The sequence below is a fragment of the Prionailurus viverrinus genome, chromosome A3 (assembly GCF_022837055.1).
Source record: "Prionailurus viverrinus isolate Anna chromosome A3, UM_Priviv_1.0, whole genome shotgun sequence".
Classification (NCBI taxonomy): domain Eukaryota; kingdom Metazoa; phylum Chordata; class Mammalia; order Carnivora; family Felidae; genus Prionailurus; species Prionailurus viverrinus.
In genome coordinates, this window is record NC_062563.1 from 82,637,688 (window position 1) to 82,753,436 (window position 115,749).

Genomic DNA, 115,749 nt, shown 5'->3' on the forward strand with positions numbered 1-115,749 from the left:
ACAGGAAGAGAAACAAAAGGAAGGGAGGGAGGGAGGAAGAAGATAACACGGTATGTAGAATAAAATCCTATTTTTATAAAAATGCATGAAGGACACATTTCAAGAGGTAGTAGTGGGATTACGTGAGAATCTCATTTCTTCCTTATGCTGCTCAGTACTTCCCAGTTTTTCTGCAAGAAACAAGTTCGTTCAGTCTTTCAACAAATGTTTATTGAGTAACTCAGTATCAAGGGCAGTGCTAAGTTGAAACTCACAGACAAGATCCCTGTCCGCCAGAATTTTTTGGTGTAATGCTACTTGTGCAATTTAAAAAAAAATTATTATTATTGTTATCATTATCATTATTTTAGAGAGAGAGAGAGAGCCCAAGCAGGGAGAGAGGGAGAGAGAAAATCTTAAGCAGGCTCTACACTCAGCATGGAGCCCGACACAGGGCTTGATCCCATGATCCTGGGTACACGACCTGAGCCAAAATCAAGAGAAAGATGTTCAACCAACTGAGCCACCCAGGTGCCCCTTAAATTATTTTTTAATCAGACTATTCAGAACTACAATACTAATGGTAGTAATCATACTATTTAGTTATTTTTCAGGCTAGAGTCCAGGAGGTAAGTTTATATCAAAGGCTGTCAAATAGTTCTAGTCTTCAAACCAGCTTAGGAGCGCTAAAAACCCATGGTTCTCCCGGCTCTTCCTTTCACACCCCACTCCTGCTTGCCATGGCAAAATCAGGCAAAATCTTTAGAAGGGTGGTAGGGAAAACCAGATATGCTTTTAAGGAAGGCTATCCTTTTGCTAAATATCCAAAGACAGCTAGTGATTTATGTGGGAAGCAGCCAGATACCTGTGGCAAGGAATAGAGCAGCTGCAGGGGAGCAAGGCTGGCTGTGGCAGAAGTCCTGCTCAAGGGTCTGGCTGGCTTTCAGAAATTCATTAACGTCTCCTTGCCACACTTTGTGGGGACAGTGGGCACAAGAACGTCTGCACCGCCTATGTCACTCCCTGCATGAAAACATCTATGGGGGAGTCAGCTCAGCTCACACTGACCCTCTGAACAAACTGGTTTCTTGCAGAAAAACTGGGAAGTACTGAGCAGCATAAGAAATGAGATTCTCGGGGCGCCTGGGTGGCTTGGTTGGTTAAGCGTCCGACTTCAGCTCAGGTCATGATCTCACGGTCCGTGAGTTCGAGCCCCGCGTCGGGCTCTGTGCTGACAGCTCAGAGCCTGGAGCCTGTTTCAGATTTTGTGTCTCTCCCTCTCTCTGCCCCTCCCCTGTTCATTCTCTGTCTCTCTCTGTCTCAAAAATAAATAAATGTTAAAAAAAAAAATTTTAAAGAAATGAGATTCTCACGTAATCCCACTACAACCTCTTGAAATGTGTCCTTCATGCATTTTTATAAAAATAGGATTTTATTCTACATACCGTGTTGTCTGGCCAGGATGGGCCTCAGCAGCACGTCTGTACCCTGTGGCCACTGCTAACTGGACCAGGAGTGGAAACCAGCCTCATGCAGTATCAGTCAGACTTCCCTTCCTGGGATCTTAGAATGGGTACCAAGAACCCCAGGTTCAGTCTGGGCTGGTTTTTTGAGAGGGAGAAATAAAAACCTCAGCTTCTGAGTTTGGCCATCTTTGACAGAGGAAGCTGGGTTACAGAACAACACGCAGCTTGCTGAGAGGCAGAGTGGAGAGACGGTCCTGATGGACTTCCAGTTCCAGAACCCTGACCTGACCTGACCGGAGGCTGGCCTGAGGCCTATCTTCAAATCTGTGGAAATGCCCCTACAGTTTGATCATAAATTCCCCCAATTTTGACGAAACTAGCTTAAATGGTCTCTGTTTCTGGAAACTGACGGGTTCTAACCAATAACCTTGCTCACAAAGCTTCTGTGAGAATCAAATAGACTCATTTTATATGAAAGATTTGAAAACTCCTTTAGAGGGGCGCCTGGGTGGTTCAGTCAGTTAAGCATCATCAGACTTCAGCTCAGTTTGTAGGTTCACGAACCACCTTGGGCTCTATATGCTGACAGCTCAGAGCCTGGAGCCTGCTTCGGATTCTGTGTCTCCTTCTCTCTCTGCCCCTCCCCCTGCTAACACTGTGTGTGTGTGTCTCTCTCTCTCGCTCTCAAAAATAAATAAACATAAAAAATTTTTTTAAAAATGAAAACTCCTTTAGAAAGGCCATCCCCTGACTTTGCAAAGTTAAGGTGGGATCTCAGCCTCTGACTGGTTTTTTAATCTGAAAATTCAAACAATTATGCTGATTCCGACCCCACCCCCACCCCACATTCAAAAGTATATGTTGTATCCAATTCCTGGGCTTTCTGGGGGGTCTGTGGCACAGAGTAACATGATCCTTAGATTCTGTATTGGTTACAATAAGTAACCTGGCTGCTGTAACAGACAAACCCCCCAGTTCTCAGCCAGCTAGCAAAATAAAAAGTTAATGGCTACTTCATGTCAAAGTCTGCTGGTGTTGGCAGGGAAGCTGTGTTCCATGCCGCCATCTGAGAACCCAAGTTCCGTTAACCCCGGGCCTGCAATTTCTGGGGCCTCAGGGTCCTCTACCTGCTCCTGCTGTACCAGCCAGCAGGTAGAGGAAGAGCCAGTGAGAACACCAGAAACACCAGGCCAGAAAGGGGCATAACTTATCTCTGCCTATTTTTTGCTGTTCAGCGTTCGGTCCCACAGTCCCACCTGACTCTGAGGGAGGCCAGAAAAACACAAGCTAACACATGTCTGTACAAAAATGGGGCTCGGTGAATGCATACCTGTCCTTGACTCCATTTTCCAGCCCTATTTCCCCCACTTTTGTTTCTAGCTGTCTCTGGCCTGTCGTCATGTAACCATCATTGTTGGCAAACAATGAATGGCCTGTGGACCATATCCAATCCATGGCTGTTTTTGTAAATAAAGTGTTGTTGGAACACGGCCATACCTGTTTGTTTACTTACTGTCTCTGGCCACTTTCATGCTCTAATGGCAGAGTTGTATCGTTTTGACACAGAACCAGGTAGCTCACAAAGCCTAAACTATTTGCAATCTGGACCTTTACAGAAAAAAATTGACAACATGTGCAAAAATGCATCGGCTTTCCAAATTCCAAGAGTGTGTTGATCTCTCTCAACTGCGCCGTTTCTCCTATTTCTTTCCCCTTGGGGATCAGCACGGTACACTGGGCAAACCACAGAATGGGACCACCTCTAGGGAAGATCTCCAATGTGCTGGAGAAGGACTGGGATGCTTGTTCGCTTTCAGGGCTCATTGGGGTGTTGTGGTTGTCTTGTAACATGGGTGAAGTTTCTCGTGTTTTTTAGACTTAAGGAAATTCTTTCTGAATTTAATTCCTTTCTCGTATGCACCCTCCAAAAGAAGTTCTCCTGTCACCTGGAAGTTTTGTATATATTCTCAACTAATCGAACAAAAAGTAAACAATCTGAGTGCAATCAACTCAAGGACAAAAAATGGGTAACAGGAAGGGGCGCCTGGGTGGCTCAGTCGGTTGAACATCTGACTTTGGCTCAGGTCATGGTCTCATGGCCCGTGAGTTGGAGCCCCGTACCCGGCTCTGTGCTGACAGCTCAGTGCGTGGAGCCTGCTTCGGATTCTGTGTCTCCCTCTCTCTCTCTGCCCCTCCCCAACTTGTGCGCTCTCTCTCAAAAATAAACATTTTTTAAAAATTAAAAAATAAAATAAAATGGGTTACGGGAAGGGCAAAAAGTGGGTAGAGATCACAGACTGCAACACCAATCTTCTAATTGTTGTTCGAAAAAGACCAACTGTAGAATACGATGCATTGTGTAATTGCGCTGTCTTTGTAAACTCAGAGATTATATGTCACTGCAATCATTTTTAGTTAACAATGACTATATGTTGCTTCGTTGTCCTATATATATATATATATATATATATATATATATATATATATAATGTTATTAAACTGTGCTGTATGATCAAGGCTTCCTGGATCCTTTATTTAATAAAGATTTGGAGACTTCAAAAGAAGTTGCATCCTGCTCAAATGGATGGCCTCTTCTCGCCCGGGGTTCCTGTGACTCACAGCAGCACCATCCCACTCCCAGGGGCTTTGCCAAGCCCTTCTGCGGTGTTTCTAAGGACCTAGGTTTGATTTCAAAAAGCACCGACACCTCCCTGCCTCTCCCAGCACTCAGAAAATAAGTTTCCAACCTCCTGGCTTGCTGGCTTTGGCCAGAGCCCAAGCCCCGTTCCCTTCTTTGCAGGAATGCCGGAAGGGAGGCTGGGCCCTCTGGCGGAGGCACTGTCCTCTCATCCTCTGGAGTTGCTGGTGGGGAGGTGGTGTGGACCCTGCCCTCCCAAGCTGGGTGGGGTTGGGGCTGGAAGATTTAAAGATTTAAAGGCCCCACCTGAAAGAGCTGCTATAGTCTGCAAAGTATCTAAGGACCTTTGGCTTTCTGCTTTCTAGGGCTTTTTCACTAATCTCCCCTTTTGTGGATCATCCAGGCCATCTCAATGGCCTGAAATCTGCCCCACCTCCTGCTGACATCTCCCCTTCCTTCGCCTCCTAAAAGGTCCTGCTAGAATGTAAGCTCCATGAACACAGGGCCCTTCATGGATGGATCCTAGAACAGCCCGGTACACATTAGGTGCTCAATAAATATTTGTTGAATGAATGGCTCTTAGATAGACATTTACTCATAGGACACTTGGGATGACTCTGTGTCTACTTCCTAGCGTTTCTTTAGATCTATGCCTTTTTTATTTTTTTAGACAGAAAAAGATTTTATTTAGGCCAACTTTACACACAGTGAGATGTCAGGTCTTTGGTGCACAATTTGGTGAGGTTTGAAAAATATATTCCCTATGCAACCAAAACTCCAATCAAGAATTGTAACATTTCCATCACCCCCGAAAAGAAATAATGCTCTTTATTAGCCAACAATGAGTCCTCACTTTACATATTCCCTGTTAGAGTTCTTATTTCACTCTACCCTTTATATAGGGACTCCTGTCTGCCTTTACCTACCAAAGTATAAGCTCAGTGAGGCTGGGGACACCATGACTTGTCATGCCCTCTCCAGAGCCAAGCAAACAAATGAATGTGTTGAAGTGCACTCCTGGATAATCAGGAGATAAAACTCACATCAACAATGCACTGAAGTGCGTACGACCTATTTCTGGGTGCAATGCTGGGTAGAGAGGCACAGAGCGCAGATCCTGGCAGAGGAGGAGGAGAAGCTTCCTACAGGTGAAGAAAGAACAGAACAGGGTGCAAGAAGTGCCACCCAACGGGACACAGAAACCGCACAATTTTGCCTAAAGTTAGATCCACTATTCTTAGAAGCAAAAGGATTCTCTTCCCAATCATTCAGTGAAAGATGAGCGTGGTTCATCTCCACACCAAAAGTTACACCAAAGGTTTGCGGCTTACTAGTGCTTTGCACCCGATACATGATTTTTGAATAGAATTTATTGAATACCTGTCTTACTCTCATGATATAGCTGCACCTAGCCTGCCAATAACGAGGGCCCTGCAGGAAATGGGCTAAGGTCTGGAACGAGCCAATAATGGCATCATGGTGAAGAACACAAACTCTGGAGCCAAGGTCATGGAATTCAAATTCCGGGACCACTACTAGGTTTGTAATTCTGTACGTGTTATTCAGCCTCTCTGTCCATCAGCGTCCTCATTTGTAGAGCAGGTGACAAGGAGAGCAAGCTTCTTGTGAGGATTAATGAGAACAAACACATAAAGAGCTTAGCACAAGCCTGGCATATACAGAGTGCTCAGGAAGGGTGCTCATTATTAACAATTCTCAGAGACCGTTGGAGCTTTCCAGAACAACCTCAGCTGCAGGAAGTAGGCAAAAAAGTAGCTAATCCATTCCAGGGCCAGCTACAGCATGGGAAGGGTGTGAACTCAGCAGGTCAGAGTCCCGACAGAGAGGGAGCCTTGGAGAATCTGATAGGAGGGAGCAGAACAGCCCAAGGAGCAGGGAAACAAAGCTTGAATTCAGGGGCCGTGGGGATTGAGGACCAGGCACAGAAAAATCCTTAACAAGGAGGCTAGAAATTGAAAATGAGTGGCTTGTCCCAGGCAGAAATGGGAAGTCAGTTCAGCCTTCAAACCTCATATGTCCAATTCCTTCCTCCACTTTTTTTTTTTTTAATTTGGCTACGAGTACACACCAGGTATGTGCTTAATATTGGCATGAGCACAAATACACCACACGTTCATCATGAAGAAACAGTTACAGCAATTAACACAGAATATTGAAAATACAAATGGAGGAAAAGGAATTCGCGGTGCATTTCTGCGGTAGCAGCCTCTGCTGAACAGTGATTCCCGGCTCTATGAACTGGATACGCAACACAATTGCAAGTCTGTCAGTGAGAGCCACAGTCTGGAAACCCCAGCCGAGAGAGAGCTTCGCTGCATCTCTAGGTCAGAGCAATGCAGGGAGGTGGGAGGAGCTGTTTCCAAGTAATTTTTTCCTTTTCCCGGTCACTCTCCCAACATCACAATTATTACTTATCCGTCTCTGTAGTCCCTATTAGGAGCACCCCCTCCAGGGAAAAAGCAGTTGACTTTTCAAAAATGTAGTCCTTGAAAGGTTTAGACCTATGACTGTCCCCCTCTGTGGTGTTCTAAAAATGCTTCCCTTGGCAGTTCAGCCATGACTCATACAGCACAGAAAAGCATTTCAGAGGAATTATTTTTCTCTGCCTCTGAAACCAGGCTTATGGTCTAGTTGCTGTCGTGGGTTTCTCTTGCTCGGCTGCTGGGGCTTCCTGGTGCCGTCTCAGTGATGGAATCAGAGTTATGTCTGCAAACAGGACCGCTCCACTCTATCACCTGTCTCCATTTGGTGTGGAAGGAGAAGCCAAGGCTGAGGTTTCCCACTTCGTGGTGTGGAGACCCGGGACATCCTCTCCGGGCCCTGAAATTCCTGGTTCACCTTTCCTGCCAGGGTGGGCCTGTGTCCCCAGTAAACAAGGGCTGTCAGAGGCCCCTGTGGGAGCAGGTGGCACTGTGCCCTCCCTGGCATGCTCAGGCTTTGATTTAACACCGAAACAATTTGACTTGGAGAGGGAAGATGGGATTCCCTCCCAGGGGAATGTGTTCACCTGGCAACAAGGCTGATTAGAAATTTACCTGTCGGCACAGAAAGAAAAGGACAGAGTAATTCTGTGAAAGCTGTCCAATTAAACTGGTCAGCCCTCTCGGAGCGAAGGCCGGATGTTGGAGTCAGCCCCGAGCCCCATCAGCAGGAACACGTGGACCTGTCACTCGATAAGAACAATTCCATGCAGGGGCGCCTGGGTGGCTCAGTCAGTTAAGCGTCCGACTTTGGCTCAGGTCATGATCTCACTGTTCGTGAGTTCGAGCCCCGCACTGGGCTCTGTGCTGACAGCTCAGAGCCTGGAGCCTGCTTCAGCTTCTGTGCCTCCCTCTCTCTCTGCCCCTTCCCTGCTCATTCTCTGTCTCTCTCTGTCTCAAAAATAAATAAACATTTAAAAAAAAGTTCCATGCATGCCAGGAGGCAGCGTGCTGCGTGGGGTGAACATGCTTTGCTCGTGTCCCAGCACTGCCGTTTACCCCCATAAGTGATCTGGAGTAAGTCCTGTTGGGTCTCCAGTCTTCAATTCTCTCATCTGTAGAAGAGAACTAACAACATCAATAACAGGGCTTGGGGGGAATGACTAAATCAGATCAAGCATGGAAAAGGCCTGACAAGTGCTTGACACATAGTAGGCCGTCATTATCGCTAGTTTCTTAACATATTTATCTTCCCTGTTCCTCTCCCTTTCCTGCTGGCTCTTATAAAAGCGTGGAGAATGGGAAAATAAGAAGAGGCCTGAAGAAAAAAAGGATACTCCGGGCAGGGAGGAAGACAGAACTGGAAGGGAAAGTCTCAGAAGGAAAGCTTAGGGCATTCAGAAACTGGAACAATGATGGTATTTCGTAGGTTCATTTCCCTGCTCACATATTTATCACTCCTGGCAGATGATATCTTAGCTATCTTTGGGTTCCTGAAGCCTAGATCGATGCCAAACACACAGTAGGAGCTCAACAAATCCAAATGGAGTGATAGACACAATGAGCCTCTCAAGAAGAGGGACAAACAGGCTGATTGGTTCACGGCCACACCTTCTGGTTTCACCGCCTCATTGGGCATGAAGGGTTTTTGTCAGGCGAAACTCTGATGCGTGTTTGTAAAAGTGCCTCTCAAATGAAACCACCAATTGCTCAAGTTAAAAGTCACAATTCCGTACAACTAGGAGGCCAGCCCATCGGTAACCAGTGTGGAGCCCAGTGTTAACGGGTGCGGTGCTGCTGGTTTGGAAGCGGACCAAAGAGACAGTGAGGAAACACGACGGTTGCCCGGATGCATAAACACAGAACCAGCGTCCCATCGCCTCATCCCTGAGACACTCCAGTCACAGCATCGGTGACACCCACGAGTGGTTACTTGTCAGCTCTTGTCAAGCGCAGCAACAAAGGCTAACTACCCCCAAAATGCAGATATTCAGGACAAAAACACAGTAATAGTAGTTTTTATCAAAAAGCTAAATACTGTGTGTGTGTGTGTGTGTATAATATTTTTCTAAGGTGAGTATAAGACAAGGGTCTGTGTTAAAAAAGCAAACATTTGTCTATTTTTTTTTTTAGTTTATTTTGAGAGAGAGCATACATGTGCTCTTGTGCACATGGGGGAGGAGCAGGTAGAGAGAGCGACAGAGAATCCCAAGCAGGCTCTGCACTGACAGTGTGCAGATCCCACTGGGCTCGATCCCACGAACCCATGAGATCACGCCCTGAGCTGAAATCAAGAGTCAGGCACTCAACTGACCGAGCCACCCAGGTGTCCCCATTTCCCTACTTGTGAGACCATATTCTTTTCTCCAACTAGAGGCTGGAGAGGGCTAGGGGGGAAATTTTGTTCGAAGTACCCACCCAACTGCATACAGAAAGGCCCTCTGGACGACAGTCTGCTATGCTACATGGGTTTGACCAGGTGACGCCTTATTTCTCACTAGTGCAAATCTTAGAAGTAGTACAAAGTGCTTTCGGAATCTAAGGAGAGTAGGGGAGGAAATGAGAAGCATGTCTGGCTGGGGTGCCATAAATAATGGAGTAAAAGATATTTATTACAATTTTTATTCCCTTTCATTAATGGGAACTTAACTTTAGGACACGGTAGGGCTTACAGGATTGCAGTGGGTAGTCTCCTGTCCCACAACAGGAGTACAGTAAAAGTCTCTTACCCCCAATTCCTCTTCCCCATCTGTTTCTATTCGTTCACTCATTCATTTGTTCATGCCCTGCCTGGTTCCTGAAAGCTATGCCACCTCATCCTCTGTAGGCACTGGGGAGCGAACAATGGTCTTTAAACAAGGGAACTCCATCATCAAATATGGCTTTTAGATCATCTGGAATCCATGTCGAGAATGGAATTAGAGAAGACAAACGCTAGTAGCCACCCACATGAGTCCTTACTGGTGGCTGTGGAGGGGAGAGGATAGAGATTATTTAAGAGGTAGAATAATCAGGATTTCTTTGCTGGATCAATGTGGGTGGGTAGCAGAGAGAGAGAACTAGACAGTTTGTTTAAATGACTTTGTGAATGACGACAGCACTAAAGCAGTTTGACCACACAGGTGGAGGACCAGCTTTGGAGAAGGGGTGATGAAAAGCTCAAGGAACCGCTTTAGTGAAAAGTGCCACAAAATGACGTCTCCCTTACTGGTATAGGAGACAGATAATGTTGTTAATGAGGGTCAGGCATTGTTCCAGTGGTCTGTTGTGGGTTGATCTCCATCTGCCTCACTGGAGCTACTCTGTCCTACCTCTGCAGGCTTGTCTTACATACTGATTGTGTCCCACGGAGTGATCACTATGGTCACCAGAGGAACTCTGAGGGAGTGTGGGAATGGAAGGGTAGTACAAGCCTAGGGCTGCCCTCACAGACCCAGCCAGAAATCCTCTCCTACTGAGTGGGCCCCACGTGGTACCACAGGCAAGTGTTTGGAGACTGGACAGAAATCTGCCTGTAGTACAAGAACAAGTACAGGAGGGTAGATAATGTGACTGTTGTGATTTTTCTCAAGCCCTCCCTTGAGTCTCCACCCAAATAGGACCTCCGAGCCTGAGGGATGGACAGGAGAGAGGAGTCTTTTCAAATTAGTCTAGTTTTCTCTCTTTTGCCCCAAACACCTTCTTTCCACCTCAGAACCTTGATTGCTCCTTCCACGTCCCCAGAATGCCTTCTGTTTCCACACTGGGCAAGTCTACTGGCCAGCAGCTTCCTGAGCGGGATTGTTATCTGTGCAAGCGGCCTACCTCTGGATTTGATAGGCTATTTGTTTGCAGTGTGAACAGAATACTGTCGTTCAGCTTGGGAGTTCTTTGTGGATTGCTTATCTATTCTCACCTGGTTTTAAATAAAGGTTTGAGGCATCTTGCAATAGATTTTTTTTTTCCCCAAATAAGAACAGAAGGACTGGGGGGATACCTTGCATGGGGCTAAGAGCTTAGGGAGCAAATGTAGAGGTTCCCCCTGCTGGCTAGTTTTGCTCCTGCAGCCCTCTGCCTGGACGCGTTAGCCTTGGTGAAGTCCTGTGTCTCTCCTCACAGGGGAGAAGGAGTCACCCAGCGACAGAAGACACTCTCGCTTTCACAAACAGCGGTTGGTGTCCCTGGTAGACGGACCATGTTTAAAACTCATCCCATCCCTTTCTGCCCGTCTCTTTCACTGGCTCTTGCACAAATATTCAGGGTCTTAATTTGTTCGTTTCTGGAACATTTATTAGGCCCTGACGCTGAGCCAGTGCTTTGTTAGCAGCCCTCTTTTGTACTAAAACCCTAGCCAGCCCACGTTGAGAACACTCAGACTGAAGGGGGTCCCCAGCCAAGGGCCCAGATAGATAGCATCTGTCTGGGACTTTTAGGAAATAGGAGTATTTTATCAACAGTTAACTTGGAGGTTATCCGGGTCCTTCCTGTAGGCTGAGGCAGAACCAGGCTGCCCCCTACAGGTGGGAGGGAAAGGCAAGCGTCCTCAAGGCTGAAACCCTGGGAGGATGGGGGAGGGGGGGGGGGTGCTGTGCCTCGCCCGGTTGATCTTCATCTCAGAGGGTTTCCTGCTCTGGGTGGCCGGGGGGGGGGGGGGGGGGGGGGGGGGGGGGGGGGCGGGGGGGGGCAGGGGGGTGTCTAGAGCAGTGCTTCTCAACTTGCGACCCCCAGCCTAGCGCCAGCAGCAGCATCTGGGACCTTGTTAGAAATGTAAATTCTGAGGCCCCACTCCAGTCTTACTGAAAGGCAACTCAGGGGCTGGGGCCAGCAGTCCGTCCAGGGGATTCTGATGAACTCCCAAATTCGAGGACCACTGGCATGGCCACCTCTAGGAGCCCTGCTTGGTAGCTTGGCTTCATGAGACTTGGCCCTGTCTGCCTCCCATCAGCCTCAGAACCACATTTCAGAGGTACCTACAACTATCCTTCCCTTAAGAAATAGGAACAGTGAGGTTGCAAGGACGTGTAGTTTGCCTGAGGCCATCGTGTACAGGGAATCTTCCCCCATGCCTCCCAAATTACAGGAGAGGAAAAGGGAGACCAGTAAAAGTGACCATCCGGGGTTCCCCAGACCTAACTGCTCTGGTTTTCAGGGCTGCACACAGTACACAGCCTCTCACGGCGGTCTACCTCTCCCAGGCCTTGCTGGGTGTCTGGGAGCCCTGGGCCCAAGCACAGGCTATGTGGCACCCCACCGTATCCACCTCTCCTCTCCTCTGGGGTGATGTTGCAGCCAGCTTTCTCCTCTCTGATCACACTGGTCCTGCCTGCCGCTCGCTCCAAGACAAACACAAGGGCCCAGCTGTGAAAAAATCACACCAGGACTTGGTCTCGTTTTTATCAATCTCCAGCAGCTAAAACTACTTGTCAGTCATCATTGGAAGTCACTAGAAAGCCAGTGTGGGGGAAATAGGTTCTGCTTGCATAAATGGGTTAAAAAAAAACTTCGGGCAGAAAGCCGCCGCCATGGGGCAAAAGCGCCCGAGGTTAAGTAGCGAGATATTGTAATAGGATCACAAGTAACTTGTTATATCACCTGCAGGAAATTACTTTCCATCTGATGCCAATAGCACAAGCTCCACTTGCCCCTGCCCCCCCCCACACACACTTTGCTTACACACACAAGTTAATAATTACCGTCTGAGTGTTTTCTCCACGTTCACGTGTGTAAGATCTTGTTTTCTTCACGTTCACCACGTGGGTAATATCTTGTGAGCTCAATAAATACGGAGACGAGAGCCCTGTTCGCTTTCCTTGTCTCCTCCAGGATGTTAGTCTCCCACGTATCTACTTCTGCTGTCCGCTCTCTTGCTGTCTAAGCGACACCTCCAGACTCCTAGTTTGCGGCAAGACGGGAAACGGCGTCTATATGGCATGGATGTCTGTCTTTTCAAATAAGTGCTAGGGTCTTTTTGGCAGGCTGGCATGAGGAGAATGCTTTGGCCCCCTCTCCCTAAAGATTCACAAGTGTTGATTTTCTAGAAGGGGGGGGGGGAGAAAGAGGAAATAGCATCTTTACTAGCATTAGTATCTTTGTTAGTATCATCAGAAGCATTGGATCATGGTTGTGCTTTTAAGACACAGCTCTTGGGGTGCCTGGATGGCTCAATCGGTTGAGCGTCCAATTGTGGCTCGAGTCTCCAGCTCACGGTTTGCAAGTCTGAGCCCTGCGTCGGGCTCTGTGCCAAAAGCACAGAGCCTGGAGCCTGCTTTTGATTCTGTGTCTCCCTCTCTTTCTGTTCTCCTGCTGGTGCTCTGTCTCTCAAAATAAGTCTTAAAAATTTTTTTGAAAGACTGCTTTCTCTCAAAGAGCGGAAAAAATCAGCCCCCTTTTCTAAGCACTGTCTGCATCGTGCTACGCTCAGTCACAGCCGGCCTTTACCTCTCCACCTGTTACAGCCTTTGCAACAGGTCCCGTGTTCCTTTATGCAGAACACAGACACGCTGCTGTCTCTTGCCCAGTGGGCAAGGTAGGGAGCAGAGGGGACTTTATACAAAAGGAAAGCTATTTTTCACCAAGTGTGGAGGAGTCGTTTTCCTGGGAAAACAGGAGGCTCTAATCAAATGGTGTAGCTTGAAGTCTCAGGGAAGCACTGGGAAAATCAGTAACAGGGACAGTCCTTTTTTTCCCCACTTGCAGTCATCTTGGGAGGTGGGCTTTGCACAAAACCTTGTTCCATTCAGAGGCGTTTAAGCAGGTAGGGGTAGTCTGGTTGGACTTTAGGACTGGAATGAACAGAGGGAGAAGACCTTGCAGCTGGTGTAGGAGGGGGAACTCCGGGTATAAAAGCCTTGCTCGTCTCGTTCTCTTTCTCTCTCTCTCGCTCACACACACGCACACTTACCGCTGATTCGGTTTTGTTTTCTGGATAGCCCACCTCGTTCCAAGAAAATGGCCAGTCCTTAAATTTAAACTCAAGAGCACTTCCTAAGTGGAAAGCTGATGTTTCCAGAAGAATGACTCATTCCCTGACCTAAATGAAAGTTTAATCTTCCTGAGGATACTATATATTCTGGAAGTGGGCAGTGTTTGGGGAATGGATGGGAGGTTAGCTGGGGGGGGGGGGGGTGGTTATTAAGGATTGTGACCCACTCTCTCTGCTCTGTGTCCCAGGGATACAGCAGGGACGCTAGACCTAGGTCTGGGGAAATACCCAGTTCACACAGAGAGCGTAGTGGTTAAAAGAAATCAGGTGGCCTGGGTTTGAACCCAAGTTCTGCCGCTTGTAGGTTGTGACTTGGGACCGCTACTTTATGTGTCTGTCTTCTCACCTGTAAATTGAAAAGTATTCCACAAGTATTTCTTTATATGCTAGGTGCTGTTCCAGGGGTTTGGGAGACCGAAGTAAAAAAAAAAAAATCCTACCTTGTGGAGCTTATGTTCTAGTAGGGGAGGCAGACAGAAAACACTAGTATGTAAGTCATACATGTATGTTAGAAGAAGGTTCTATGGGAACAAAAGTACAAGGAAAAGGGAGGGGTAGCTGTGAGGTGAGGGAGGTGAGGCACAGGTGCAGGTAGTCACAATCAGCCGCATGGAAAGGTAATTGGGCAAAGACTGGGAGATGAGGGAGAACTGGGAGTTGTTTGGGAAAAGTATGTTCTAGACCAAAGAGTAGTTGCCTCCTACGAAACTTACGTAAGTCCCTGGCACTTTAACATTCTATGAACATTTTCATGCCCAAATATGGTCCAGAACCTCCCAGACACAAAGGGGGTACCATGGTGGGCAGAGAAAATGAGCATATTTGCAGTGTCCTGGGGGACCCCTCCAAATGTTTTGTTCTGGCTAAGACTTCAGGACCTTCGTCCAACCCTGGGATGAGAGGAAGAATCCTTACTAAATGACTAAGCCTGAATTCCCCACCAGCCCTGCCAAATGAGAACTCAGGGGGCAGACTCTATGATGACTGAAAGAAAATAAAGTAATAGCTTTCTAACCGGAGTTGATAAAGTCAGATTCCTGCCCATCCTGGAGAAAAAAAATGGAAGGAGGCAGGAAGGGAAGAGTCGTCTAAGTCCACGATAGGGTCCTAGGATGGAAGACCTGAAATCTTTTATTTGTTTAGCAAATGAATAGGACTTTAAGGAGGCATGGGACACAAGTAGGGGAGGCGAAAGTGGGTCCAAAAGAAGAAAATGCCAACAAGGATCATGTTGAAAGACCTATCTGGTGATTCCCAGAAGTGGTGTACAAGTGGCTTTGCCAGCAGGGTGGATAGATAGCCTGAGTCAGAGGGGGGCTGATGTGACAGAGTGACGTGTGGCTCTGAGGAAGCAAATTCACCTCTGGTCAAAACTGTTTGGGCTCCATAGATTGAGGGCTTAGTTGTGCTAGAATGCTGAAATCCTGGAAAAAGCTATAGGGCTTATCTAACGTAGGTAACCTGCTTTTTTTTTTTTTTTTTATAAGTGAAGGAACGGAGACTCAAACACCAAACAACTTGCCCAAAGTCTCATTCAACTTGTTAGGACTGTGACTCACAGGGACAGAAACCCAACTCAAACCAAACGAATAAGCAAAAGGGCACTGACTGGCTTCGCAAAACTGAAGACCAGGACTGGTCCACATACCAGGTTCTAGACCAGTTTAGGAATGAACAAACCCAAGATTTACAAGAGATGAGATGAAACGTGGACTGTCACGGTATTCTGTGAAGACCGAGGCAGGCATGGGGCTCCCTGGAACTTACAAGACTTTTCTCCAAATGCATTGTGGTCTATTTCCTGGAACCAAATTAACCACTACTCTGAAGGAAGCCGAGAACTCTTAGCAACTCCAAAATGGCACATTTTTCCAGGACTGCTCAATGAGGCTCTAAAACAAGCTGCAAACTGGCCTTGAATCAAATCAAATTTGAGTCTGCTGGGTCTGACTCACACAGGTGGGATGTTTGTTTTTAAATCGTTTAAACAAATTTTGAGCACTGTTTGTCAGGCACTATTCCAGGCACTTGACTTACAAAACCTAACAAGACAATTTCTGCCCTAGTTTGTCATGGTAGGAAATGGGCAGGCCGATCAGGTTTAAATTCTTTAGAAGGTGATAAATAGCATGGGGGAGGGGAAAAACAGGGAAAGGGGAGAGAGCACAGTTGGTGGGGAGAGAGTGTTGCAGTTTTAAAGAGGGTGGTCAGGAAAGGCTTGGCTGAGAAGCAGAGAGAGGACCCTGTGTTGCAGGTGTCTAAGAGGAAGGGCATTCCAGGCAGAAGGGACCAGCAAGTGCCAAAACCTTGAGGCAGAGGCATTCCTATGATTAGAAAATAGCAAGGATGTCTGGTCTTCGGTTTCAACTTCATTTTGTTTTGAATCCATGTGAGCTGTCAACATTTAAAAAATGGGAGATTTCACATTAACACCCCGATTTCCAGCTTTTCTTGGGGGGGGGGGGGAATCTTAAAACCCAACAATGCCGGCCCCAAATTATTTTGTGAAAGAACAAGCTAGATCTGAGCCTTGCTTTTCTCCTATAATGGGACAGGGGCCTCCAATCCAACATAGTTCTCCTCCCACTCATCGATAGCTACTTTCTTCACTTTAATTGCCTGCTAGTCAAGCTCCTGCAGGCATTTAGGCCTTGTAGTCAGCATATTAGACCAGGCTAAGCTATAGTCCTAAGTAAACCCTGACAGCTCAGTGGTTCAACTTAACAGATTTATTTCTTCACACAAAATCCAACAATGGTGGGATAATTCTTGTAGGCTTCTGTCCTTCGTGCAGTGACTCCAGGATCCAGATCACTTCATCTTATGGGTCCACCATTTCAACTTGGCTTTGGTCACCATGGACAGGAAAGAGTGTGGAAGGACTCACCTGCCCTTAAACACTTCACATTGGAAATACGCATCACCCCTCACACCTTATTGGCTAGGACTAGTCGCATGGCCTTGCCTAACTGCGGGAAAGCTGGGAAGTATAGTCTTTAGAATCTAGGGAACGAGAAAGAACTGGATAGAGGCAAAAAGTATTGGTCTCTTCCCTACTCCTGTTTAGAAACTCTGCATATAGTCCCAGCCACGGCCACCTGGTTACATCTACATGTGAGGTCATTGAGAATTTTCCAGAGAGCTGAGTTAGCCAGCCAGATGGCTGATTTATCTAAGCAATCTTTGGCAAATTCTACATGACACAGGTGAAATGCATGAGCTCTGGAATCACACAGCCTCTGTAAATTACGGCTCGATCATTTCTAACAGTGCGACTTTGGCCAAGTTTTTTAACCTCCCTAAACCTACTTCTCTTTAACTTGCAGGTAGTAAGAGTACCTGCCAAATATGGTTGATGAGAAGATTAAAAGATCCTACTCTTCAAAGCACCTTATATAGATGTTAAGTATCCAAGTCTTCAATAAATGCTACCTAGTATTGAGATTTTTAACTTTATATTAATTCGAGACTGATAAGTTACAAAAGTAGTACAAAAAATTTCCAGTTTTTTCAAGTCCCAAATGTTATCACACTTCTCAGCCTCTACACGTGTGTGATTTCTTTCTGAACTGAGGGTAAATTACAAATAGGATACCCCTATACCTCTATTGTGTATTTTCTGAAAAGGCCATTTTCTTAAATGTAGTATAATTGCCAAAATCAAATTGTCATTGAAACAATGTGATCTACAAACCTTATCCAGATTTTTCCGGGTGCCCTACTGATGTCCTCCTGGTCCAGGGTTAGACTCTGAACCATATGTAGTGTTTCCTTGTCATGTTTCTTTAATCCCTTTCAATTTGAAACTGTTCTTTCATTACCTTGATATATTTTAAAAATACGGGCTGCTGCTTTTGCACAGTATTCCTCAGTTTGGGTTTGTCTTCTGTTTCTTCGTGATTAGATTGAGGTTATGCATTTTTGTCAGTAATATTCCAGAAACCATGTAGTAGCCTTTTCAGTGCTTCATGTTAAGCACATGATGCCTTTTTGTCCCATTAATGATGGTGTCCCCTTTGATCCCTTGGATAAAACGGTATCTGCCAGGTTTTTCCATTGTATACTTACCAAATTTACCTTTTCAGTAAGCATTTTATTGGGAGATACTTTGAGATTGTATAAACATCCTGTTTCTCCTCCTTTTTGCCCATTAATTTTAGCTTTCCTTGATGAATCTTGCTTAAAGCAATTATTACTGTGATGGTGGCCAAATGGTAACTTTCTAATGCCATCATTCCTATGTTTTCTCACTAGTTACTACATATCGATGCATCTTGAGCCTCTCAAAAGAATGGGCTCTCTGGTATGAGACTAGGAGTGCTGCCATTAAATTAAACCTCATAAACAGTGAAAGAATGCGGCAACATCAATGGACTCGTGGAATGAGCACTATTGTTCCTATAGGAACTTATAACTTGCAACACGAATGAATGTGGCCACAGCCTTCCAAACTGGTGAATCAGGGCAGGGGTGACCTGGTGCATGTTTGCCCATCTTTCAAATTATCCAAAATAAACTGCACTTCCTAGGACCAAATATACTCTTGGTCACATCATAGCAGGAGGGAGTTTCATCAGGCTTTCAGAGAGCATGGGAATGAGAGAGATCAAGGGTTGGACATATTGAGAGAAGAGGAATACATCTGAAGGGGAACCTTGAGGTGTTGGGACTTTTACAGCTCCTGCAACAGATGAGCCAGTGAGAGAGAGACCAGAGAGGGAGGAATAACATGGTGTTATGGAAACCATGGCAAAAATCTGAAGGAAGAGAAAGCAAGAAAGGATATCTTGCACTCCTGAGTATAGTCTTGATTTGGAGTAACTTGTGTGCTTTATAGAACTTGGGTTGAACATCTTCAATATGCCAGACTCCATAAAGGGGAACCCCCCCCGTGGGCCCTGGGGTGTCTGTCCAACTCCTTTCCCTAAAAGAGAAGTCACACAGCCATTCCTCTGCCCAAGCAACGCTGTGCTCCAGTGCACAAGAATGTCCAGGGCCTGCAGTCCTGGCTCTGACAATAGAGCCTGGGGAGGCTACTCTGCCCCCTCCAGCTTCCACAAGAAAGGAACCAAGCCCAAGGTCGTGGTGTGTCTGGCTCTGCTGTACCTCGTTAACGGCTGCTTGCGAAAAAACTGCACTTCCCTTCTGGGATCTCCTTTACCTTCTTCTTCCTCTCCAACCTCCACTGTCCCCTTTTCCTAAGCATAGCCCACAGTCAGTATCAAGGATTACAGAAATCAGCAGCATGAGGTCATTGGATATGGTGTTTAAGCAGTGCATTGATGATTTGTTTGAGAGGCCAGTATTAATAAAAACTATGATAGTTCCAGGGGTTGCCTGAGTGGCTCAGTCGGTTAAGCATCCAACTTGGGCTCAGGTCATGATCTCACAGTTCGTCAGTTTGAGCCCCACGTCGGGCTCTGTGCTGACACCTCAGAGCCTGGAGCCTGCTTTGGATTCTGTCGTCTCCTCTCTCTGCCCTTCCCATGCTCATGCTCTGTCTTGCTCTGTCAATAATAAACGTTAAAAATTTAACTATGATAGTTCCAGATAAATGGGCCATAGCCTACATTTTCCAGAAAGACCGGGAAAAGCATAGTTGTGGTATAGGTTCTTGCAGTCAAGACATCAGGGCATGCTTTCAAGAAGCTAGAGGAGAACAAGAACTTGAAGATACCAGAAAGAAGATAATGGGGATGGAAGTAGAGAATCCCTGGTAAAAGAACCCCAGGAACTAATAGGATGTGGCTTCTCTAGAAATAGAATGAAGGCGGGGGGAAGCAAAGGATGATGATGCAGACAAAATGGAGGGAGTAGAGAGAAGAGCTGAGGCCTTGACCTTCTCAGTGAATCAGGTGTAGAGGTCACCTGTGGGAATGGGGGAACATCCAAAGTTCTTTAAGAAGAGTGAAATGAATCTGGAACAGCTGCCTCAAAGACTTTAATAGAAGGTTAGGAATAAAAAGGCTGCTCTGACAACAAAATGACCTCTGATTCTGAAAAATAAACATGCCGGGATAATGCATTGGGTACAGATTGATTTTCTCCAGGAAAGTCTTTACAGGTCTCTGCTGATTGTAGTGTTTGCTGGATCATCTATCTGAGTGTCTAAGTCTGATAGGAATCTTTGGCAGACTAATGGCTGGAATAACTATTAGCATGCACTTCTCAATACTTAAAGAAATGAAATTTTCCACTCACAGTAAGCTGTTAAAATCCTAATTATCCCCTTGGAGTCTGGCCCTCTTGATTTCAGAAACTAGCTCCTTTACAAAGGAAGGAAATCACACACACACACAAGTACCCATTCATACACACCATGAATAAAATCAATCTTCATTTCCTCATCCAGTAAGATACTCTAAGTCACTCCTTGACACATTGACTTTCTGGTAATCTCGTCATTGATCATTCCAAACACAGTAAGCTTTCTACTCACTCCAGTTAACAGCAGCAGCTGGTTTTTGTTGGAAGATGCGTTTATGTCAACCACGGAGAACATTTACTCCTCACTGCGCCCCATACCACACAGTGGTCAATTATGAACGAAAGGCCAGTTTCTTTCCTCCTGAGCTTTTGTGGAGACACTGAGAAAATCCTTTCCTGGGGAAATGAAGGCTGAAAGCCCTGGAAGGGAAGGAGACCGTTCTCCAGAGAGGGGTAGGCAAAGGTTGGCGGAGAAAAAGATGTAAGGGGCTAATGCCAGAAGCAAAGTACTAAGTGTTGTGACAGCACCTTCCTCCAAGCCCTAAAGGGGTTCTTTGTGGGTTCTAGCTGTGAGCAAAAGGCAGCTTGCCCCAAGTGGTGAGGAGAGTTGTCCTCATTTTGTCCTAAGAAGAAAACGCTGAGTGGCGCAGCCTTGGAAGCACCAGATCAAACAGAAGCCCCAAGAACAGCGTGGAGGTCTGAGGAGGTTTAGGAAGTAGAGCCATGCTTCAACCAAAAGGTGATCAACAATAGATGGAAAGAGTAGGGTTCTCCTGTGCAGTTATGCCTGCATAGAAAATTAAGAGTTAAAAAAATAGCATTAAAAGACTCAAATATAGTCGTCAAAATAGAAAACTGGCAGTATTTTGTTATTTGGGGGCTTGTGTTATAGATTGCGGTTAGAGGTGTAGTTTAGCATATACAGATCACATATTACATATTGGTAGAATAGTTACCTTGATCTCTGCAAAATATGCTCTATAAGAAATGACCATCTCCCCAAAATAAGTGATGACTGAAAATGTTCTGTGGGCGGGGTGCAGGGGAGTAACTGTAAAGTCAAATGCTTTAGAAAAGTCAAGCTTGGGGCCAAGTTGTATTTACCTTTAGAAGTTATGCTAGAAAATGCTGCAAATGTGCATTATAAATCTACCAATAGTCAAAAAGAGAAGCAACCAACAGGGCTATGAGAATGGGGGACACCATGGGAACATAGTTATGGACAGTAAAAGTACAAATAATGTGAAGTTAGATGGATAGAATGGGGCTACCCCTGGAGATAAAAGTAAACAAGTTGAAACACAACCAGACAGTTGATATATTGACACAGTTGGCTGTTCTTCCACAGTTGGCTATTCTTTAATTGTGCTGTTTATCTCCTAAGAACACTTGAGTGGTTGCAAAGCAAACTTCTGAGTTAAGATCTGAAGTCTCAACTCAAGTACAATCCATTAACAGCCTCCGATTGCTGTAACTCCTTGGTGCAGGATTTAAAACCCTCCACAAATTGGGCTCAGCCTGCCTTCCCAAAATAAGGCCTAGAAAAGACAGTTGTCAGAGCATTAGATTGAGGAAAGATGAGTTAACATTGGGCTAACACCATGTTGGTAATTGATGGAATTCACTGGTCACCTAAAAAGGAATGGGATGCTGGGAAGAACATGACCTGGCCATCGGTCCAGGCATTGCCCCCTCTCCTCTGCTTATCCTTTCTACTTCCTCCACTCCACACCCCCATTTCCAAGGCATCCAGTTGCATTCTGGAGGTGACTTTGGACTTGCTGTAGTTACTGTCATACCCAAAACCAGTCTTGCAGCCCTTTGACATGCTCCAAACTTCTTTCCTTCCACTTTATACCCCACTCCCCAGATTAAGAAATCATGACTTTATTTGTCACTGCAAAATATAGTAGAGAATTAGGTTTTTGTGGAATTTTAAATACATATTTGGCCACATCATGGAGTACTATGCAGCTATAAAAACTGTATGAACTAATGGGGAAATGTCCACAATGTTAAAAAAAAAAAAAAAAAAATTCCCAAACTACATCCAGAGTAAGAGGATTCCATCTTTGTAGAATAAATGAAACAAAACTAAATAGATGTCTTGAGATCCCAAGGGTATGACTGAGGAACAGCTAACAGGTGATCTGCTTGGCTAAGGCCCACAACTCTCGCCTTGCTGGGTTGGGTTGAATGTGCACACCCTGAGTACATCTAGAAGCGAAGGTGCTAGAAAACCAAAGCCAGTTCTGCAAGGAGGCTAGGAGGAGGCAGGTTTTGGAGAAGGATGGGCAGGAGAAAAGAGAGGGTGAGAGCACTCCCAAAGAACTACTTTGCAGATGTCCTGGCTGCTACTCTGTAAGTCCTGTGGGGTTGTGGTGTGATAGCTACTTTCCAGAGCCAGTTGCTCAGATCCCAAAATTTTTTTTAAAGCACACTAGGGAAGCAACAAAACTCCTTGAGTTTTAGGTTTATAAATCGTCAGAAGAACTTTTATTTTTAAACTGCTGCAGAGGGAAGATAACGGAATTGGTATTTGCTGCCCCAAACACCAGAAATCACACTGTATGTTCTTAAGGAAAAGTCAGAGAAAGGTGAGAAAGGAAAAGAAACACTTTGAATTTAATGGAATTTCATGTATATATCGCCATGTGACTAATACTAAGGTAATTTGTGACCCATCGTTCCCTATAATTTACTACCTTCCATGACTGTATGAGCCTTTATCACAAGCCTTTCTGTCCATATAGATGTAATAGGTTTGTATTTGACATGGATAAGGCTCTGTAGAAAAACCATTTGACAGCAAGGGTGATTTTATCCCTTTATAATCAACAGAGAAAGCTGTAGTTTGATGGATATCAGTGCACAAATCCATGCTAACTTGAGACCCTCCTCGTTACCCTAGTAGCCAGCTAACAAAGGCTTTTTGTGTAGTTCATTAGGTCCTCATTTTAGCTTCCTCATCAGCCATGAACAGGGCATTTTCAACACAACATGGAATAAACAAAATATTCTAGATCCAAGTAACTTGTTGCCTAGATTCCATTGAATAAAACTGATTCTCCTAAGGGAAAATATACTTCTGGTTTTTTGTTTCAAATTAAATTCTAATGTTCATTTTAGAGACAGAGCACGAGTAGAGGAGGAGCAGAGAGGGAGGGAGAGAGAATCTGAAGCAGGCTCCAGGTTCCAAGCTGTCAGCACAGAGCCGGACTCGGGGCTGGAACTCAAGGATTGCGAGATCATGACCTGAGCTGAAGTCAGATGCTCAACTGACTGAGTCACCCAGATGTCCCTTGTTTCAAACTTAAATACAGTCACGGGTGTTAACTAGACTTATTGTGACATTTTACAAATATCAAATCATTACACTGTATACCTGAAACTAATATGTGATTGTGTGTCAATTACACCTCCATTAAAAGGAAATTCTTGGAGAAAATGCTTGGGATTTTGATTAGGATTATGTTGAATCTATAGGTTAAATTGGAGGAAACTGCCACCTTAATGTCAAGTTTTCTACTGCATGAACATTATATATTTCCATTCACTTATGTCTTTGTTAAAGTTTCTCTGATTTATTGACAGAATAAATGTCTTACAGATCTTTATCAAGTTTGATTCCCAAATATTTTGTTTTTGAATGCTATTGTAAGTGGTATTTTAAAGTTCATTTTTTCAATTGTTCATAGCATATACAAAGTTTATTTTTGTATACTAACCTTGTAACATGCAACGTTCTTAAGTTCACTTTTCAGTGTATTTTTTTTCCCATAGACTTCGAGTTTTCAGTGTAGGGATGCCTGGGTGGCTCGGTTGGTTAAGCATCTGACTTTGGCTCAGGTCATGATCTCATGGTTCGTAAGTTCGAGCCCCAGGTGGTCAAGCTCTGTGCTGATAGCTCTGATTCTGTGTCTCCCTTCTGCCCCTCCCCTGCTTGTAGTCTCTCATTCTGTGTCTCTTTCCTCAAAAATAGGTAAACATTAAAAATTTCAAGTTTTCAATGTAAACAATCATATCTGTAGTAAAGGGAGTCTTGAGAAATACCCCACCAGAAAGTGGTTGCCCTACATGCCAAAAGACTTATAATTTGCATAACTGCAGATCTAGATTCCTGATCTGTGAAGCTGGCAGCAGTGAGCTTCAACATTTTCCCAGGTTGGGTGTTACAAGAGATGGATAACTTGGATTCTGTCAGCAGGAGCTGATCAGTGCTCCAGTATTCAGGATGGGCACGTTTCTGTAGAAGACTTAACGCTCTGATGAATTCAAGACCTATGTGCTCATTCAGTAAACATCTGAGCATCATGTGCCTAATACTGATGGAAGGATAAAAGCACCACGGTGAGCTCCTAAAAGCTCCCAAGGCTTGGGAAACACCAACACCATTTCCTTAGTGTATGTTACTTTACAGATTCTTATACCTGAGTACAACCCAAGATTCAACCCTGTTTCATCCCAGTCCAGGAAGTGCTTTGAAAACAAGGAAGGAGAAGGGTCTTGGGACACCTGGAACAGTGATGCATTCGAACCCATGCTCAGGAGTCCCCAGGAGTCCATCTTAAACTCCATACAGCTGATACAGTGGGAAGAGATCAGTTCTATCTCCTAGTCAGTAGGGATACAACACTCAGGGAATAACCACATCAGTGACAACTAACAGTTGCTGGTACTTTGTCCCAAGCCCTGTGTTCAGTACCTTATTTATAGCACCTTATTTAGACCTCCTATGGGTCCATGAGGCAGAAACTATTTTTATTGAAGCATAAAACATACAGAAAAGTGCACAAAAGATGTAAAATCTTTGCATGTACCCGATACCAGGTTGCAAACTGCCAGGGGACAAGGAGTATCTTGCTCATGTTTATGTCTTCACAGCAGCACCTGGGACAGAGCCTTAACATATTGTTATGAGGTTAAATCTAATAGCCAAAAGTAAATGTCCCTTGTCTTAATTGTTCTCAACTTCAGGTGCATGTCACTGTCACCTGTGGAACTTTCAAAGATACGGTTGCCCATGCCCCAAGCCTGGTGATCTTGATGCAGTGAGAAAATACTGATTCCATAGCTGGATTTGGGGCCGTACAAATATTTTCATTAACCTTTAACCCTATGCTGTTCTCAAAGAGAAGTCATGAGAACTTTTGCCATGGCTTCACTAAATGATATGGCTAAAAGCTTCATGATGTGTACCTGTCATCTCTTTACTTCTAAGATGATTTTTTTTTACACAACTCTTCCTTCAAATGCTTAAAGTACTCTAGGGAATATCACTAAAAGGATTCTTTTGACCTACACTTTCAACATTTTTACATCAAAAATGAATAAAAGTAATCATTGGAATAACGATGAAAATGTCTCTGGCAGTGCATTAAAGGGAAATAGTTACTAGGTTAAGAAGGAATCCATTAATATTATGGATATCGGTAGTATCCAAAGAATTTACAGTGGTATTTTATAAAAGCAATACTCTAAAATTTGCTCTATTTTTCTTGTCAGGAGAACCTTGTCAATGTTCTATTATGACAAGAATGTGAATGGTAAACACACACACACACACACACACACACACACACACACACACACACCTAGAAATAACTATGGATGTCCAGAGTTATAAACATACTAAATTTCAAACCATCAATTTCATTCGTTCAATTACTCATTCGTCCAACAAATGTTAGATAAACACCATATTAGGCACTAGAGATAGAGGTAAACAGTTTTTTTTTCCTTAGAGTTATGAGTTTAGTGGGGGAGACAGTTTAGGAAATTGGAAGTTTCAGGGCACCTGGGGGTGGCTCAGTTGGTTAAGTGTCCGACGTTGGCTTGGGTTATGATCTCATGGTTCCTGGATTCGAGCCCCATATCAGGCTCTGTGCTGACAGCTCAGAGCCTGGAGCCTGCTTTGGATTCTGTCTCCCTCTCTCTCTGCCCCTCCCCCACTCATGCTCTCTCAAAATAGATGTTCAAAATTTTTTGAAAAGGAATTGGCAGTTACTATGGATGTGATAAGAGCAATACTATAGATACATGTGAGGCACTGCAGGGACTTAGCAGAAACAAATTTGAGGGGGCAGGGAGTACAGAGAAGATGTCAGTGAAGCTTTCCAGGAGGAGTAATTCTTATGGTTTGAATTTTTTTTTTTTTTTGGACAGAGACAGAGCATGAATGGGGGAGGGGCAGAGAGAGAGGGAGACACAGAATCGGAAACAGGCTGCAGGCTCCGAGCCATCAGCCCAGAGCCTGACGCGGGGCTCGAACTCCCGGACCGCGAGATCGTGACCTGGCTGAAGTCAGACGCTTAACCGACTGCGCCACCCAGGCGCCCCTTGAATTTTATCTTAAGGAACAAATAGAAGCCAAACAGTTTAAGGCAGTATCAGAGTTCCCACTCACCAGCAACAGAAATTGATATTGGCTGATAAAGTGAAAATTTATTAAAATGTTACATAGCTCACAGAATTTTCTCTAGGACTCGAGAACCAGGCTTAGAGTCCAAACAGTCAGAAGCATCTCCCAAAATCCTGCCAGAGATCTGGTCCAGTGAGGATGCTGCTGGAACCGGTATTGTCAGTGCCACTGTCCCTGGACATTAAACAACAACAAGCCCCAACAGCTCAGTCTTGCTAGAATTGCTACCATCACCATCAGAAAAATTTCTCTGGTTCTTCTAATTACCTCCTCAAAGTCTGGGGAGGGGCCTCTGTTCAGAAAAGCCTGGGTGGCATGTGTGGCACCCAGCAGCAAAGGAAGTGGAGAAAATCTCCTGTTTTCATTGCCCACTCCAGAACTTAGTGGCTTAAAACATCAACGGCCATTATTAGATCTCCAGATTGTGTGGAATGACTGGGATCAGCTGATTAGTTCTTGTGCTCTAAGTGCTACCTGCTGGGTCTAAAAATCATGGGAAGGCTGCTCTGCCTGGAATGTCCAAGATGGGTCACATCCATGGCTGGCTGTTGGCTGAGAGCGCAGTCAGAGCAGGTCACTCCTACACGTAAGTTGGGCTTCCCTCAGCATACTTCACTCAGGGAAGTTGAACATTTTACACGGGATCTCTCTTCCAGGAGGGGCACACCAAGCAGCAAAGTCAGAACCTTCAGATCTCTTAGTACTCAGCCTGAAAAGTTACACAGCCCCACTTCCACCCATGTTGTTGGTCAAATTAAGCCACAGGCTAGCACACACTGAAGACGAGAGAGAAACTCCATCTCAAAATTGCAGCATGGTAAGAATCTGCAGCTGTCTTTAATTCCCTACACTGACCCTCTCAGCCTTTATACTAGGCGGAGGGGGTTGTCTCCCACCGAGACTCACAAGTTGGTGATTTTCCCATGCATAGGAGAGGGGTTCCAATACTGAGCTCTTAAAAAAAAAAAACAAAACAAAACAAAAAAGCAATTATCCACTGTAAGAAGCAGGGAGAAGGGCATTTCAAGCAGAAGGAAACAGTATTAGAAAGTCACGGAGGGCTTCAGCTACTACTGCCGCTTAAATAGTGCACTACTCTTGATAATAGAATTCCCGCTGTTCTCTTGCTAACACTGTATTAGAACTCCTTGCTGAGCAGAGCTGTAATTCTACTGAATTTGTACATATTAGAGGATTTAAACTAATTACAATTGATTTGGAAGTTTCAGTCCTTGGTTTTTTTTCCTCCTTTCCACATCTTTAAAGCCCTTCACAAGATCACTGTGCGATTTGCTCCAGAATCAGAAATGTGTATTTGACAATGATTGCCTAGGGAATGCAGTACTTTAGGAAAAATAAAAATCCAGACCTCCTCTTTTTGAGAGAGTGCACACATGCACACAGGAGGGGCAGAGAGGTAGAATCCCAAGTAGGCTGGGAGCTGTCAGCACAGAGCCTGATGCAGGGCTCAAACTCAGGAACCCGAGAGATTATGACCTGAACTGAAATCAAGAGTTGGACAGTTAATCGACTGAGCCACCCAGGCGCCCTGCCTCGGGTATTTTTTTAATAGTCTCTTCTTTTGCTTCTCATTATGAAATACTCAATAGCAGATAAGTTAAAACACACACACACACACACACACACACACTCACCACCTAGTTTCAACTTAATGATTTCTAGCATTTTGTCATACTTTATGTGCATGAGTTTTTTTCTGAACCATTTAAAAAAAAAAAAATTACACATCACATTTCGGGCATCCCCAGAAAGTAAGGATGTTCTCCTACATATCCGTAATTCCAGCACTATATCTAAAAAAGTTCAAGAACATTTAATGCCAGGACACAGATTTTCTCAAGTATCCCAAAAAGGCTTTTATGAATGGTTTATTCAAATGATTCTATTGAAAACCACAAATTGCATTTGGTTATTTCTCCTATGTCCCTTTTAACCTAGATTATCCCTTTTGAAGAGAAGTTATTTGTAGAATAATCCACATGAGGGATTGGTGCCATTGTTTCTTAGTAGCCCTGTTTAACTCGTTCCTCCAGTATTTCCTGTGAACTGGAAGGTAGTTTTAAAGGTTTAATAAGATTCAGATTAAATATATTTGGCAGGAATACTGTGTACTTCCATCTCCATACTTCTGTGATCCGTTAATTTCACACTGCATCACATCAGGGGGCTCACTGTGTCCAATTGCCTTTGTCTTTCGGTTTGGGGAGGGAGGAACAAAGATAATGTACACAGTTTGGGTGAGACAGAATAGTCTAAGGATTAAAAAAGGGCCAAAGGTGTGGAGAGAAGGGATAGCCGGCCCCCTGGGGATGCTGTCTACTTCTTAGCCCTTAGCTTTGGCTGACTCAGTTACCTGAGAAGAGAGAGGCTCATCATGATGGCACTAATGAAGGAAGGCAAACATCCTGCATGGAGTCTGAGAACAAGTCCTCTACCTCACGGAAGAGTAAGGTCCTAGCATAGCCCCTGTTCAAGTCTCTCTCGTCCTGTTCTGGGAGATGTCTGGCCTGATTTCCTCTTCGCAAAAGCACCACAGCAACGTTTACTTCATGGGGTCTACAGAGCTGTAAGAATTTAGGGTGCAGGGGCGCCTGGGTGGCTCTGTTGAGTGTCTGACTCTTGATTTAGGCTCAGGCCCCATCAGGCTCTGAGCTGACCGCTGCAAGCCTGTTTGGGATTCTCTTTCCCTCTCCGCCCCTCCCCCATGCATGCACATATGCATGCATGTACGCTCTCTCTCAAAATAAATGAATAAAACTTAAAAGTAGGAAGTTCTCCAGAAAACCAGTGGGGCAGTGTGGCCCCTGGAGTGATCTTAAGTTTGGGGAAACAGTGGCAGACAACTGAGAGACCCTACATGCTCTACAAGGACTGTGTGAGAATCAGAGATAATATACTTAAAATAAAAATACTTCGGGTGCTCGCTTCGGCAGCACATATACTAAAATAAAAATACTTCAGAAAGTTGTACAAATCTAAAATATTAGCATTAGTGCAATACGTCAGGAACTCTCTAGGATGCTGTTCACAATTCATGGTTTTAAACAACTGATTCTGGAAAAGCTGTTTTTTAACCATGAAAAAATGAATACAAAACATGTCAGAATTACGACAAATATCCATGTACCCTCTATTTAGAATTAATGTAAATGGATTGATCAAAACATCTAGCTGTACATCCTAAATATAATTTCTATTTGTCATTTATCTCAAAGCTGGGAAAGAGAAAATGTAAATGGCTTGCCACATTTGCTTCAGATTTTCTTATATATAACACATTGCAATTACATATAAGTCCACTTTAGTGTTTTCTGACCCATATTAGAGCCCCTAATAGAATTTTGCATATGTCATGCCAGTCCATATTTTTATACTTTAGGATATACATTTTTTATAATAAAGTATTGGTTTTAAAAACTCACATTATAAAATTCATATTTTACCCATTCTTAAACTTCATTCACTTGTTTTTATAATCTAACCATGATACCTATAGCTCTAATTTAAGTGCTGAAAAGTAATACATATATGAATATATCACTATCCACTAAAAAGTATAACTTAGTCTCAAAGTGTTTAATGGATTATAAAATGAAATCCTAGGAAAATGTGTAGATGAAAAGAACCTTGGAAATCCATCTGGTACAGGGTATCTTAAGCTGCAATTCATAGACCCTCTTCCATGAAGGAGCTCTAAGAAATTTGAAATTTGGGATGAGCATTTTCTGCAGAAAGCACCAAAGACTTGTCATATCCTCAAAAAGACACATGTGCTACTTAAGAGTTAAGAACCTGTGGTCTAGTTTCACTCTCATTTGACAGATAAGACTGAAGTCCAGAGAGATTAAGTAATTTATATAAAATCATAATGATAATAGACCCTGTTCACAGACCCAGATCTATGTTATTACTTTTCCAGAACATCACATTGCTGGGGTTTTATTTCTTACACAATTATCAGTTAAGGTCCTTTCAACCACATTGCTGGGGTTTTGTGTTTGATTTCTTATACAATTATACAGTTAAGGTCCTTTCAACTTTTAGTCCACAAAGTATAATTCAGTCTTTTTTCTTTTAATATCTGTTGGTAAGGAGGGTAAAATTGATACATTTCTGTATTAGTGGTGGCATTGTGAATTGGTATAGTCTTTTGGAAAACAATATAAGATGACAAAGTGCCAATAAAATATTGGGCCAAAAGACTATTAATCATTTTTATATTGGGGGAAAAAAATCCTAAAATTGGACAAAGCCACATGCACACAATGTTCATCAGAGTATTTGTAACAGTGGAAAATACTAATAGGATAATGGACAATTCAGTGCGTCCACTCTGTTGAATACTATGTAGATGATTAAACTTTCTATAAAATGTGAAACGATAGAAAATGCTTACAACATATTAAGTGGAAATGGGGATACAAAATTGATTTACATTATTACAACTTTGTAAAAAAAAAAAAATCTGCACAGGAAGAAAAACTAGAAGACACATGATGGTCACTTATTTGATGAAAAGTCTTAGGTAATGAATTAATGGTCATAGTGTTTTTGTTTGATTCAAATGCACTGAATTTTCTCCCAAATGCAATGCGTTTTAATAGTTTCCTACAGATTCATCAACTTAACATTCAGAATCAGACTGTCCTTTGGTACATTTTCACAGGCTTTGGAGTACTGTCTTCAGAATCCTGTGTGAGACTACAAGTTGGTTGATTGCACTCACAAGTCAGCTGACCAAGTAGCTACTCAATTTCCATATTCAAAGTTGGACACTGATTTCTAAATTGTACTTAAGTGAACAGAACTGGCTTCTGCGTTTACCTGACAAACATAATCACTTTGTAATCATATGTTATGTATGGAGCAGGGAGATATTTTTCCCAAGCAGTGTTTTCTTTTTAACGTTTTGATGTTTAAATTGAAATGAATTTAAACATTTTATTAGCGTAGGGTCTGCTTTAGGATTTTGTCATATGCTCTTCTTATTCCAATATTCGTTTAGTAGAGCTATCAAACTAAAATGTGTTCATCTAAAATCAAATTCCAATCTCTACACACACACACACACACACACACACACACACACACACACATATATATTTTTCTTTCTTGGTCAATAAACATTTATAGTGACCTATACATACATTTTTTTTCAAGCTTGCACGCAAGCTACACCAGCAGGGGGCGAAATACAATAGGAATTTGACAAGCCATATAGATTTTTCTTTAGTGACTGAGCAATAACAAAAAAATCCAGTACCACCACAAAACAATTGGTACTCCAATTTAAAGTGATGCAGTCTCCGTATTTTTTTACGGCAATTGAGCTGTAAAAAGACAAATGCGGGTCTATTTTAGCGCTTCAAGTTAATTTGTCTAGAATATTGCAGAGGCGGGATAAACCGTGATGAACTGCTTTTGTCCTTATCTTCCCCCCGATTTGTATAATTTCTCCACTCAAGGGGGTGGACACTTCTCTGTGGCTGAGGGAGTGTTTTCCATCCTGTTTCTTTGCGTAGCTGCTGAGCTTTACTGTTTTTGGACTATTTTAAATTACTCAAATTACCGGTGCAGGTTTGGCAAAAGTGAGTAGAATGGGCATTCAGCAGGGCTCATCATTTGCAGGGTAGCTTCCCCGGGATCATCATCTCGAACGATAACAATAATCCTTGAAGCCACAGTGGTCGGTGTTCTAAGAGAGATTTATGATGAGAGGAAAAGGTTATAAAAATGCAAATAATCAACTGCTCAACACTGATGATAGAAAAAGAATCCATTATGACCCCTGCTAGAGAAATGCATAAATTGATTTTATTTCTTTTGCTTCATTGGATATTCTCCCGCAGCAGGTATGAAAAATTACCACCGTCTCCATCTGTTACCAAAATTCCCACTTTTTTTGTTATTGGTCTCAAAGCCGATTTGTCAGTCTTCAGCGGGTGCTTTCCCTGTTTCCATCCTGTTAAGGTTGATTTTTATATACAACAATCTCTTTGTTGTTAACTACCAGCTTCCTCTTGTCAGTTTAAATTAAAAAGAGGAAGGGACTTAGACTGAATGAAAAAGTCGTTTTCCGGGGCGAAAAGGGCAAGCTGATAAAGGGCTCTCCGAATAGGCTTTTGGTAGAGAAGATAATGGTTCTGTATTGCAGTTTTTAGAGAGCAAGAGACCTAACTCGGTCCTGACTGAACGTTACAGTTAACCGGCTGAGGAGCACCTGTCCCTCGCCGGGAGCGCTTTTTCAGAGGGAGGCGGAACGCAGGAGGACGTCTTTCCCCGCGACAGCTCGACGACTCGCAAGGAAGTTAAAGGAAAAGGGCAGCTTGCCCTCACCCAAAATGGCGGCTGGCGCTTAGCGTGACCGCGCCTGCGCAGGGGTAAGCGTTCTGTGACACTAATTCCCCTGGAGTGTCCTCCCCCCCTTCCCCCTACCTCCCTGCACCCAACAGCGCCCGGCCCCGACCTAGCCACCTGCGCCCGGAAGTGACGTGTCGGCAGCAGCGGTTCCCCGCTGCATGATGGGAGAGTGTGTGGAGTGGGCGGGGGGTCTCGGCGGAGGAGGAGGTGGAGGCGGCGGCGGCGGCGGAAGAGGGCGGAGGGTAATGGGATGGGGGTCCCGCGACAGCGCTGAAACTCCGGGTGGGCGTCCATGGCGCTGCTTCGCTGACGGGGCTGTGAGCAGTCTGCCTTCCGCTCTCACCAGCTCCGTGTCGGACTAGCCGGTCCTTCCCCGGGGAGCCAGTTCCTCCCCCGGGGAGCCAGTTCCTCCCCGGGCCCCTGAGCCATGCCCATCGCGGCCGCCCCGAACGAGCCAGGTAAGCGCCACCGCTTCGCTTCTCCAGCCGTGCGGGGGAAGCAGGGTGCGGGGACCTGGCCCGGCCCACCGGCCGGACCCTTGCCCGGGCCGGGAGCACCTGTCTGCCGCGGGGCCGGGAACTGCGGGTTACGGGGACGGTGCCGGCTCTGCGGGCCTGCGGGCTCCGGACTTGGGCTTTGCCCTCTTCCGCGGCGGGTGCGGGGACGGCGGCGGCGGCGGCGGCGGCGGCGGGGCCCAAAGCTCAAGGATCCCTCCCCGCCAACCCGGGCACCGGCCGGGGAAGTGTGAGCTGTTCCCACCTCTCCGGCCGCTGCCGGGTCGCTCTGCGCCTCCGCTTCCACCTGCCCACAGCTCCGGCCGGCCGCTCCCTCTCTGGAGCTGTCGAGAAGTTTGGGGCTTTGCTGGGGCTTCCTCTTTTTCCCTCCCCCTTCCTCGTGACAGGTGTAAACACTGCCTGCTTCTCCCAGGCCCGAGGCCGGCTGCGACCGGAGTGTGGCTGCTTCCGAAGGTCTCTGAAGCAAGCGGATTTTGAATCCTCCAACTGGCAGAGGAAAGCCCCAAAGCCCATGAATCCTTTCCTGAAAGGATCTTTTTTGCTCCTTTCTTGCACTGCTCAAATAATCTGCGTTTCCTCCCCAGATCGCGTTCGCAAAGTTAGACCATTATTCTTTAAACTCCCGATTTGGCAGGTGCAGTGTCTTGCTTGGGCAGAGGACAAGACTATAGGGTGAACGGTAGTAGGGTCTTTTCTCCATTAGGAAGTTACTGAGCATGGCTAGATTTTTCTTACTGGTTAATGCGAGTTATAGCTTTGTTTCTCACTGAAGCTTCTGGGGTTGAGGAAAGGACTCATACTTGTAAATATTTTAGTGGGGGTATGAGAAGGGGGACAAATAAAAGCACTGGTTCCGTTTCAAAGTTCTCACTAGGAGAAAAGTAAAACTTTTGAACTTTAGTCTTTCCTCTTCACTAGCTTCCACGGAGTATTTCTCCCACTCCAAATTGGGTTTTTGATTTCGGGTTTTGTTTTTTTTTTTTTTTTTTTCTTTGGGGATAGGAGGGGGAGACGTTTCATCCTTAATGTTTACATTTAATTGTTACTCTCAGTGAACCTTTTAAACATTGAAATATATGCCAAACTAGGGGAAACAAATATGTCAACACTGTTCCGTTGATATAATTTGCACAGTTTATCTACATTTTATATGCTTTGCCAGCTTAATTGTTGACTTTTGTAGTAGTCATTTTTAACTTCGCAGAAGTATGTGTTTATGCAGAGTATTTGTGGTCTTGTAAATTTTGTGCATGAAGATGTTGCACATGGATTAAAAGATCTTGTATAAAACCTTTAGCCCAGTAAATGATACCTAGTAAATGCTCATTAGACCGAATTCCACTATATACTAATTAGATATATCTACACTTGATCAATTAATATATTTCACAACCTTTAGAAAGCTCTTGTAAGAAATTAACTAGAATTCACATAAGATGTGGGGCATTTGTTTTTGTTTTCTGATTTTGACCTAGAGATTATTATAAAAATAACCCTATATCAAATGTGTCCATAATTGGATACAGTGTCCTTAATTGCATGGATAAATTTTGCAGAATCCAGCTGTCCTTATGAAAATTTTGTCATCTAGATAAATCCTATCATAAAGTATCATTTAAATTTTTAACTTATTTTACTTATAATTAAAAGTTCAGAAAGCAAGTGAAATTTGAGTACCAAATGTTTTTTGTGTGAAATCTAAAGTGCTTCCATTAAGAGTCTAAAGTCTTGGAATAGCATCTCATTGAGGAATTACCCCTTCTCTCCTGACCCTGTCCCCCAAAACTCATAAAAGGAGGCCATTAAGTAGGTATTTTTAAACCGTCATAAATTAAATGTTTATACTGTTAATGTTATCTACAATTTGTAAGTTAAAAAATAAGGACTTTTTTTCTTAGTAGTTAGGCTAGTGAACCTTTCCAGCCTGAGCTTCATAAGTATTTATAGTTTTTACACAATTCGTAAAAATACCTGGCATTACATGGGTGATTATTTATATATATATACATATATATATATATAAATAATCAATTTGATAGTGTTTTCACAGAGTGTGTCTATAATACAATCACAGGTCATTTTGCAACTTTATATAACTGCTAACTCTGATATACACTATTTGCTATGAGTGAGATACTTGTCTTAGTGATTTATATAGAATATATTAACTCATTTGATCCTCCTAACAACCCTACAAACTCAGGTGGTATTATCTCCATTTTTCAGAGAAGAAACAGGCACAAATGTTAAGCAGCTTACCTAAGGTCAGACAGCTGGTAACCGAGCCAGGCTATGATAGTTTTGCTTATCATACTCCTATAGTCTTAATATAGTTTTTAAAATATGTAAAAGTATACAACATATTTTTTGGGAATCATGAGATCTATAACAAAAGTATAAACATCGGAATGATAAATACCAAATGAGAATTAAAGTTACCTCTGAAGAACTGAAGAGGGATAAAGGATCTAGGAAGGGCCTGTGGTTTTTCAACCGTAGCTTTACTGTCTTTAAAATAAATCTGAAGCAGATTTGGTAAAAGATTTAACACAGCTAGGTAATGGGTACTTGATCATTATATTTTTTTCTAAACTATGCTTGAAATTATAAAAGGTCAGGTTTTTCATTTTAAAAGTATCACTCTTCCAGCATTGTATATTTAAAACGAAGGTAGGGAATTAGGTTGAATGTTACTTTGTTTTGACTTCCTTTTAAAATATAAGGAAGTTCTAACTTGAAAATATTTAAGTCAAGAAATTGTTCCCCTCCCGAGTTTCTTCTGCAGTAACCTCCCTTGCCTGGGCTCTCCTCTTTTTGCTGCCAACCAGCTGCACAGCCCTGTATCACACTCCTAGTTTTATTGCTGACCTTACCCTGGGGTGGGGGCTCATAGGTCTGGATTAGACCCCTTCCCTAGGAAAAGGAAAAAGTCAGAAACGATACACTGGGGAGGAAGCAGAGGTGGGGAGCCATTGCTCATTAGTTCGGGAGAAATGAAAAAAGGAACATAGGTTTATAGTCTTTCTTCTTCAACACCACCATCCTTATTTCAAATAATACTTCAATAAACCTTGCAGAGATAAATTGCTAATAAATTAAAGCTCAGCTGTGTGCTCAAAACTTATAAGCACTGTTTTGGTGAATAGTTCCCAGGGGAAAATAAACTGGTAAACTAGAATACAGTGTAGGTTCCACTTATGTAAATACTTAAAATATGCCATAAACCATTTCAACTAAATACCTAACACCATGATATTCTCTTCATTTCATTCTTATGGCAACATGTGAAGCCCTGTTCTAGGTGCTAAGGATACTAAAATCAACTAAGAAAAACAACCCTCATTGAACTTCATTTGTGTGTGTGTATACACACGTTTGTGTAGATGTAGGGGGATAAAAAAAAAAAAATGGCAGATAAGTATCCTAGAGAAAAACGTCCATTTGGAGGGATACGGGAGTTCAGACTTTTTGACTTAGAGCTAGGAGGGAGAGGTTGTTGGAGCTTGCTGTTCTATATAGGATAGGGTCAGAGAAAGCTTAAGACCTGAAGGAGGTGAGGAGAATAAGGGGAAGAGTGGTAGAAGCAGAAGTATGCCTGGAATATTCAAAGAATTGCAAGGGGAATAGTATATGTGATCAGAGAGTTAGAGGGTGAGAGAGCAGTGTTGCAGGGCTTTGTAGAAATTCTAATGACTTTGGCTTTTTACTGTGTGAGATGGGAAGCCACTGCAGGGCTTATGAGTAGAGATGTGACATAATCTATGTTTTAAAAGGATCTGGCTGGGGTTGGGGGGGAGGATCTGGCTGGCTGCTGTACAGAAAATAGACTATAGGAGTTCAGGAGTGGAAGCAGGAAGATTCCATTAGGAGGTGGTTACAGTGATACAGTCAGTCTCTGGAATTGGAACCTATAGTAATTTCACCATTGCTAAATTCAAAAATACTTCTAGAGATACTCCCTTCTGAAAATTCAAGGCCCTCCACAGCCTACTTTTCCAGCATACTGCCTACTTCCTTCATATATCCTACATTCTAACCAAACTCTATTATATGACTTCCTGTTCTTTGATACTTGCCCCATACTTTATTTTTAGTGCCCACTGTTACTTGGATCGGATCAGTTAAAACCCTTTCATTTCAAATTCTGTCTCCATGAAGCTTTTTCTTGTTTTCACCATTCTTTCTTCCTCTTCCTAATCAGGTAAGATCTTTTCTTAGATTCCTCATAACTACATTTTACTTTGCTGTTTATATTCTGGCTTGCATTTTGTTTCTTATGTTCCCCCTAATTAAGTGTAATTTTCTTTACGATTGCGACTCCTTTTACTCACTTCTACCCCTTATAGAATCTAGCACAGTTTTGTATGTCGTAAATGCTCAGTAAGTAGTGGGTATGTATCTATTTAATTTTTTAAAGTAGTCATTTGTTACAGGGGCATTGTAGAAAATTGGCAAGCAAAAAAAAAAAAAAACCACTCCTACTACTCAGAAATCCCCACTGTTAACAATTTAATGCATATCTTTCCACCTATTTTTTACATATATAAACATGCACTTTATACCAAAACAGAGTCTTATTGCACAGACTACTTTGTAGGTTGTTTTGCATTAATTAAACTTCCCTTACCATTTCAGAAAATTTTCATCTAAGCTACTATATGAGGCTATATTCAAATTCTTCTCCAGGTGGCTCAATGTCCCTTTACAGCTGATTTGCCCAAATCAGCATCCACTCCATATTATATTTTTCTGGTTATTAAAGTTATGAAAGGAAAATGTTTATTATAGAATATTTGGAAACTGTAGAAAAGTGTAAAGAAAACTGGTATGCCCCTCGATGGCAGGGACCCATCTGTTATTAATGCCTGGCACAGAGCAGCACTCAGTAAACATGTTAAAAGGAATAATATGTATTAAAATATTAGTCATCACACAAAGAGATAACTAAACATTTTGGATTACATTCATTTTTTTCCCCCCTGTGAGTTCGAGTGTCCTACACACATGTATGTATGAATCCTATTGTATCTTGGTGAACAGGTTTGTAATCTTGGACTTTGTTTTGGGTTATTTCCATAGGATTGAGTCCTAGAAGTGTAGTTACTAAATCAAAGGGAAACCAATTGCTTTTCAAGAGGTTGTAATAAAATCAGTCCTTCAAGCAGTGGCTGAGAGTACCTGTCTTCCTTTAATCTCCTCAAATGATCAGTAAATATGCAGTTTTAAAGTGTTTACCTAGATTTTTATTTTGGATTTAGGCTTTCAGCAGTATGGAATATTTGCATAATTTAAACATTTTTTGAAGGGTTTAAATGGGAGATGTGTCCTTGTTTGATATGAGATTAAAATTGCTTAATAATGTGCTCTTAAAATAACTGATTCTGTTAGCTATTTAAGTGAAAGAAATACAATATTCTGGAACTATGTTCAGTATAGTAACCACTGGCCACATGTGGCACTTTTAATAAAACTAGTCCAAAGTAGATGTACTCTAAGTGTAAAAAAAAAAAAAAAAAAAAAATCTCAACTAATGTTAAGATACATAGTTTAGACTGAATACATGTTAAAATAATATTTTGGGCACTTTGGGTTAAGCAAAGTATATTATAATTAATTTCATATGCTTTTTTTAATAGGCTACTGGAAAAATAATTATGTGGCTCGTACTATATTTTAGTTGGACAGTGCTGCTCAGGAGCATGACACTGACTTATTTTTATCTATGGAAAAGAACTATAAGATTAACTTCACTATTCTGGAAAGCAGCAAATGGGTTTTTAAAAATCATACATTTCAGGTTGTCAGTGTGTTTTTCATGGGGTACAGTTTGCACAGTCATCTTTAAAATTGTGTTTTATTACAAACTATACTGCAGTTCTTATGTTCTGAAAGAAATACATGTAGGAGGACTTGGGGAAAGGTGTTAGATGAGGGATCAATGCCTCAGGTAAATTTTCTAAGAATTGAAGGATGTGTGGAAATGTTTTAGGTGATGGTACCACAGGTGCAAAGGCCCTGTGGCATAAAAGAATGTTATTTGCCTTTCGAAACTGAAAGAAGGCCTGGTGTGGAGCATTAGAAACGATAGGGGAAGGGAGGAGAAGGTGGTGACTGGAAAGATGGGAATGGCTTATATAGACTTTATTAAAGAATTTTTTTTTTTTAATCTTTATCACAGGGTGCTTGGGTGGCTCAGAAGGTTAAACAACTCACTCTTGATTTTGCCCAGGTCATGATACAGTTTATGAGTTCGAGCCTTGTTTCAGACTCCATGCTGGGGGTGCAGAGCCTGCTTGGAATTCTCTCCCCCACCCTCCCCCTACTCAGGCTCTCATGCGCATGCTTGTGCTCTTTCCCAAAATAAATATACTTTTTAAAGTTTATTTATTTGAGAGACCTAAGCAGTCTCCAAGCTGCCAGCGCAGCCCAATGTGGGGCTTGAACCCATGAAACTGTGAGATCATAACCTGAGCTGAAACTGAGAGTCTGATACTTAACCTACTGAGCCACCCAGGCACTCCAAAATAAATAATATATACTTTTAAAAAATCTTTATCACAAGTAGGAGATCCATGTGATCAGATTGACTTTTAAAGAGATTTCTTGGGTTGGGCATGATTGAATACCGGTCAGGGAGAGACCATTTAAATGATGATGGCAGCTTTTAGACCAGAACCAGAAGGGTGTCTGGGGAGCTGAAAGGAGGTACAGATAGATATTCTAGAATTGAGGGATTTATGAGATAAAGGTCCTCCTTTAGAAGGTAGAGGAGGGTGAGGAGCTTTGTCAAGGGTGGCTCTTACGTTTCCTACTTAGGGGATGGCCCCTCCACCCACTTAGTTACTAAGTTACAGAGCCCTGGAAGAGGACCAGGTTTGAGAAAGACAAGCTTGAGTTCTCTTGTTAAGCTTAGTTTGAGTTGAGGAATTCAAGAGGAGAGAACTTGTAGAGAGTTGGCCTGGCTGGTCTGGAGCTCAAGTTTGAGGGCTGGGCTGTAGGAATAAAGTAGGAGTCCTAGGATATGGAAATTAAAGCCTTAGGTGGATGAGATTGCTTGAGGAGGAGTTGAATAAGAAAAGAGCCTAGATGAAACCTGAAAGGACTTATACTACTAATTTGAATGTTTCATACTTACGAGAAAATTTCAGTTTGAGGCCTACTTGTAAAAGTGAAAGTAAGGAGTAAATTGGATTAAATAAGTTGAATATTTGTTTGACATGTGTGTAATCGAGCACATAATCTAACAATGCTTATTTGATTACTTTGAAACATACCTTTTCCTGTAGCAGAAAACAAACTGGGCTTCCCTGACTATTGAAGAGCCTGAAAACAATTATGAATAAATACTGGTATTTTTGTTACCTTAATAGATCTAAGGAAAAATTATGTACTTCTCTCCATAAATACAGAAAAGGCATTTGGAAACTCCTTTTTAAAAATTTTTTAACAAAGCAACTTAATTGGATAATTCTGTAATACGACAAAATGTATGTAACCTCAAACCAAAGATCAGTATCTTAATTTAGGGGGAATACTAATGCCTGCTATCACCACTACTATTGGATTTGGTATTAGAGGTATTAAGCAAGCACAGTCAATAAGGAAAAACAGAGACCTAAGAATTGGAAAGGAAATGGTCGGTCAGATGCTCCGGTTTGCCTATGATGTGATGATTTACAAGTAGCAAGAGCTTCCAATTTCCTAAATAGAAAATAGGATAGAAGTGGAGACCCCATTTTACATGAGAAGCAAAAACATGAGAAGTAAATACCTGACAAGTTTAACAACATGTGAAAATCCTATGTTGCTAACATTGAATTTTTATGTTAAATTTAACAATTGCATGTTTAGGTAATAGAGGACATCATTCCCAATTCACATCTTATTCTTTCAATACTAACTTTAAATGATACTTTTTTTTTTTAATGTTTGTTTTTGAGAGAACACAAGTGGGAGGGGGACAGAGGATCTGAAGCAGGCTCTGCGCTGACAGGCTGACAGCACAGTGAGCCCATTGTGGGACTCAAACTCCTGAACCTTGAGGTAGGTTATGACCTGAGCTGAAGGCAGTCGCTCATAGAACTGGGAGCCACCCAGGTGCCCCTAAATGATACTTTTCAAAGCAAGACTTCTAGGAATAAGATCTTTAATATTTGCATATATCTTAACGAGATCAGTTGTTTAAAGAGGCAAAATGAAGAATTGTTTGGATGCAGAAATGTTGACCTCAAGAATTTGTAGGTAAAACAAACACTTCTGCTACAGTGACACTCAAAATCTGAAGCGTTCATTTCTTAAGGCCTTTGTTTTTAGTAGCCATTTATAGAGTAATAAACCTACATTAAGTTAACTTTTTATGCCAAATATTTTTAATGGCATATTTATTTCTTAAAAATCATACCAAGAGTTTCAAGTATCAAATTCAAATCTTCTATTAGGAGCCCAAATGAATGAATATTCATTAATTTTTGCCTGTGGTTATCATTTCTTTCATATTTCAGACTCCTTCCTCTATATCCTAATGAGCCAGCAGGTGCTAGGTTTCTGTCTCCTTAGGGTTCAGAAGTTTACTTGAAACAAGTGCCAAGTGTTACACCTAACTAAAAGGTACAGATTTTAATCAGATTGCCAGTGACCTTGGTTTCTGGAAGTAGAGAAAAGGTTATTGTTGCTGTTTACATATTAATTTCTTAACATTCAACTGCAACTGAAACTGATTATTCAGACAGGATTTTATTTTTTCCAAGAATTCTGTAACATTTATGTTATATGTTAATATCTGTTTCGAGGATTATTGCAGTAACTTAAATTTGATCCTTTAAGGAAATTTTCCAAGTGTCATTTTTAAGTGTTGAAAATTTTATGTTGAAAACGTTTTTTTGTTTAACTCTGTTTTTTAAATCTTGAGGGTGACATTTCTTTGTGATACTCTCAGGGAAATGTGTATGGCAGAACTTTAAGAAATGTTTGTACACTCAAACCATTGTAAGTTAGGGAAGGCTTTTTATAAGAAAAAGTACAAATTTCATTGCTTTACCTGTATCAGTTCAGTGAAGTTTGCAGACATTTATATCACCCCAAAAGTTATAAAGTCCGGCAACATTCTTATCCTTTGGTAATTTAATTCACTGGTTCTCAACCTTTGCTAACAATCAGCATCGTTTTTGAAACTTTTAAAAATACAGGTCTTTAGATCCACCTGTTCTATTAAAGAAAGGAAAACTTAACACAAAGCTAAGATTGAGAAACATTGGTTAATAGGCTGCTAGAGGAGAAAAACATGGGGAAAATTTTTTGATTTACTTTGTTGAATGTAATAAAAGAGATAGATATAAAGAGGGATTAATTGATTCAGAAAGGCAGCCTAACCTAATGAAAACACTGGCTTTAATGTTAGAGTCCTACTTTCCATACTTTGAAACCTTGAGCAGATTATTTGACCTCTCTGAGCCTGTTTTCTCCTGTGTAAAATGGAAGGCTGAGGTTAAATTAGATAGTGTATGAATAGCACCTCTCATAAGTACCTGTGACATCATAACTTGATAAGTATTGATGATCTCACTTCACAGGAAACTTCATGCCTGAATGGGTTTTGAAGGTGTAGTAAATGAGTTCTCTAAACAGGTAAGAATAGGAAATTAGAAGAAATGACTTGTGACATAGTGCCAGTGGAGGAACCAGGGGGGTAGTTCTGTCTAGATGGAGTAAAGAGATAGTATCTTAGCCATGGATAAGATAGGAATATCAAGTGGACTGTAGTAATCTTGGCCAAAAATAAGGAGAACCTGAAATGAGACCCCATAGGTCACGGGATGTTAAAACAAATATATTGAAGATTTAATTTGTGGGAGGGGGAATGGCAAAGTAGGGAGCAGTCAGGGCTATCACTCAGATTTCTGGACTTAGAATTCAGAACGTTGTATAGGAACAAGTAGTTTCTGTTCAAGTACAGGTTGATTTCAGTTTTGGAATTGGGGAATATGAGATATCTTTGGGACAGTCAAATAAAGATATTCAGAAAGGTATTTGGGTACATAGATCCAGAGGTTGCGCAGCCTATAGATAGGGGTTTCAGCATTATGAACATATATTAAAAAAAATTGGATGAGATCTCTCTCTGGGATAAGGAAATATGGGAAACACTGAAATTTAAGAGGCAAGCAGAAGGCAGATCTGTTGGAGGAGAAAAGGGTATCATAGGCAAGAGGGAAATCCAGAGAAAATGCCTTTCAGAAACTTTTTTCACTTAAAAATGTGTTTTAGACACCTTTTCCTATTAGTAATGTAGCCTTATCTTTTTTTTATGGCTATACTTTTTATTTACCCTATTCCTCATTGATAAATATTTAAGTTATTTTCAGTTGCTTCTTAAAACAATGCAGGAATTAACATTTGTATGGAATGATCTTTGTGTACTTACATGAATGCTTCTGTAGGATACATTCTCGTGGATGAAATTTAGTCCAAAAAATGTGCATTAAAATTTGTGGTGTATTGTAGAGTTGCCTGGAGTAGAAACCAACATGTACTCTGACCAATAGTATCTTTAATTTTATCCTTAAAGTGGCTTGCTTCCTAGATTGAGGGTATTATGAATTTGAAAAATAGTATTTTTTTTATTTAATGCAAAATTCTGCGAATAGGAAAGGAACACTTTCATTTTATCAAATTATGTGGTTCATTCAAATAATGTAAAATGGGTTATTTCTATCAAACTCATCAGAGGAGAATTGATGTCTTAAATATGCAGAATAGAAATACTGCAGAAGTTTTAAGTCACCTAATGCTTACATGTTCCAATGATAAAAAAAAAAAAAATTCAGATTTCAAATTTTTTTTTATTACTTGACATCGTTCATAACGTCTGTATGGAAGGACTTAGTTTTTCCTAACCCCAGTGGTACTAATAGTATTTAGGGGAAATTGTTGGTTTTGGTCATTCTCTCTAAACTCTTCAGTGTCCGTTTTGGGTGTTTTGGGGTTTTTTTGTTTTTACTTAAAGTTATGACCTATTTCTGGCTTATAAATTTAGGTTTGTAAAATCAAGTTAGGGAATCATGACCAGCTTTTATGATAAAATGGAATAGAACTAAAAATATCAAGAGTACCCAGAGAGTAAGGGGGAAGTACTGTTTGGTGAAGTTTTTTTTGTTTTTTTTTTTTTCCCTTAATGTGTATGTGTTGGGTCATCATGCAAAATGTATTGCTTTTGTGGGTTATGTGAGGGAAAGTTTAAAATTCTGCTTTATAGGACAGGCTTATTCTCAAATCATTTCTAACCAAAATAATAAATGTTACCTTTTTTAAATTTTTACCCTTTAGCCTTTCTACCTTTAATGAGAAAGTAAACTTTAAACCAAGAAACAACACCATTAAAAGGTCAACTACCTAGAATTTGTTTGCTATGGGAATTCCTTCCATAGTTTCCATGAAGGTTATCAGTACAGGTAGACCTACTTGTGGCATTACCTGTGTATATTACACACATGTACGCTCTTGAGCACTGTTTTGGAATGTGTTTATATTTGGTTTTTCACATATATAAAGCTTCTGTTTTACAATAATTCCCCCCAAGAATGTCATTATGTTATCTGTGGATGATTATTTTTAACCCTGGTTCGTTGTCTGGTTTCCTTCTGTTGCCTCACACATTTCTAGGCTATCTTCTCAATTGATAGGTGGTCAGAGGAAAATTTAAAGGAACAAATAGCACTTAGCAAAGACAATTTGTAAGGTAAATGTGCTGTTACATAGGTCATATTTTAAGGCCAAATTTGTGAGTTATAGATTATCTAGGATGCTGTCTGCATCCTGTCTCATTAGCTCAGATAATTGAATTCTAACTGCACTTGGTTGCAGCTTTAGACCTTTTACTATAGATGCATTTTCTCTCTAAAAGGTGAGTTCTCATGGTAGGCATTTATAACCTAGTAACACTGTCAGGAAGGGCAGCTGCCAAAAGCCTGCCATATACATATTTTAGTTACAGACTAGGGGTCTTTCGTTTTGGAAATCCACAAAGTAGGTTTCATGGGGCTCTTTTGTTTTCAGAATACCATGGGATCTTGGTTTAATTCATCAGTCTTGACCGGAATTTAAATCTAAAGCTTTATAGCAAGAAATTTCTTTCAAAACATGTCAGCTATTCATGTCAGCTGATTGCAAATCTGCGGGAAATTTTACATGAAGTACTAAAGAAAGTTGCTAGGAGTGGAGAACAAGAGCAGGGGAAGTTAGTTGGGCCATCCAGAGTCACGTCACACTCTGGAGATCCTGGCTGATGCCTCCACTTATGGTGAGAAACTCTTCAAAGCAGATAGTCATACTAGCTGGTCTGTTAAAAACCGTGAACAAATTTTTGTACTTTAGCTGTTTTGTTTCACTTAGCTTGTGTAAGTGCTCCCCCTTTCAACTTTTTTTTCAGACAGGTTCAGCACAAAGGATTGGATTTGTTTTCTTCTGCACGTGCTACGTTTCAGGCCCGCCTTTCTCCGATCACGCTTACTTACCTTGACTGAACTTAGATGTTTCCTAACTGACTTGGTGGAACATCACAGCTAGGGTTATAGAAATCTAGTGGGAGGTGGAGGGGCATAACAGTTCGAGAGTGGTCAGTGGAATACATGCCCCAGCAAGAACAATAACCGTGTATTCAGTTCCTCCCATGTGGCAGGCCCTGAGGATGCAGTGGTAGTCAACAACAGAGGCCTGTGCCTGCACAACATTTCCAGTCTTTTGAGCTCAAGTAAAGTACCTCTTGCAAGAGCAGTTTCAGTGGAGTGGTAGGATGGAAGCCAGATTGTGCTGGCTTGAGGAGTGAGTGGGAGGTTAGGAAGTAGAGACAGCAAATAGATATGGCCCTTTGAAGAAGTTTGGTGAGGAGGAGGAAAGCTAGGAGGATACAGAAGGGAAGAGTTTTGTTTTGCTCTGATTTGAGGGTTGGAAGACTCTTGAACACTTACAGTCTGATGAGAAAGCATCAGTAGTAGTGGAGAAATTCAAAGGGTCCCCTGAGCGAGCAATTCAGAAAGAGAACAGAAGGTCCAGGGGTTATCTGTAGACACTATTGTAAGTGTAAGCAAGATTTTAGTGAAAGGAAATGAAACTGAAGTAGTTCCTGCTTTTAGATTCTGTTTTCATTGTAAAGTTTCTGGGATATTAGGGTGGAAAATTAGAGTGGCTCATTTATTCTGCAACTGTGTAATAAGAGCAAAGAGTACTAGGGAAAAAACTGTTTCCAAGGGCTAATTCATCTATCCTCATTGCTGCTTCTGTTTTGTTGTCTTTGTTACCAACAGTTATCCAATATCATTTATTCTGTTTCAAGTTGAAGTACCTTTTTGGGAATAACAGTAATCTCTCAAATATGGCCAGTTGATGTGAGTTAAAGGTAAAACAATTTCAAATGTTTTTATCTATCTTAATTTTTACTATACAGCTATATAAACACAAGTGCCTTATGGGTTTACAGAGAAATTTAAAACACAGTGAAGGGAAAGCTCTTAGGAACTTTTGAAAAGTACCTTCTGTAAAATAACTCTTACTGCTATTTAGCAGCATTCATTGAAGAATGAATGCATCGCTGCTCATGTTGTCATTTACATCGTGTATATTTGTACTCTTGTGAATCATCCTTACTGACGTCAAAATCAGGAAGACAGAAAATTTGGTTATCACTTTTGGCAGTCTGGCCTTTTGAGGGTGATCAACCTACCTATAAAGATATTTTGCTGCTTGTTTCATTCTTTACCACATTTTTACCACTTAATTTGTGTACATTAAGATTAAAAGAAGACATTCACCTCTTGGTGTTTTCGTTGGTTATTAGTTTGTAAGCATCTTATTTTCTCCTTCCAAATTATTGTAGAAGTTTCAGGAACCTTTTTCTGAACAACTCAGAAAACTTTAAGGGATGATTCCTGTAATTCTAATATTTGCTGTCAGTTGTTTCTGCAGTAAGACATTTTTCAAGTATTTTATTGTGACTGATTCACCACTTACAAGTTACACTACTGTGAGGGATTATTTAACTTCTAAGCTTTTACTTATTCATCTGTAAAATGAAGATCGTAATTCCTACCTCATTGCATAGTATAAGGACTAAATGAGATAATTCATGAATACTTTTCACATAGTATCAACACATAGTGTTGAATAAATATTAACTTCACATTGGTGTAAGCAGAAGATGAAAGCACATGGAATATACTATTCAACAAGTGTTTTAAGTAATACTGAGTGTTGTGTAGTTGATAACATTGACCTGTTGATACAGTTGATGTCTATGATGTCTTGGGTTTTTTTTTTTTTTTTTTTTTAATTTGAGAGACAACATCTGGGAGGGGCAGAGAGGGAGGGGGAGAGAGAATCCCAAGTAGCCTCTGCAGTATCAGCATGGAGCCTGATATGGGACTCTAACCCACAAACCGTGGGATCATGACTTGAGCCAAAATCAAGAGTTGGATGCCCAACTGACTGAGCCACCCAGGTGCCCCTTGGATTTTTGTTTTTAAATCAAGTTTGAAGGAATTATAAGATCTCTTAACAATGTTCAGCTTTGGAATTATGGAAGTTTGATTAAATAGCCTTGAAGTTTGCAGCCTATGTTAAAAAGGGAGTCCTAGAAACATAAAACTTTTCTCAGTTTTTTACTAAAAAGCATCTATTTTTAGGGACTGTCCTTGTTTTGTTAGCTGCCATTGAGCAATATAATATGCTGAGGACAAGCCACTCAAAAAGAAAATGAAAATTATCGATTTTGTAGATTTTAAATTTTAGAAGCATGAAAACTTTTGTGACATCATACATGGTCCAGTCATCTCTAGATGTATCAAAAACCAGAAAGTTAACTAAAATCCCTATCTTCATATGGCTCAGAGGAAGGGCTCTTTCTTTGGTTTCTTTATGATACTATGACTCTTAAGCAGAAATGTAGGCTGGACAGATTCATTGACACTACATTTTGATAGTATCTTAAAACTCCAGCAAGGATATTACAGTGAAGATTTGAATAATTTGAACTACTGCAATAGCAGGCAACATTTGTAATGCAGATCAATGTTGTTGCTTATATAATATTCATTTTTCTAAAGAAAATCCAGTTTTTCCCCATCACTCACCCAAATGATTTAACAAGTGACTCATTAAAAATCTCAAGCATCATGGTAAAAAGGTAACAGTTTTGTGTGTGTGTGATCCATTAACTAAACCTTGCTAGTGTAGTTTGTACTATGTAAAGTCCGTAGCACAACTTCAGATACAGTGTTTGTCTTTTCTTACCACCATCCTTCTGGCTTGTGTTCTCCTTCACCCTCACCCCTGTTCCAGTCCCTATAACAATAAGTTTGGAGTGAAAGGTCCTCAGTAAAGCTGAGGATTGTATAATCTAGATGCGCTTATCTGGCCTTGAAAGTTGATATACTCATTGATGCAGTTTGGTGCCCTATAAAACGTGTGGGAGTCTCTCTCTCCGGTGAGTTTTTAGCTTGTCTGGAAAGTTATCTCAGTGTTTGAATCTGGGAAATTCCTGAAAGACCTCTGAGACCTCACCACTACCACCCAATATGAGCCCAAGGACCTGTAGGGTGTTAATAATACACTGGGTGGATGATGGAGGATAGAGGAGTGGTCAAGGATTAACTCTTTCTTAGAGGAACATGTAGAATCCTTTCCATTCCAACTAGGCACCTTCTTAGAAGCCTTTATTCTTGTGGTCTTTCTCTAAATGGATAGTATCTACAGCCAGTTTATTTCAAATTAACTGGGTTGTATTGTGCTGTTGCTCATCAAAAACATCTTTTTTCCCCCCAAGTTTTTACTTAAATACTAGTTAGCTAATACATATGACACCTGAAACGGCGTCGAATTTAGTGATTCATCACTTACGCATAACACCAAGTGCTCATCCCAACAAGCCCCTTCCCTAATACCCATCACCCGGGGTACCTGGGTGGTTTAGTCAGTTAAGCATCAGACTCTTGATTTTGGCTCAGGTCATGATCTCACAGTTCATGAGTTCGAGCCCCACTTTGGGCTCTGTGCTGACAGTGCAGAGCCTGCTTGGGATTTTCTCTCTCCCTCTGCCCCTCCCTCGCGCGTGCGCGCGCGCGCGCGCGCTCTCTCTCTCTCTCTCTCTCTCTCAATAAACTTAACAAAAAAATACTCCTCACCCATTTAGCCCATCCCCCCCCACCTCCTTCCATCAGCCTTCAGTTTGTTCTCTGTAGTTAAGAGTCTCTTATGGTTTGCTTCCCTCTCTTTTTCCCCCTTCCTTTCCCCTGTGTTCATCTGGTTTTTAAATTCTGCATATGAGTGAAATCATATGGTATTTGACTTTCTCTGACTTATAAAACCTCCATCTTTTAATCGAGTCTGTTGAGTTGGTTGGGTCCCTTTAGAGTCTATGTTCTCAGTCCTTCAACCTTGGATATTGTTTTATATTTTCCAGGGATGGGTTATAGAAATTGGCAATAAAGTCAGTGTCATGGATCTTTAGTGTGGTTAGTAAATTTTTCTTCCATGATTTACTCTCTGTGACCTAAACTATATGCAGAGTCATGTGAATGTTTGTGCCAACTAAGCAAACATTGACTTAGATTTTTGTTAAGGGTAGATTATGATTTGAACCACAGACCCAGTGAAGTTAAAATGTGATGATAGTTGATAACTGGCTGAGGCACAGAATGTGCCACATACTGAAGGTCTGTTATCTGTAATCCTCACAACAGCATTGAAAGGGAGGAGCTGCTAGCCCCTTTTTCTGGATAGGAAACTGAAGCTCAGGGCAAACTCACATAATTCCTAAGTGAGGAAGCTGGAATCTGAACCTAGGATCTCATTCCAAGTCCAAGATATTTCTCCTGTACCATACTACCTCTTGAGACATGCATATATTACCTTAAATGCCAGAGACAGGCAAAGTATAAGTAAGCAAAACTTTTTTTTTTTAATGGAATGATATGTTTATTATGGTCACATACATTCACTTGTAATGGAGTCACTTAATTGAAGTATGTTGATTTTCTGAGAAGCATTTTTTTTTGTTTTTGATGCATAGAGAGAGCAGAGTACACAAGTCTTAAGTGTACAACGGGATGAACTTTTACAAATACATATACGTGCGTAACTAATATTCTGATCAAGAGATAATAGCAATTTTAGCATTCACCAGGCTCTTTTATGTTCTCTTCCAGTCAATACTATACCTGCTGTAGTAACTCCTATTCTGAATTATCACCGTACATTAGTTTTGCCTGTTTTGAACTGCCCAGAAATTGAATCACATAATATATATTTTGTGGTGTATCTGGTTTCTTTCACACATCTGTGATAGTCATCCATGTTGCATGTAGTAAGTAATTCATTTCATTGCCATGTACCCCACTGTATGTATATACCATGGTTTGCTTTAAGCATCTGTTATTTGGGGTATTTTCAGTTAAGAGTAAAGTTGTCCTGAGCAGTCTTGTACATGTCTTTCAGTGCATGTATGTCCTCACCTTTGTGGTGTACGTACCAGGTACGGTTTTAGTAAATACTGCCACACAGTTCTCCAAATGGGTATACCAACTTACATTCCAGCCATTGAAGTATGAGAATACCACTTGTTTCATGCTGTTGCCATCAGTAGCTGTGGTTAATGTTATTTTGTTTTAATTTTAGCTGTTCTAGTGGGTGTATATTAGTGTTGATACCATGGTTTTAATGTGCATTTCTCTGATGACTTTTCACATGCTTATTGGCCATTTGGATATCCTCTTTTGTGATTTACCTATTCATATATTTTGGCCATTTTTCTGTTGGGTTGTCTCACATTGATTTGTAGGAATTCCTTATATATTTTGGGTATGAGTTCTTTGACAGTTACATGTAACCACAAATATCTTCTGGGCAATGGCTTGCCTTTCCACTCTCTTAATGCTGTTCTTTAGGTGGACATAGGTTTTAAACCTTCATGAAGTCCAGTGTATCATTTTCTCTTTTATGATTACTGCTTTCTATGTCTTATTTAAAACACCTTGCCTTCCCTAAGGTCATGAAAATAATCTCTTAAGTTACCTTCTTAGAAGGTTGATTGTTTTTTACCTTTCACATTTAGGTCTACAACCTGTCTGGAGCTGATTTTTGTGTGAGATATTAGGTAGAATCAAAGATTGATTCCCCTTGTGTGGATATTCACTTGATCTAAGCACCACTTGTAAAACAAGGCTGTCCTTTCCCCACCACACTGCAGTGCTGTCTTTATTACTACATGATGATGTAGCTTTAAACTGAGTCTTGGTATCTGGTGGTTGAAGTCCTCCAACTTTGTTCCTCTTGGGAAACTTTTTTAATTGCCTGATAATCTTAGGGGCGCCTGGGTGGCTCAGTCGGTTAAGCAGCTGACTTCGGCTCAGGTCATGATCTCGCTGTCCGTGAGTTCAGGTCCCGTGTCGGGCTCTGTGCTGACAGCTCAGAGCCTGGAGCCGGTTTCAGATTCTGTGTCTCCCTCTCTCTGACCCTCCGCCGTTCATGCTCTGTCTCTCTCTGTCTCAAAAGTAAATAAACATTAAAAAAAATTTTTTTTAATCTTAGGTGATAGTTAGCCCTATTCATCCTTTGAGTCCTCTGCCTTCCCAGGCCCACCTTTCCACTTGGCCCCACAGCTTTCCACTTACAGACTCCCCATCTCTTCTTTTCCATGACCATTTCAGATATGAGGCTAGAACTCCTTGAGCAGGTGCAGCTTCTTTTCTTATGAGAGATTAATATTGAATCACTCTCACCTATTGTACACCTTGCCACCCTGGCTGCTAATCTGGCTCAGGACTCAGTATTCCACTGCCGATCGCTGCTAAACTTCTGGATTGTTCCCCTGACTCCTCTCATTGGACCTTTTATATTAGAATTCCCAAAGCTGAGATCCTTTGATTTTCGTGGTGTGTAGCCCTGAAGGTCTTTTTTTTGGCTTGCATTTATGTTTACTATTTTTCACTTATGTTGTCTCCTAGTCTCTGTATAAGGATGTGATTTCCCATAGATCTCTACAAAGTGCAGGAGGTCTGCCCAAATTCTCTGCCTCGTGCTCTAACTTTAGGATCCCCCATGTACCCAGACGTGAAAGCTCCATGTCTACTTTTTGTATATACTATGGCTTGAATCTTTCCTAGATACCCCCATTACTTGTTTATTTCACTGTAAGAGGTCTTGAAATAAGCAGGCATAAAAATGGGGAGTTGAACACATCCTTCTACACATACACACACGTGTGAATATGCTTGTTCGGATTATAAAGAAATTAGACAAGTGTTTTGAAATCCTTGTGTGGAGTAAGGAGTAAGTTGTCTATTATGAAGGATGAAGAAACATTTATTAAGGTTGCTATGTGCCAGGCACAGTATTAAAGTAGCTCATCTATCTCTTTTTCTTTTTCCTGTTAGGAATAGCTAAAATCCATATTTTCTGTGTAAAAGAAAAGGGGGGGGGGGCGCCTGGGTGGCTCAGGCGGTTAAGTGTCCGACTCTTGATTTCATCTCAGGTCATGCTCTCATGGTTGTGGGATAGAGTCCCTGCATCAGACTCTGTGCTGATAGCATGGAGCCTGCTTGAGATTCTCTCTGCCCCTCCTTCTGCTTGCATGCGTGGGCGCGTGCACTCTGAGTAGACACACTTTTAATTATCTAAGTCGAACTTCATATGCTAATTCATCATACAAATAATACTTCAATTAACAACAAATAATACTTCATCTAACAAATTTTACTGAGTTGGCCTGGACACGGAAGAATTTTTTTTGGAAAATTTCACTCCTCCTCCACACTGGCTGGTTGGCGTTCTTGATTGAAACTTGAGAGTGGCATTCTCTTAGATTTTTGAAGGATGAGGTGGGCCAGAACCAAGACCTACTGAAGGGGAATATGCAGCCCAAGTTCTTCCCATCAGTAGGTGACACGGTTTTGAGAAATATGGAAATATTCATAGTGTGGGAGACTGACAGCCTGTTGCATGTAGGAGAGAGTACTTTTATGACAGGAAGAAAAACTATTTTCTATGTTGGTTTGTTTGGTTACAAACTCTTATTCAGATCTTGGTATTTCCTTAACACCTGAGTTTGAAATGGGCCTAAACCAATCAAATGTTTCATTTTTCAAACAATGAAAAGTTTTAGGAAGAGCAGTAGGTTAACTGTGAACAGATTCTAATAAGAAACATCACAGGTGGTTCTTTAAAAAAGAAAAAAAATACTGTGGGAAGGTGAAGTGGTACAGCACTCTGAAAAAGAGTTTGGCAACCTTTTTCAAAACTAAACATGCACTTACCGTAGAACCCAGTAATCACACTCTTGGGCATTTATCCCAGAAAATAAGAACTTCTATTCACAACAAAACCTGTACATAAAAGTTGTTAGCATCTTTTTTTTTTTTTTTAACGTTTTATTTATTTTTGAGACAGAGACAGAGCATGAACGGGGGAGGGGCAGAGAGAGAGGGAGACACAGAATCCGAAGCAGGCTCCAGGCTCTGAGCCATCAGCCCAGAGCCCGACGCGGGGCTCGAACTCACGGACCGCGAGATCGTGACCTGGCTGATGTCGGACGCTTAACCGACTGCGCCACCCAGGCGCCCCAGCATCTTTATTATGTATACTACTTAAAGATGCTGTTACATATATTACTAATGTATTGGGTCTACTATTTACAATAAAATATAGGAAATAACTCATCGCATTCAGTTGTTGAGTGGTTGAACAAAGTGGTATATCTGTACCATAGAATACTACCTAGCAAAAACTGATTGACCTATTGATACACACAGTAACCAGGACAGACCTTACGGGCATTATACTTAGTGGGAAAAAGTCAACTTCAAAAGGTTATGTAGTGTATAATTTCATTTACGTAACACTTTTGAAATGACAAAACCATGGAGACAGAAAGCAGATCAGTGGTTACCAGGGATGGGGGTGGGGGGGAGAGGGAGTAGTTCTGTGTCTTGATAGTTGTGGTAGTTACACAGATCTATACATGGGATAAAATTGAACAGAATTACACACGAACACAAGTGGATGCAAGTTTTTGGTTTCTTTTTTAATGGTCAAGACTGAATAACGTCCGTAGTCTAATTAATAGTAATGGATCAACAGGGTCAGTTTTCAGTTTTCTCCTCTACTGGAGCTATGTAAGATTCACCATTGGGGGGGCTAGGTGAAGAGTGTGCAAGTGTCTACTGTGTTTGCAACTTTGTTAGTCTATTTCAAAATTAAAAATTAAAATAAGATGTACAGCTGTGTTCATAGCGGCATTATTCACAGTGGCCAGAAGGTGGAAGCAACCCAAGTGTCTACCAACAGATGATAGTAGATGCATACAGTGGAATGATATTCAGCCTTTAAAAGGATGAACTTCTGACACTGGCCCTACAACAGGTACCTTGAGGACTTGATGCTAAGTGCAATAAGCCAGTCACAAAAGGACAAATAGTGTGGAATTTCACTTACATGAGATACCTAGACTGACCAAATTCGTGGAGACAAAATAGAATGGTGGTCGCAGGAGCTGGGAGGAGGGAGAATGGGGAGCTGTTGTTTAATGAGTACAGGAAACACTTTAATATTTTGGAAGATACAGTTGTAAAGATGAGTGGTGGTGATGGTTGCACAACAATGTGAATGTACTTAATGTCACTGAAATATACACTTAAAAATTGTTAAAATAGTCCATTTAAAAAATTTAATAGTAAATTTTATGTATTGTCACAATTTTTTAAATGCTATGTAACACGTTTATTATACAGTGTACACATTTAAATGCAAACATAGATCTTGAATTCTTTTAACTTTTTTCATTTTCATCTTGAGGTGATTGGTGATCACAATCCTATAAAAAGTTGGAAGTGCAGTACAAATAAGTCTTTATCTGGAATAATTTGGGACTGTTGCCAACCTGATGTACCATCTCTCCCAAGTATTTTAGTGTGCATTTCCTACAACCAAAGACATTCTCTTACATAAGCACAATACCACTCTCAAAACCAAGAAATGAGCACCAATACATTTCTGCTGTCTAGTCCTTGGACACTATTCAAGTTTCACAGTGGTCCCAATAATGACCTGTATAGAAAGGGAAGCTAGTTAAAAATCAGGTGTTAAATTTACTTGTCTCTTTAGTTGTCTTCAATTTGGAACAGTTCTTAAGTTTTTCCTTAATTTTCATGATAGTGATGCTTTTGAAGATTACAGACCAGCTGTTTTGCAGACTCTCAGTTTGAATTTGTCTGACGTTACCTCATGAATCGATTCAGGTTGTATATTCTGGGCAGGAATATTCCAGAAGTGATCCTGTGTTCTTGTTGTGTCTTGTCAGGTGATGTGGGATTTTGATATTCCCGTTGCTAATGATGTTCACTTTGATCATTTGATGAAGTGTCAGCTTTCACCGCTGTAAAGTTACACTGCTTTCTTTTATAATTGAGTATGTTGTGGGGAGCTATTTTGAAACTGCAGTGTCTTAACATGTTTATATTTGAGGACTGATAGTTGGTTATTCAGTGGATTATAATCCATTACTGTCTTTATTTTGATGCTTATCGCTGATTTTACCAGTAAGAATCACTTCAGGCTGCCTTTGGTGTCCTTTTGACATGCTGCCACCATTGTGAATGCTTTTATTTTTATTTTTTAATTTTTTTTAACGTTTATTTTTGAGACAGAGACAGAGCATGAACGGGGAAGGGTCAGAGAGAGAGGGAGACACAATCTGAAACAGGCTCCAGGCTCTGAGCGGTGAGCACAGACGCAGGGCTTGAACTCACGGACCGCGAGATCATGACCTGAGCCGAAGTCGGTCGCTTAACCGACTGAGCCACCCAGGTGCCCCAAGTGAATGCTTTTAAATTAAAAAAAAAAAAAAAAAAAATCATGATACGAATGGCTACATAGTATGTTATTGGAAGGACAAAGCATAATTTGCTTAAATAATCCCTTTTGGAGCATTTCTATTTTTAAGGAAAAGAAAATTTGTGTGGTATAGCCATATTGCCTTCTATAAGCCTTCTAACAATTTACACACCCACCTGCAGTATGTGTGTGCAAATGTCCTTTTCTCCACACACTCATTAACAGAGCATTTTTGAATAATAGGAACTTCATAATCACAGAGAAACTGTTAGATGTCAAATAACCCTGTATACTTAGGCATTGAAATGGGATATCGGGACTCTAGACAAAGGAGAAAATTAAGGGTTTATTTGTATCTTTTACTGTTTTTTTTTCCTTTTCTCATTTAAAGAGCAAAAAAGGTATCTCAGGAAGTAAAGCCATCATTCCCTTCTTTATGATGCTGATTTTGTAAGGAAGACGGTTTAAAATAGATCTGTTACAATGGAGTCTTTTACTTTTATGATTTGCTCAGTTTCTTTCAAATAACTCTCAGTGACCATTGACCTCAAAGATCATTTTCAAAATTCTGAAACCATTCTCTGCTAACCAGCTGTATGACCTTTGAGAAAGTTGCTCATCAGTAGGCCTCATTTTCCTCATATCTAATTAAATTAAGTGGTTTGTATGGTACCTTCTCCCTAAAGTTGGAAGACTTTATGAAACTTTATTCTGAGAATTAGAAGGAAGTGGTTGTTTTGTTTTTTGAGCTTACCAAGTTTTGTGGTAAAGTATTCACATATCTAACTTGGCAACCGTGAGTGGCAGAAAATACCAATTCATTGGGCTTCAGTTTAGTTCACTGGAAGTATCAATTTATAGGCTGGTTTTGTTCTAGGACTTTTGTTGTTAATTTTCCCTTTGCTTTTAATGTAAATCTGTCTTACGGCATTTTTGACGATTTAGTAGAGAGGAACAGGGTAACTCAGACATAGATTCCATTTAAGAGTTAAATATAGAGAGGGGCACCTGGCTGGTTCAGTCCAAAAAGCATGTGACTCTTGATCTCGAATCCATGAGTTTGAGCCCCATGTTGGGTGTAGAGATTAAATAAATAAATATTTAAAAGAGAAGTTAGGTGAAGAAGATATCATAAACTAATAGATATGGGAAAGATTATTCAATAAATGGCATTAGGATAATTGCTTGGCTATTTAGAAAAAAAAATTAGACCTTTGCTTTAGATCGTATACCAAAATTCTAGATGTATTAAAAACTAAATGCAAAGAAAACCGTGTAAAATTAGAAAAAATTAAATCTCAAGCTTATATGAAAGCAAATTAATGAAAATTACTAGTGAACAGTTGAATTGATTTGGTCCCATAAAAATTAACTTTGGAAAACAGTTTTACAGTTTCTTGTAAAGTAAACTTAATGTGACCAAGCATTTGCACTCCTGGGAATTCATATTAGAGAAATAAAAACTTGTGGTCAGACAACAATCTGTACACAAATATTCATAGCAGCTTTATTTGTAATTGTAAAATACAAGAAACAACCAACAGGTCCTAAATTGAATGAACTGGCAAACAATCTGTGGTGCAGCTATATAATGGAATACCACTTGGCAATAAAAAAGAATGAATTCTTGACATGCAACAACATGGATGGATTTCAAGGGCATTAAGCTGAGTGGGGGGGGGGAAACACCTCCAAAGAATTACATATTGTGTAATTCCATTTACATAATAAGTACTTATGAAGTAGCAAAATTATGGGGAACAGATCAGTGGCTGACAGGAATTAGGGTTTAGGGGAGGGTGTATTGAGAGGTAACATGAATGAGGTTTTTGGTGTTTTTTTTTTTTTTAGTTTATTTTGAGAATTAGAGCATGGAGGAGAGGGGCAGAGAGATGGGGGGTGGGGGGAATCCCAAGCAGGCTCTGCACTGTCAGCTCTGAGCCCCATATGGGGCTTAAACCCACAAACCTCGAGATCAGGACCTGAGCTAAAATCAAGAGTCAGATGGTTAGCTGACTGAGCTACCCAGGCACCTCAAGGGAGTTTCTTTATGTTGATGAATATTACTGAACTATTTTTGCAACAGTTCTTATCCTAGTTGTAGTGTTGGTTACTTGAATCTAATCTGCATATGTGATAAAATTTCATAGAATTACACACAGAAAAATGGTCAAATCTAAATAAAGTGTGTAACTGAGTTAATAGTGTACTGATGTCAGTTTTTTGGTTTGAACAGGTACTAGAGTTATTTACCGCATTATCAGTGTGGGAAACTGGTTGGAGTATACATGAGAGCTCTGTACTGTTTTTGCAACTTAAATGACTTCAGTAGTGAAAAGTTATAAAACTAAACTAAAATGCGGTACATCCAGGCAATGGAATATTATTCAGTGCTGAAAAGAAATGAGCCATCAACCATGAAAAGACCTGGAGGAAGCTTAGATGCATGTTATTAAATGAAAGAAGCTAATCATACAGTATGTACAGGCTACATATTGTGTGACATATGTATGTCTACGTACTGTATGATTCCAACTCTGTGACATCCCAAAAAAGGCAAAACTGTGGAGACAGTAAAAAGATCAGTGGTTGCCAGGCACAGGGGAGAGAGGGATGTATAATGGAACTGAGGGTTTTTAGAGCATTGAAATTACTCTGTGATACTGTAATTAATGCATTTGTCCTAACACATAGAATGTACAACACAGAGCAAACCTTAATATAAATTATGGACTTTGGGTAATAACGATGTATGTCAATGTAGGTTCATCAGTTGTAACAAATATACTACTCTGTTGGAGGATGTCTGTAATAAAAGGCTGTGGATGAATGGGGGTGGGGAAGATCTAGGAATTCACTTACCATCTCAATGAACCTAAAATTGCTCTAAAAATAGTCTGTTAAAATTTAACTTGGGTCGGAAATAAACGTTGAATTGAATAGCAATTATTAAAGAAAATTTTCATGTCTTATTTATAAAGAACTCACAAATCCATAAGGCAGGCCCTGAATCTCCAGTGGACTAGAAAGCAAGCTTAAGAGAATAAGCAAGTGCTCCAAGAGAGAATTTTGTAGATATACTTTTGTGTTCATTCAAAATTTCCTGGAATCCCCAAATTCAGTAGTGTAACACCAATGTTCTTAGAAACCTACACTAGAAAAGAGAAAATTTTTTTTGCCATTATAGCTGTGTAAAGTCATCTTACCTAAGAGAAAAAGAATTTAAAAGGTCCAAAACCAAGCACTGTAAATTTTCACGGGTTTGAAATAGCTTTGAGAGAGTTTTGAAAGACGTTGTATACATAATCTGTCCCCTCCAAGAAAAAAACAAAAAACAACAAACCTGTTGTTTTGTTTTTTCAGGTGTAAATTAATTATTTGAAAGCAATTGAACAATGGAGCCAGACATCATTCGAATGTACTCTTCATCCCCACCACCACTAGACAATGGAGCCGAGGATGATGATGATGATGAATTTGGGGAATTTGGTGGGTTTTCAGAAGTTAGCCCTTCTGGTGTAGGATTTGTTGACTTTGATACACCAGATTATACTCGTCCCAAGGAAGAGTTTGTACCTTCAAACCATTTTATGCCAATTCATGATTTCTCAGAAAATGTAGATAGCCTTACTAGCTTTAAATCCATTAAGAATGGTAATGATAAAGACATCACTGCTGAACTTTCTTCTCCTGTGAAAGGACAGTCTGACGTTTTACTTTCTACCACCAGCAAAGAAATAATTTCATCTAAAACTTTAGATACTTCCATTGATGGCATAGAAAGTCCAGGAGATTTAAATACTATAGTGAAGCAGAGACAGGATGTTGGAACACCTGAAAGTTTCTCTCCAGGAGATTTTAGAACTGATACGAATGTTGTTCATCAAAACAAGCAGTTAGAGAGCTGCAATGGTGAAAAGCCTCCTTGTCTGGAGATTCTAACAAACGGGTTTGCAGTATTGGAAACTGTAAATCCTCAGGGAACAGATGATCTGGACACCGAAGCCGATTCAAAAGGACGAAAGCCTCTTAGCACTCATAGTACTGACTATAACTTAGACTGTGCACCTAGTCCTGCTGAGGAATTTGCAGATTTTGCCACATTTTCCAAAAAGGAAAGGATACAACTAGAAGATATAGGATGTGCAGTTTTAAATGATAGAGAAGCATTAACCATTCAGGAAAATAATAAAATTAATAGAGTCAGTGAACTGAGTTCTGTAAAAGCACTGTCTTTGGGTAGAAGCTTTGACGATAAAGGAGACATTGATGGAGAGGATCAGGTTTGTGTTTCAGAAATAAGCATAATGAGTACCAGAGGTTTCAGTACTGAAAAACAAGGCCTTCCAACATTGCAACAGGATGAATTTTTAAAATCACTTCAATCAGAGCCTTGGAGTTTGGCAGACTCAGCTGATAATTCAGAAGCCAGTATGAGAGAATGTAAAACTGAGGAAAAACTTGATTTGTTTACTTCTAAGTGTGCTGACCTATGCATGGATTCTGTTAAAACTTCTGATGCTGATGATGAAGTTGGTTCTCCCAAAGAAGAAAGTAAAAAGTTTACTGACTCCCAAAGCCCCAGCATTGATCCTACAGAAGAAAACGTTCTGGATGATTCTTTAAGTGTAAAAAATGGTGACAGTAGTAATGACTTTGTGACTTGCAATGATACTAACGAGGATGATTTTGGTGACTTCGGCACAGCCAGTGGCACGACTCCACCTTTTGTTACTGGTACCCAAGATTCAATGAGCGATATCACTTTCGAAGAGTCCTCAGAGCACTTTCCACATTTTAGTGAACCAGGTGATGACTTTGGAGAATTTGGGGATACAAATGCTGTTTCTTGCCAAGATGAAATTCTATTTACTGAGTCCGACCTAAAACAGACTTCTGATAGTTTATCAGAGGAATGTAAGTTGGTGGGAAAGTCTTCTGGGACAGGCACTGATCCTGTTTCAAAACTGGAAATTGAGCAAGAAGGTGAATTTGGAGATTTTGATTCTGTGCCAAATATTCGAGAGGACCGCAGTGCTTTTCAAGACTCTGATGATTTTGCGGACTTCAGTTCAGCTGGGCCTAGCCAAGTTGTAGATTGGAATGCCTTTGAGGATGGACAGAAAGATAGTTGCTCTTGGGCTACTTTTGGAGACCAGCAGGCTGCTGAATCTCACCATCGAAAGGAAGCCTGGCAGTCACATAGGACAGATGAAAAGATTGATACTCCAGGAACCCCCAAAATGCACAGTGTCCCTTTAGCAACTTCCAAAGGAGCAGTTGCTGGTGGCCATTTACAGGAAACAGCCACTTCAGTTCAGGTATTTACTGGTTTTCTTTATTTTGTATAATATACTAATTGCCGTGGAGGCAATTCAGCTTTTCAAAAAGTATTTTTAAATTGGGTACCTGTTGAAGGAGTCTCTTATGATACATAATGCTTGCTTGATTTGTGGATTACATTTTTCACAACGCTTTGGTAAACTTTAAATGGACAGTCCTACAATAAGTAATGTTTGGTGAGGTTTTTATTTCAATGAGTGTAATATTTACAGAAACTCAGCAGCTTGATTTTTTGATTAACATAAATATCACTTATGTAAAAATTCATTAATTAGCTAACTAGTCCAGTGAATCCTTCAGTTTCTGCCTTTACAGTGATTTTAGAAGAAAGTTAAACTCAGATTTAGTAGATGTTTTTTTAAGTTTCAGAAAATAATGTCTCTTAATTTTGTCCATCAAAGACCTAAGGAAATTGAAGTACAGTTTTGAGTGTGGCAGAGAGCAAGCAGAATTTGAAACCTCAACCTGAGCTGAAGGCTATAGGGAATTGAAGGATAGAAAAAGAATTTGAGCAAAGCAGATTTGGACTTCATAATTTGACAGCCACTAAAGACCTGGGATGAGGGTACGAGAAGACTAGAACTGTATTTATTTGCTTATAATTTCTTGCAAATGTACATTTATGTTTACACTTATTGGGGAATAAGTGTGTCAGGGAGAATATTTTTACCTGCCAGGGCCTGTACTTTATCCTTTTCTGTTCCAGACTTTTTCAGAGAAGATTCACTGAGATTTATCTTGACCTAAAGTAGCCCCTAGAGACACAGCTTAATATCCAGGTTATTCCCCGGTCCAGAGTTGTACCCTGTGCTAAACCTAACCTTTCCTCAATCCCGGAGGTATCGGAAAGAAAACTCCCCAGAAAATCACTGCTTTATACTGACAACTGTTTCAGGGAACACTTGTCCTACCAGCTTCTTTTAGAGATACTGAGAATAAAATTCCCCAAACTCTTCCAGTTATCTTTTGCCAAGCAAACCATTTTCAAATGGAAATATTTCCAAAGTCTGAGTGTCAGTTGAAATGCCTATACATCATTGCTTTGATAGGTGAAAATACTTTTATGGTATTACCAGGTGGTGTGCATAGCTAATTACTTTTCATTTGACTTGGAGTGTCTGAATAGCTTAATTTGCTAATTCGGTTTTTATATGGTTTGGCTAATGTATATTTTTCCTGTTGATTAATTTATTATGGAAGTAGAAGCTTGCAAGGAGTGAACTAATTATATAATGCAAAGGCAAGACTGTTGATTTTGACCTAATCCTTTCCCTGTTGAGTTTCATCTTACTGTAAGGTGACACTGGTATTGAATGATCTTTATAGCCTTAGAACTTCTGGCATCATCAGATAATGAATTTTAAAGTATGACCAGTTCAAAAAGGACCTTTTTGTTACACAAGTTGATTGAAGTTATTTGTAATTTGACAACTGGACAGAAGAGGTAGTAATGTATATGAGCTTTATATAATCTTACAAATCTGAGTTTGAATCTTGACTCGGCCTCTTACAAGCTTTATGATTTTGGACAAGTTTCTTCTGAGTTCAGTTGTTTATAAAAAGATCATACCTCTACTTCATTGGACTTTTGTGAAGATAAAATGACAGTAAATTTTAAAGTGAGTGAAAAAATCCACTGAAAAATAAGAATTTTATAGTATGATTCTATTTTGTGAAAATAGAGCAAAAACCATGTGGATGTGGCAAGATACATTAAGACTTCCTGAGATTTGTTTGACTTGGTCCTCAGACTTTTATTTTTGCTGAATGGGTTTGGAAAATGAGCAGAACTTGGAGATGGATTTTGGAAAGAAGAAATTGTTGAAAGGGGCTAAAAGATAAGTTTTAGAAGGAAGTTGAGGTAAGGAAATGGGTAAGGCATGCTGAGTAAGTGACTGAGTTGGAAATGATTTTTATTCTTATCCTGCTGTTGTGATCCAGGCTTGTGGCCCGCAGTTTCTTCCTTTTGCAGAATCTGCTGGAAAAGTACATTAAGCCCCCTAGGAGAGGATTCGATTTACTGATATTTTTCTTAAAATGTTTCTCCTACTTGTTAAGTGTTGGGAACAGCACAGAAATCTTCACATATTAATGACAGTGAACATTAGGGTTTTAGTGGTAAAACTTAAAATGATTTATTCCTGTTCAGTCTTAACATGGATGCAACAATTCTGCCTTAAACAGAGTGCCTTCAAGTGGTTTTGTCCAAATTCTGCTTTGACAGAATGTTGTGAGTCTTTTAAGATTCATAGCTCGGTTAATTCAATTAAAGAAACATGGGGAACAATTCTTGGTTTTGAGAAATGAGACGAATGGTGTAGTTGTCATTTCAGATTTCTTCTTTTCACTGTGACATTGTCTGGGTCTCTATTTGTTAATACTTTCCTTTTTTGGGGGCTACCAAAAGGATATCTTCATATTCTGATAAAATATATCTTCCTTGAGTCAAGAGACCATCAGTTGTTACAGCTTTATTGTAATAATTTGCTACTTAGGGAAAAGTCAACCAAGAAGAAATCTTTCAAACTTATAAAATGTTCTTCGTCAAACTAATTCTCAAATGTGGATCTGGTCGCCTCAGAGGATTGAAGCCTTGATGTAAAGTCATGCATGACTATTTATTGAGAATTATTCTTCCCTTTCGGTGACTATTTTTTTCTGAGAACCCAGAGCTCAGTATATTTCATTTTCTTGTTAACATTCTTACACATCGTAGAGGAAAACAAGTAGTGGTATCTCTGTTGTACAAATTGGAAAGAGGTCCAAACTATTATTTGCTTTCTGGGCTAAAATTCAAAACAAAACAAAATGATGATTTAAAAAAAAAAAAAAAAGTCCTCCTTACTTTCAAAGCAGTCCTTTTTTCCAAAAGACCATTTCATATATTGTTTTAACAGTTTTCTTTTTTTTTTTTTTAACCTGTTAATGTTCCAGAAAGGAAAGTTGATTGAAATAACAAAGATTACTTTATCTTAGATGTATGGTAAAGGAGGTAATAGTATAAGTACAACATTTAACTCTGAGGTTTTGGTAAAATTTTTAAAATATTGCTGTGGATGTTATTTGAGAATTTAGGTAATTGATAATTTCTATATTAAGTAACTATAGAAAAGGAAATTATGAGTAATTGTTTCTTATTAGCCATCTACTTGATTATGCTACTGGGAAAATGTTACTAGATGATTTCTTCTGAGAGGCTTAAAAATTAAGTCACAAAAAGAAGGAAGAGAATTTTATGAATACTTTTAAAGTAAAATAAGCCAAATTGTTGGTGGGGTGCCTGGGTAGCACAGTTGGTTGAGCACCCAACTCTTGATTTTGGCTCAGGTAATGATCCTAGTAGGGTCGTGGGATTGAGCTCCACGTCAGGTTCCATGCTGAGTGTGGAGCCTGCTTGGGATTCTCTCCCTCTCTCTCTGTCCCTGTCCCCTGCTTACTCGCTTGCTCTTTAAAAATTAAAAAAAAAAAACAAAAAACAAAAAAAAAAACCTGCTAAATAATAAATAAATCGTTTGTTTGCTGGGAAGTCAGCATTCTCAAACTGACTCTAATTCTACATTTTCACCTTTGTTTATTTAATCATCTGCCTAAGATTTGTGCAGGTTTTCCTTTCTGTAGATGAACACCTGAACTTATTACTGAAAACAGAAGTAAGCAACCAAATAAATTAAGTGGTCAAAAGGTATAAACTTCCAGTTACAAAATAAACAAGTCCTGGGGATGTAATGTACAGCAGGGTGACTATAGTTAATAATACTGTATTGTATATTTGAAAATCTCTAAGAAAATGGATTGTAACAGTTCTCACAAGAAAAGAAAAATTTGTAACTGTATGGGATGGCTATTAACTAGACTTACTGTGGTGATCATTTTGCAATATATACATTTCGTATCATTATGTCATACACCTGAAACTAATATTTCTTGTGTTATTTTTCCCTCAGAAAAATTGACATTCTGGTGTTTAATTCCAAAATAGGTGGAAATACTTGGTTAGATTTATGCATAAATTGTGCAGAAAGGCCAAACCATCTTTTTAGAGCGTGGTGAATATTACAGTTGTTCACTCTTCTTATATAGCTTGAAATTGGGAATTGATAAAGTGTACAAGTGTTGATTGTACTTGATATCTTACTTAATATTTAATAATGGCAAGGCATAAGGTGACCTCTTAAATGGAAGATTAAATTACCCAGTGGATTTTATGTTTCTTCCAAACTTCCACTTCAGGGGCGCCTGGGTGGCTCAGTCGGTTGAGTGTCCAACTTCGGCTCAGGTCATGATCTCACAGCTCGTGAGTTCGAGCCTTGTGTCAGGCTGTCCGCAGACAGCTCGGAGCCTGAAGCCTGCTTCAGATTCTGTGCCTCCCTCTCTCTCTGCCCCAACCCACTCGCATTCTATCTCTGTCTCTCTCAAAAACAAACATTTAAAAAAAAAAAATTCAACCTCAGAGCAAGATCTAATGCTTATCAACGTTAAAACTGTTAATATTAATCAACTTTTGTTCCTAAGGAAGAAAACTAACTAGAAATATGTTGAAGGAACTTTAGGAATTAACCTTAAATACAAGATGCTTTTAAGAAGGTCTGCATGTGAATGGCATAAGACCCAGAGTCTAGGATCCTAGGTGCTGGTCTTACCCTTTGGAAAACTGAATATTTTCAATATACTTCTTATACTCCAGTAGAGTCGTTTACAAAATAGGGGTGTATTTGGGGTTCTCCAGAAAAACAGAACCAGGATGGATGGATGGATGGACAGACAGATGGATGGACTTGGGGGAGGGAGAGAGAAAGAGACTAATAAGGGATTGGCTCTTGTGTTTATGGAGGCAGAGAAGTACCAACTACAGTCCTCAAGCTGTCTTCAATTGATTGCATGAGGCCCATTCATATTAGAGAAGACAATCTGCCTTACCCAGGTTACCAATTCAGATGTTAATCTTATCCAGAAACACCTGCACACACATACCCAGAACAGTATTTGACCAGTTGTCTGGGCACATAGCCCAGTCAAGTTGACACATAACATTAATTTAATAAGAGGGAGTGCCATTTTTCCCTGTGTAGCATTCAGGATTTAGGGGAGATTTATAACGTATTTGTGACTGGGACCTACCAGTTGGTAAACTCTGCATTTAATAATATGACTTGTTTGCATCAGTGAATAAAATGAAACGGCTGCTTATATACCTTTGCCCTAAACATGGAGATACGACAGACCTGAGAATGAGCATAAGTGAATTCATACATAATGCTTTGCCCCCATTGATGAATTAAACCATTGGATAGCTGAGCATTTGTGCTTTCCCAGAAATCATACCTGGTTTGAAAAAGTAATAATTGTTATTATAGAGACATTGAAGGTAATAAAGGACCCTGATAGGAAAACAAATATATGAAAAGGAGAAAATTGGGAAGGATAAAAGCCAGTGTACCTTTTGAGAGCAATATAGCCAGGGCCACATATGACTTTTATATGACTTACCCATAAAAGATATTTAAAATTCTATTTTATGACTTGGTGTAAAGATGAATATATTAATATTAGCTATTAAAACATTTTCATGAATCCCTAAAGTTATTGTGGGCCTTAGGCCTTGGCCCTGGGTGCATACAGTGAGTGCTTGAAAGCAATGCTCTGGTGTTATACTGCCAGATTCAGATCTAGGTTTCAACACTAATTTGTATTAGTCACTTTCTTGAACCTTAGATTTAGAGAATAATAATAGTACTTATTTAAAATGCCTTACTCTGAAAGTAAAATAAAATCGTACGTGTCAGTGTGTTTACCACGTTCTCTTGCACGTAAGTGTTCAATAAATATTAGTTGCTACTGAAAAACCTCAGAAATGAACTTCTTGGAAAATGGTCTGTAAAGGTGCAAGAGATAGTGATGCCAACTGCATTTTTTGGTGAATGGCAGAAAGTATTGGAGGCAAGTGAGAATTTGTGTGAGAGTATCTCGAGTTCTGGCTACTGCTTGGGGCTAGTTTCTGTTCTCAGAATAGTTTTGACAGGTTAGGAACTCTTCTGAGCACCATGCTCTTCTCCTTTGTCTTAGCTCTGGACATGAATAGAGAAAATAAAATGGACTCCGGCACCTGCCTTGAATAGCATCTGACTTTCAACCGTACATTTATCAGAGCCCCCAGTTCTTAAAACGTGTAATGGCCAGACGTGAGGCTATTCACCAGGCTGAGAATTTGCTACATGTGTGAATTGAAAGGCATGCGTATTCAGCTAACCAACCACCGGTTTTCTAATTCCACATTCAAGAGAGAACTGATGACTGTTTTTCCTCTTTGGCTTTGAAGTTAAAAGCATTTAAAAGGCAATAATTGAGGGTCGCTTGTGTGGCTCAGTCTGTTAAGTGTCCATCTCTTGATTTCGGCTCAGGTCATGATCTCACAGTCGTAATGTGGAGCCTGACGTGGGGCTTGAACTTAAGTGTGGAGCTTGCTTGGGATTCTCTCTCCCTTTTTCTGTCGGCTCCTCCCCCACTCGCTCGATCACTCAAATAAAAATTGAAAAAAAAAGGTGTTTATTTTTAAGAGAGAGAGAGACATAGCTTGAGCGGGAGAGGGGGAGAAAGGGAGACACAGAATCTGAAGCAGGCTCCAGGCTCTGAGCTGTCAGCACAGGGCCCAACATGGGGCTCAAACTCATGAACCAGGAGTTCGTGACTTAAGCCAAAGTTGGACGCTTAATTGAGCCACCCAGGTACCCCAATGAACATTTTTTTAATCCCAACTTCTTAAAAAGATAAAAGTCAGGTAATTGATATGAATGTTATTTTATTTAGTTTGCTATGCAAACTATTGTAACCTCAGCTAACTAGTATGTTAAATGTGTGGGTACTTGTTACCTTCTCACTCTTTAGTAAAAATTTATAATTTGCTTTGTTAAAAACTATGAATTATATAGATGAAATAATTGCTTTAAGTGTGGTCATCACCTCAGCAGTTAACAGTTGAATCTCTTACCTAATGGCTACAAATGTTTGAAAGACCACAAAAAGTGGGTAAAAGCATGATTTGGTGAAAAGAGACTTTGGAGTCAGACTTGGGATCAAATCCTTGCTGTGTACCATACCAACATGAGACTGTGGTTAATTAATCTCCATGAGCTTTAGTTTCATCTATAATGTGGAAACAGTAATACTTACCTTTCAGGATTTGTTTTTGTTTTGTTTTGTTTTTAAAGATTAGTAAAGTAACATATGTAAGTATCAAACATAGTGCCTAGAACATAAAGGTATTTGGTTATTTATACTTGTTACAATTATATAAATATATCCAATCTATGTACAAAAATGATTTAGATGGCTTATAATAAGATCTACTTTCATAAGTAGAACAAACATGCCCCCTGCAGTCTTAAATAAGGGTGAAGTGCTTTTTTTTTTTTTTTTTTAAAGTGCACACTGACTTAGCTAACATTTTTATATCCACTATATGCACGAACCTAAGTACTGGAGATTCGAAGTGAGACATAGTCCCCACCCTCAAAGCTCCTATAATTTTTAGAAATTGAACTTCGAACTGCTTTGATGGCAACATAATCTAGTGTTTAAGAGCACAGACTCTGAAACTGTACCTCCTAGATTAGGATTCAGCATGTAATATTCATCTGACTGTGGGCAAATTAACCTCTTAGTGCTCCGTTTTTCTCATCTAGACAATGGGGATAAGATTACTGTTACTTCCCTCTGATGGTTCATCTGTGTTCTTCTGTGAGCTAATATTCATAAAGCATTTAGAATAACGCCTGGCATGTGATAAGCACTGCATAAGCATTAAATGAAAAACATAACACACTGTATCAAGCTTTTGCTCTTTGTGATGGTTTCAGAGGACATCTTTTGATCTTTCACTTTCTTGAACTAGGCTGTACTGATATTGTTTGCTTTCCATATGCTGCCTTATCTGCTGAGGGAAACTAGAGCGTAGCCAGTCTGACTTTACCACTAATTCCAAATAATAAAATAAATATTTTAGAATTTTACATCTAATACAAGTCCACATGTACTGTAATGTGTTAATAAACATTACTGTTAAATTCACATCTTTTTTTTGAGTCAGTCTGCTCCAAGGAGTTCAAAACTGTGTAGTATCCCCATTTAATCAAAACTAGGAGTAGCTTGCCTCTTATGGCTGGATACAATCTATATAGAAACAAGAATTCTTATTAGGTAGAGTAATATAAAGTTATTTTTTACTCTTAGTAGAATAAATCCAAGTTAAATAATAATTCATTTCAGTAACCCTAGTGTTGATGTGATATTAATTTTATTACTGATTTGGTTTAAGGCTATTGTATGTATTAAACTATCCATGGCTAATAGTATTGAGGAAAAAAATTATATAGATATTACAACAGTTAAAATTAATAATTAAAAACTTTTACCAATATCACAGTTTTCATATATAACTTTTATCTTGTGCTCATATGTCTCAAATATCTCAAACAATTTTTTAATTTACTGTGTGATTACAGTCTTTTAGAAAATCGGTTTCTTGAAAGAAACCTTTCTGTTTGGTCACAAGAGAGACTGTTGTGGTGGGTTGTTTAATTTCTCTTTCGAGCATTATGTTAGCTATGTTCTTAAACCTGTTCTACTTACCAAGTTCCTTGGACTATGTTCCATTACATTTTGAACTTGTAACTTTATTGTGCTTCTTGAGAAGTAAAACACTCAAACATCCCCAACGTGTGATTTGCACACTTTGCATTTTATAGTGTGATCAAGATTTGAGTCACAAATGCCAAAATGTCAAGCAAAATGTTTACCAATTTCCAAAGTTTAAAATCCACAAGGAGTAGCAGTAACACGTTCTATTTATAAAAGTGGTTCTTAATGATAGACGTTTTTAAATTGGTACTTATTTTCCAATTAAGTTGGAGGGTCTTGGAGAAGGTGCAAAAATTTGTATTATTTTCTTGTTATAATGTAGAAATTGATAGTCTGAGACAAATATTTTCTTAATGATTTAGAATGCCAAGTAGTGGTAGAGCAACATACCTAGTGAGCTTTGAATCTAGTTTTGACATTTACTTTATTCCTTGGTAGGCCACTCTGTTTCTGCATATCATCTGTACAATAACAATAGTAGTAAGAAAAAGTTACCACTTCTTGAGCACACACTGGGTGCCAAGTATTTAATCCTGTAACTCGTCACCCACCCTGTAAGGTTGCCCCTGATATCTCCAGTTTATAAATCCAGAAGCGGAGTCTCAGCCCCTTGCGTCCACAGTCCTCCACTGAAGTATTATAGTTACATCAGCCATTTACTTACTGGAATTGACTAGTAGCAAATGAAATTTGGCATTTATTACCGTGAACAAAATATTAGTATGGAACTCTTTCTAGAGGATTCCCTTCTATCAGACTAGTCTCATAGTTGAAAATAGTCTGATAGTTGGAAATCGATGTACTTTTAAAGCAAAATGTCAGAGGAAATTAAATTTTCATCAAAATCTTTAATTCTGTTAGCTGCTTTCTTGTTAAATTGTTAGAGTTCCTCCTTGTGGTGGGTGGTGCTTTTCAGTTAGTGGGTTCTGATTATTTGAATCTTTGTTATTTACTGCCATACCACAGGTATCTGCAAACTATGGCTTGTTCTATCTGGCCGCCTGTTCTGGTAAATAAAGTTTCATTGGAACACACCACACTTACTTGTTTATGGCTGGTGCAAAGCTGAAAATATTTACTATCTGGCCCTGTATAGAAAAAAATTCTGAGCCTTGCTCTACTTCATTCAACAAAATATTTGAAGCAATCGAATGTAATATCTAACCTTAAAGACAAATGGAACTGTCTTTTAAATTTCCCATGTAATTTATACTCTGTATGAGAGGGGGAAGATGTAAAAACTTGAAGTGAATGTAATGTTCACATACATTCCACTCATTTTAAGAATTTGCTCACTGTCGTACCTAAGACTTGGTAGTTAGATGTAATATTGCCCAAATGACTGAATGTATTTTGGGGTCATTGCTTCTTTTGACAAATATTTTTTCTTTCCCACGAAAAGGATAACAAAGAGGATACGAGAGAGATTCAATTTTAATTTACAGAGAAGTAAAATATGGTCATATGTGAGTTTTTGTTTACCTTGTCTGCCCAAAAGGAGCCTGTGCTCATCATGTTTCCAATTAGATGGTTATCTGATCCCTCTAAAAGTAATGTCTGTCCATTCCCTCTGTTGAAGCAAGTAAGTGCCGGTCCCCTTGACACACTCAAGTTTCACGAGCCTTGGGATCTTGAGTCTACTCTTTACTGTAGGTTTCATAATTGATACTGAGAACCTTTTCCCATATCACACACATGAATATAATGAAGGTGTTAGAATAACTTTTGTAGAGATAGCAGAAGAGTACCCTGAGACTAATTATGCATTAAGTTTTTGCTCTGATACTGCTTCCAAAAGAGATTTTTGGATTGGAAAATCTGGAAGATATTTTCCTTTTGTTTTTCATTTTCCTGTTTGCTGACTGTGCTAAACAACAGAAATCAAGCGTTAACTTGTCTTTGTTACTTGGCAGGAAATACCACCATGATGTGGCATTTTCTTGTGTACTCGATAGCATTTCAGTAGTACACTTCCGACAGTCTTTAACAGTTTGTATTCCTATTTGATGTTTAAGTGGTAAATTGAGTTAAGTTGAAAATATTTTACATGTGTCTGAGATACACTTAGGAAAGTGGGGATAAATGTTAGTTACTGTGGGCTGCACATGTAGAATAACCTAGTAGTACCCCAAAAAGTGTAAGTGAATATAAATTCAGCAAATTTTAATTAAAATACTTCAAAATGCCAGTGTTCTCAGTAAAAATACTCTAGGGAATATCCATTCTTGGAAGAAAGGCAGTGTTCTATTCAAAAATACACCTGTATACACCACAGAAGAGTAAAGAAGTGGGATTTTTAAAAGATAACACAGATATCATCAAAATGAAAAATGAGCTATTGCTTTTCTTAGTAAAAATAAGACATTCTTTCCTACTTTGTTCTTTCAGCAGAGATATTTCTAAAAGTCTTTTAAAATTCAAATGTTTTTATGCTCAAGAAAAAAGTTCTCTTCAACTATGATAGCATAATACTTTTCACAAACCTTCAATTTAATTGTTCCTAAACATGGGTGGTAGTAGGGAACATCCCGTGATAGAACATGAATGCCGCCTGCTTTTATGAATGTTGCTGTTTGGTTTTGGTTTTGCTTTGGGTAGATAATTCACACTTTGCGATTGCTTTCTCATTATACAATTGAGTAGTTAATTTCTTCTTTGAATTTTTTAATAGACTAATAAAGTAATGTTTGCAAAGTACCAGCTATGTTGCTTGGCATATAACTACATTTACTTGTCGCCACTGTATCACCATGAGTATTTAAAGTGATCATGTAGAGCATCTGTTCTGCAAGTAGTTATGCTCCTTTGACTTAGTGCTTCCTGTACCTGACTGATAGTGAACCTCCCTCTCCAGTAGTAGTGGACAGGGTGTGGGGTCAGCGGTGTGTGTGTGTATGTGTGTTGATGATGATAAAACTAAAATCATTAAAATTAGAGAAATTAAACTTTTGGGGGGGGTTGTTTTGATGCAGACAGCTTTACTAAACCGCCTGGAGCGAATTTTCGAAGCATGTTTTCCTTCAATATTTATCCCTGATACTGAAGAAGAAGTTCCTTCCCTGAAGCACTTGCTGGAAACAAGCACCTTCCCAATAAAAACAAGAGAGGCCTTAGCTGAAAGTGGGTAAGTAGTAGACAGTTTTTAGATAGCATGTATGTTCTTTAGTTTTAACCTTATAAATTAGAACAACAGTTACCTTAAAACATCAAGGTTCTAAAATGTTCTTGTAACATTGTGTTGAAGTTTAAAAAAATCATATTGTGCTGAAACAAAACAAAAAAAACCTCCCTATTCCATTTTTGAACGCTTTTTCAAATATTTCTAAATCCTTACTCTCCTCAGTCGATTTTATATATTATCTTTTGACTTCTGAGTATGATAAGTGTGAATTTAGACTTTACATGTGCTCTTCTCCTCCCTTCATCTTCCCTGTATGACTTACATCATGGTTTTTTGTTAAGTTGATATTTGGTATTTTCATTATTTTAATCATGTGAATAGTGTTTATTGCTAAGCCACTATTTCCATTATAGTAAGCTTCTTCTTGGACTTAATAGTTGCCTCTCTTTTTCATTTACTCAGTCTTTTCCTACCCTCCAGGTTATGATCAAACCTGTCAGGCTAGCCATTCCATTTTTTTTTCCCTGAGCCTTCCACCATTCTATCCCAATTTGGGATGGATTCAATCTAGGCTTCTTAAACATGGTATCTTGGGATTGCCATTCACTTAGAGCCCATATTGGTGGGGCACATCCTCTGATAGCCTCCTGAGAAATAAAGGTACATGGGTAGTAAAATTTTTATTCTACCCTTATGTTAAATTTATAATTTAGGATTTTTTTGTTGTGGGTATTCTGAAATTTCACAATGAAGTATCTTGATATGAGTCTTTATTAATTGGACTGAACACTAGGTATATGACCTTTCAATCTGGAGGCTTCTGTCCTTCAGTATTGGGCAGTTCTCTTGAATTGACAATTACCAATATAATACCAATACAGTTACTTTCCCTCCATTGTTTTCTTTCTGGAACTCCTATTAATTATTAGATGTTAGAGGAGCTAGATTGATGATCTAATTTTAATTTCAAAGTTATTCCTGGACTTTTGCATCTCATTACTCCACCTCTGAACATATTGTCTCCCTCTACAAGTCCCTCCTTCATCCTCTTTGTGACCTCCAAAGTTTGTGGTGCAAAGTTTTAGTTATCTCCTAATTTTTTTTTTTTAATATGGAGATTATGATTTGCTTCTTGGTTTTTTGGGGGTGATTTCTGAGAACGGGACAAAAAGGTTTATGCTTTACCATCTTAAAACTGTTTAGATGTGTTATTTAAAAATATGCTAGTTGTACAGTAGTTCATACTCTTAGACCCAGAAATCTCTCCAAGAGATTCATTTTGGGAAATAACACAACTCTACAACAAAATACACTGTAAAATACAGGAAGATAATTTGCCTTACTAACAATAGGAGATGAACAGTGAAAATAACTTATTTAAACTATAAGGTTGTGGTCAAATAATGATGCATGTGTCTAACAGAATGTTACATGACCATTGGAAAATGTATACATGTAGATGAGGAAATGCTTAAAATCTGAGAAAAGAATACAAAATTATGCATTTGCTGTAATTGCAGTTGTGTGTTTGTGGATCAAGACTCAAAGAGAAAGCATATTAAATAGCTATAGTAATATGGTGGAATGCTGAATGATTTCTTTCCTCCTCTTAAATATTTTTGTTTTAAGGGGTGCCCAGTTGGCTCAGTCAGTTAAGCGTCTGACTTCCGCTCATGATGTCATAGTTTGTGAGTTTGAGCCCCATGTCAGGCACTGTGCTGACAGCTCAGAGCCTGGAGCCGGCTTTAGATTCTGTGTCTCCCTCTCCCTCTGCCCCTCTCCTGCTCATGCTCTCTCAAAAATAAATAAACGTTAAAAAAAAAAAAAAAAAAAAAAAAGTTTGGTGCTCCTGGGTGGCTCAGTCGGTTAAGCATCAGACTTCAGCTCAAGTCATGATCTCACAGTTTGTGAGTTAAAGCCCCATGTCAGGCTCTGTGCTGACAGCTCAGAGCCTGGAGCTGGCTTCGGATTCTGTGTCTCCCTTTCTCTCTGCTCCTCCCCCACTTGTGGTCTCTGTCTTTCAAAAATAAATAAATGTTAAAAAAATATAAAATTAAAAAAAATATTTTTTACAATTGAAAAATCATACAGGCTAAATTTTGGTTGATTACTGACATACTGTTTCAAATGAGTTTAGCTTAGCTACTAGCTACTTTAATGACTAATGGCAGTTGATTTTATTCAGAAAATAGCTGTATACTCATGTTAAACACAAGATTAACTGGAATGTATAATATTTCACAGTCACATTAAAACTAGGATTCATGGTGAAAGCTATTGAGTAACCCATTGTTGATGGCTTCATCATGACCTTTGCAGGGAACTGCTGGATGTGTGGACCGAGCTACAGGACATCCACGATGCACATGGCTTGAGATATCAGTGGGGTGGCTCCCATAGCAACAAGAAGCTTTTGTGCTCCTTGGGAATAGACACCCGAAACATTGTGAGTTTTGTTAGTACCTTGGAAAATCCTTTAGTGGACCTATGGGTGTTTTTAAATTCTGTTACACTTTTGTTCAAGCTGTGATAAGCTAGTTCCTCAGAAAAATAAATGTTAGTTGGCTTAAATGCTCATGTATTTTGAATATGCCAGCTCTTAAACATAAATGCATCTAAATTTTTCTCCAGTCAATATTTCTTACTTTTAGAAAAGGTTGTTTGTAATGTTTTTCATTAACTATAAAATAGAGGAATTGTAGTAACAGATCCAAAATACAAGCCCATATGGGCAACTTAACAATTTCTTCTATTTATATTTCACAATGTATGCAATAACATGTTAACTGTTTCAGTGTATGACATCTCATTCTCTGAATATACATTCTTTTTCTCTAACACACATATGTAGCTCTTCACGGGTAACAAGAAGCAGCCTGTTATAGTGCCCATGTATGCAGCAGGATTGGTAAGTACAAAATGTCCCTGTACCTATTTATCATTGCTGCATTCATTCCATAAAATTATCTTACGTGGCATGATGTGGAAAGTATATTTTAAGGGGTGTCTAGTGTGGGAACATTAAGGGAATAAGTATTAATATCCTTTTTCATCTCATCCCTTCAAGTCTTGATTTAAGGACATCTTGCTGTATTAATTAAAGACACTGTTTTGTTTTAGATTGAAGATTATCTTTATCCTAGTTATATAGTGCTCATAACTCTTTGTAAAATGTACCTTTAGAGGTCTTGCTTTTTCTTCTTTCCTTCTTGTTTTTCTTCCTAAATTTGCTTTTAAAAAGTGGAAGCTGAAGTATTTGAAGGCTTAGATAGCATTTGTTGTAACCCAGTTGTGATCAGTTTTAAATCATGCACTGTTGAAGCTATGAATGGATGTGTCTAAAACCTTGGGAATACCAAATGATAGTAATTGAAAATGGGCCAGGACCCATAATCGGTCCTCAGTTTTTCCATTAATTTTTTAAATATGTTGAATTTTGTTTTTTCAGATATGCCAGGTAGTCCAGGATAACTGAGGAATTTTCTTTCTGTACCTTCTCAAGACTCAGTCACACTTTGAAGTTTGATGTGTTTGTGTTTTTTGGTGTGTCTTTGAGTTATTGGTGAATTAAATTCTTTCACCAATAACTTTTGAAAACAAGGAAGAATGTTTAAGAAAGAAAAATATAGCTTGGTATGGAATCTATACAACCTTATGTGCATGCAAAAATGAATTTGCTGTGAAATTTGACCTTTTTAATCTACAAAACTTTTCCATGAATAAGGCCTAATTATTGATTTGAATTGAAATGTTTTACTTTGTTTTGTTTTTGTAGTTTTGTGGAATTAGACAAAAACCTGTGCTTGAATCTTTTTATCAGTTTCTCTCCTTTACAAATGTAACTTACCTTGTATTTTCAAAACACCTTGATTATCCCTATAGTGTTTGCTGTTGTGGGTAAATATAATCCAGGACATACTCTAACCTTTGGTTATTTGCATTTCTTTTTTCCTCAAGGAGTAGCATTCTAGAGGTGGTTGGTGTTACTGTCACATACTGAGGTAGAAAGTATGAATTTAATTTGTAGGAGTTTTCATTCAGCACACTGGGGGCGGTAACCTACTTAATCCTTATGTGTAGGCTCAGGCATGAGCCAGTTCTTTAAATTTTGTGAGGAATTAGAGAGGGATATTCTTGCTTTATTTTTCTGCCTTAATTACAATCTTTATTAGCAATAACTCTACCATTTTTATAAGCTTTTAATACCAAAGTTGATTTAGTGAATACATCTCTCCTCCTCCATCTTTATGATGCCTTATGTTTAGAAACATTCTTTTTCATATCTGGTTTCAGATTTTAATTATACCTGAATTTTTCCCATGGTGCTCTACACAGATAAGGTGTTCAGTATCTTTTGGTCTCATCGGAAGCAGTAGTACCTGAAGTAGTCAGTTAAGTCACTGGTTCTCAGACCTTAATATGAATCAGAATTGGGGCACCTGGGTGGCTCTGTCGGTTGAGCATCCAACTTCAGGTTGGGTATAATGTCACAGTTTGTGAGTTTGAGCTGTGCATCGGGCTCGCTGCTGTCAGTGCAGAGCCTGAGCCCACTTTGGATCCCCAGCCCAAGGATGTGTTTGTGTTTTTGGATTCCTTCAGATCCTCTGCCCCCCCTCTCTTTCTGCCCCTCCTCTGCTCTCACTCTTTCAAAAATAAAACATTAAAAAAATACTTTATAAAAAACATGCATCAGAATTGCTTGGAAGATGTATTAAAACAGAATGCTGGGCACCATTGAGTTTCTTATTCAGTAGGGGTGGGGTTACGTATCTGACGAGTTCCCAGGTGATGCAAAAACTACTGATTGGGGACCACTTTGAGGACCACTGATTTAAGTAATAGTTGACATTAGAAAAGTTGGCTAAGGTTGGTAATTGTTTGCTGAATGCATGGTCTCTTTACATAAGGGCACACTAGAAAGCGTGCAGAATGTATATGCTGATGAGTCAGACCACGAATTTATTTTCATTCAAGCTTTGGAGGAAAGCCTTTTATAAAATATCATCGTTAAGAATGGAATTTGTGTGGGGCACTTGGGTGGTTAGCGTCTGACTCTTAATTTCGGCTCAGGTCATGAATTCATGGTTCTCAGGATTGAGCCCTGCGTGGGGCTCTGCTCTGACAGCATGGAACCTGCTTGGGATATTCATTCATTCATTCATTCATATTCTCTCTCTCTCTCTCTCTCTCTCTCTCTCTCTCTCTCTCTCGGATATTCATATTCTCTCTCTCTCTCTCTCTCTCTCTCTCTCTCTCTCTGTCGGATATTCATATTCTCTCTCTCTCTCTCTCTCTCTCTCTCTCTCTCTCTCTCTCTCACACACACACACACACACACACACACACACAAAATAAACTTAAAAAGATTGCATCTATAAATTGCTTTAGTTAGCATGTACCCTATCTTTTTTTAAGTTTATTTTGAGAGAGCGTGAGAGAGGACGAGCAGGAGAGTGTCAGAGAAGAGAAGTGGGGAGAGAGAATCCCAAGCAGGCCCTGCACTGTCAGCTCGGAGCGCAGCACAGGGCTCAAACTCAGGAACCGTGAGATATGATCTGAGCCCAAACCAAGAGTCAGACGCTTAACCAGCTAAGCCACCCAGGTGCCCCAGCATATACCCTATTACACGAAAAGAGGAGAGATTGTCCTGAAAACTTGTTTTTAGAAATTTATAGATTCTTACAAAAAAAGGGGGGGGGGGTTGGATTTTACAGATTCTAGCCTTACAAAGCTGTCTTAGCAGTTTTGATATTTTTCCCCCCAGTAAAGGGAGACTTTTGTGTAGTCTGGTTGATAAATATTCAAGAGTTTATCAAGTGTTATTTTAAAATGTGTTAAAACTTTTTTTGGCAGGCCATTAACCTGGATGATTACCCATTATTAGTGTTTGGTAGAGTATTGATGCAAACTGCTGATTTTTTTTTTTTTTTTTCCTTATTTCTACCTCCATCCTCAGTGCCTTCCTTTCTTACTCAAAAAGTGTGTTAGATTTTTAACACACGTAGTGGAACATGTAAGATGTTTTCCCCTCTGAAATGGCTGTTTCTCTACTATGCCAATTCAAGGAACTAAGTATGAAAGCTCCCATCCTCTAGTGGTGATAGGCTCAAATACTAAACATACATTGAAGCTGTAGACCCCATCACATTAGATGATGTGTTTTAGGTGTGCAAAATGGTTCGATGCTAATCTAGCTGCATTTCAGGGACGAGAGAAGCAGAGAACTTCTATGCTGCTCCATCATCTTGGCCCCTCCAAGAGTGCCACTCTCTAGATGGTGTGTTTTAGAATTCTCACTTCTCCAAGCACCACCATGGTGTAATGGGTTCAAAGGATGTCCTTTTCTGTTTCAGTGTCTGAAACGTCACAAAAGTGTTGGATTCTTAGGGCCTGCATACTATATACTGTTGTGCTTGCCTCTTCCCCACCCCTGGCATTCCAAATTGCTTATGCTTTTGTATAACAGTGATAACTAGGCACTTTAAAACAAATCTGATTTAAAATACAAGGTCTTGCTTCAAAAGTTTGGATTCCAAAGGTACTATTGTAAAACATTTTCCACTACAGTGCTATAAAATTTTCTCTAAACAAAATTTAACAGTAGTTCCTTTTTGTCTTTAGCACTTTCCAAATGACTTGGGTTTTTACTTTGTGCTACATTGATTTTTCTCATGAAGTTTGAGTTGATTTCTCCCCCTCCCCATTAATGGCTAATATGCCTTTTTCAGGGTATGTTAGAACCCACCAAGGAACCATTGAAACCACTATCTGCTGCAGAAAAAATCGCTTCCATTGGTCAGACAAACACCATGTCACCAGAAATGAACACATGTACATCTGACCAATTTCAGGTAAAAATATCTGTGTATTGATACATTTATGCATGTATACACACATACGTCCAGAGTGTTTCCCTTAAGTATAAATTTTAGTTTAAAATATGTAAAAATTTTGACTTCATGATGGACATGATTTTGATTACTTATTAACATCCCTTGGAATACAATTAAGAAACTATCTTTAATTTTTTAAAAAGGCACACTTGAGCACTAGCTGGTTATGTGTAAGTCCTTTAAACCTATCTAGGCCCTAGTTTCTTTACCTATAAAATGAAGACTTTGTGAAGCAGGCATCTCTAAAAACCCCTTACAGCTTGAACATTGTATGATCATAATTATTGACATACCAATCTGGTAAGTGCTGATTTTCAAAAAAATTGGGAAATGGTACATTGACACCGACTCTTCAAATCTGCTATTGTGTGTTTTCCCCGAAACCTGCAAATTTTATTAAGTAATAAAATTGTTGATCGCATCAAAAACTGTTGTTTTGAGAGTTTGAATAAAAGTTATTTAAGTTGAAAATAATGTGGCCTTTTACAAAACATTCCGGATTCAGAAGAAAAGAAAGCAGTCTTTCTTATCCTTTACCTCCTTGGCATCATTAAGCACAAATTTTTTTCAGTCTAATATAGTTAATAGCAGAGCCTACCCCCTCACTTTTTTATCTGCGGAAAAATTTGCTTACTCCTCCCACATCGTTAGAAACTGAGTGCTGGTTAAACATTTTTTTTTTTAGAAGATTAATATTTTTAAGTGAACATTACCATTTGTAAAACATTCTTGCCATGTTATTTTTTTTTTTTTTACCTTAAATATCATCTTTAGTTTTATCTAACACAAAAGTGTGTATTTGGACAGCTTTTCCCAAAGTGTGTGTTCTTTGAACACTAACCCCCAGAGATGCTCTACTAAAGAAGGGTTCCAGGGGGAAGTAAGTTTGGAAAATTTTTCATACATACCCAATAACCACCCTTGAAGATTCTCAACACACATATTAAGGTCTCTGGAGTATCCTGCAGTAAATAACCCTATTTAATTTTAATTATTTCTTAAATTTACTTGGCCACAGGGACCAACGGAAAAGGAGTCATAACACCCATTGAACTAGAATTTTGAAGAATATACTTTAGAAAACAGTAACATAAAGCAAAGTCCTACCCTTTCAGCTGTGTTTCAAGGAACATCTGATATTATGGCTGTGTACCACTGTGGTTTATACTTAGCATGGCTTAAACATCCCTTTGAAGCCACTTCATTACTAGCACCGAAATAGTGGGCAAGGAGGCCTGAAACATAAAATGCCTGGCCTTATTGATGGTTGGCAACAGGCAAAGTGGTTTGGGCAAATTTGTCTCCGTAGGTAGAATCTGTCCTTAGTTCTCTTCCTTTAATTGTCCTTACATTGTTCTCTGGCTCTTAGCTTCCTTCTCAGGCCTGCCCTACATAAGCAGATCCCAAAATTACTTCTCCCATAGCACATTCCCACTTCTGCCTTAAGGCAACATTTTTATTCCTACAGTGTGAGGTATTAGGAAACTAACTTGAACTACCTGGTTCAGACTACCTGGCACATTTACTGAAAATGAAGCCATGCTTGCTTGAGGCCACTTGTTGCTCGTTTTGCCTGCTGCCTCCTCCTCCTCTTCTCCATCCAACCACTTCTCTGTGTTGCACCCCATAAACTATTGCTTATTTTATCAGAGTTAGCTGTCACTTGTCATTTTTGCCCCTAGTTGGTTTAGTTGATCTTACATATTATATTCTAGTCACCCCTCATACTTACCATCTTTCTTGTAGAATTCAATTATAAATGACTTTAAGTCTTAGATGACCTAATAAAAAATATGTATGTTAATTTAATGGAACTTTTAATGGAAACTAAAGTGTATTAATTTAATGGAGGTTAATCAGGGCTCCATGATAGGTGTTTAGCTGCTGCTGTGTCTATACATATGCATACACCCATATATATACTTATAATCCAAGGACTGCTGTCCCCCTTTCTAGTCAAGTATAGAAGTTCTCAGCAGCATTTAAGCACATCTAACTTCTTTGCTAGAAGATGGAACTTGGTCTCTTGTTAATTATGTAAAAAAAACTCTTTAATCACATGCTTTTATTCAGTTTAGTGCATACATCTCTTTATTTAAAAAATACACAAATATTAAGTACCTTTTTTGGGGTTTGTGATCCTCATTAGCTTAAGTTTTTAGGCTTTTTGGGAGCCAGTGAAAATAATATCTCCCAGTCGAAGTTGTTCACATTTCTTTTTTTTTTATGCTTATTTTTGAGAGAGAGAGTGAACGGGTGAGGGGCAGAGAGAGATGGAGACACAATCTGAAGCAGGCTGTAGGCTCTGAGCTGTCAGCACAGAGCCCAATGTGGGGCTCAGACCCACGAACCACGAGATCATGACCTGAGCTGAAGTCAGATGCTTAACCGACTGAGCCACCCAGTTGCCCCTCAAATTTATTTCTGAATCAACTTAAGCCTTTGTAGGCCTTCATTCTACATGAAGCATGTCAGCATACAGACACTCAAACTGAAGACTTCGTACACGTATCAGAAGGCACCTCAGCACACCTTCTTCACTAAATTGTATGATCTTTGCTTGGCTCCATACTCCTGAATATTTTAAATATTTTAGAAACATCTAAAGTACATTATAAGATTCTCTTTATGTAAAGCAATATTTCTTACCACTATTCTCTGGCAGGCAGTGTGTGTATTATTTTTACTTTATGTTTTGGCCATGCTGTAATACTGTTACATCTTTCCACTAGTCATGATATCCAGAGGAAACAGCCATAGCCTTTAGTACTAGAAGTTCAACAAAATGTGTCAGGAAAGATCTGTTTAATACCTTTTTTTTTTTTTTTTGGTCAACTGTACACCATACCTTCCTTTTATGTTATTTTTATTGGCATCACTAACAGTGACTTCCAAACTTACCATCATTGTATAATTCTCATTACGACTGCCTGCTTTCTGAACTGGCTCAATCTGGGTACCCATTGGATTTTTATTGTTTCTTCCAAATTTATACCATTGCATCTCTTGTTTAGGAGGTTAATGACTTATTTAACAACTGTTCCTGGTGTTTTTTTCTAGGATACTTTTACCTGAAAAAAACAGCTTGTGGGCAAAAGGCAATAATGATACTTTTGTTGTTTTGTTTTTTTTTAAATCTTTATTCAGTGAATGTCAAGGTCACATCATTCATGGTGCCATTACTGATTCCCCTATTACTTAGCAAGATCAGTACATTAACCACACTTTATCCACTGCTGAATTGAGTCAGCTCTCTGGCTAGCAGTTATCTAACTAGTCACTACTAGAAAATTTCCTCTTAGGCTTCTGGATTTGGCTATTTCATTTGTGAATCAGAATTTTATTTTTTTAATTTTTTTTAAGTTTATTTTTTGAGAGAGAGCACAAACACGGGAGGGAGAGAGAGAAGGCAGAGAGAGAAGGAAAGAGAATCCCAAGCAGGCTGTGCACTGTCAGCATAGAGCCCAGTATGGGGCTTGAACTCATGAACTGCGAGATCAAGAGTCAGACGCTTAACCAACTGAGCCATCCAGGTGCACTGTGAATCAGAATTTTAAAGTTAGAAGAAAGAAAAAAAAATTGTGTAGCACTGTGCTCTTTTTACATTAAGAGAATATATTTGGAAAGGCTAAATGATGTACCCCAAATCATACATCAGTGGTACAGCTGGGACTAGAACCCAAGTCTCTGGTTTCTAGTTCCCATTGTTTTTTGGGGGGGGGGGGGGGTGGCGGGGGGTTGCTCTTTTTTTCTTAATCGGTATTCTTTGTCTTTATTAACAAATGACATCCATCTACATAGAAAATCCCAATGAATTTACAAAAACAGTAATACCAATAAGTGAATTTAGCAAAATTTCAGGCTGTAAGATCAATATATAGAAATGAACTATATTTCTATATATACTAAAAACAAGTGATTAGGAACAGAAATAAAAAAACATGCTATTACCAAAGCAACAAAACCATGAAAGAAGGATAAATCTAAAGGTACTTAATTTTTTTTGTTTAATTTGAAGTTTTTACTTAAGTTCCATTTAGTTAACATATAATGTTTTTGCTCTTTTTATTATTACCTTTTCTTCCTTAGTGCTTAGTCTCTACAGTAATCATACCTCATTGCTTAAGTTTGTTTTAAAATGCTTCATTCAGCGCTTTCTCTTTAAGAAGTCTTCCTTGGCAATGCCATTTGTTAGCTTATAATTGCCAACGTGTCCTGTTTTACTTCTGTCTTATTTCCACTAAATGTTGAGCCATGTTTTAGCACCTCGTTGTTATAATATTGGCTGTATCTTCAAAATGACCTATATCTGGATGAGAATCTAAAATGCCTAGCAAATCATTGAAATATTTCTAAGCAACCGGTTACTTGACATCATTTAGATAAAACATGTTAATGAAAGAGCTTTGCTCCATTTAACCAGAAATTTTGTTATTGCATAAACTTGAGTATTGTCCATCCAGTCACTATTCAATAGGACTAAAGGTTTCAATGATCTCTAAGTAAAATAATAGTTGAATCTGTTGGAATACTTACAGCTTTTTGATGGTTTCTGAGATCAGCTAAAGATCTTTTCTAAGTGTTTATCACTCTTGCAGGTAGGTTATAAACTAGATTTTCACCAGCATTATTAATTTTATTTAAAGATTAAATTAATCTTTAATTTTAATTAAAGATTCACAAGAAGTTGCAAAGATAGTATAGAGGAGATGCTTTGTACCCTTCACCAGTTTCTCTCCCTAATTACAGCTTACTAATTATAGTATAATATCAAAACCAGGAATATGACTTGATTTCAATGTGTGTGTATAGTTCTATGCCATTTTATCACATGGATAAATACGTGTAACCACCACTGTAATCAAGATACAGAACTCTTCTATCACCATAAAGAATTCTTTTAATAGCCCTCCCCACCCCCAACTATCCCTAACCCCTGGCAACTAATATTAGCATTTTGCTTTGTTTATACCTCCCTCCTAAATCTCCAGACCTGCTTTAGGGAAGACTAAATGCTTATAGTAACATGCTTATCATTGGTATCCCAATTATCAAGTCAATTGTATTATAATATCATGGAATTAGACTTTCAAAAATAACCAATTCATGCTCCTTTCCTACAGGGAACAAGTCTTTACACAGAAAAAAAATGAGTATAAAGTTGTAATAATATCTACCTTACAATAAAGCATAGTGGTAAGCACTACCAAAAAGAGACAGCAACATGTTGGTATTAAGAGTCTTCTAGAACACAGGTTATTTCAGTAACTGTTGTCAATACCACCCCAAAAATAAAAGAAGAAAGAAAACTAAGAATCCCAATTTTTTTCTTGTTAAGACTATTCTTAAAGCAATGATCATTTTTAAAATATTTTGTACCACCTTCTATCTCACATGTACTATTTGCTCGATTTATGTGTTTGACAATTAACAAAATCTTAAAACCTAGAATATGCACACGAGCTCTGAGTATACTTTTAAGTACATTATTTTTAAAATTAAATTCTGATACTGATTATAAGTGATTTCTAAGTTAGAGAAGTTGATTTAATTTTTTTTATTTTAAATGTAGTTCCTATTTACTGGCCCATAATTTTCTTTGTAGTTTGGGCAATTGTAAAGAACCAGAGCTCTTGGACTCTAAACTTTCTCATTTTATACATAAAGAGACCAGTTAAATTAAACCACACGTGATCATACAACTAGTTAATTAGCAGTTACTCGGTCTTGGATAACGCAAATCTCCTCCTTTTCAGTATGGTACCTTCTCTATTGCTTTAGACCATCTACTGAGAAATTTTAAGTGTCCAGTCATTTAATATTAAGTAGATCACTCCAGTGAAAAAAGTCAGTGATTTTTTTTAATATTTGTATTATAATCTAGCCAGTAGTTTTCAACCGTAACTTGAGAATAGATTGAAATCTTGACATAGAATCAGTCCATAAGTATGTTTGAAAATATAAAAGTAATTCCATTTCTCAGTTTTTCTTAATATCAATAAGCTGTACTGTTTGTCAGTTTTTCAATTTCAGTTTGTGTTCATATTTTTAGATAATCTTCCGAAACTGTAAATTATCCCAGTTTTGTCTTTAGGTACTTCATTGCCTAATGATCTTGCTATAATAGTTTTTTGTTTTGTTTTAAGGATTCTTTACGTTGCTACAGCCTGTACTGATTAATTTTGATTTTTTGGTTTTCAACTCTAGGAGTCTCTACCACCCGTCCAGTTTGACTGGAGTAGCAGTGGCCTTACTAACCCTTTAGATGGTACGTCTCTCCGTAGAGCCTCTAGCACCAGAGCTAGAGTTAAGAAAGCTACAAAGTTCAGACAAACTTCTCTCTGCTGATTTCCTTTTTTTGTTTGAACATAACTTCTTATTCTTATCTTTGGAAATTCAGGCTTTCTTTCTGAATAGTAATTGCTCAAAAAAAAACAAAACAAAACAGCTATTACTGTTATTAACAGTATTAATGTCCAAATTCAGGTAGCAGTAGAGGTAAAATTTTGATTTATTTATCTTACGTAAAAAGCTTCTTTATTTTTTACAATATCTAAGTAGTTTAAATGATATTTTAGGTAGCACCAGTTCACTTGAAATCTGTTTCTGTAGTTTTAATTTGTGGAATTTTCTTGGATGCAAAGTCTTGTGGCTAGAGGCTGCTTAAAAAAAGCACAAAGCACAATTATATAACCAAAAACAATGTGCAAATAGATCCATATTTATTGACTCAAAGTAGTTTTCAGATTTAATAATATTTTATAGAGCACTTATTATGCAAATGGAAAATGAATGATTTTCATGATCTTTTTCTAAAATTTATCTCAACGTACTAGTAGGTAGTTGTAGAAATAATTGGTTTCTCTCATGGCTTTAAGAGAAAATCCTAAAAAAGGAATAACTTATTCTAGTAATGTGGGTCTTTCAAATGCTACTTTTCCAGTGTGTTGACACCACAAATTTTAATTGGATCTTAAGATACAATTACCCTTATTCCTTACACTTCATAAGTTATTTGAGCCATTGTCTAATACACCTGTCGCTCTATCAGCTTTACCTTAGACTGGGGGTCCTAGGACATGGAAAGCATCCAATTGAATACAGTGCTGAAGGAAAGCCTGGATGCACCTTTTGCTGTTGTCTGGTGTCTTATTCAGTCAAATCATCATGCTTTTTATTAACAAACAACTTCTTTAAAAATGTATACTATTTCTGATTACTGTTTCAGAGTTAAAGGGGAACAGTACAGCTTGAGGTTGCACATCAGGGTAGGGCAGTTATGACATTCCTTCTTAATTTTAATTTAGACCAAGTTAATGTATTGGTGTGTGTCCTGAAACTGACAACTTTGTCACTTTTTAAAAATCATTAATTAGAAACCAACATTACTAACAAGGAAGATTGATTTGGGCATGTACAGTGACTTAATATTGGGTTGAGATTAAAGTATTGTTTCCCTTTAACGGGTACACTTTCCCCTTGGTCTTTCTGGTATGGCTTCGAGTTTTGATTGAAAGAACTGAACTCCTAACTAAAACCTTACTAAGTGTTAAATTATTTACTTTGTACATGAGAAAATGTACATTGGATTAAACTGTTACTTTAGAAATGTCCTTAGTAATGAAAAACTAATACTGTACACATTGTTTTAATGTTGATTTTAAAATGTGTAATGACTACTAATTATAACCTGCATGTTCAAGTGTGTGTCTTACCCCTTTTTACACATAACCCCTCCTCCCTTGGCTTACCTTCTGTGTGGCTGCCCACCAACACGGTCACTGAATTTCAAGCTAGTGGAGGTTCCACTCTTCTGAACCTTGATTTCTTTGGGCCCGTGGATGACAGTAGCTCTAGCAGCAGCACCACAATCCCAGGTCAGCAGAGTGTTCAAACCACAATTCTAGTTTAATTACTAAAAAGCATGACCACACCACGTGACTTTCCTATAAACAAGGAAACGAGTAGATTGTATTCTCTCTAATATCTTTCTGATACTTTTATTTTATCTGTCTATTGTTATTTCCTAGTATCTGATTATAACAACTGACTTCTGTGAAATGTGTCTTAAAGAAAGCTTTCTAAGTGTAATATTCAGAGCTGAAAGTAATTTCTAGGAGTAAAATGGCCCTAATGTCCTTAGTTAAGAGTGGGGTTTGTGGGGTTTTTTTTTTTCCTGTAAATGGAAAATGTGATATTTTATATGCTTATTTTTACAAGCATATTCTATAAAGCCATTTGAGAAAATACAGGCTTAGAGATATAAGAATATTTTAGTATACAAAGATGACTTTACGTTGTAGTGCCTGTGATAATAGAACCTTTACAAGTTCTAGCATTCAGTTAGTTGTTTATTACTGCTAAGTGTATAATTAGATTCCAAAATGTTAGTCTAGCACTTAGTTATATATAGGTCCCACATAGAACTATTCTGTAGTTTTCATGTAGCTCTTACATAGAAAGTATTCTGTTAGTTTTCCATGAAGAAAAAAATGTTACAGAAGCTAATAGTATAAATGCTATGAGATATTAAAAGCTAGAAATTAAAACTTACTGGAGTGCCTGTTAAATTAATGTTCAGCCCTGCGAAGTTCAGTTTATTGACCAAAGGACTAATGTACTTTGTCATTTTCTAACTGAATAAAAGATTAAAATATAATGGCATTTTTATGTTTACATTTTATTCAATATAATTTTAATGAGTCCCTGTCATCCCGCCTTGTGATCTGGTAATCATGCCCATTGATCACCAGACAGCTGCTGGGGTGCTATATAGATGCTGATGCCCAGAATGCATAGCGAGGATCCCTCTCCATCCCCACTAGCAGTCAGTTACACAGCCAGCCTGTTTCCTGAGAATTTGCTGGTTTTGTTCTATTCCACTTGAATATACCACCCTCTTCCAGCAGTTTAGGAGCCATGGTGGGAAATGGGGGAGACCATACAAGTCAGATAAGGGTGAGCCTGGAAGCCAGAACATCCCTCTCCAAAATCTGGTTATGGAAAACTGATCCTACTGTAAGGAAGTTCTAAGGCCATTTGGTAGAATGACTGGATTTCTCAAACCTAAGCCCCTGGTTATCATTTTCGTTATTTCTGAGATTTTGTAAGCATATGAAAAACCAATCTGTGTCTGGTTTTGACTTCCAAATGATATTTTGCTGTTTACTCAAGTTACTTCTAAATACATTTGAGCTATCAAATGACCTGGGTGAGCCTAATTAGCTGTTTTTAATACTTAATTGGGGGAAGAAAAGACAACCAAAAACTTGTGTATCAGTTTCCTCATTACTGTGTTCCTAAGAATGAAATACCAAGCTCCCATTTTTAATTTGCTCTCAGATTTGTTTTGTCATGAACCATACTGTAACTTACATGAGGTCCTATTTTTGGACACCTAAAACCTGGTTTAAACTTAATTCTTCATTACATTTCAAACTCAGTTGAAAACCATCCATAACAAAATAATCTCACCATATAAAGAAGTACAGAAATCACCTGATAACCAGGCTCAGTATACACAACTTTGAGAAGAGCAAGTGGTTTCAGAAGCTTAGAGTTGTAATAGAAGTGAAATTAGCATGCTCAAATGCGGTCCTCATTACTTTGGAACCTTTTAAATAATTTTGTTCCATATTTTCATTAGTATGCTCTAGCTGCTGTGTAAACTTGATTACTATAAATTTGCTTTGGCTTCTTTTTATTGCTATTGGGTTTTGTTAAAACTTACCATCAAGCTACAGGTATCCGCACCTTTCTCAGTATTCCATTTCACCACTTGCTTGCACTTTTTCTGACTTGTTTCTGGGAAAGTCATTTTGTCTTACTTAGCTTGCGATTATTTAATTATTTTGTGTGTGAGAATTAGGAGGTTGGCATAGAACTTGGTTGGCTAGCTTTATAGTTATTTATACTATGCCTCATTAAGGTTCTGTAAAGTAAAAAAAGAAAGCAAAAAGAAAAAACAAGCAAACTCTTCCATTAAAAAAATTACTCCAATTTTTAGTGTAGAATAGTTATCTTGTTTTTGAAAAATACATAGTCCTGGTACTTTTCCCTTTTTTTTTTTTTTTTTTTTTTTTTTTTGTGATGGTCATTGTTTTGGGCTGGGGTGGTGGGTGTTGTCTCTCTCTCTCTCTCTCTCTCTTTTATTTCCCACTTTATTCTTTGACAGCCAAATGGCCAGTATTTTATAAACCCAACCAAATTTTTACTACCACTTTCCTGTTGCCAGTCGAAATGCAGTTGTTTACTCTGCATTATATATTAGACATCAGCTTAAATTTTGTGGTTACTTGGAATCCAACCTTTCACAGTAGAGGAAGGAGGTACTTTGGGTTCATTTGGTCCCTTACAGGCATCTACAATTATTTAGATTTTAATTGAAACCTACATACTTCTAGAAATACTAATAAAAGGCCTTGTTAAGTATATTTTGAAACTGTACCTTAATGAAATATTAAGAACTTGGGAGAGTCAACATTTTCTATAGCCTTCCTCCCTTGTTGGACATAACTGTGGAAGCTGCTTTTGCTTGTTTGATTTCTGTAAACATCTGAGATCTGTTTTTACATCTGCTACTCATCTGAAAAGGTGGTTAATAGAAGGCAGTTCCTGATTTTTTTTTTCTTACCCTTAAAATATCTTAAAAGGAGGAAACTTACAACATCAGTATTTATATTTATATGTAACTTTATCTGCTGATCTCCAGAACTTTTTAGGAATAATAAGTAAAAATTGATGAAACTGTGTAAGATATTCTTCCTTACAATCTGCTTTTCTCTTATTCTGAAACTACTAAACTTTTTATCTCCAGTAACTTGCTGGTACCAAAGAGAGTATAGGATTAATAGGTTTTTTATTTGAGTCTTTAGTATCCAACATTTAGCCTGAATCAAAAATATCTAATTGTTCTTTTCAGTATTTTTATAGTCATTGTTATTTAATATAAATCTATTCAAGGGAGATATAAAAATATATGTGCATATTTTAGTGAAGTCAGATGGAGAATTTTTATAGACTTTTATAATCTCTCTGACCTCATCTTTATTTTGAATTATTTAAACAAGATCAGATATGAGACCATAGAAATATAATTAACCCTTGAGACAGTTTTCATTTTGTCTAAAAGTTGTGCTTTTATTATAGTTTTCTAGGAATATTTAACCCTCCTTCTTACCTGAAGAAAAAACAATGTGGTATATAATTTATCATTAGTAATAATTTGATGCTTTGAGTAATGCTTCATGTCCTCATGGTCAGAATATATTTAACTGAGTCATTTACCATGTTTGAGACTTCCTGTTAGCTTCCAAATCTTTTGGTGAGGAGTAAAGTAATGGAGAAAAGATGGTTGGAGAGGGAGAGGGAAGTTCCAAAATGAGGTTAATCAGTACATTTGAACATTGAAATGTCATGTAACAAACGTGAACTCTATGAAACATGGATAACTTTTATCGCTAATCTAAAATAGAGGGAGTTTTCCATAGCAGACAGAAATTTTAGAAATAATTGCGTGATAGCCACTACCTAAATGTTAGATTAAGGCTAAAGTACTTTCCTACTTCATAAAAACTCTGAAACATGGAATCTCTAATGTAAAAAATAAATTCAATACTACAGTAGTCTAAAGATGTGCTATGCTTGGAAAAGACTCAGATGTTTACAGAATAATTGCCTTTTGCATCTTGGACTGTAGCTAATTGAGTAACCTATTGCAGCTTGCCATCACTGACTATCATTTTATACTATAAGGTGTGGATCCAGAGTTGTATGAGTTAACAACTTCTAAGCTGGAAATCTCCACCTCAAGCCTCAAAGTGACTGATGCATTTGCAAGACTCATGTCCACAGTAGAGAAGACAAGCACATCTACCAGGTAAACAGCTAGGGTTCATTACACCCTATTTTGAATGTTTAACAAAACTGCCTAAATGGGAAAGCGAATAAGTGGACAGTATTTCAATATTAAATGTGTATTAAAATTCGTGTTGTATTTATAAAAATCAATAGATGCCTAATTCCAGAAAACAGTTATCAAACTATGTTTAATATGAACTTTATTAGAGCAGAGCTATTTCATAAGAGGCTGGAAAGGGCTGACAGATAGGTTTTTCTCTTTTTTACTCCACCCTCCAAACTTCAGAGAGGAGAATTCTGATTAAGTATTGAGACCATAAGCCATTGTAGAAACAGTCCCTCTTTCTCTTCATAACCATTGAGATGATCGTCTGTGGGAACCCACTTTCACACTCCCAGAGTCATATAGGTTCATCTTTTGAGTCCTGGCTTAAGATGGAGTAGGCGATGCTACTATTTTATTTTCTTCATTTTTGCTGATATGCAGCACCTCTGATTTGGGATGTGAAGGCTTGCTTTGCCAGGCTTTCTGGGAGGCCAGGGGTGTGGCCTTTAGAAAAGCAGTTCTCTCTCCGTGTCGGAACCAAATAGAAGGATTGTCACTTGGGCCTTGTGTTTAGGATTCAGGAAACCTTTAGGTTTACACAATTTAGCACTGGAATAATAAGCCATTGCTTTGACATGTGAGCCATAAGAATAGGCCAGTTCCTAACAAGAAGTAGTCATTGCGAACCAGGAAATCACTACTGCAAGAGCAAATTCTGGTTGATAGGCCTACTGACTCTGCTGTCCCAAATCCATTCTTCATCAGCATCTTCAAGTGGAAATCTTTATCTGTTAGCTGCCCACTTTGGCAGAAGTATTATAGCCCTTAGTCCTAAATAAAAACATTCCTCTTGTCAGGTTCAGATTTATCTTTTGAATCAGTTCTTCTATAGAAAAGCATCCATTTAAAAAAGCCTTTTTGGGGGGATCTTGGGTGGCTCAGTCTGTTAAGCATCTGACTCTTGATTTCAGCTCAGGTCATGATCTAAAGGTCATGAGATTGAGCCTTGCATCAGGCTCCCCACCCAGCATGGAGATTCTGTCCGTCTCCTCTCTATTGCTTACTCTAAAAAACAAAAACAAACAAACAAAAATATATACACACACACACATATATATGTATATACACCCATATATATATATATATGTGTGTGTGTGTGTGTGTGTGTGTGTGTATATATATATCTCCTTTTTTTCTTGTGAATAATAAATGCTTACCTGTCTTAAAACTTTGGCTTGAGTTTATCACATTGCCTTTCAAACTGTATTTTGTGCTTAAATATCCATTCATTCAATAGATATTTTATATTACTGATATTTATAATTATATAAGAGCATTATTATAATTGTGGATACCCTTAGCTTTTCCCTAAAATAAACTTACAGCATGCACGCACATTTCCTTTCATCCACAGATTTTCTCTATTCTCATTGTTCCTATTTCTTTGTAGCAATGCCTCCTGACACTGTTAAAGCCTCCTGTTAAGTAAACCTACTTGTAAATGAAGCCTCTCTGGATTCTTTTTGCTTTACTTTCTAATTTTTTCTTTTCTCAAAGCATATTTACAAGTCAAAATTCTTCTCACACAAATCTCGTCCATTATTTCTTCTATATATGTTAGCCAAATGCTACCTTTGACTTAAAAAAAAAAAAAAAACTACTGATGCTTTTATTGTTTGGGCTTTCCCCTGCTTATTTTTAGGACAGTCTTTTCTAAGGACAGTCCTGTTTCCTTACCTTTTTTTCTCTGCAATCTCACTGAATGAACTGTAGTAGAGTCCCAGTGATCAGAATTCTGTCTTTGTGCCATTAGGAGGAGCTCTAAACCACATTTTTAACTTGCTTGCTCTTCTTTTTAACTCACCCTTGAAACATCTCTTGTACACCAGGGAACTTTTTTAACTCTTACTACTTTTAAGAAGTTATTTTCATTATTTCCCTTATTCTGTACCATTATGGAATGAACTAAAACTATTGTGTGTATCCTAAGGTTAGTGTTGTAACATTGAGAGCATTGAATTGCTCTCTAGTATCTATCCAGCTACATGTTTAATACACAACAAATTGAGGGGTGCCTGGGTGGCTCAGTCAGTTAAGCATCCAATTTTGACTCAGGTCATGATTTTGTGGTTCATAGTTTCGAGTCCCATCTCCCCCCCCCCCCCCCCCCCCCCCGCCGCCCCGTCTGTGCTAACAGCTCAGAGCCTGGAGCCTGCTTCAGATTCTATGTCTCCCTCTCTCTCTGCCCCTTCCCCGCTTGCTGTCTGTCTGTCAAAAATAAATAAACATTAAAAAAATTTTTCAACAACAAATTGAGAAAAAAATGAGTTGCCAGCTTTGTATTCCTCAACTTTGAGGATTTAGTTATTTGAAAATGGTAAGAAATGCAAATATTGACAAGTCTTACAGTTAGAAGGTAATCCTGTAAGATGTCCTCGTGAATGATTCCCAGTTGTACAGGGAAAAGAAAAGGGGATGACAGGTATCATTTCAGAAAATTTCGGAGTCTTTGTTGTTTTACGTTTTGTTTTTCTCTTTGTTTTTGAATAAAATAAACTACAGGAAGTAAAGCTCAGCAAAACCTTCTTGGCTATTGACAGTACACAGAAGATAGAGTGACTATAAGGCACGAGAGGGTTAAGAAACTGTGGTACATGTAGAGGAATTTGATGTGTAACAAACAGCATTCTCTTTTTTAAGTGGTTTTGCATATGTAAGAAAAAAATGACTTTTCACTTTTTAAAGAAATACGAGTTCTTAGTTTTAAAACAGTTCCATCTTCTTGTTCACCTTTTCTAGTATAGAGAAAAATTTCTTCCTTATCTGAATCAGTGGGTGGCCACCTAGTTAGTAGCCACAGACCTCTAACTCAGGTTTATAGAAGCCAAACTAGTTGCCAAAAGGGGTACATACATCTTTTTTCTTTTTAATCTTTTAATTGAGATAGCCACATGCCATAAAATCCATTGGTTTTTAGTGTGTTCACAGCATTGCACAACCGTAGCCACTAATTCCAGAACATATTTTTCACCCCAGAGAGAAACTCCATGCTCATTAGCAGTTACTCCCTATCTGCCACTTTTCCCAGCCCCTGACATCCACTAATCTGCCTTCTGTCTGCAGGAATTTGCCTATTCTGATTCTTTCGTATAAATGGACTCCTATAGTATGTGACATTTTGTATCTGGTTGCTTTCATTGAACATGTTTTCAAGTTCAGCCATGCTGTTGCGTGTATCAGTACTTTTCATTCCTTTTTATAGCTGCATAATATTCTTTTGTGTGATTACACCACATTTTCTTTATCCATTAATCAATTGATAGATACTTGGGCTGTTTCACTTTTCAACTATTCTGAGTAATGCTGCTGTGAGCATTCGTGTCCAAGTTTTAGTGTGGACAGATATTTTCAATTGGGAGTGGAACTGCCGAGTCATATGTTTAACTTTTTGAGGAACTGCCGAACTATCTTCCGTAGTAGTGGCACCATCTTACATTCCTTCCGGTAATATATAAGAATTCTAGTTTTGCTGCATTCTCACTGACTTTGTGATGATAGCCCTCCCAGAAACCATTGCCTACTTCAAGGTCCGAAAGATTTATACCTAGGGTTTTTTCTGAGTTTTGTACCTTCAACTCTTAACATTTGGGCCTTCGGTTCATTTTGATTTAATATTTGTGTGGTGTGAGATAGGAGTCCAGCTTCATTCTTTTACATGTGGATAGCCCATATTGATGAAAAGACTGTTTTTCACCCTATTGATGGTCTTGACACCCTTGTTGAGTTTGTTTCTAGACTCTCAGTTGCATTCCACTGACAAAAGGATAAATCTTAGCTAAAGAATATAAATCAAAATTAGGTCACTGCTTTTGGACTTGAAAAATGTTCGTGATACAACTTTTATTTTCAAATTCTCAAGCATTTTCTTCCTATATGCTAAAAAAAAAAAAACTAGATCACATCAATGCACATTGAGTACAGATGAATACACAGACTATGAACTCTGTAAACTTTGTTCAATTTCCTGTTGCCTCCGAGGAGTGCCTCTGAAGTAAGGCTATTGGTAAAAAGCCTGGAGTCATCTTTACCAACCATTTCTTGGGTGGAAGCTTCTACTTTGCTTTCCTTTCCCACTCCCCAACTGCACTCCACAAAGGAGAAAGTCCATTTAGGTATAATTTTATCTGTTCCTGTTTTTGACAACCATTTATTGTTAGAGCAGCAGTAAGGTAGATTATATAGAAAGTTAGAAAATGCATACAAAAAGTTAAAACTTAGTTTCACATTCTTACCACTCAGGTCGGTATAACTCCTTCTTTCAGATAGTGTATTCTTTCAGATAATTTTCTATGGAAACATATACATATGTGTGGTGTTTTAACCAAAAGTGAGGTTTTGTAGTCCATACTGAATTGAACTTACCCTTGCAGTCTGTGATCTCCATCTGTCCACTTCATATTTTTATTCCATATGATACCAAGGCTATATTCAGATATCCCCTCAATTGAATATTGGTTTTAACAAAGCAGAGAATGATTGTGCCTGGCCATTATGGCTCCCAAATCTTTAATATTGGTTTATCTACCACCATGCCTTTTGTTTTCAGTTTTAACACTAGCTTATTAAAAAGATCAGTCTAGGTGTCCTGTAGAATGTCTCAACTTCTGGATTTTATCTGTTGGCTTCCTTCAAGTAGTATTTAATATCTTTCTCTATTCCCCTTATTTCCTGTAAGCTTTAGAAATTATATCCACAAATTATTATATTATACTATATAAACTCAGGTAAAGCATTTTGACTGGTAAACGGCACAGGTGTTGAACCACATCAGAAGATGCGTAATATCTAGTTGACTCCATCATTAGTGATGCTAAGATTGAGTGTTGGTGAGAGGCTGGCCTCTTCCATTATGCACTTCCAGTCTTTCACTTTGAGACTAAAAATAACTATCCGGGGGGTGGGGTGCACCTGGGTGCTCAGTCAGTTGAGCATCCAACTCTTGATTTCAGTTCAGATCATGATCTTGCAGTTGTGGGATCGAGCCCCATGTCAGGCTCTGCACTGGGTGTAGAGCCTGCTTGGGATTCTCTCTCTCCCTCTCTCTGCCACTCCCACTCACACACACACTCTCAAAATAAATTCACATTAAAAAAAAATGAACTATCTGGTTTTTCTTCACCAGATATCCACCTAAGAATTTTGCTGTCGTTTAAATGCAATTAGAAATGTAGATTTTGGGGGCACCTGGGTGGTTCAGTCAGTTAAGCATCAGATTTTGGCTCATGTCATGATCTCACCATCGGTGAGTTCAAGCCCCACATTGGGCTCTGTGCTGACAGCTCAGAGCCTGGAACCCACTTCGTGCTGTGTCTCCCTCCCTCTCAGCACCTCTCCCGCTCATACTCTTTCTCTCCTTCAAAAAGTGTAGATTTTAATCAGAAAATACCAGATTGCTATTCCATTCTTCTGAGAAACCCTAGAACTGAGTATTGGTTGATCTGATGGTTTCAGTGTGCCTGAAGCTCGACCCCCTATTGAAGAACTTTGGTCCTAAAATTCTGATGTTTGATTTTTCAGTCATTCTATTAAGTCTTTTAATTTCAGTCTGATTTCAAAAGTGATTAACAGAAAAGTCTAGGTATGAAATAAAGGCCTATGTCTATCTTTCTTGTCTTGCTTCATCTCCTGACTTCTGTTCCCCATCCCAAAGAACATATTTAGGTGGAAGAAATAACTTGTGTCACACCTAATATAGTACCAACTATCCTTTACCATAAAAGAAAATTGGGCTTTTTAGAGTCAACAATTTAAAAATAAACTTTGGCCTAAAATTAATATCTGTATGACTACAACTATTCTTTCAATATATTTAATGTCCTGGAAAAAATAAAGGTTGGCTTACAATCATGTGCTCAATTTGAGCCACGTTTGAGGCTCACTTGACATTTCTGCACCTCACCAGCTGGGAGGCCCCGGGTCAAAAAGAGTTCTTCCTGTGTTAGGCACTAACCCTCTCACCTCTAGTAGCAGGGGTCAGTGTAATAAAATGTCCTCCATCTACAGAACCCATAGGATTTGGTGGTTCCCCCTCTCCCCAAGTATGTCCTGCCATTCTCCACGTCTGTGGAGTATGTCCATTGTCCACGTCCACAACCGGCGCCCGTGCTGCTTTGGGAACTGCTCTGTCTGTCCCGGTGGGGCTGAAACTGGGTGTTTTTGAGGTGAAAGCTTTCTCTCCTGGAATTCCCCATGGGGGATTAAGAAAGCCTGAGGTTAAAATGACTTACAAGGTCTTGTGCCAGACATACTTTGTTTTATGTTGAAGTAATTTTGGTAGTTTCGCAGGGGGTCAGGGGGAAATCCAGTTGGGTGAAGTTTTATAAGGGCTCTGGCATTATATTTCAGCTTAGTAACATTTTAAAAGCGTTCCTGGGCAGTAGATGCTTCCAGCCTTAAGCAAATCTGTGGGCCGTGCGTAGGTCCGTGTGAATATCTACAGGGACGTGCCTGGCTGCAATGGGCATACATGAGAAGGACGTACGTCTTTGTGAGCGACTCAGCAGCTGGCAGAGGAAGCACCCAGCACAAAGCTGTTAGGAAGTTCGGGACCTGATAGAGGAAGTCCCCACAGATCGCTGTCTGCCTTGGGAGTGGATTTTCTCCCATTTGACCTACAGCAAAGTCACATCAACACACTTCTCTGTTTTCATTTGTCAATAGGAAACCGAAAAGAGAAGAGCACCTAAGTGAAGAAGCCATCAAGGTGATCGCTAGCCTTCCTGACTTAACGTTCATGCATGCCAAGGTGTTGATGTTCCCAGCCACGTTAACACCTTCCACAAGGTCCCAAGAGAAAGCAGACTGATAACTGATGTGAATTGGACACTTTCAATTGCTTTTCCTTTCCTCCAGCCCTTCCCTACCATCAAAAGCATACCTGCTCTAATTAAAAAAAAAAAAAAAAAAAAAGTTCAGCTGATTTGTTGGTAAGCCGCACTAGAAAGGTATACATAGTAATGTATATTTATTTACATACTGAAGTCCTAAATTTATATTAGAAAAAATGTAAATAATCGGGGGTGAACATTTTTGAAGATTTATTCTTTTTGTGTTGCTGGGGTGTATACATTTATGTCTTTGTGAAATACACTGGTGGTGTCCTTCTTACAAAACTTTTGAAATAAAAAAAAATTAAAAACTCAAATCTCCACTGTCTGTGAAATCCCCTTCAGTCTTTTCAGATTGCATTGAATGTTCTATTAATTTTTCATATCATATGTTGAATTACTTTTGCTATCATAAATAAGCTCCAAAGTCTCCATTTAATTTTTTTTTTTTTTTCAATTTTACGTGTGGTGGGTTTGTTTCAGATCTGGCTTTTGTTAACATTTTTGCGCTTTTTTTTTTTTTAATCTTTTCAATCTGGCATATTGCTATTTGACCTTTTGCGAGGTACTTAATTGATTGCTGTTTTGTTGTAGGGTATGGATCATTGTCAGAACTTGATTGGAGGGGTTTAAAGAGATTGTGTCTGTTTTAAATCAGTTTGGTTTGGAGAAGGACCAAATTATATGAATGTCTTACAATGAAATTTACTTGTTTTAATGATTTTTTTTGTTTAATCGTACCACTATTTTTTGAGGATTTTGCACAGTGTAAAATGACATAATCATAGATTGCTATGGTTTAGGCTGTATATACAGTAAAAACTATGGGTTTTAAATGTTTGGGGAAATTCCTATGGAAAAAAGAAAGACATGTAGAGGAACCTCTAACAAGGTGAATGTGCATGCCCAGGTCTTTTGAGATTTCAGTGTGTAAATTTCCTTTTAGCTTACACAAAAATAAAATAATTTAAAAGAAATTTAGCATTGTGTTTTTGTACTTTGGTATCTGAGGGAAAATGTAATGAGTTTGGATATGAAATTTTATTCCATTTTAATGTATTTCAATCCAGAGGAAATCATTTGGTAGGGCTTCCGCTTTTTGAAACCAGAAGGAATTAGAATCTGGCCCACAGGAACTGGGTCATACTAAGCTGAGCTGTTTTTATGTAGAACATGAGATCATAAAAGAAATTCCCATGATTCACTATAATATATCTTCAACAGAATTGGCAAGGTTAAATAAGGATTTATAGGGAATTTTTTTCTTTTCTAGGAAATACATGCTTGATGATGATGTGAGCAGAAAATTCCTAAAACGTTATTTTTAAATACTGTTATTAGATATTGCTCCCACAGAGTCACATGACATATTTCATTAGAAACAGGCAGGCAGCCCGACCCCAATTGTACCTCGTGTGCTGTGGGAATGTTCCGTGGGACCCTGTGCCCCTCCCTCGATGACAGACTTGGGTGCTGCCAGTTTATCACCAAGGCCGTCAGAACCGTCGGTAAGTATGACGGAAGTGTGGCCTGGGGTAGCCGTGCCTATCCAGTCCATCTCCCACCATGCATCCAACCTTGGGGTTTCTTTGTGTTTTGTTTTTTGTCTGTCTTTTCAGAGAAGGCTTTGTTTCAGAATAGGCACAAGTCTTTTGCCCGGTGGCCCTTCTGAATGGAAGGGTAACAATATTCCTCAGCAGAACTTCGTATGTGTCAGTGATTGAAGCCTAAAAGCCCTAAAGGGCCGCTTCTACAGTACATTGCAACTACCCTGTACTGGCAACCTTCACCAACATTAAGTTCACGGCGCGTTTATTAGCTGCGCTACTGTGAGAGTCAATCGACTTGTCTTAGCCTTCATTTAAAAATGGGAATGATAGGGGCGCCTGGGTGCCTCAGTCAGTCGAGTGTTCAGGTTCAGCCCAGGTCATGATCTCACGGTTTGTGGGTTCGAGCCCTGTGTCAGGCTTTGGCTGACAGCCTAGAGCCTGCTTGGGATTCTCTGTCTCCCTCTCTTTCTGCCCTTCTCCTCCTCATGCTGTCTCTCAAAAATGAAAAAAATTTTTTAAAAATGTGTTTTTTTTAATAGGAATTATACTACCTTCCTGTGGGGTTGTTGTATTAAATAGTAAACAAAATGTGTCACATGAGGATAGAATTAGTAAGTGAATGTAGAGTTAGCAAAACCTGTGATGGCTGGAGTCCCCATAGATTCAAGAAGCAATCACAGGAGAAAGGATCATGGAAAATAACAAGTTATTGCATTATTTAGAAAAAGTCAAGGGGCAGGGGCCCCTGGGTGGCCCAGTCGGTTGGGTGTCTGACTTCAGCTCAGGTCATGATCTCGCAGTTAGGTTCGTGAGTTCAAGCCCTACATTGGGCTCTGTGCTGACAGCTCAGAGCCTGGAGCTTGCTTCGGATTCTGTGTCTTCTCTCTCTGCCCCTCCTTGGCTCATCCTCTGTCTCTCCCAAAAATAAATCTTAAAAAAAAAAAAGAGTCAAGGGTCGCCTGGGTGGCTCAGTCAGTTAGGCATCCTTTTTCAGCTCAGGTTATGATCTCAGTTTGTGAGTTCAAGCCCTGCTTCGGGCTGTCTGCTGTCAGCGTGAAGCCCGCTTTGGATCTTCTATCCCCCCCCACCCCCCCGTCTCTGTCCCTCCCCTGCTTGTGCACAGCATGCTCTTTCTCTCAAAAATAAACCCTTAAAACAGAAATAGAAATGGTCAAGTGAACCTTCCTCATGAAAGTGACTCTGGTTTAATGACACAGAATGGATATTTCATCTTAGAACCACTTGTTGGTAAACCAGTTTTCCTTTTTGTTTGTCCCATTGGCCTTCGATGCTTAAATCACAACAGGCACATCCGTACTGGATTATCATAGGTTAAAGTCTCGCCTTGAGGACCAGAAGTACTGGCACCAAACCAGGACTTAAGTTGCGCCAGAAGGCAGCAGCGGTGGCCGGTGCGGGAAGAGCCCAAAGCGTCTCTATGGGTCTCAGCTAAGGGAGGGCTCGTTGGCTGCAAACGGCAGCTGACCATCAGTCTTTCTCAAAGTTAAGCAGGAGAATCCTACAGAGTTGGGGAGAAGAAACCAAGGAGGCAGACCCCCTAAAAGCCAAATCACACAGAGTGGAGACTGATTTAACAATCAGCTTTGCGTTCTCAACACCTTAAAGCCAGCTCAACTCCTCCCCTAGCATCTCGTTTCACTTGATGGCCAAATGCAAGTAGCCATACATAAGCTCCCATTTAATCCGAGCCAGAGTGGGAAGTATAGGAGGAATGTCCCTAAACTGAGTCATGTCACTACTATTTTTGTGAGTCATTCTTTTATATAGAAACTTGTTCTTCCCTCCACATGATTATCGTGTTCTTTATTTAGATCTTGTCATCTTTTCCTTCCCTCATGTTTCTTGAATCAGGATTAGGCTTGGCTGTGAGTAGCAAAAACCCAAAATACTGCATTTCATGTAATAAGATTCATACTTCTGTCACATCTGAACTTATCTGAAATTGGAACGTGTCATACCGTTGGAAGGGGTGTCCATTTCTTTGGCAGTGGTTTCTTTTCATGATCTACAAAATAATGCTGTCTTACAATCAATGACAAGAGTTGATGAAAAATGGTAATGGTGGCTTAAACAATAGAAGTTTCTTTCTCTTGCCTGTAAAACACAAGGAAAGCTGTCGGGGGCTGGTGAAGAGACTTCATAAGATCATCAGAGACTTAAGCTCTCAACTGTGTTGTTGTTTCACCATTTCCAACACCATTCCAATGGTGTCTACCTTATGGTCCAAGGTGACTATTGATGGTACGGGCACTATGCCTACGTTCCAGCCATCGATAAAGGAAGAGTGAAGAAGGGCATCCTCCCTCTCGTTAAGAACCCTTTCCATGATGTACACAAGATAGTTCTAATTACAGTACTATCTTTAGGGCAGAACCTAGTTGCTGCGCCATATCTAGCTACAAAAGAGAGTGGGAAATACCTTTATTTTGGGCAGCCATCTAAATGGGGTTCTGGAAGTAAGAAGGAGAGAACAGATACTGTGGGACAACTGGAAGCCTGGGCCTTATTTTTCACTTCCCATTTCATTGAGCTAAAGTACTACCTAGAGAAACGAATCCTAGGGTATTGTCTCGGGCTGCAGCAATGTGTCGGACTGGATCTGTTTTTCTAAGAGGCAAAGAAATCTACAGAGGGCAGCACAGGTGTACTGGGACCTTGGGAGGAACAAATGCTAAGACAAATCATGGATGGCAGTAGGGAGCCGCCTGCAGAGGTAGAAGGGATTAGGCCAGGAGTTGTGTGTTCTAAATACAGTTCTCCACTACTCAGCTGTAAGATCTTGGATAAATCCCTTTTCTAAGACTCAGGTACTTCTTGCATAAAATGAGGGATTGGAGTCTACAGACGTGAAAAGTAAGGTAGGAAGAAACCGTAGAGAATGATAGAATTTTAGGGCTGGAAGATCAGCCAGTCCAGCCCCTGTGAACCACTCCCAGGAGCCCCGCAGCGCCCCAGGAGGGCTAGCCTCTGTGGTGACAGGGATGTCCATTAGTAGCTCATCGGACCTATGTACTGAGGGCAGGGGGGAGGTGTTGCAGATTTCACAAGTTGAAAAAGCCAAGGATGATTCAATTCTCTGAGTTGAGGAAGTGCTAAGTCCACACAAGGAAACTGACTTGCACAACATTATCCATCTATAACTAGAGGCAGGACCGGAATGAAGCCAGTTTTCCTAACTCGGGGCCTTTTCATTTATACCCTCCTGCAGCTCCCCTCTGAAGGGGTGGCCAGTCCGGCCTTTGCCGGAAGATGTGCAAGGACCTCAAGTGAGCTCAATCTCACAAGACAGCCCTCGAACACGCTTGCTTTGACGGCCAGCACTGACTGTTAAGACTTCTACTGAGCGAAAACCTAAGTCCCCATAGCCTCCCGTGGTTGTGTTCCTGACTGTAAGTCAGAGTCAGCCTGACCTCCAGGGCGTTATGTTTCAGTATCCACTGTTTCAGTCTAACCTTTTGGCCTGGCCCACCGCTGAGGAGAGTATTGCAAATCTTCACATAATATGTGTGAATGTGGCACAGCACCTGGACCCCAGGAATGCTCTTTCTCACTAGCCGGCCAGCCCCCCTTCCTCCGGGAGCTCTTCTGGATGCCCCCAGGCCCCGCCTCCCCAGACACTGCCGCTCTCCAGCCTTGCAGGGTGTTTGGCAAGCCTCTCTGATAATACCACACTCGTAATAAAGCTAGTTTACATTGATTAAGAGCATTCCTGAGTGCCAGACACGGGGCTTCGCACACATTCCCTCCCTGAATCCTCCCGGTAACCCTGAGAAATACCTGAACTATAGTCTGCTCCAGTTTACTGGTGAGGAAACCAAGACTTGGAACATGATGTGGCTTCCCCGAGGTCACTCAGCCAGGAAGCAGAAGAGTCTAGAACCCAAGTCTATCTGATCCCAGAGTCTGAATGCTCACCCGGAGAGTATCAGCCTCTTGGCACGATGAGGGTTGTTACAGCACCTGTCGCCTTGCTTTATGACGACAGATTTGCTCCTCTTTCTCCCTCAGGCTGCAAGCATCTTGAGGGCAGGGACGGGGTCTGGCCCAGATTTGTCCCCCTGTTCCCTGTCACAGCGCCTGACACATAGGCAAACTGTCACCTTGTTTGCTTCCTAAACCAGTTTATGCATAAGCCTCCCAGTGAAATGGATAGGGATCCAAATACTGTGAACCCCACCTCTAGCCCCATCTGAATTTTTCCGAAACAAACCCTATTCTATTGATCACTGACTCAATCCTCCAGGCTCTGAAACAACCCCCAAACATCAGCACAACCCCCACAGGGCTTCCATTTTGCCAAAAGCTATTTGTTTTGGTTTTGTTTTTGCCTCAGTCCCTGCCTTGGGCAAGCAGCAAGCAGGGGCTGGACATACGGGGAACTCGGCCACTCCTGGGGCACAACTCTGTAGCCTACACCACCAGCAGCTCCTGGCTGAAAAGTACACGGCTCTATAGGAGACTCCCAAGCCTAGAATCACCCTGACCGTTTCCCAGAGGGTGCCCTGTGCAGATGGTTATGGGGAATCAGTAAAATGCCTCTCGGTCCCTGAGCAAGGCTCGACGTGGCTCAGAGGCACTCAGATGACCACACTGTTGGATCCTCAGATAAAGCTGGATATCCAGAAAGGGGGTGTCACCCTGACAGTCGTTACACTCCAGTGACAAGGTGAGGATGCCTGAAGGCATGCTCCAGGGTGAAAGCTGCCCAGCCTCCATCAGCTTTCCACACCCCCTTTACCCCACCCCTTTTCTTCTTTCCGGTTATCCGAGGCAGGACTTCCGTGCTAGAGCTGGCGGCCGTTCGGGCATGGTGGGAAGACTGGCTCCTGACTCTGTGGTTCTGGGCCCAGGCTCCCATCTGGCCCCAGGACCCCACATCCAGCAAGACTGCTGCCAGATCAAGCTATCCCAGGGGCTCTCCTGTCATTATAGATTCAAGCCTCCACTGAATGCAGACATTTTCCCAAAATCAGTATTTTTACTCTGTGGGAGGAGAGAAGTGTGGCCCAAAGACCGTGTAACTCCTCCCTTCGTGCTCTGGTCCAGGGAAGCATCATCTTGATGGGGTTACAATTTGTTTCACTTTATTTTTGCTGAGTTGCCTCGGGAGTCTGAACTCTGATCTGGGTGGGAGTCACTAATTCATTGGCTCCAGAGAACGACCCAGACCAGTGTTCCTTCCACCTCTCGTCAGAATAAACTGCTCTCGCTTGGCTCAGAGAAGAGGCCAGAACTCTTTGGGCAGCCACCTCTTACTTGTGGCGGGCCCTCCAGCGCTCAGACCCCCTGCCCTGTGTAATCACCTTTCTCGGCTGCCCAGGTCCGGGCTCGGCTCTGTAGCAGCAGCTACAACCCAGAAAACAGGGACGAGCTTCCCTGCAGCTACTATCTTGTAACTCCCTCTTAATTTACAATCTGTTTGCTGTTTCAGATGTTTGGAAAGAGAAGTCCTTAGTCAGCAGCTCTGGAAAGCTTCATTTTCAGTGAAATCTGGACTCTTCTTTCCCACCCCAGATTTTTTTTGGTTTTGTGGCTGGAACCTAACATCTGTGAGGCAGGCAGGACCTCATGGGCCCTGTGTCACCGAACACCTATTGAAAGGATGCATTCAGGGGTGGAAAATCTGGGCAGAGCCCACTGGTGACAACCGGTATTTATCTAATATCGGCTGCAGCCAACCAGGAGATGGATGGGCCATCGGTCCCGGGCGAGGAGCAAAGGTGAAAACCGGTGGTTGGTCCCAGCTCAGATGCTAGTGGGGACCCGCCAGGAATGCCTTTCCCTAATGACTGACAAGAAAGCCCAAGGTGCTTGAAAACAGGGTTTTTTCCCAGCTGAAGGGGAGCGGCTGCCTCTGGTGGCACAAATCTTCACGGGCAGACTTCTGGGGAGAGGGTCCTCCCTGGCACTTGCGTAAAAGGTGACACCTGTCGGTCTGCCTGACTTTTTGACTTTTCATTGCCCTGTGGTGTGCTACTTACTGCAGGGCTGTGAAAGAAGGGGCACAAGCTATTGTTTTAGCTAATTGCTTCAATACGGAGCTCAGTAGGGGACGAAGCATGTAACTAGAGTCCCTGGGGCCCTGGTGGCTCACGGATTTCCTAGGAAGCTTCTTCAGGCATTCAGCAGCCCCACGACAAAGGAATCCTGAGTCAGTCTTCCAGGGCCACGTCTTCCATGGCCCTCCTGGGAGAGAAGCGGGAACGAGGCAACCAGAGTTCGAATCCTGGAACTGCCTAACTGTGAGACCACGAACCAGTCTGCAAGATGGGGATAGGAATTAGCGTGAAAAAGACCCAAACAGGCCTCTGAGTAGAATTAAAGACATAACTCATGTTAGACACTTAGCGTGACACTCGGAAATACTAAGTGCTCAATATGTTCGGTACTATGATTATTGTTGTTGTTATTTAGGATAACAGCATCAAGTTCTACTGGGTGCCCACAGTGTGCCTTGCCTGACTTGGGAGTCTTTTGAGACACAGGCTGTTAGGATGCAGCCCCTGATTCGATGAAATAATTAGGGCCCGGCAGGCCAGCTGTTCATGACCTGGTGATTATGAGCAGCGTACTCTCCACCTGAAGGGTGAGGCTCCAGAAATAACTGAGCGCCCCGCCCGGGGCCGCCAGGAGATGCTGGAGGGGCTCCGGGAGCGGGGAGGGGGCAGGCAGATGGCAGTGACGTCTGCAATCATCCAGAGAGACCTCACAAGGCATTTCCATAAAACGTGACCCTTGACAGTCTGCTCATGTTGTTAATTGTTTCGCGGTGAGCGTCAAGGGTAGGTGGGGTGTCGGTGTTAAGGGGCGAGTACTCAGTCCCACAGAGACCATCCACTCATTCACCTCCGATTAAGCAACTGAATGCCAGGTGCTGTGCACATTCCCTTCCAGGACACAGAAAGTGCACCCATTGGGGTCTGTCAAGTATTTAGGGCCCAGCCAACTCCAGGAAGGTGGACCATGTCCCTTGGGGCATCTCATTCCCTTCCCTTGAGCCATTCTAGACCTTAGGTATCTTAGATTTTATTTACTTATTTACTTGGGTGAATAATTTCAGAATAAATTATGGATATCATCACATGTCCCTGCCACACACATCAACATCATATCAAAATACAGAGATATTCTCATCTGACCTTAATACTATTATCACACTTAAGAAAACGAACAATAATATACAAATACCATTTGAAAACCAGTCCATTTGAATTCCCCAGAGTGTCCCTAAAATGTCTTTTATAGCTTGGCTGCTCAAACCAGGGTCTGCTCAAGGAGTATGCATCCCATTTGACTATATGTTCCTTTTAATCTAGACCAGTCCTCCCATCCTTCTATTTTTTATTACAGTGTGGTTGTTTTCTTTAAGAGGCCAGGCCAGTTGTGTTACAGAATGCCCCACATTCTGGACGTACCTGACTGTTTCCTGCCGGTGTCATGTGACTTGTTTCTCTATCCCCTCTGTTTCCTCTAACAGGGTCTTAGGCCCTTCAGGCTGCTTAAACAAAAATACTTCTCACAGTCCCGGAGGCTGGGAAGTCCAAGGTCAGGACACCAGCCTGGCTAGGTTCTGGTGAGAGCCTGTGTCCTGATTCATAGACAGCTCTCTTTCACAGCATCCTTACATGGCAGAAGGGGCGGAGGGGCTGTCTGATAGGGGCACGAATCCCATCCCAAAGGTTTAATCACCTCCCAAAGGCCCCACCTCCAAATACCATTGCAGAAGGGGCGGAGGGGCTGTCTGATAGGGGCACGAATCCCATCCCAAAGGTTTAATCACCTCCCAAAGGCCCCACCTCCAAATACCATTGCACTGGGGGTAAGGATTTCAACATACGAATTCCGAGAAGGCACAAATCACACACATTCAGTCTACAGCAAACAGGATAGCCTTTCTTAAGGTCAACATCTTGAAATATCGCCAACTCCATCCAGCTTTCAGCAAAAGTCTTGGGCTCTGCAAAATGTAGGTACAACAGGGAGGGGTAAGGCTGAGGAAGAAACAGCCCTTGGGGTGCTCTCAGCATGGAAGAGAGGTCCAAGCACGCAGCCAGGAAGGACCTATGTAGCCCTGGGAAAGGTTCCACCAAAGGGCTGGGGACATCCCAGCCTTGCCATCCAGAAACCCCCAGCTGTGGGAACTGACCCTGTGGGTCCTCAGTCATGCTGGGCTGTCCCAACCCAACCTGGTGGATGGCCTTCCTTCCGCCCTGGGACCCCCCTCCCAGTCCTCTGCATGGCTCTGTCCCTCGTCCCCTAGGCCTCTGCTCAAAGAAGCCTTTCCTAAGCACTAGCTAGAATAGCACCCTGCCACCCTGTCTAGCCCCTGCCTGCTGTGTCTTTCTTCTCAGTACACATTACCATCCAACATGTATCTATTGTTTATTTTGTGTTATCTGTCTTTCCTGCCAAAACTGTAAACTTCATTAGGACAGGGACCTTTGTTGCTGTGTTCACTGCTGTATCTCTAGTGCCTAGAACAGCTTCTCATGTGTAAGGAAGGCACCTAATAAATCTTGGATGAATGAATGAATGAATGAATGAATGAATGGGCCCCACAGCATAGAGCCCAATTCCAAGCCCATAATTAACCTTAAAGGAAACAGACACTGTTTGAGGTCATCATCTTCCCAGAAACATGTACTAAAATTCGGAAACTACACTTAACGTTAAGTAGATAAAGAATCACACGAGTCGTGAACAATAAAATCTCCCCCTCCAAGCTGTCTGATCTCCCCAGCCCCGTGCCTCTCTTCCCTGCTGCCGGAGTTTGGGCAACTGAATGAATTGCTCAACTTGGGGTGAGCCCAGGGCCTCTTGGTCATAAATACCATTTAGTCCCCCTCAGCGAATAAGAGCCCTGTGAATTACGGCGTTTGGCTTGGAGGATGATTCCTTCTGTCTGATTTTTTTTTTTACGTTGAGTCTGCTTCTTCTGTTTCTTTGCTTCCCCCCTCCCCCTGCCCACCCCCACTTCTCCCCCACACCCCGTTTTCAACCCTCAAACGCTGAACAGGTGCTGTTTTTAACTCCTAGCCAAGGGTCGTGGCTTGATGTAGGCTCTGAGCGAGGGGCCCTGGGGAGAGGTAACCAGGGGACCGGAGCCAGGGTGGAAGCCAAGGTGCCGGGCACTGATGAGTGGAGGAGAAACGGCTTTTGTTTTGTTGGAGTAAGACCAACAAACAAGACGTGGAGGGTGTATCATCTAAAGAGGGGCTTCTCACCCTCACCCTCGGGGGGTCTAGGAGTCCCCTGAAATTCTGTGCAACATATTGTGAATATTTGCTTCTTGAGCACCTGTCTGGGGATCCATGACTTTCATCGGTTTCCCAGCAGAGTTGGTGATCCCGCCCCGCCACCCCCCACCATAAAGGGGAAAAATGGGTAAGAAAAACACAGAGACCGGCATCTGGCAGCTTTTTGGATAGTGAATCAACAAAGCTGTGTCAAACTCCCGCCACATGCAGCGCTAGCTAACTGCGGAGATAAGGCCCGACCGAGAGGAGGCAGGTTGGGGTGTTTGAGTTTGTTTTCAAGTTATTTCATGGGGGTTTCCTATCCACACAGCTCCATGCTCAGCTCTGTAGCAACAAAGCTGGCACGTAGTGAGTGCCAGGCACAGCTCAAAGCGCTCTCTCGTTTATTCTCCCAACAGTCCTAGGAAATAGGTGCCATTCTTCTCATCTCCCCTCACAGATAATAAAACTGAGACCCAGAAAGCTTAAGTTAACTTGCCCCAAACCCCCAGCAGACAGACTGGATTTAAAGCTGGAGTTTAAAGTCCAGGCGCCATTGTACCTCTCGAGCTCTGTAATCTCATTTGAGACTCACACCCACCCCCTGAAGTATCTACGGTGATTATCTCCATTCCACAGGTAATAACACTGAGGTTGGGCAACAGGCCCCACGTCACCCGGGGCTTTACAGACCTCCTGCTGTGAGGGCTGAGAGCCAAAACAAAAGTCAGAGGAATCCAGAGAGGTGAGAGGTCACTCTGGGCAGGGGTGACCAGGGGAATAGCTGAGCACGGAGCAATGGGACACTGGAAGACCATCAAGCTCAGAGGTGTGTGCCTCAAGGACAGCTCCTGGGGGCTGACAAGCAGGGATCCTAGTCCAGAGTCCCCAGCCTGGAAGAGATGGCTCGCAGAGGTGGGGCCCACACTCAAGGTTAACAACCCCCCTCGCTCCCTCTTCTGCATCAAAGTCATGGGGTCTTTCTTCCAAGGATTGCCTTCTCTGGGTAGAGAGAGATTCGCGAGGCAGCCCTCCCCAGTCTGTCCCCTCTCAGCCCTCCTCAGTCCCCAACCCAAGGGCCTGCCGTCCCACTTTCACCCACAAGGCACCTATTGGCACTTCTTCCAAAGAGGCCCAGGTGAAGCGGTCTGGGCCTCAGCAGACCTTCCTCCAATGCTCTGTGTGGTTTGCTAAGGATTCCCTTGCTCTAGATGTTTGGAGAAGAGCTGCTGTGGTACTTCAAGTCCCTGATCTTGTGACAGCCGGCAGAGTCCCGCTGCGCCCGAGCCCCATCACGCCCCTGCCCTTCCTGCTGCCTAGCATTCAACCTTTACGGTGAATCCGTGAGGCAGATGCACGTGTCACATGGCACACGTATTTATATGTTCTATAGGTGCGCTGATCTTTAAGCCACTTGCAGGGGCATTTGTGCCACTTGCAACCGGACCATCTTCTGTACTTCTCTGAGCCATCTGGACATCCTGTGGGAGCCTCCCTTCTTGCAGAGGGGGACAGGCATGGGCTGGGGAGGACCTGAAGGCCTCCGGGTTAATGTGTTGGAAGCTGCCGCCAAGCTCATAAATTAAGAACTGGTGTCTTTAAACTCATTCAGTAAATCTATAGGAAAAACGGATTTAAGTTGAAGATAAGGTCATTTCCACACGATCTTGGGAGCACGTGTGAAGCCTCAAAGCTTACTAGACACTGTGTTCAGGGGCTCCCATCCAGGTGGCAGCTGCGGCCCTGGACGTGGCGACCGGACAGCAGGGCATGTGATGCCCGGCCAGGGCCAAGCCGGCCTCCAGCCCCGGTGGCAGGCGCAGCCAGGAGCTGTCTCCTGTCCAGCTGGATTTTCCAGTCAAGTCTGCACGTTCCTTCCTGTTCCTTCCCTCATCCTCTAGCAAACACGTGACCCTAAACCAGGCCCTCAGATAGTGAGGGGATTCCCACAGGGACCTTCCCTTTTGGAGGCCAGGCCGCCTGCCTCCCAACTCATCCTCCTTCCTCCTCCAGGGCGTACGTAGCTCCCTGCCTATCTTAGTCCCACTCACACCGTCAAGATGGACAATCCCAGCCCTCCAGAGCTGGAAGAAACCATGCCTCTCCAACCCGGTTGCTTTACACAAGGAGAAACTGAGGCCAGAGAGGTGAAGTGAGGTGCTGAAGGCCACATGGCCGCGAGATGGGTTCCAGGTCGCTAGACCGGTGGTCTGGGGGCGGGAGTGCCCTTGAAGCCTCCTGTCTCCTCCCGTGGGCAAGGAGGCGAGCCCTGTGCCCTCGCCACAGGCAGCTGGGGAAGAGGGAGGGCTCGAGAGGCCCGGGCCCGGTGGGCCGGGAGGCAGAGCAGAGAAGCCTGAGTTGCCGCCCTCGCCCCCCCACACCCCGCCCTGCTACCCTGCGCGAGCCCCTGTGGGCTCTGGCTCTCCCCCAGCGGCGGCGCCCGAGTACGGGTCAGCGGGCCGGGCGTCCCGGAGCCGCCCGCCCGCCTGCCGCGGCCGCTCCCCTCCGAGGACCCCGGGTCCCTGGCGCCGCTGCCCCTCCGCCCGCTCGCGCGCTCCCGCTCGCCCGCGGCCTGAGCCCGTCCCGCCGCTCGGAGGCGCCCCTGCCCTCCCACCCCCCCCACCCCCCTCCCCCCTCCCCCCACCCCCCGGGACTTGTTAGACCTGCAGACTCTCGGGCCAGTCCAGACCCTTGGCATCAGAGTCTCAGCACCCCGCAAGCTCCGAGACCCGCAGGCCCTCCGAGACCGCCGCGTCCGTGGAAGTTTGAGCGCAGCGGCTCTGGGGCGCCCGGCTCTGTCCCGCAGGCCACCGGGCCCCGGGAGGACTCCGATCCCGTCTTTGTTCGCTCAGTTAGCGGCCGCTCCGCGCAGCCATTCACGTCTGCTGCTGAATGCCTGGGGACACGGGGAGAAGTGTTCCTACAGGCGGCCCTGGCGTTCTTTAATGAAAACTGTCTTTCCTGGATGATGACCAGGGGTGACTTGGAAACTGACACACATTTTCTCAAAGAACTGATCCACTTAGCATCTCTTTAGATTAACCCCAAATTGTTAACAGCAGAGCTGGAAAAGCACTCTGACTGTCTTGTCCGTGGCCCTGAGGAGCTCACAGCACCTGGGGTGGCTCCTGTGCCCAGCCTCCTGCTAAAGAACTGTGGGCCACTGCTTTATGGAGGTCATTTACAGGGAGAATGAAAATCCATCCAAGCAGGGTTTGGGGACACATTCCAAGGTTCTGATCTAAAAGTTCCCTCGGGGCGCCTGGGTGGCTCAGTTGGTTGAGCATCCGACTTCGGCTCAGGTCATGATCTCAGGGTTCGTGGGTTCTAGCCCTGTTAACCTAGTGACAAAGAAGGATAGCCTAGTACTCATGGTTTAGTAGTCATGGTCTCCAGCCAGAGACGTTTTACAAGCATCTGAGCCACACTGCCCTTAACCCAAGGAATAATTCTGTTGATGGAGTCCAAGTCAGAGAGCGGGAGATTTGGGCGTAGGTTGGCCAGGTCCCTCCAGTCTCATGTACCAGGTGACCCTCCCACTGCTTCTGAGCAGGTGGGTTAGGAATGAGAGGGGGCCCTAGAGAGTTGGGGCCTCTGGCTGGTCAATGGGCACACCTGAGTAGGTGAGACAAGAGAGGGTTTGAGAGAGCAGGGGTTTGTTCAGAGCCAGCTGTGATATGTCAAGAGCCTTGCAAATATCTCTTCTCTTTGTCCCAACAATTCCATTTCAGATATTTCTCTTATGGGAATAATCAGAGAAACTGTAAACGAACCACAACACTATGGGAGTGTTTTAGACAGGAAGGGGACCTGTCACATGAGAGAACAAACTACAGCCATCAAAAATCCCATTTTCAAAGAATTTCTAATGATCTGGGATTTGCTCATGATATAAGGTTGAAAAGCAGCATAAAAATAATATTGTAGGGGCACCTGGCCGTCTTAGTCAGTGGAGCTTTTGACTCTAGGATCTCAGGGTTGTGGGTTTGAGCCCCATGTTGGGTATAGAGATTACTTGGGAATAAAATCTTTCTTAAAAATGGTCTTGGAGGCGCCTGGATGGCTCAGTCGGCTAAGTGTCCTTCAGCTCAGGTCATGATCTCACGGTTCATGGGTTCAAGCCCTGTGTCAGGCTCTGTGCTGACAGCTCAGAACCTGGAGCCTGCTTTGGAGTCTGTATCTCCCTCTCTCTCTGTTCCTCCCCCGCTCATGCTCTGTCTCTGTCTCTCAAAAGTAAATAAAAATGTTCAAAACAATGGTCTTGTATGTTGTTCCACTTTGTGCAAAATACGTATTTGTCTAAATTACATATATATGTTATATATATACATGTGATTAGAAGGAAATACACCAAAATATTTGCAAAGATTTTCTCTGGGTGGTGGATTCACAGGTGATACTTGTTTTCTATTTCACTTTTTTTGTCTTCCTTTTTTTTTCTAGAATGAACACTTTTTACTCTAGAATTAGAAAAATAACTTAAGAACCTACAACGTTCTAAGCATTGCCAGACTCGAAGATGAATAAGATAACAAAAGCGTATTTTCTGCCCTGGGGGAACTCATGGTCCGAGGAGATAAGAGAAAATACCAATTCAAGGCAGAGTAGGCTAAATCCTAAAGAGATGAGCAGGGTGCAGGGGAGTGGGGGCGTGGAGAACACCTACTGGCGTTTAAGCTCCTTGGGGCCAGGCACACAGGAGAAGGTCAGTGTATATAATACAGAGCACAGAGCATGGTGACGTGAGAATTCAGCTCTGTTCCCTAATGCCCTGTAATTTTAGGCAAGCTATGCAGACCTAGTCTAACTTTCCTCCTCTGTCAAATGGGATGACAAAAGATTCCTGTGAATAGTTACCCAGATAATACAGATGAAGCATGGTCCCAGGCACAAAATAAACTCAACAAAAATTAGTATTTACCGTAAATACTTTAGTCAGGCCTGGGTGGGAAAGCGCCAGGGCTTTGGGGAGTGTGGGGTTCTCAGGGAGAGGGGAGAAGATGAGGCAGGGGGGTCATTGCAGGTGGAGGGGTACAGCTTCTGGTGTAGGCGGGGATTGGTGCTGCCTCCTTTGCCTCGCAACAAAGGAATAAGTGGGGGCCACGGGGATAAGAAAGAGGGTGGGAATTCAAGCTGGACTCAAAGCTTTCAGGTTTGACTGGTGAAGGTAGAGAAAGGATGTGGAGGGACGTACACGGAGCACCCCTGGCATTTACTCCGGATCCACAGTGCGCTACATACTGCTTTTTTGGTCCTCTTGGCAACTCTACTTCCATTTTACAAGATGAAGAAACTGAGGTTCGGGGTCATGTACCAGCACAAGGTGGAGTAGGATTCATGCATGGCTTCCACCTTCCTCTGGGGCAGTAACACCGAGAAGACCCAAGTTTGCTGTCCACTGCAAGGCTTCAGCCACACGACCTGGTTTGGCACCCCGCCAGCCTGGGGGTTTCCAGGGAACTTCCTGAGTGAATCACCAGAAAGACCCTTTCAACCCATCCTATGCACCAGGTGGGACCTGTACAGCCTGCACCAGGGTGGAGCAGTGGGCGTGGGGCCGATCCTTCGGGTTTTAACAGAATTCTAGTCAGTTTGCTCTGACAATGTCATAAACCCCTTGAAAGGACGAGAGGCAGTGGAGGTGGCCCTCGAACCCCCCGGGAGACCCCCTCCCATATTCAAGGCAGACCTGTGAGCCAGGGGGATAGTTCCCTCCTAGAGGACCCGATTCCTTGGACCTACAGTCTTTTTTCATGCTGGCAACTGAAAGGGGAGCAAATTCAGAGAAGAGTTTAATTCTAAACCTCGAAGCCCCAGAGAGGGCAAGATTGCTGTGCGCCTGAAGGTGGATGCAACAGAGAAGCAAACATGTTGCGCAGAAACTTAATTTCATCCCCCTCCACTCAGAGCTCAGGCTGTCTTCAGGGAAAGCCTTATGGCCTGAGCGAGCATTTTTAATTTCTTCCAATCCACCTGGCACAGAGCCTGACCACAGCATCTGCCTCACCCTTTTTCCTGAAGCCCTGGCCTCCTTGATGGGATTTATAGAATTTAGGAGGGCGTGCTGTGTTGCTTCCCAGTTCTGCTGCCCATTTTTCACAAGAGAAAACTGGTGTCAAAGAAAGGAGAATAGATTCTGCAATAAAAGCATTCGGAGCCAGACAGGGAGAAATGTAATTTATAACGAGGGTTCTCAGCCATAGCTGCAAATTAGAAGCACGAGGGCACTTTAAAAAATACTGATGGCTGGGCTTCACCAAATATTTACTCTGGGATGA

At 40.8% G+C, this 115,749-nt stretch overlaps 1 protein-coding gene across 4 annotated transcripts; it reads left to right on the forward strand.

Annotated features, from left to right (window-relative positions):
* Positions 1-32,699: 32,699 nt before the first annotated feature.
* Positions 32,700-99,641, forward strand: AFTPH (aftiphilin). 4 transcript variants are annotated; one of them, XM_047852267.1, is made up of 11 exons: positions 32,701-32,952; positions 46,308-46,399; positions 59,245-61,202; positions 72,831-72,982; positions 75,299-75,425; positions 75,831-75,887; positions 79,708-79,830; positions 86,080-86,140; positions 87,666-87,749; positions 91,627-91,750; positions 98,498-99,641. In XM_047852267.1, exons 3-11 carry the CDS (start codon positions 59,277-59,279, stop codon positions 98,640-98,642), a joined length of 2,799 nt encoding a protein of 932 aa, XP_047708223.1. In that variant the 5' UTR covers positions 32,701-32,952; positions 46,308-46,399; positions 59,245-59,276; the 3' UTR covers positions 98,643-99,641. The 4 variants fall into 4 exon arrangements, with proteins under 4 accessions (XP_047708225.1, XP_047708223.1, XP_047708222.1 ...); XM_047852266.1 differs by lacking the exon at positions 46,308-46,399 and having other exon boundaries at positions 32,702-32,952; XM_047852268.1 differs by lacking the exons at positions 46,308-46,399; positions 87,666-87,749 and having other exon boundaries at positions 32,703-32,952.
* Positions 99,642-115,749: the final 16,108 nt, after the last annotated feature.

Excerpts from the sequence above, each read along its gene's own strand:
- AFTPH (XM_047852267.1), top strand. The coding sequence starts at position 59,277 with ATGGAGCCAGACATCATTCGAATGTACTCTTCATCCCCACCACCACTA. Across the intron at positions 75,426-75,830 it reads GAATAGACACCCGAAACATT|CTCTTCACGGGTAACAAGAA; the intron begins GTGAGTTTTGTT and ends ACACATATGTAG. Across the intron at positions 91,751-98,497 it reads AAGACAAGCACATCTACCAG|GAAACCGAAAAGAGAAGAGC; the intron begins GTAAACAGCTAG and ends ATTTGTCAATAG.